The sequence below is a fragment of the Natrix helvetica genome, assembly GCF_964273705.1.
Source record: "Natrix helvetica genome assembly, chromosome: 1".
NCBI classification, from domain to species: domain Eukaryota; kingdom Metazoa; phylum Chordata; class Lepidosauria; order Squamata; family Natricidae; genus Natrix; species Natrix helvetica.
The window spans coordinates 342543546-342686424 of NC_138548.1; the positions used below are offsets into that span (position 1 = coordinate 342543546).

Genomic DNA, 142879 nt, shown 5'->3' on the forward strand with positions numbered 1-142879 from the left:
CTCCATACTCTTTTCATATACATAGGCGCTACTGAACACTCCACATATACCCCCCCCCCGCCCTCCATCAATGTGTTTGACATGCAGGACGATCGTCTTGATAAAACCCATGACAAAATTTGCGGAAGTGAACCATTTGCGTCGCTCTACATCTTTTCTATCTCTAGGATTGCATTTTTCCCCTTAACGCTATAATGGCTGCGCCGTCATGATTGCGGGCGGAAGTGGTTGTGTGAGCTCCGTTCCTGGGGGGAAGGTGTTTCCGGGTTGTGCGCCGGCGGGGGGCGCTTTTCTTGCGAGACGAGCAAGACCCTGGGAAGAAGAAGCGCCTTCGCCTGCTAGTGGGAGCGCCATGTCGGGACGCGAGGGTAATGCTTGCCTCGTGATGGATGGGTTACGATGGCGGGAAAGAGGGAGAGCGAGTGGGAGGATTGCGGGGGAAGCTGATGGCAGAAGCAGAGGGATCTCGGGGGGGTGGGGGGAAGAGGCTCTGCTGTGCTGATATTGGGGGGGGGGCACCTGCTACAAATCCTATTTGGTGCATGCATGGGGGAGAAGGCTTCAAATGAGTCCTTTCTATAATCTGGCTCCTTCCTGGTTTCTTTGACTCCAAGCCCCATCATGTCCAGCTGTTAGGGTTATGTTGGATGGGTGTGATAGGAATGTCTAATCTGGTCCATCTGGAGAAACTAAGCATAATTTGGGTGTGTAAGGTTTTTGTTGTAGCCCTCTGACAGTTTGCTGTAGCACAAGTGTTCCTCCAGGTATGCTGGGACATTCAAGCCCCAGAATCCCCAGCCAGGAAGGTATTCTGGGAATCCCAGCATTTGACAGAAGACACTCCATATTGGGAGGCTTTGCGCTGTGGTTTAATTTCATATTCTCTCCTCTGCTGCAGGTGGAAAGAAGAAGCCCTTGAAGCAACCCAAGAAGCAGTCGAAGGAATTAGATGAGGTGAGGAAAAAGTGAAGGGGAATGGGAAGAAGACGGTTGGGGCTGCTGGTGAAATTGCATGGTTTAAGAAGATGGTTTATGCTTGGTGTTCATTTTTAACTCTGGTTGGTTAATGTCTTAACAGGAAGATAAAGCTTTCATGCAGAAGCAGAAGGAGGAGCAAAAGAAATTGGATGAGATGAAGACAAAAGCTGCTGGCAAGGGCCCTCTTGGTAAGCTGCTTTCTGTTAAATTCCCTGCAAATGAGGAATTCTCCCTAGCAGTGCAGCTACAGAAAGAGTTCGGGATAAAGAAATACCGGGAGGACTTGTAATGAAATTAGTGGTGAATCACAAGACTCAGACACACAACATTTTAGTCTCTGCTTTTTTTTAGAAAAAATAGAATGTTTCAATTAACCACTTTTTCATTTTGAAGAAACTCCAAGAAGCCTATGAAAACTTAAAATGAAACAAAACTTTTTGTTAAAAATCTCATGAAACATGAAGCGACAGTTCGATCATTGCAACATCTCAGCTTGAATGACCAAATTCCATGAGATGTTGGTCATTTATGGGTTTTTTGGTAACACCAAACAATGGTACCCAACAACCGAAGAGTTTGCAGACTCCTGATATATTGGGGTCTTACTATTGTTCATTTTTATGTCCTTTGTATGGTAGGGGATAGTATGTTGAATATGATTATTTATTGAATGTACATTGGCATGGCCCATATCTTTAACTCTGCTTTTACTGCAGTTCCCTCAACTATTATGCTTCTTCTTATCCCAGTACACTTTGGGAGATGGGCTAATGTCCCTATTTTGAAGAGAGGAAAGATTTATTTATTTTTACATTCAAGATGGTTTAAAAACATTTAATTATATGTTGAATTGAGAGACAGCTGAATTCACATTTTCAGATCACAGAATTGTCTCAACAACTTTCTTAAAAAGGAATGTAGTAGTATACATATATATACTACTTGGGGGGGGGGCAGGATAAAGAAAATATTCCTCTTGCCACTTTTTCAGTAGAATTTCAAGTTTGATTTTGTCTGGAATCTTAGCTTACCTAAACTTGGTAAGCTTCTTAACATATTTGTGAAAATATATTTATTCTAGTCAATGGAACTTATAAGTAAAAATGTATAGGATAAAGTATTTTTTATCATCCTTGCCTTTCAGATGTACTGACTGTGTAGCTCATATAGTATTGTTGACAATCAGTATGATGTAGTCTGACATGTCTAAATAGCACCAAGCTAGGATAGAGTAATAATATATTCTTCAACTGGGTTGGTCATTGGAACTTATTGGATGATAAAGCTAAGTGATGTTGTAATCTTTCTAATTGTATTTTGATGAAAAAAAAATTATTACCTTTTAAAGACTTCCTGCCAGTGGTGAAATTCATTTTTTTTTACTGCGGGTTCTGTGGGCGTGGCAGGAGAAAGAAAAATCTCCATGCCCACCCCACTCTGGGGCCAGCCAGAGGTAGTATTTGCTGGTTCTTTGAAGAACTCAAAATTTCCGTTACCAGTTCTCCAGAACCTGCTGAATTTCACCCTTGCTTCCTGGGTTCTTTTAAAAGAATTTTCTGGGTTCATTTTGCATATTCAAGGCATTAAGCTTGATCATTTTTACATGGAAGCATGTTTTGTCTGACAAGGAAGCAGTAGCAAATCACTTCTAAAATAAATGGAAGAACATCATACAATAATATCCCTGTACTCATGAGCAATTCAGCTGAACTTCAGGGAGCATTTAGCTCAGCTCAGGCTGAGAAATAAGGTCTCAGGTTTTTTTCTCTAGTGCTGTCTAAAACCGTTGGTAATCTCTCTCTCTCTCTCTCTCTCTCTCTCTCTCCCCCCCCCCCTTTATTATTATTATTATTTTTTTGCAGCTGGAGGTGGGATTAAAAAATCTGGCAAGAAGTAGAGAGTTCTCTGGGACCGCTGTGGCAAGAAGAAGAGAATGAGTTCCTTCCCCTTTGAAGCTTAGCAGTAGGAAGAATTTCCAAGCTAATGTTGTGGGAAACATTAATATAAGCACCTTTGTACATTTTGTTCAAACAAAATAAAGTATTGGTTTGTTTTAATGACTGCTCACTCTTTCAGCCATAGTTTCTTTTTGGGGGGGGGGGGTATTCAGAAAATGCAGTAGATGAAAATGGGGTCAAGGGCCGATGGGAACTGCATATTTGGGTGTGCTAAATTGGAGTGAGGTTCCTCATGTCTTAATATAGTTTGAAAGAAATGTATTAATTGCACCGTGTTGATAATGTTTAGGTAGTCCTCGACACAACCACAATTGACCCCAACATTTCTGTTGCTAAGTGGAACGTTTGTTAAGTGAGTTTTGCCCCCTTTTGTGGGCAAAACAACTTTCTTGCCAAAGTTGTTAAGTGAATCATTGCAATTGGTAAGTTCGTAACCTGGTTGTTAAATGAATCTAGCTTCCCCATTAACTTTGCTTGTCAGAAGGCTGCACATGACCCGAGGATGCTCCAGCGGTCATCAGTATGAACCACTTGGCAAACATCTGAATTTTGATCAGATGGGGATGCTGCAAACGTAACTGGGGAAAACGGTCATAAATCACTTTTTTCAGTGCCGTTGTAACCTCGAACAGCCACAAAATGAACTGTTGTAAATTGAGGACTATCTGTACTAGCAATCACTGCATGGGGTTATTTCATTTAAAGGAATGTTTGGTGATGTTTGGGTATTTAGTTTACGCTTGAAATCCTGCATGGCTACAAATTGGGAAATTACTCAGAAGGTATTTTACTGAAGCCAGATAAACTTAGAAACACCCCACATGCATGTCAATACACTGCATACACTTCCGTTTGTGTGATGCAGGCAACTACATTGGCTTGCAAACTTAATAAATAATGCTGGTTTGGCTAGAACAGCATGAGCATGGATGGGATAAAACTGGGATTTGAATGGCTGGCATTTTTCTTACCTTTAGCAGAAAATATGGAGCGGGTACGACAGATACATGCAATTTATGAAATGATTATAGACAAGGTGAAAGCCAGAGTGATTTCATGGATAGAAAAATATGAAAAACCATGAATATTTCAGACTTCATTTCTTTGCCTAACATTGTTTACTACAAAAAGGGAAATATTACACGATGAGTAAACAACGTTAGGCAAGGAAATTGAATTTGAAGTAGTAGTAAAAAAAAAAAAAGACAGGATATTCAAACAGGAAATATAGTTATATTCAGTTCCTTTCAGGTATCCTAATTTCATCTTGATCATCAGCTACAGATTTTATTGGCTTTTGGGTTAGAGAATGTTTGAACTGATTGAACCAAGCAACTTAGCAAAGTTTGATGAGAAGTACAGGATGATGTTGTTAGTTGTGAAGTCGTGTCCGACCCATCGCGACCTCATAGTCAAGGTTCCTCCAGGCCTTCCTGTCCTCTACCATCCTCTGGAGTCTATTTAAGCTCACCCTGACTGCTTCAGTGACTCCATCCAGCCACCTCATTCTCTGTCGTCCCCTTCTTCTTTTGCCCTCGGTCATTCCCAGCATTAGGTTCTTCTCCAGTGAGTCCTTCCTTCTCATTAGGTGGCCAAAGTATTTGAGTTTCATCTTCAGGATCTGGCCTTCCAAAGAGCAGTCAGGGTTGATCTCCTCTAGGACTGACCGCTTTGATCGTCTTGCAGTCCAAGGGACTCGCAGGAGTCTTCTCCAGCACCATCGTTCAAAGGCCTCAATTCTTTGGCGCTCAGCCTTTCTTATGGTCCAACTTTCACAGCCATACATTGCAACTGAAAATGCACAGGATGTAATTAATGATTATTTTACACGGGGTAAATTGGTCTAGAAATTAAGTTATTTGTTAGCTTTGGCAGAGCAATAAACATTACTAAAGCATAAGAAGCAGTGGGCCAGCAAAAGCTGTTTGGGAGAATCAAGAAATGCAAGGATTTTATCATATACCATGATACCCAGGCAGAAGAGAAACCAAACTTCTAAATGTGGAAAGAAGTTCAGCCAGAATTCAAGCTTATCAACTTGACGTACACATTTTTATGAAAAACCCTACAAATGACTGTGGCTAAAACCTGAGTCAGCTTCAGCCTGAATAGGCATCAAAGAATCCTCCTTAGAGGGAAGCCCTATAAGTGCAGTCAGTGTGTGCCAATCCTTTAAGGTAGTCCAGACAAGAAACCATACCATGAAGACTAGCATTACCTTATTGTAAGTTTACAATAACAAAATATTTTAGGCCTGGAAGCACTTTCCTGTGATGGTATATGGAAAAGGATCTTGGAAGATGCTGGCTGGGGAATGGTCAGATAAGACTGCTTAGCCTGCAACTGGATAGTGGGAATAGTAAGAAGCTCAGAAGAGTTCCTCCCTAATTTCTTGGGCTGTAAAAGAGATGGTGAGAGAATTATAATTTCAGGCTTGCAAAATTGATGATGTCAACCTTACCAAGTAGAACAAAGAGGAAACACAACCAGATAAGCTAATACTACTTTGTTATAAAGCTACATTAATAGAATCTTGCAAGTCACCTGAGTAACAAAACATCTGCAAGCAAACTACACCATCAAGCTCATAGACCACCAAGGACTCCATAAATTGTATACTGTTGTCTCACTCTTCTGTACCAGAGTACAAGAGCATCCCTCAACCTGTTAATGTTGGGGTGGCAAAAAATTCCTACACTAGTCAGGAATTCTAAGAGACATAATCCCAATTCATCTGGAACAAGGGTCTCAAACCACTGGTCCTTGAGCTATTTAGAACCGAGCTGTGGGAGTGGGAGTGGTAGGCCTGCTGCTCGCTTGGAACTATCCCCTCTCCCCCCACCCCCACCCACCCACCCCCACCACTCCAAAAGCCGGAAAGGATGATCTGGAAAACATCAAGGACAAATTAATCACTCAAATCTCTACTACGTTTCCTTCACCAACTGAGGGACTAAATGTAGCTGGTTGATACTAAATTCCTCAACTACTTCTGAGATTAGTTAATCAGGACCTCATATCTTGATGTAATTATAAAGTTAGGAAAGAAAGAAACAAGTAGACTACATTGTTGCTTAAATGTCCGTATTTTATCCTTGCAAGCAAAACAGTGCAAATTCTCCAATTAACGCTTACTAGCCCATCATTGTTCATCCTGTCTAAACAGAGGCTGGTAAATAAAAATAATATAACTGTCTCCTTTAACCCTTAAAATACTGTGTTAAAATGATTGTCTTTCAAATCCACAAACATCCTTTGCTTTTTAGGGCTGTGCTGCCTGATGTTTTCTATGGGAAATACTCAGTCCTCAGGTGGGAAATCTGTAGATAAATGAAGTCCAGCCACTAGGAGGCGTTGTCCAGGGAGGCTGGACTCATTTCTATACCGGTCAGTCCTTGCTTCACTTCCTTGCAGCATTTGGTCATCTGCATGGCTCAGCTTAAAATGACTACTTACCTTTTCATTGCATTTTTTTTTTGCACGTTCAATTTTTAAACCAAGGCAAAATGAACATATTTTAATTGTTGCAATGTATTGTATTTACTGGAAATACTGAAGGAGTTCTTAGGTGGGGAAAGTTATTTTTTTGTTTATATTTCATATTTCTTAACTTCCCATCTCCTTCATTACTTTTAATTTTTCTATACTCATTGGCAGACAGCATATTTGCACAACATGCTGAATCTCATATTTAACTGACCACAGGTGAACAATTTGCTGTACAACCCACACTAAGCTGCATACCGAGACTAATTCTGCCTTGCTGGTTCAGCATTTTGGCCAGTATTTGAGGTGTCTGCAAGTTATGGCCAAAGGCAGAGTTTCAGTCTTACTGTTAGGGCCACTATCTTTCACCTTTTCAACCTACTGTATTCTTTTCCAGCCTGTATAAAATCATTAAAAACAATAATGGAGGAGACACTGCAGTGAGACCATTTCCATTTTGTGGCTGTTCTAATTTCTCATCCATAGCTAGAAGCCAAAAAAGTAGTGCTGCTTTCAGATTAACTCACCTAGACATGTCCTGAGGAAATAAGGTCATTCTGAGCAGTTGGGTGCAGTGGTTAGAATTAGTGCTGCAGGGTAATTCTGCATTCCATGGCCAGCAGTTCGATCCTGGCGGGCTCAAGAGTGACTCAACCTTCCATCCTTCAGAGGTTGGTAAAATGCAGACCAAGGTTGTTGTGGGCAATATGCTGACATTGTAAACCACTCAGAGAATGCTGTAAAGAAAAGAATGCTGTAAAGGATGGAGTGGTATATAAGTCTAAGAGCTATTGCTATTGCTATTCTATGTGCATGCCAAGCACATCAAAGAGAAAGCAGTTGTTATAGTTTTGGCCATCTTGACTGTTTCAATCTTCCGCAACACATACTGCTAAAAGAAATGGACAAGCCTTGTTGTAGATCAGTAGTGGGATTCAAATTTTTTTTACTACTGGTTCTATGGGCGTGGCTTGGTGGCTTGGGGAAGGATACTGTAAAATCTCCATTCCCTTCCAATCAGCTGGGACTCAGGAGGCAGAGAATAGATGGTGGCAGGGCCAGTCAGAGGTGGTATTTACCTGTTCTCCAAACTACCCAAAATTTCCGCTATGGGTTCTCCAGAACTGGTCAGAACCTGCTGAATACCGCCTCTGTTGTACATTAGTTTTACTTATATTTCCTTTTCTTAAAACAAAGCCTTCTGTGACTTTTTTGCCCTTCGCATAACTTCGCTTACCCTGAAAGGGAATTGTAGGATGGATGCATATCGCTTTCTTATGAGTTTTTGCAACACCCAAGGCCATTTTTAAAAACGTGCACTGAATGATGCAATAGTTTATTACAAATAGTACATGGTTTTATATCCTGCTCAACACCTAGGTCTCAAGGCATAAAAGCAATAGGAAAAAAACAGGCCAATAAATCCACAAACTAGCATGATCTGAAGCAACACAAGGCGGCTTCTGGGGAAAAAGAGACTTGATGGCTACTTAAACAGTGGCCATTTCTCCCAGAAGGTCCTTTAAAGGAGTTACGCATCAAAATGCAAAGGACTGTAGAATACAAAAATAGGGAGACACAATTTTATAGCGTTTTTTTTTTAAAATCCTGTAATTTATTGGCAGTCATGTATTCGCTCACTCATTCAGTAAATATATTGAAATTCCACTTTGCTGCTGAAAAAACACTTAAAGTAGCTAAAGTAATTTAATCCATTAAAAATGCAAATAAATTAACGTATAACACTGCAATTAATGGCAATCAGAAGCAAAGAATTGGGGAAAAAAGAGGGATGCAGAGAGGGAGAAGTCAAGTCATTCCATACAGTATATGAACTAAAAATGTTTACACTGTGAAACGTTTTACCACAACGGTGATGGCCGGGTACAAACAGCTTCATTACTCAAATATAAGGAATGTGTGATGCTGCAATCACATATTAATTAAACATTATATAGTAATCCCCACAATTAATCCATTTGTGGAGAATCCCAGAAATTGAATCATACCCTGTCTCCAAAGTCTGTATTCCCTTACTGCTGTAAAACCATTCACTAAGGCTGCATTACTATTACTATTAGTCTTCTCATCCTTCCTATCACCCATCTCCTCCCACTTATGACTGCAGGACTGTAACTGTTCCTTGTATCCTCACGATTTATATTGATTGGTCCTGATTGCTTAATTGTACCCTATGACTCTCATTAAGTGTTGTACCTTATGATTCTTGATGAATGTATCTTATCTTTTTATGTCCACTGAGAGCTTATGCACCAAAGACAAATTCCTTGTGTGTCCAATCACACTTGGCCAATAAAGAATTCTATTCTATTCTATTCTATTCTATTCTATTCTATTCTATTCTCTATTCTATTCACACAAAATTGGGTTGCGTGAGCAAAAAGAGGAATTTTCAAGACCTACACTTCCCTAAATCCGCTCAAATACTCCCGCAGCTGGAAGACCTTTGATACGAGACCCCAAAGGCACTCTGCACAAGCTCAGAGACCAACACCCCCTCGCCCTGCCATTGAGGCAGGGAGTTCCCAGCAGGCCGCTGCCAGATCCGCCGTCGTCCAGCAGGGGGCTCTGGCGTTTGCATCCAGGAGGCTTCTTGGCTTTGTTTGAACAGGGGCCGCTTGGCAGCGTTGAGTTAGTTTCCTGGGTCAGAGGTAGCTCTTGCTGCAAGCAGCCGCCTCCTTCTGCTCTCCCATTGTAGGCGAGGCGGGCGAGTTGCAGGCGCGGGGCTGCTCTCTCGCCCTTCCCCACGAAGCCCGGGCGGGCGCGCGGCGGCGATGTAGGCGGGCGCGCGGACCTTTTGCAACCCCGACTTCGCGGCACAAAGCGGTTCCTCCGTTCCCCCTCCCGCCAACCCGTGTGCGCCCTCCGCGGGACGCGCCGGTCGCCGCTGCCGCCTTTATGAGCTCGGCAGTCCGGGAGCACAAGGTAAGAGTGTCCCCGCCAAGCCTTCCCGGGAGTGGAATCGGGTGGAGAGCGGCGGGTCGCGTTGCAAGCCTTTGCATTGCTACTCCTCATCGGGGGGGGGGGGGGTGAGCAAGCGAGGAAGCATAGTGTCTCTGAGCATACGCAGAATGACTTTCCTTTCTGAACGGTCTTCTGTGCCTTTCTCCCACTCCGGGCGAAATGCAAACAGGCGCTTACAGATGAAAGTATACTATAGGCTTATTCTCCCGGTTTTCTTAGTGACAGCAGGTGTGAGTTGAAGCCTTTGTATTCTGGATGTCTTCTGCTCCTTAATCAAAACGCCCCTTGTCTGTGTAGTGAGTAAATGAAATGTTTTGCAATAAGGTCCTTATAGGGTGTGCTTTGCTTGAGGAAGAAATGAAGGAGAGCTTATAAATGATGGCTCCTAGCAGAAGATGGAGAGGGAGGTTTGTCTCACTTTATTAGGTTGTTTTTTTTTTACTGTTACAGGACATTAACCACTGCCCAATCTAAACTTAACTTAAGCAAATAATGTCTGGCTTTATGAGTACAAGTAAATTGCTGCTTGCAGACTTTAGAAACTAGTCCACCCTGCAGTGTTTGCAGCACCCATTCAGTCCCCTTGACCCTTTCTAGGGAATGCAGGATTTTAAATGCTGAAATTCTATATACTTTAAATAATTCGATACAATAAATAATTCTAAATTATTTTAGATGTAAAAAAGGAAAGTGGAACAAAACCCCAAACTTTCCAATTATCATACTGGGACACACTTGTAAGCGTGTCTCTCACACACACGTATGGTGCTATTGGTAACATTTAAGTAAGTTCACATAGTAAAATAATGGGAGGGGGATTATATAAATTGGCACATGCATTCTGAATTTCTAAATACTTCTGGCCTCCCAAAGAGTTTTCCTAGTGATAAAATACTTAAATACCCATTAAAAGACGGGTAGCTCAGGGTTGAACTGTGGAGTTCTTCGGACTCTCTGAACTTAGTTTGTTTGCAGACATTTCGTCATGCAACTAAGTAACTTCATTGTGCCTTGTGATGTTACTAAGTTGGCTAATGAAATGTCTGTTAAGCAAATAGCCAAGAACAGAGAGCACCAAGAACTCCAGAGGTAAGTTTTTCAGGTCATTTTTAATTGATAGAGCATGGTTATTCTTTGAACCTTGTAGCATAGGTTTTCCTGCCTGGAATTGATAGGAGTCCTGCAAATTTTACTCCACTGGTCGTTCAATGTGTACTTTTCTAAGAAGTTGTTTGTGTTGCAAGTCTGCAGATCTTTAACAGAAAAAAATAGGTGAATTGGTGGAAAAATGATTAAAAAGTGGAAGTCAGAAGATAGCGCCCTGTTTCCCTGAAAATAATTGGAAAAATAAACCCTAGCATGATTTTTCAGGATGCTTGTAATATAAGTCCTACTTTCCCCAAAATAAGACCTAATCAGAAAATAAGCTCTTTGGAGCAAAAAAAATAATAGAAGACCAGGTCTTATTTTCGAGGAAACACGGTAGGTCACATAGGAAATTTTCCAGGAATGTAGCTTTTCCAGAGATGAGAACAACAATATTGAACTGTGGATGCTGTGGGCTTACGTTTGGGTGCTGGGGCAGGCTTGAAGTATAGATGTTTTTCCTGTTGTGTGAATTTTCCAACCTTAACTGTACAACATATTGACTCCCCCCCCCCCCCCAGGTGAGAGGAGGTCACAGGATGAACCATATGGAGGAGAACTTCAGCCCTGAGGAGGCTCGGTCTCAGCTGGTGACCAAAAGAAAATTGCTTAAGATGCTAAGCTTAAGCCCTGGACACAGCCAAGGCCGCGGGTCCGAAACAAGGGAGAAGAAAATACCATCCATGACATGGCCTGTGAAACCAGTGCATACCATCAAGAAACGCAAAGCCTTCTTGGTGCACCGGGGTACCCAGACAGAAGAGATCCCGGATATCTGCATCGAATGTGGGAAGGTCTTCATCCAGAACTCCAGCCTGATCAGCCCGTGGCCCGTCCAGAGCGACGATAAGCCGCACAAGTGTTCGGAATGCGGGAAAAGCTTTTCCGTCCGTTCCAGCCTCAACAGACACCAGAGGATCCACACGGGGGAAAAGCCGTACATCTGTCTCGACTGCGGCAAGCGGTTCAACGATAAGTCCAACCTGACTCAGCACCAGCGGATCCACACGGGCGAGAAGCCCTACGAGTGCATTGACTGTGGCAAAAGCTACAGCCGCAGCTCTCACAAGAAGAAGCATTTGAAGGACCCGGCGGAAGAGCCGCGAGAAGTCTGCGCCCCGGCGGGCAGGGCCAACGCCAGTGCCGCGGATGAGAAGCCCAAAGCGAAGCAGAAAGCGGAAGTGATGAACACCTGTACGGAGTGCCTGCGGAGTTTCGGCCACAACGCTGACCTGATCAAGCACATGCGCATCCACACGGGGGAGAAACCCTACAAGTGTAACATCTGCGAGAAGAGCTTCAACGTCAGTTCTAACCTCTTTCGGCACCAGAGGATCCACACCGGCGAAAAGCCGTACGTGTGTTCCGAGTGTGGAAATTGCTTCACTGACAAATCGACCCTGGTCCAGCACCATCGGATCCACACTGGGGAGAAACCTTACGCTTGCCGGTTCTGTGGCAAATGTTTCAGCCACAGCTCCCACCACAAGAGACACGAGAAGATCCACAACCGAGAGAACCCCCTCTTTGCCTACCCGATCCCCTTGTTTTAACAGGTTGCTCCTGTTGGAAGGGAGGATAGAGATAACTGTGTCTTGGGGAACTTCCTTTATTTTGGTTTCTGAAGCGTGTAGGACCCTTTTGACTGATTTCTGCCCCAGAAAGTTTGCTTTCAGTTGAATATAACTTGGCAATGTCTAAAGGTGTGCTTGGAATGTTCTACGGTAGTGCTCTTCCACCTTGGCTGATGGAAGATGTGTGGACTTCAATTCCCAGAATTCCCCATGCAGCTTGCTGACTGGAGAATTCTGGGAGTTGAAGTTCACACATCTTCCAGCTGCCAAGGTTGAAGAACGTTGCTCGAAGGGGTGTTGAACTGCAGTTTTAGTGGTGGTGCTTTTCTGGGAATTTATGAGGCTACAGTTCAATACAGCTACAGCACATTGGTTTGGAGAAAACTACTGGGTAAGTTAGAATGAATGCTCAAAGTGTGCTGAATTTTGGTAAGAGCCTTGGAAGTATTCCTAATTCCAGGTGGGGTTTCAGAATATCGATATTTGGTTGTTCCTCAAATGGGTCCTTCACAGGAATATTGGGGATACTTTGAAATCCTGTATATATATATATATCAGTTCTGTTTTTGTATGGAAAACTATCAAATTATTTATTGACAATCTCCTAGTTGTATTTAATTATGAGCGAACCTCCTGGTGATTCCATTGTTTTGATTCCTTTTGTTTCTGGCTCACCTAAACAAGCCTTTCTCTCAGCCCGGGGATCTCCAGGTGACTCCCATCCTCCTCCGCTTCAGCCTGGGGAGGATGGGAGTTGTAGTCACATATGTCTGGGTAAACTGCACTGAGAGAAGCTGGATTGCACGGACCAGGCCACAAGTGAAGAGAGATGGGAAGGCTCCTAGTCTCTATGCAAAGACTCTGTGGAGTAATTTAGGCAAGGTGTAACATTGCCTAAATAAAGTCTTTGGCTTTAGAGGAGAATATTTCCTAGTCATTGAACACTCCCTGCAACCATCTGCTAAATTAGAAGGCCCAAATTACTGAAACCTATGTTTTGATGGACTGAGATTTTTTTCCTCCTCCAGATCTCTTGTTTTGGTTAGCTGAGTGGGTTGAATTCCCTCAAGGCCTCTCTAAAAATTATGTTTGTCAAATCTCGGATCTGTTGTTCTTTGCTGCTCTTCCTCCACATTTGGCAATTAGGAATGGACATCCAGCAGCTGAAGATGGTCACAATTCTCTAATGACAGGAAGACAAATTGTGCGTTGGCACTTTAAAGAGACTGTTGTGTGGCTATGATGCTTGGACTTCTCCAGGCCAGAGACTCCCTCAGTTGCTCACCCAGGAGACTGAGGAGGTGTGTACATATATGTCTGTGTGGGTGGGTGTCACATATACACACAGACTGGTTAAAAACCAAACTAAGCCAGGTGGGATCTGAAAGTAACTCAGCACACCTGGATTAGCAGACCATAAAACATATGAATGCGATATGTAATGAAATGGAGGATATTTGTACTTTTTTTGTGGTGAGCAGGTCACATATAGATACATTTATTCCGCCATGAAGAATCTTACCAAAATTCCTAGGGGAGCCTGAGTCCTGTTTTTCTGACACTTCTTTATTTTAAGTATCACAGCCTTCAGGGCAAAGTTGGAATGTCCAGAAAAGCTGTAGTCCCTTAATTTCTGTGTATATTCTCATTTGTTAAGTCCAGTTTATGTTCAGATACATGTTCTCACCAGTTCTGGTCCATCTAGCAGTCTCTGCTACTCAAGATTGGAGAAAATATTGTTTGAATTTTGACACTTGTGCAGGCAGAGCTGTTCCTTCTGTGTCTCGGGTTCTTTGTCTGTATTTTAAAAAGAGGAAGAAAAATAAAAAGAAGAGATCCACCAGGGATAATGTAGCGATCTACTAACCAGAGAATTGTGTTGATTAATTAATGAAAAGAAGGCAAATAATGTTGATAGAAGTCAGCTGGGGCTGTATATCTAGATCTAACAGAAGTAGCCAGAAAATGAAAAATATGTAACACGGTGGGGAAGGTTTGGAATTAGCTGTCCTTAGAAGAATGTTTTTTGCTGTAGCGAAATAATGTTTGTGGCTACCTTTTATCCTTTCCGTAGGTATCCTTTCCGAAAATATTTGTCATTTAATAGAATCTGATAGGACCTTTGATCTATTGTAGCAGTTGATTCTACAGGTTAATTAAGGTTTTTTAGTTATTACTGATGATACTGAGAAGGAAAGGGATAAGTGTTTCCTTAGTTCTACAGATAGAGGAGAAAAAGAACAGCAACAACAACAACAAACCCACAAAGCATTCCAGTTGTTTCTGTTTTTTTATATATTCAAGAGAGCAATATCTTGTTTAACACGGGCATTTAGAATGTTTTCACATCATTTGTAAGAATTTTGGTTTGGGGCTCTTTGTGCGGGTTTGTGTTTTTGCTTGTTTGTTTGTTTTTATGTTTGGCCTGACCTCAAAAATGTTTCTGCTGTTTTGTCTGCAGCATAATCTCTGAAATATCACTGCAGCTCTGCCCGCAGTCTAATATTCATTATGTTGGTCATTGCAGCTCTTGGCACAACTCTACCCCAAAGTATTTTTTGCAATGGCATAGCGAGTGACTTGGGTGCCCAAAGCACAATTTCCTTTTGTGTTTTTGCAATCTTGGATAACCAAGGCAATGAACCTTTGTATCCCCAGAAGCTCATTTGAAAGAATAATGGGGTTTCCTAAGCCCCTAAACTATGAAAGGTTTTATATCTGCCTCCTGAAGATAACTTTCACAAGGGGGGATTGTGGCCTAGTTCACTTTTTTAAAAGGGTTATGCATCACCATTAAGTGATAACTTTTCTCCCTCCAAATTTGGTTGGTCTCCCGATTTGTAGCAGTCCCTGCTGCTCCATCTAAGGTAGCATTTCTCCACCTTGTCAACTTTATGAAGTCTGGACTTCAACTCCCAGAATTCCCCAGCCAGCATGGGGGCGGCTGGGGAATTCTGGAAGTTGAAGTCCAGACTTCATAAAGTTGCTAAAATTGAGAAACTCTGGTCTGGAAGATACATATCATGCCGATAGATTAGTCAAGGCCTGCCAATTGTGAGAAATGGAGTGAAAATCAGGTTAAGCGCTAGCAGTATAACTAAATACCCGATGTTGAAGGCAGAGTTGATTATGTTCCATCCCGTAACTAATGAAAACTTCGCCATAATAGAGTCATCCTTTATATTACTTTTCCCACTAAATAGGCTGGTCTGGGAAGATAATCCCAACATTCTCAGCAGATACTAAGTTCTGTCAGACTCAATGAGTCTTCAGTCTGAATTAGTAAGGTTATTGCCAAATATTTCTTCTCACTCTCCTGCTTACCCCTATACTCCCACAGTGTTACCTATAGTTGGTACACTAAGCTCTTAACGACAGAACTTGAATGTTTTGTATCTTCGGGCATCTATGAAGTATTTGTGGTTCATTTGTTTCCCAGTGCACTGAGTTTTCCCACAGTCTGCCCATCTGTGTTCCAAAGCAAGCTTTCACATCAATTTCAGGTATAAATACATCTGTATAAACCAAATAACATTCCCTTCACAGGGAGGATTACCTTACTACAGGGGTGTCCAAACTTGGGAACTTTAAGACTTGTGGACTTCAACTCCCAGAATTCCCCAGCCAGCCATGTTGGCTGGGGAATTCTGGGAGTTGAAGTCCACAAGTCTTAAAGTTCCCAAGTTTGGACACCCCTGCCTTACTGGATCTCACAAAGAAACAGTGGGGGGACCTGGGGCTTGGATTGATGGGTATTGAAACCTGCTCTCCATTGTGACTACCATTAATTTAGAGCACAGCTCGGGAGGTGTGTGTGTGTCCGCGTAAGTCACTTCCCCCCTCCCCCCCAAAAAAGGTAACATATAATTTTAAAGCAATCATGCTGTTGAAGTGAATGGAGATTTATAATAATTTAATCGGCATAGTATCTAAGCATTTCCCTGGTGAATGAAAAATTTAAAAATAAAATAAAATCCAACTTACTATGTTCAGGCTGCCTCTTTCTATTTTTCTGTTCTAAATTGCACCACCGATTGTGCTTTTTGGGCAGATCTGGGCATTTTACAGCCCTTGGTTCGGCTGTCCTTGTCGGGCCCCTTCTAATTTCAATTGGAAATTAAAAAAACAAATAGTGCAGGGGTGTCAAACTTGCGTTGTCATGGCAGTGTCACATGATGTATCAGGACTTTCACCACCACCCTTTCGCTAAACCGGGCGTGGGCATGACCAGCGCATGATGCAACCGGCCTGCAGGCTGTGAGTTTGACAGCCGTGAAATAGTGTATGCCCAGCAGACAATACAATTGCATTACCTTTCACTGTATTTTGAAGATGACTACTTATTATTTTCAATTTATGTATGTGTGTGCGTGCATACCTACGAACCTTCACAGCCCTATTGATTTAGCCTTCCATAACAGTCCAGTTTCTCATGTGCCCCTTGGGAAAATTAATTGCCCACCCTTGTTTTAGGGCAGTATTTCTCAACCTTGGCAACTTGAAGATGTCCGGACTTCAACTCCCAGAATTCCCCAGCCAGCATTTGCTGGCTGGGGAATTCTGGGAATTGAAGTCTAGACATCTTCAAGTTGCCAAGGTTGAGAAACACTGTTTTAGGGGCTCACATCTTGGATAATTAAGCCATACATATATAACCTTCATGCTACTCCCTTTTCGGGTAAGCAATATTGCACCAAAGAGCAGAAAGTATGGTGTCCCTCTACGTCCCATTCACAAGGGGCTTTCACAAATACTTTCTTGCAACCCAGATAAATTGTAGGCAAGGGCACCAGCATCCGTCACAGTTGTGCCTTGTGCGCCATTTCTTCCTAACGGAAGGCAAATCAAGATTTGCATATTTTGGCCAGGATCCTCCAAATGCAACCAAAGGACATGTAACTTATCCTATGCTGAGATCTCGAATATAGAAATTGACCTGCAAGTTAATACCCTGGTGTTTGCATTGCAATGTACTAATTGTACATTGTAATTGTACATTGTAAAGGCTTGAAACTCAACATTAAGAAAACTAAGATCATGGCATCTGGCCCTCTCAATTCCTGGCAAATAGATGGGGAAGAAATGGAGGTAGTGACAGATTTTATTTTCCTGGGCTCCAAGATCACCGCAGATGCGGACTGCAGCCAAGAAATTAAAAGATGCTTGCTCCTGCAGGGGAAAGCTATGGCAAATGTAGACAGCATACTAAAAAGCAGAGACATCACCCTGCCAACAAAAGTGCTTATAGTCAGGGCTATGGTTTTCCCAGTTGCAATGTATGGCTGTGAAAGTTGGATCATAAGAAAGGCTGAGCACCAAAGAATTGAAGCCTTTGAACTATGGTGCTGGAGAAGACTCCTGCGAGTCCGAAAAGACTGCAAGGCAATCTTTTCGGTCAGTCCTAGAGGAGATCAACCCTGACTGCTCTTTAGAAGGCGAGATCCTGAAGATGAAGCTCAAATACTTTGGCCACCTAATGAGAAGGAAGGACTCACTGGAGAAGAGCCTAATGCTGGGAAAGATTGAGGGCAAAAGAAGAAGGGGATGTCAGAGAATGAGGTGGCTGGATGGAGTCTCTGAAGCCGTAGGAGTGAGCTTAAATGGACTCCAGAGGATGGTAGAGGACAGGAAGGCCTGTAGGAACATTGTACATGGGGTCGCGATGGGTCAGACACAACTTTGCAACTAACAACAAAATTGTTCTTAGTGCTCCCTGCTGACTTTCTGTACTGAGCAGAAGGAATTACAGGTGTTTTAACTTACCACCGATCATTTAGTAACTGTTCGGGTGGCCATCCAAACACATGTTACTTATGAACCAGTCACAAAATGGTGGCTGCTGCAGCACCCAAATAGTTGTTCCTCTTTGCATGCTCCAGAAAGGTCCACAGGTGTTTGCAGCAGTCCAAAACTGGTGTGAAGAGAAGCTGAGCTTGTACCCCAGGTTACATGGCATGAGCTCGGAAGTGACCAACATTTTCAAAGCACTCAGAGTTCAGTGTGGCTGCCCCCAAAATGGCAGCTGTTTCTTGGATTACACCATATGGTCCAGGAACAAAGATCCCTTCCCTAATGCCAGCACCTGAGAAAGGTAAGTGTGTGATGGCGGATGTGGGATGAGGCCCAGAGAGGTGGGAAGCCTTTCCAAGACCTGCAGGGACCCTAAGGGGTGGGAAGCAGAGTGTCTGTTGCCTCAAAGTGGGTGAGGCCTGGGGAAGGGCTGATGCTAGGCCTCCCAGGGGCCTCCCTTTGAGGCACCCCGATGCTCCACTTAATGACCTACGTGTTCATTTAACAACCATATCAGGGAGAGCAGCGGCGGGGCTTGTAAGTGAAGTGATGACACACGGACACTTCACTTAGTGGCGGTCACGACTTCTGACCGCGATGAGCAGACCCCATTACAGTCATGAGTCGAAGGTTGGCTGTACCTTGAGGGACAGGAAGAAGAGCTGATACCAAGACGAGAATCAGATAAATGAAAACTAAATTTAAACTGTTAAAATAAGCTTGCAAGGAAGGATTAGGGGAGATCATTGTTCAGAAATAAACAATATATAGCCTCGGATTTGCCTTTCCCCCCTTATTCTTGTGTTTCCTCTATGCTTTTTTTCTGATTAAAAAATAATAATAAAATGTATAAATCTTACAATACAATACAATACAATACAATAGTAGAGTTGGAAGGGACCTTGGAGGTCTTCTAGTCCAACCCCCTGCCAACATCTTCTTAAAGACTTCCAGTGTTGGGGCATTCACAACTTCTGGAGGCAAGCTGTTCCCCTGATTAATTGTTCTAACTGTCAGGAAAATTTCTCCTCAGTTCTAAGTTGCTTCTCTCCTTGATTAGTTTCCACCCATTGCTTCTTGTTCTACCCTCAGGTGCCTTGGAGAACAGTTTGACTCCCTCTTCTTTGTGGCAACCCCTGAGATATTGGAACAATGCTATCATGTCTCCCTTAGTCCTTCTTTTCATTAAGCTAGACATACCCAGTTCCTGCAACCGTTCTTCATATGTTTTAGTCTCCAGTTCCCCAGTCATCTTTGTTGCTCTTCTCTGCACTCTTTCTAGAGTCTCCACATCTTTTTTACATTGTGGCGACCAGAACTGAATGCAGTATTCCAAGTGGGGCCTTACCAAGGCATTATAAAGTGGTATTAACACTTCACGTGATCTTGATTCTATCCCTCTGTTGATGCAGCCTAGAACTGTGTTGGCTTTTTTGGCAGCTGCTGCACATGGCTGGCTCATATTTAAATGGTTGTCCACTAGAACTCCAAGATCCCTCTCACAGTTGCTACTACTGAGCAAGGTATCACCTATACAGTACCTGTGCATTTCGTTTTTGTTGCCTAATCTTATCTTGGCCTCAGTGATCATCTGCAGCAAAGGTTTCTTCACTAACTTTTGGTTCTTGAAAATGCTCCTACTTTGGAGAAGGGAGTGTGGAGTTATACAGGTAGTTGACTTACAATGACAACTGAGCACAAAATTTCTGTTGCTAAATGAGACACTTGTCAAGTGAGTTTTACCTCATTTCAGGACCTTTATTGCCACAGTTGTTAAGTGAGTCGCTGCTGTTGTTAAGTTAGTAACACGGTTGTTAAATGAATCCTGCCAGAGTTTGTTGCAAAAATCAAATCCAGAAAGCACACACAAATAACTGATTCAGCAGGATTCAGTAACTTCTTCATATACATAAATAAATGTACAATACCAACAGCAGATTCTTCCAATGGGGTAGAGAGGAGAGATTGGTTTCCAGTTTCCAGTTTCAATTCAGAGAGCAGACTCGATTAGACTAGTTTCAGTTTCAATTCTGAACACAGCACTCAGAGCTGCAGGACTAAACCATGCCCAGGCTCCAAGCTGTTGCAGCTTCCATTGGCTGACCTTGTTACTAAGCCCTATTCCAGTGATGGTGAACCTTTTTCTTACGGCATGCCAAAATTGAACGTGTGATAGCATGCCCACTCAATCTCCCAACCTACCTGCACATGCGACCCCTCCCCAGACTCCAGAGGCTTTCCTGAAGCCTGGAGAGGGCGAAAACAGCCTCCCCCGGCTTTCCGGTTGGCCCGCTGGGGCCGTTTTTCGCCCTCTCCAGTCTCCAGAGGCTTTCCTGAAACCTGGGGAGGTTGAAAAATCATCTGGCCAGTGCGCACATGCACGCCGTAGCTGACGGCTGCCATGCCACCAAATATGGCTCCACGTGCCATAGGTTCGCCATCGTGGCCTATTCATTGGTGACCTTGTTACCATGTCTCTGCCGGTCATGAATATTCTGACAAATCTGGTTTCCCTATTGACTTTGCTTGTCAGAAAGTCGCAAAAGATGATCACTGGGACACTGCCACCATCACCGATATGAGTCAGTTGCCAAGTATTTTAATGACATGACAATGGGGACGCAACATTTGTAAGTCACAATTCACTTTTTTCAGTGCCGTTGTAACTTTGATAAACTAAATGAACTGTTGTAAGCCGAGGACTACCTCTACTTTTTGGTATTCCTTTTAGGAGATTGGTGGTCTGGTGTATATCTTAAGCCACGTCCTTCTGTTTTGGATTAGCAAATGCAAAATAAAATGTACTGGCTGTTTTCATTGTCAAAATCATGTTCAACAATTCCGTCCCAACAGGCTGCATTGTGTGCTATTTTTAATCAGCCCAACTGTGAGAAGAACACTCAAACCAGAAATACTCTTCTCCCTCTCCCTGAGTGAACATTTTTATAATAAGCAGGATCCTTGGGTTTATGTATTCTGCTACATTGTGAGTCACTTAACAAGCCAGAGTTGGCTATATTTACACACTGCATAAAATTTAAACCGTGGTCTCCAATAAGCTAAGCATTCTAGCGCACTAACCCCAAATCAGCAAACTTCATAATTTATCATGATACATGAATCGAGACAGAAGTTTTATTTGTTTTTTTTTTCCTGAACTGGGAACTTCCTCCTTTGCTAGTATGTCCTGTACTTTTTCCGATGCATTTTGAAAATAAAAATTAGACTCCATAAAAAAAAAATCTGGCCATACATCTAAGATTCTTTCTGTGGAATTCTTGAAAAATGGTTTCTAAAAAGATAAGCAGGTGAGCAGAATTGTGATGTTTGGCTCTTATGCTTACTTGTATCTTTGACAGTATTGCTTTGTTTACTCCTGGCTTCAGTCTGAATCCAAGACATTTTTAGAGCACTGGCAATGTTTTTTGAGATTTTTTTTTTCTATGCTCTGCATTTGTTGTAGCGTTGTTGCTTTATAACTCCTTTGGCTGAAGCTGTTTTATGGGGAATATTAGTCCAACCATGGGAGTGATTTCTTCATGGTCTGCTGGCAACCATTCGCTGTGAAAGAATTAAACCAACTCATGAAAGACAGGACTTGGCAGCTCCAGGTTATAGTCTTCAGATACTCAGTTGGGCCTGCAGGCTTTCCCCGTAGCCCTTCAGCCACTAACAAAATGCTTCATCAAATATGTCTGATCTAATCAGGCTATACCAGATAGGTTGGTGGTCTGAAGGAGATGCAGCCAATTGAAGGTGGTTTTGCTCCTCAGAAAAGGGAATGACAGACTTATATCATCCAATGGCTTTATGAGCCCCTTTGATACATTGGATTTACCTTTAAGATGCCTTGCCCAGGCTCCCTTGCCTTAATAACTGAAGCATAGAAAGGATTTGCAATTTACATGGAAGTAGTCCTTGATTTTTAGGGACTCAGTGGCTAAGACGCTGAGCTTGTTGATCCGAAAGGTTGGCAGTTCGGCGGTTCGAATCCCTAATGCCGTGTAACAGAATGAGCTCCCATTACTTGTCCCAGCCTCTGCCAACTGAGCAGTTCGAAAACATGTAAAAATGCAAGCAGAAAAATAGGAACCGCCTTTGATGGGAAGGTAACAGCATTCCGTGCACCTTTGGCGTTTAGTCATGCCGGCCACATGACCACGGAGACGTCTTCGGACAGCACTGGCTCTTCGGCTTTGAAACGGAGATGAACACCGCCCCCTAGAGTCGGGAACAACTAGCACATACTGTATGTGTGAAGGGAATCTTTACATCCTTGATTTACAACAACTAAGAGTGGAATTTCCATTGCTAAGCAAAACTTAAACAAACTGTGCTCAATTTTATGATCTTTTTTTTGCCACAATTCTTAAGCAAATCACTGCAGTTGAGTGAATTATGGGATCATTAAGCAATCCAGATTCCCAAATGGACTTTAAAGGCTAGAAGCCAATGGGGAAGGTCGTAAGTGGTGATTACACAAGCCCCCAGATTCTGCAACTGTTGTAAATACATGCTGGTTGCCAAGTGCCAGGATTTTGACCATGGGAATGCCATTACGATTATAAGTGCAAGCACCGGTTGTAAGTCACATTTTTTTAGTGCTCTTGTAACTTTGAACAGTCGCTAAAAATACGGTTGTAAACCAAGGACTACCTACAATACTCATGTGAATTGGATGTTATAGAAACTATTACGCACATTATACTTTAGGTGGGGAAACAACATTCTTGACAGTTTTCCTTTTCCTTATTCAAACTTAGTCAGAGGTGGGCAGCATATAAATTAACCACCGGTTTACCCAGCACCAAAAATGTGAGCCTGGCCTTCCACCTGTGTTAGATATTCATACTAGCTACAGAGGTTTCCACTCCAGTCCTCCATTTAGGCGGGAAGCCTGGTTAAATCTGATTGGTTGAGAGGCCTGACAGCTCCCTATAAAAGGGGAGCTGTCAGACCTCACAGTTGCTGGATTGTACATACTTGACTGCTAATAAAGAGCTGCTGTTGCCTTCAGTCTGGAGTCTGTCCTCTCATTACCCTGATCTAACAACCTGGCCTTCCATGCATGCACTTCGCGCACACCTTGTGCACAAGCGTGAGGCTTCAAAAACACAGCTAAATAGGACAGCATAGCGCCAGCGTGAGTGGGCGGGACAACCTGGGGCCACCCACAGGTCGCAACTACCAGTTTGCCCAATCCAGTCCGAACCGGCAGCAGCCAACCAATGAGCATACAGTTCTCTGAGCAGAGCCGGATGCAAACACGTGTAGGGGAGAAATAACCTAAAGAGCATTTTTACACAGCTGCCGTTGCCCTCCCCCCCAAATAATCCCCTCACCCCTAAAACTGGTCTTGCAAGAAGCAGGTGAAAATGAAATACAAGACAGCTTGTATTCTTTCAGTCCATTTCATTTGGGTTGTTTTAAATCAAGGAGCAAAAATAATTTGTCCGTGAAATACTACTACCCTACTACAGGTAGCCCTTGACTTACAACCACAATTGAGCTGAAAATGTAGGTTGCTAAGCGAGCCGTTAGTTAAGTGAGCTTTGTCCCATTTTGCAATCTGTCTTGCCACCATTGTTAAAGGGAAACTGCATTTGCTAAGTTAGCAACACGGTTGCTAAATGAATCTTGCTTCCCCATCAAGTTTGTTTATCGGAAGGCTGCAAAAGGCGATTCCATGAATCCAGGACATTGCAGCCATCAGAAATGCATCCCAGTTGCCAAGCCTCTGAATTTTAGTCAGATGGCCATGGGGATGCGGCAACGGGTTGTGTGAAAAATGGTAATAAGCCACTTTTTTTCCAGTTCTGTTGTAACTTTGAATGGTCACTAAACAAATGGTTGTAAGTTTTTTTAAAAATATATTTTTATTATTTTTACATTTAAAACAATGCAATACAGCGGAGTCGGAGTGACCATACATTCACATTATGTACAGCTAGTTCCAACCATTAACAATCTACTTAGTACATTGTCTGTCCTTCTATCCAATCACAACATATACATTGGTTCCAGTCTTGTCATCTTGTCTTATACCAATCATAAAATCTGTTCCATATTTCAAAATATTCTGATTCCCCTTTATTTTTAAGTTCAAGAGTGAGCCTATCTGCTTCTGCACAGGCCAACACTTTTCTGATTGTATCTAGCTCTGATGGTGTATTTTCTTTTTTCCAATACTGAGCATAGGTTATGCGCGCTGCAGTTAGTATATCTATAATTAGATAAAGTGTATCTTTCTTAAACCCCTCTGGTATTATGCCTAGGAGAAAAGTTTCTGGTTTAAACATAATTTGTTCTCCCACCATTTGTTCTAACCATGATTGAAACAAATGGTTGTAAGTTGAGGACTGCCAGTATTATCAACAACCCTACCACACGGGGTGGCAAAGGTTTAAGGAAAGAGTGGGGAGAACCCTATCAAGGGATGAGAATCGGTGGTAATTCTTGCCAAAGGGAATGTAGACTCCCTTAAGCTTAAGTGGAGCTCAAGTGTTCCAGTGAGATAGAAGACAAACAGAGGCCAAAAGTCTCTAATTACATAAGGAACAAGTATTTTGCTCCAGCAACATCTCACATGTACAGCAATCAGCGTCACAACTTTGAAACGCATTGTATAGAAGCCAACATTTCACAAAAGATGCAACGGAAAATGGAGGGAGGGGGAAAAGTTTTCGGGGGAAAAGTTTTCAGGCGGAAGCATGAGGACAGATTGGACTACACGTTGTGTGTTTTGTGAGTGAAGCAATAATCTCATTATCAGGCTATTACACCCCCTATCACCACCTGATCACTCAAGAATTTTTTTTTTCAATTTGGGGGCCCTGGGGAACTTTTCAATGCTGCTATTAGAAAACTGAGACAAATTATTGTAAGTTAAGGGCTATGTGTAATTAACCCAAATTCATCTAGTGGTTTTGCATGACTGAGGATGGCCTTGAGCCCTGGCATCCAAGGGCTGCCAAGGGTTTGACCACCATGCCACACGGGCTTGGTTGGCCGGCATACACAGTAAGTGGGCTTATTAATTGTGTGGTCAGATATTAGTATTGGAAGCACGCTACTTTAAATCGGAAGGATATTTGCCTCACAATGAGAGACACTTATGGGTGTACTCCACTCCTGATTTTAGATGGGCCATGGAGAGAGAAAACACTAATGGAAATAATCTGAAATGAGATCAATTACTGGCAAATCCGGAAGGTGGGCTGCATACTTTTATATTTAAAACATCTTGGCTCTCTTTAAAAAGTCTTGGTTCTCCTTGGCCTCTACACTAGAGAGGTCTCAAACTGAAGGACTGCAAAGAATCTAAATTTGAAGTTGCAGCCACAAATAATGCTGGACTAGATGAACTACTGGCTTGGAAGGAGGCAGGAGGACTTGGAAGTTAAGCAGGTTGGTTTCCTGATAGTTTCTATTTTGACATTCAGATGACTGACAGGTCTGGAAACCAATCTGAACCTTTTGTATTGTCCAGGCAGCCTTCCAAGGGTCCCAAATTCCATTGGCAGTAACAATTACTTGCAGGATTCACCACAAAACTACATGTTTCACAGGTTCATGAATCTCACTTAGTCATAATGTGGTTTGCTTGGTTTGGATTTGCATATTTCCCAAAGGCACTAGGTTCGAAAGCAGGAGGTGTGAGTTCAAGTCCTGCCTTAGCCATGAAAATCAGCTGGGTGACTTTGGGTCCTTCTCTCAGCCCAACCTACGTCACAGGTGGTGATTGTGGGGAAAATTGGAAGGTGTGTTATATATACTTGCTGCCTTGAGCTATTTGTAAAAAATAATAGTGAGATACAAATAAGTAAGTAAATGCGCCAACAAAAGTGCGTATAGTCAAGGCTATGGTTTTCCCAGTTGCAATGTATGGTTGTGAGTTTGACCATAAGAAAGACTGGCAAAGAATGGAGGCCTTTGAACTCTGGTGCCGGAGAAGACTCCTGCGAGTCCCTTGGACTGCAAGGCGATCCAACCGGTCAATCCTAGAGGAGATCAACCCTGACTTCTCTTTAGAAGGCCCGATCCTGAAGATGAAACTCAAATACTTTGGCCACCTAATGAGAAGGAAGGACTCCCTGGAGAAGAGCCTAATGCTGGGAACGATTGAGGGCAAAAGAAGAAGGGGACGACAGAGAATGAGGTGGCTGGATGGAGTCACTGAAACAGTTGGCGTGAGCTTAAATGGACTCCGGAGGATGGTAGAGGACAGGAAGACCTGGAGGACGTTGTCCATGGGGTCATGAAGGGTTGGACATTACTTTGCAACTAACAACAACAAAGTAAATATGATGGTCAACTGGCCAAGAAATCTGGGCTGCCAAAATTCAGATGATCGCTAGATGGCAGCAACACGCTAAAGAGAGGGTGGGACAAGAATCAGAGAGTGGAAGCTTTAAAGAGAATTGTTAGATATTAGCATATATCGCAGCAAGTCTCCTCTCTGGTCCGCCGCTACGGCGGGAAACAGGTATCGCTCTGATTGGTCGAGAGGCGTACCCGATCCCTATAAAAGGGGAACCCTCCGGCCACAGAGCAAGCTGGATCACTACTACTACTAATAAAGAGCTGTTAAGTCACTACGTGTCCGGAGTCTGTTCTCTCGTTGCCCGAATCTAACATTGGCGACGAGGGTGGGATCGAGAGACAGATAGGACGAAGAAACTACCTCCAGAATCCCAGGATTCGATCCAGCCCAGGAATTCGGCAGAAATTCCGGCAGCCATCTCAGGCCATCGCAGCGCGGCAAATTCAACGCAGAGAAGATGGCGATGCACACTCCTCCCACTCCGTTCGACCCGATGAACGACCAATGGGAGGCATACATGATTCGTTTTGAGTGTTTTCTCGAAGCAAACGAATACACGGGAATAACCGATTCCCGAAAAAAGAACATTTTCCTCAGCTACTGTGGGCGAGAAGTTTTCAACACAGCCAGGGACCTCTCCGAGCCTACTCCAATACAAGCGGTATCATGGGCGGCGTTACAACAGACTCTGCAAACTCATTACGCGCCAAAACCTTCCCGCCACGTTTGCCGCCAGGAATTCAACACGCGGAACCAGAAGGCGGGAGAATCAATCAACCAATATGTTGCAGCCCTACGTAAAGCAGCAACTCACTGCGAGTTCAGGGATCTGGACGAGCATATCCTGGCAAGACTTGTTTGTGGGTTAAGGGACATTTTGCTACAAAAAAGGCTGTTGGCAAACCCAAATTTAACCCTACAAATAGCGCTAAACGAAGCAAGGGCATCCGAGTCAGCGGAAAAATCATCGGAAACCATACAACGTGGATTCAACATAAGCCAGCCAGCACCCAGACACACCAGAGTCCACTACGAGGACACCAACCCCGACTACGAGGATCCCGAGTTCGAGGACAGTCACCTGATGCGGAGCAGTCACATGAGGCCTGGGGGGAGATCCGGATTCCGTTTGCCACCCTGCGCAAGCTGCGGAGGGAATCACCCCCGATCTACCTGTCGGTTCAGGAACGTTGTTTGTTCGCACTGCAACAAACTTGGGCACATCGCACGAGTGTGCCGGAGCGAAGTCCCTGCCTCCTCACGGCAGCCTCCAATGTACCGCCAACAGAAGTCCAACCCAGGGGCTTGGCGAAATCAAAAACGGCGCCCAGAGAGAAATCCACAAGTGTTTACCCAGAGAGACAATTCCCAAAGAGCTGAAAGGGCGTATTCCCAGAGAGATTACACACAAAGAGCTGAGAGAGCGTTCTACCAAGATGCTCAACGAGAGTATTGTCAGGATACCGATGCTGAGATAGAGTTGACCCAGAGAGAGGAATTGCGAACCTATCTCACAACAATAAGTCAGGTCCGCACCAAGCGGCCTAAAAAGCTGAAAGTCACAGTCCTCTTGGAGGGCTCTCCTTGCGAGCTGGAAGTTGACACAGGATCGTCCCTGACGATCATTTCATGGGCTTCCATGAAAAGGGCTATCCCTAGCCTCAAAAAGAGCCAACTACGCGCACCAGACATCCTGCTACGAGACTACCAGGGGAACCGAGTCACCATCGTGGGCCAAGGCACGTTCCAAATCCGTTTCAAGGACATCGTAGCCCAGCTGCCCGTGACCATCGCCAGCGCTCCGTTACAGAACCTTCTAGGACTAGATTGGTTTGAAGCCTTGGGGTTAGAAGTCACCGGGATCAACGCCGTGGAGAACAGCAGCGCTGAACAGATTTTTAAGGAGTTCGAGGACGTGTTCAGCCCCGGTCTTGGTAAGTATGTGGGTAAACCAATCTCATTCAATTTAGACCCCAAAGTGGCGCCAATCCGACTTAAACCGAGACGAGTGCCTTTTGCACTCCGCCCAAAAATAGATAAAGAGATCGATAAGTTATTAGAGCAAGGAATCCTTGAGCCGGTGGATCACGCGCGCTGGGAAACTCCCATTGTGACCCCAGTCAAACCAGACGGATCAGTCCGCATCTGCGCAGACTATAAATGCACAATTAATGTCGCGTTACAACAAAGCGCATATCCTGTGCCCGTAGTACAACACTTATTGCACTCGTTGGGGCCAGGAAAGATATTTGCTAAATTAGACATGGCACAAGCTTACCAGCAGTTGCCCGTGGATAGCGCCACAGCGGAGGCCCAAACGATTGTGACGCACAGAGGAGCATTCAAATGCAACCGGCTACAATTAGGTGTGAGTATTGCTCCAGGTCTGTTCCAGAGCGTCATGGAACGGCTTTTGCAAGGGATACCGGGAGTCGTCCCCTATTTCGACGACATCTTGGTGTCCGCTGCAAACGAGGAGCAGCTATTAAAAAGAGTCAGAACTGTTTTGGCCAGAATCAGAGAAAAGGGTCTCCGCCTCAAAAAAGAGAAATGCCAAATTAACGTGCCTAGTGTAGAATTCCTGGGATATAGAATTGATGGTCAGGGAATCCACCCCACTTCTAAGAAAATTAAGGCGATCCAGGACGCCCCCACACCACGAAATCAGACCGAGTTGCAGGCCTTCCTCGGACTACTTAACTTCTACAGTGTTTTCCTGAGACAGAAGGCGACAGTTGCTGAACCACTTCATCGACTACTCCAAAGGAACGCAACATGGAGATGGGGACGATCCGAAGCAGCAGCTTTCGCAGCAGTCAAGCGCCTGCTCACCACGGATTCACTGCTAGTACAATACAGCCAGACGCTACCACTGGTATTGACCTGCGATGCGTCCCCATTCGGCGTCGGCGCAGTCCTCAGCCACAGGATGCCCAACGGAAACGAAGCACCCATCGCTTTCTACTCCAGGACTCTTTCATCGGCCGAGAGAAATTACAGCCAGATGGACAGGGAAGCGTTAGCTGCTGTGGCTGGAGTAAAATGCTTCCACGAATACCTCTACGGCCGCAATTTCAAACTGATTACTGATCATAAACCGCTGTTGGGACTTTTGGCGGGAAACCGCCCCACACCAGTCTCCCTCTCTCCACGCATGACCAGGTGGACTGTTTTCCTGGCCGCGTACTCATACAAACCAATTCATCGACCGGGCTCCACTCTAGGACACGCAGACGCACTCAGCCGTTGCCCACTTCCGGATCTCTTGCCAGACCCAACTCCCGAGGTACCGGTGCTGTTAATTGACTGTTTGGACTCAGGACCGGTTTCTTCCTGCGACGTTGCCAGATTCTCTGCTAGGGACAATATAATAAAGCAAGTTCAAACCTGGGTTTGGAGGGGGTGGCCGAAAGGGAACGTGGGCCCGGAATTCAAACTCTTTTGGGCAAAACGGGATGAACTTTCAGTGTTGCAAGGTTGTTTATTGTGGGGGGATCGAGTTGTTATTCCTTATGCGTTACGTAGAAATGTATTAGAAGCGTTACATGTGGGACATCCGGGGATCGTTAAAATGAAGGCGTTAGCAAGAAGTTACGTTTGGTGGCCAAACATGGACAAAGAAATAGAGGAATGGGTGGCCACTTGTGATCCATGCCAGGAATCGAGACCAGCACCCCCGGAAGCGCCCGCCACAGAATGGGAGAAGCCTAAAGCACCCTGGTCGCGAATACACATCGATTTCGCGGGGCCAGTCCAAGGTCAGACCTTCCTTATAGTTGTGGATGCATACTCCAAATGGCTAGAAGTAGTCCTAATGACTTCAACCACGGCAGAGGCAGTCATTAAGTTTCTACAGCGACTTTTCGCCACTCATGGCCTGCCCGACCTCCTGGTCTCCGATAATGGGCCCCAATTCACGGCCATACAATTTGAAACGTACTTAGCAGGTCAGGGAATTCGGCATGCCCTCGTCGCACCATTCCATCCGGCATCAAACGGACAGGCGGAGAGAATGGTGCGATCCGCAAAAGAGGCCCTCGCTAGGATGGGTCCAGGTGATTGGCAAACACGCATTGACCATTACCTCCTAATTCAACATATTACCCCCAGCGCAACGACGGTTAGGAGCCCCGCTGAACTACTCATGGGCCGCCGTCTACGGTCTCACCTGGACCGTCTTCACCCAAATTACTCTGCCACATCGCCCCCAGACTCTACAAGCAAAATTCGGAATTTTAGCATAGGGCATTCAGTATACGCCCACAACTATGCAGGGGGAACATTGTGGATGCCGGCAAGGGTCATTGGCATCACGGGTCCACGATTATATCTGCTAGAGCTTGAAGATGGACGGAATTGGAAACGGCACATCGATCAACTGCGGGGTTGCCTAGCACACTCAGACCTACGAGCCGAGAACGAAAACTATCTGCCAACACAAAGTCAGCCATCCGAGAACCCCAACACAGAGAATCACGACACCTGCGAGCCCAGGATAGAACAAAAAGTCGAACGCGAACCCGAACAACGCCAAAGCAACGAAAGCCTGCAGACATCCGAACGCGAAGCAGAAGAAGCAACCGATCCGGCAACTACTCCAGATCAACCAGAACTGCGGCGTTCCACCCGTGTAAGGCAAACACCCACTTATCTAAAAGACTATGTAACTAACCGGAATGTTCCGTCTAAGAGGGGAGGGGTGTTAGATATTAGCATATATCGCAGCAAGTCTCCTCTCTGGTCCGCCGCTACGGCGGGAAACAAGTATCGCTCTGATTGGTCGAGAGGCGTACCCGATCCCTATAAAAGGGGAACCCTCCGGCCACAGAGCAAGCTGGATCACTACTACTACTAATAAAGAGCTGTTAAGTCACTACGTGTCCGGAGTCTGTTTTCTCGTTGCCCGAATCTAACAAGAATGATCCAACTTCATAAGTGTATAAGCTCTCCCTCCTTCAAGCTTTCCAGAAAGTCAACCCTATGAGTAGGATGCTCTGAGATGCAGTCTTTGGCTCAAGTAGTTCAAGGAATTTCTACAGTGGAGAAACCTGGAAACTTAATTCAATAGGCAAATTAAAAAAATAAGGGCTTCAAGACCTTTATGATCTTGAAAAATAGGTTTTTAATTTAATTGAAGTCCATAAATTGAGTCAGTTTGGTGTAGTCTTTTTCAATTGGAAATGGAATATTCTTGATTGGCCAAGTGTGATGGGACACACAAGGAATTTAGAGGTAAGTCAGTGCCATTATGTGTTTAGCAGAGTGATAGCATGGGGGGGGGGGGATTGTGTGTCTAGTAGTTGTTTTGGCATGGAATGCCCTATAGTGGCATCCTGAGGAGAAATTTGGTCACTTTAAGATATATGGACTTCAACTCCCAAACGGGAGGAATTGACTTTCCATGTTAAAATTTCACAGCTTTAACTTTAAGTTGTCTACTGTGGACCTCACCTCATTCCTAAGAGGTCCGTAAAGGGGGCATGCATAAGCTCACCAGCATGCCTACCATCCCTCTCCTGCTGTCCCCATTTACTTTTATTTCCTTTGTCCATGTCCATGTTCATACTTATACCTACTGTCCTGTACATGTTTGACAAATAAACAAACAAAGGGACAAAGTTTGAAAAACACTGGTCTAGAGATTAAGATACTAGAAACTGGGAGACTAGGAATTCTAGACATGAAGTCAGCCTAGTGATTTTTTCTCTTGGTCCAACCCACCTTGCAGGGAGGTTGTTATGAGGGAAAAGAGGAGGGAAGTAGATGTACGCTACCTTGAGCTGCACAAGATAAATGCGAGATATAACTCCAGTAAAAATCACTACACTTTATTTGAACTCCTCCTCCAAAATAACTAATCAGGCCTCCACTGAAAGGTTTGAAGGGGGCACAAGTGCGAACCCTTTTTGCTATCCTCCGGCATAGGGGCTTGACCGCTCCCTACATAGCTCTATGGATTATCACAATTCATATCAAAATATTTGTTATATACTAGAGGTTTCAACTTTAAAGTTATAACTAGATAGAATAACAGAGTTGGAAGGGACCTTGGAGGTCTTCTAGTCCAATCCAATCTAGTCCACTCCATTTCATTTGAACTTTTCTGTGGCTGGTGATTGGAGCTGCTGGCTGGAAGGGGAGGAACAGAGAGACAAAGAGGAGTAGGTAGTGGGCCTTTAACTCCATTTCATTTGAACTTTCCTGTGGCTGGTGGTTGGAGCTGCTGGCTGGAAGGGGGGAAGCAGAGAGACAAAGAGGAGTAGGTAGTGGCCTGCGTGCCTAATGGTGAGTGAATCATATGTCCATAAACCAAAATAGTAATAATACCTTCTGGATTAGTGCGCTTGAAATTGATATTTTATTTATTTCAAAATGACCGGTTTAGCTTAATGTAATAGCTGTCTTGCACCTGTCTTTCGCAGTACTCTTTTCAAATTTGGATACTGTCCCCTTTGTAAACAAATTACTAGTCTACATAGACATATACATATCTAGAATCTCTAATCTGTGCTCTCCAAGCAGAAATTAGATGTCCAATTTGGCCATTCCACTCTACAGAGATGCCACGCTATCAGCCCACCCCCTACTGCAAAGATCCTGCAAGAGAAGAGCAGTCTGGGCAACCATGGGATCTGGCAGGGTGAGAGCTGTGAACCACAAACACAAAGCTTTTGCTGTGACCCAGCATAACAGATATAGCGCCCTTGCTGACCCTAATGGGGACACTAAAGGGATAGGTCAAGGTAGTTGTGATAATGATGACTCAAATAAGCAGGGGATCGTGGTCCAAAACGAAGAACTTTCTTTGGAAAGGCGAAATGGGGACCCAGGTATCACACATCAGTCACACAAGAAGATCAAGGTATGTAAAAAGAGAAGTCACCTTCTGGTTGGTGATTCAATCATAAGGGATGTAAATTTAGGAAAGGATATGGAGGTTTTAAAAGAGGTCAGGTGTCTGCCAGGTGCTACTGCCAGCAGAGACAAGAGGTGTATTCTTAAGATAGTCAAGAATGCAAGGACTGTGATGTTGATGCTATTATACATCTTGGCACAAATGATCGGCCCTAAAAAGATATACTTTCTGTGAAGAACGATTTCCAGAGCTTGGGGTATGAATTTAGTAGTATAGGTTGTAGGCTTATCTTTTCAGAGGTTTTACCAGTATATAAGGAACAAAAAGGGAAGGGCCAGTGTGTAGAAGAGTTTAATGTGTGGCTAAAGGAGTGGTGTAAAAGGGAAGGCTTTGGTTTTATTAGTCATGATGTCTGCAGCTGGTTCAATGAAAAACTGTACAAAAGAGATGGTTTGCACCCATCCAAGAAAGGGACTGAATTACTTGGCATTAAATTCACAGATTTTCTGGATAAACATTTAAACTGAACAGCGGGGGCAGAGAATTAATTGATACAGAACATTTCTGTCCCCAGCAATCTAAAATTCATAGGGTTATTAGTGAATGTAACAGAGATGTTTGTGCGGGTAAGATTATCACTCCCGCTGTCAAGCAAAACCAAGCATTTAATAGTGAGTGCCATACCATGTGCATGAATCATACAAGTGGCAAGAAAATAGGGGCAGTTAGGCATAACACAGGTTATGTAGACAGTAAACACAGGGTCAATCAAGGAATAAACAGGGCAAATTAGAAATTCAAGCAAAAGAGGGCAGATACGATATTGTTGCCATTACAGAAACTTGGTGGGATGAAACTGACAAATGGAACATACAGCTAGAAGGATTTAAATTATTTAAAAGAAATAGACCAAATATAAGAGGAGGTGGAGTTGCACTATATATAAGAAATAATTACCTCTCTACAGAAATAGAACACAACAATGATGAGAACTATCTTGAATGCATTTGGGTCAATATTAAAGGTTGGGGGGGGGGGATGACATTGCCATAGGTTATACTACAGGCCACCCAACCAAGCATAGGAAGTAGATGAACTTTTTGCTAGTCAGCTAAGGTATGTAGGAAGCACACCACAATAGTAGTGGGGGATTTTAACTACCCTGACATCAACTGGGAAGCAAACTCTGCACCAAGTAGAAGATCCAACAGGTTCTTAAGAAACCTAGCAGACAAATTTGTTTCCCAAAAAGTAGAGAAGGGAACAAGGGGATCAGCCATATTGGACTTAATTCTCACTAACAAAGAGGAAATGATAGGTGTTGAAGCCACAGGAACCCTTGGGGCAAATGACCATGCAATATTAGAATTCAATATTATGCAAACACAAGTAGTAGAACAAAGTGAAACTAGAGTCTTGGACTTTAAGAGAGCTAATTTCAATAAACTTAGAGAGAGCTTGGGAAAAATTCCATGGATGAGAATCCTCAAGGGGAAAACAACTCAAGAAGCTTGGGAAATTTTGAAAAATGAGATTACAAAAGCCCAGTCTAGCACAATACCAATGAGTCCCTTCTGGGAGAAGGGCGGTCTAGAAATCAAATAAAAGTTAAAAAAAAAATAAAGAAGAAGAAAAATAACAGCTCCCAAAAGAAACCTGCATGGCTGCATAAAGAACTCTCTGACAAATTGAAAGATAAAAAAGATAAGTATAAAAAGTGGAAAGGGGGGGACATAACTAAAGCAGAATATCAGCAAATAGCCCGAGCGTGTAAAGATGAAGTGAGGAAAGCTAAGGCTGACAATGAAGAAAGGCTTGCCACAAAAGTAAAAAATAACAAAAAAAGCTTCTTCCAACATGTTAAAAACAAGAAAAAAGTTAAGGAAACAATTGGTCCATTGCTGGGAGAAAGTGGCAAGAAGGTAACAAGCAACAGGGAGAAAGCAGAACTATTTAACTCATGTTTTGCATCTGTCTTTACACAAAGGGATAAACAGCCCAACCTATGAAATACAGCACCACAAAAATCAGATTAGGAATCAGATTAAGTTGAAATAGGGAAGAAAATGGTAAGTGAGCACCTGTCTACCCTAGACGAGTTCAAATCACCAGGACCAGATGGATTACACCCCAGGGTTCTGAAGGAACTGGCAGACGAGATCTCAGAACCACTGAACAGATTCTGGAAAAGATAATCAAGCAACGAATTAGCGAACACCTAGAAGCAAACAAAGTAATAGCCAAAAGTCAACATGGGTTTGTCAAAAACAGATCATGCCAGACTAATCTTATTGTATTATTGTATTATTGCATTCTTTGATAATGTGACAAAATTAGTGGACAAGAGAAATGCCATCGATATAGTTTACTTGGACTTCAGTAAGGCATTTGATAAGGTAGACCATAACCTACTACTAGATAAAGTAGAAGAATGTGGGTTAGACAGCATCATCACCAGATGGATTCATAACTCGCTGACCAACCGCACTCAACGTGTAGTCCTCAATGGAACTGCATCTACATGGAGGAAGTATGCAGTGGAGTACCCCAAAGCTCTGTTTTGGGCCCAGTATTCTTAAACATCATCAATGATTTGGATGAGGGAATAAATGGGGAACTCATCAAATTTGCAGATGACACCAAGCTGGCAGGAATAGCCAACACTCCAGAAGATAGACTTAAGATACAGAAGGATCTTGACAAACTTGAACATTGGGCACTATCTAATAAAATGAAATTCAATGGTGAAAAGAGTAAGGTTCTACATTTAGGCAACAAAAATGAAATGCACAGGTACAGTATAGGTGGTATCTTGCTCAATAGTAGTAACTGTGAAAGGGATCTTGGAGTCCTAGTGGACAACCATTTAAATATGAGCCAGCAATGTGCAGCAGCTGCCAAAAAAGCCAACAGAGTTCTAGGCTGCATAAACAGAGGGATAGAATCAAGATCACGTGAAGTGTTAATACCACTTTATAATGCCTTGGTAAGGCCACACTTGGGATACTGCATTCAGTTTTGGTCTCTATGGTGTAGAAAAGATGTGGAGACTCTAGAAAGAGTGCAGAGAAGAGCAACAAAGATGATTAGGGGACTAGAGACTAAAATATATGAAGAACGGTTGCAGGAACTGGGTATGTCTAGTTTAATAGAAAGAAGGACTAGGGGAGACATGATAACAGTGTTCCAATATCTCAGGGGTTGCCACAAAGAAGAGGGAATCAAACTATTCTCCAAGGCACCTGATATTGAGATATTGGAACAATGCTATCATGTCTCCCCTAGTCCTTCTTTCTCTTAAGCTAAACATACCCAGTTCCTGCAACCGTTCTTCATGTTTTAGTCTCCAGTCCCCTAATCATCTTTGTTGCTCTTCTCTGCACTCTTTATAGAGTCTAAATATATTTTTACCTCGTGGCGACCAAAACTGGATGCAGTATTCCAAGTGTGGCCTTACCAAGGCATTATAAAGTCATATTAAATCCATATAAATCCAATAAATAAATAAACAAACATATTAACACTTCACGCGATCTTGATTCTGTCCCTCTGTTGATGCAGCCTAGACTGTCTTGGCTTAGGAGTGGGGGGGGGGGGGGAGACTTCGGCGTCGAGCTCGATTTAAACCGGGACTCGTGGCGCATCCACACGCCACGCAGCCGAGCCTGAGATCGGCGGCCGCGAGAGGGCTCCCTCGGTGGAAGAAGCGGCTCGCCCTCCGCCTCGCTTGCTTCGCCCTCCTCCCTCGCCGCCGAGGTTGGGCTTCCCAGGTTAGGCGCGATTGCCGTTTCCTGCCACTCCTTCTCCTCCGCTGCCAGCTCCGCAGCCCCGGGCGCTTGCAAGGCTTTGCAGCCGGTCCGCGCCCGGCAGGAGCCTCGGACGTGGAGTTGGGGCACCGACTGACTTACAGAACGACGGCGCGAGCGTCTGGACTCTGGAGCGGCGGGTGCCTGTACTCCTTCCGTCCCCGGTCTCCGCCGTGAACGCAAGACGACAGGCAAGGGCTCCCTTTTCCATCCGAGGAAAGGGAAGGATTCCGGCGCCTGGTCTTTTTTGCTCTGGCTGCCTTCCTCGCGATCGATGCAAGTAAGCAAGCCTCGGCTCTCCCCCTCTGTGCGTTTGTTTATTTGGTCCTCAGACAACCGGCTGTTCCCTCAGCTGGGTGCAAATAACGAGGAGGACAGCAGGGCTTAACGCCACCTGCGCCCGGGAGCCTTTCAATGTTGTCCCGGGGTTCCTTTTGTCTATGAAGACTTGCTTTGCCTGGGCCAGGGGTGTCCAAACTTGGGAACTTTAAGACTTGTGGACGTCGGAATTCTGGGAGTTGAAGTCCACAAGTCTTAAAGTTTCCAAGTTTGGACACCCCTGGCCTTGGGTTTCCCCTTCTCTGGAGCCCTTAAAGGGACAGAAGCTTGCTCAGTGAGAAAAAATCCAGTGTTATTATTAGTTTCAGTGGCCAGGAGACTCACAACACTATTGCGGAGTAGTGCAGGTAGCCTTGTCGACTTACAACCACAATCGAGCCCAAAATTTACGGTTTTTAAATGAGACATTTTGTTAAGTCAGTTTTGACCCATTTTATGACCTTTCTTGCCACCGTTGTTAAGTGGCTCACTGCCGTTGATAAGTAACGCAGTTGTTAAGTAAATCTGGCTTCCCCATTGACTTTGCTTGTCAAAAGGTTGCAATAGAGGGGATCACATGACCTTGGGACATAGCAATGGTCAGTAAGTATGAACCAGTTGCCAAGCTTTTCAGGGTCTGGAAAGGGGTCCCCTTCAATGCACACATGTTGGGACAGAGACCTCTTGAGAATTGCGGGGTCAAGGCAGTGGGCGGAGTCCAGGTCAGGAAGCAAGTCGATGCAGAAGTGGCAGCCCTGGTAGAGGAAATGGCCAGAGAGTAGAGTAGGAGTAGGAGTAGGAATAGACTAGGAATAGGAATAGAAATAGAATTGGAATATAGAATAGAATAGAATTCTTTATTGGCCAAGTGTGATTGGATACACAAGGAATTTGTCTTAGGTGCATAAGCTCTCAGTGTACATAAAAAGAAAAGATACATTCGTCAAGAATCATAAGGTACAGCATTTAATGATAGTCATAGGGTACAAATAAGCAATCAGGAAACGATCAATATCAATATAAATCGTAAGGATACAAGCGACAAAGTTGCACACCTGCAGTCATAAGTGGGAGGAGATGGGTGATAGGAACAATGAGAAGACTAATAGTAATAGTAATGCAGCCTTAGTGAATGGTTTGACAGAGGTGAGGGAATTATTTGTTTAGCAGAGGGATGGCGTTTGGGAAAAAACTGTTCTTGTGTCTAGTTGTCTTGGTGTGCAGTGCTCTATAGTGTCATTTTGAGGGCAGGAGTTGAAACAGTTTATGTCCAGGATGCAAGGGGTCTGTAAATATGTTCACGGCCCTCTTTTTGACCCATGCAGTGTACAGGTCCTCAATGGAAGGCAGGTTGACAATAATTGTGTTTTCCACAGTTCTGATCATCCTCTGAAGTCTGTGTTTGTCTTGTTGGGTTGCAGAGCCAATCCAGACAGTTATGGAGGTGCAGATGATGTCAGACTCAATGATTCCTCTGTAGAACCGAATCAGCAGCTCTTTGGGCAGTTTGAGCTTCTTGAGTTGGCGCAGAAAGAACATTCTTTGTTGTGCTTTTTTGATGATATTTTTGATGTTAGGTGTCCATTTTAGGCCTTGAGATATGAGAGAACCTAGAAATGTGAAGGTCTCTACTGTTGATACTGGATTGTCTAGTATTGTAAGAGGTGGTAGTATGTTAGGGTTTCTCCTAAAGTCTACCACCATTTCTATGGTTTTGAGTGTGTTCAGTTCCAGATTATTCCGGTCACACTACGAAGCTAGTTGTTCAACCTCCCGTCTATATGCGATTTCATCATTGTCTCGAATGAGACCAATCACTGTGGCATAGAAAGAGTCTGAAAAACCATTAAAAGAGAGTGTGGATGTGTTCTTGGCGGAGGGAAAGTTTGTCAATAGGCAGATTTTTCTAATAGGATCACAGGTGGTCCTCGACTTACAGCCGCAACTGGGCAAAATTTCCATTGCTAAGCAAGGTGGCTGTTAAATGAGCTTGGTCACATTTTGCAACATTTATGCTACAGTTGTTAAGCAGATCATGTGGTTGTTAAGTGAATCTGGCCTCCCTCATTGACTTTTGCTTGTTGGAAGCCAACTGGGAAGGTTACAAATGGTGATCACATGAGCCCAGGACAATGCACCTGTCATAAACACATGCCAGTTGCTAGGGCCCTGAGTAATTTTACCATGTACTAAAGCACGGGTGTCAAGCGTGCGGCATCACGTTGCCATCACATGACGTTTCTCCGCTTTGCGGAGCTGGGGTAGGCATGGCCTGTGCGTGACACATCTGGCCTGCAGGCCACCATTTTGACACCCCTGTATTAAGGCAGGGGTCAGCAAACTGCGGCTCTGGAGCCACATGTGGCTCTTTCCTCCCTCTGCTGCGGCTCCATCACTGGTCGGCGCCACAATTTTGAGAGGAGCTTCCGGTGGGGGTGAAGGGGAGGGAGAGAAGCACAGTGCGCCAGGAGGAGACTCTATGGCAAGGGGAGGGTTTTCCAGTTGTCTCCACAATTGATAGGGCTTTCGGTTATGACAGGTAGAGGAAAAAGGATGCCGCACTAGGAGGAGACTCTATGGTGGGGGAACTGAACTTCTGGTCAGCTCCAGAATTGAACAGGGGGCTTCCGGTTAGGACCTTTGTGGCTGCCGGTGTTTTCTTTTCTGTGGGAAACAAGTCCAAATGGGTCTTTGAGTGTTTAAGTTTGCCGACCCCTGCACTAGGGGAATGCTGCAGTGGTTATAAGTGGGGGGGAAATGTTTTTTTCAGTGCTATTGTAAATTCGAACGGTCACTAAACGAATAACTTTAAGTCGAGGATTACCGTATTTTTGGAGTATAAGACGCACCTCCCCCCCCCCAAAAAGGGTGAAAATCTGGGTGCATCTTATACACTGAATACAGCATTTTTGGCCTCCCAAAACTCCGCCCCCTTCACAAAAATGATTGTGCAGAGGGTTTGGGAGGCCTGCAAAGTACTCCTGGGAACTAGGGAGGGCAAAAGAGTGAGAAATGGGCTGGTTTTTGCTCGATTTGCTCCCCCATCCCGCAGGAGCACTCTACAAGCCTCCTAAAGGTTATGCATGCCCCCTTTTTTGGCAAAAAAACGGGCTGTTTTTTGCTTGTTTTTGCCCCCATTGCAGCCCCCAGGAGCACTTTGCAGGCCTCTCAAACTCCCTGCATGCCGTTTTCACAAAAAACAAGGCGTGCAGAGGGTTTGGGAGGTCTGCAGAATGCAAAACCTTTTTGTTTTTTTCCCAAATGTACCTCTTCAAAATCTTGGTGCGTTTTATCCTCCGGTGCGTCTTACCCTCTGAAAAATACGGTACCTGTATTGTTTTGGAAACAAATATTTGTTTGGAATTTATGCGGCTTTGTGATTTGTTGTTGCGTGTCTTTGAACAGGTTATGGAAATGCAGGTGTGACCTGGAAGAAGAGCTCTCCGTTTCACGATGCCTCCAAAAAGGTCCAGAGGAAAACTTCCTCAGATACCCACCCGTAAAAGACGCCTGAGGAGTCGGTGGAAGTTGGAGGAGCAGCAGAAGAGCCTGCTTTTGGGAGAAGAGAAAGTGGGCACCCCCAACAAAAGGGCCAGGAAGCGAAAGGGCACCACTGCCCCCCAGAGAAGGTACTCAGGGCAGAACCCTAACATCTGCACGGAGTGCGGGCAAACCTTTGCGCAGACTTTGGATTTGGTGAGCCACCAGAGAATCCATGCCGGAGAAAAGCCCCATAAATGCTCTGACTGCGGGAAAGCCTTCAGCCTCAGCTCCAACCTGAGCAGGCACCAGAGGATTCACACAAGGGAGAAGGCCTATCTTTGCTCGGAGTGTGGGAAAAGTTTCGCGGACAAGTCGTCTTTGGAGCAACATGTGCGAACCCACTCGGGGGAGACCCCCTTCCAGTGTATTGACTGTGGGAAAATGTTCAGCCAGAATTCCCACGAGAAGAGGCCTCTGAACAGCCCCCCGGGGAAACGGCAGAGCCGTTGCGCTGCTGCCCCAGAGACTACTGTGGTCACCCCCAGCTCAGCTCAGCTCGCCCGTGCTCAAAGACCCAGAGTTTCCAAGAAGCAGGACTCTCCCTTCGAAATCCCGCACACATGCGCCGAATGCTGGCAGAGTTTCAACCAGACCTCGGACCTGGTCAAGCACATGCGCATCCACACGGGCGAGAAGCCCTTTGAGTGTAGCCACTGCGGGAAGTGCTTCAATGTCAGCTCCAACCTCATCCGGCACAAGAGGATCCACACAGGAGAGAAGCCTTACACCTGCTCCGTCTGCGGGAAGAGCTTCACCGACAAATCCACCCTCACCCAGCATAACCGCATCCATACGGGAGAGAAGCCGTACACCTGTAGCTACTGCGGGAAAAGCTTCAGCCGGAGTTCTCACCACAAGAGACACCAGCGGATCCACGCGGGAGAAACTCCCGTCTCTCTCCTGCCTCTCTGGCCTTATCCTAACCAAATGTACTGAGGGCCCTTCTGTTGGGCGAGGCAGAATTTCTACTAGACATTTCCAGCGGATGGTTCGACCTGGGTTTTACATGGGTGGTGTTTGAATCCAGGGCAGGAATGATGTTTCGGATCTGGTGTGGGGCACGCACACTCGACTTATGAGTCACTCTTTAAAGAAAAGCGTCACACTGTGAGACTTGGAAAAGATGTAGTCGTTTCTGTAAGATATTGTTGACCGGCATGCGCGTGGTGCGGTGGCTTAGAGTGGAGCTCTCACCTCACAATCAGGAGGTTATGAGTTCAATCCTGGGTAGAGGCAGATATTTCTGTGGGCACATTGAATATATATCTACTGACTATAACTCCACATTGGTGACAGGAAGGGCATCTGGCCAGTAAACACTCAGCTCCAGTTGCCCAGACTCCACTGCGCAAGGGATTATGGGGTCGTTAAAATATTATGATTATTCATCGACATGCCACGGCAAACCTAAAACACCTTTCCCATTTTAGATGGGAAGGCTATACAGGTAGCCCTTGTTTAGCGTCCACCTTGTTTGGAATTGTGCTGAAAAAAAGAACTAGTCACTACCAATCTTTGCATTTACAACCTTTGCAAGTCAGTAAAGCAAAGGAAAACTGAAGTAAGATCACAAGCACGGTGATTTTTCACAAAATCACTTTCACAGTGATATTTCACAACCGCATGGCTGAACAACTGAGTTGGCCGGTCCCAATTGTGGTTGCTAAATCAAGAGCCATAATGGCACAGTGGTTAGAATGCAGCATTGCAGGCTAATTCTGCCGACTGCTAGGAATTCGATCCTGACCGGCTCAAAGTTGACTCAGCCTTCCCTCCTTCCGAGGTGGATAAAATGAGGGTCCAGATTGTTGGGAGCAATAGGCTGATTCTGTAAACCGTTGAAGAGAGGGCTGTAAAAGCACCGTGAAGCGGTATATAAGTTTAGGTGTTTATTGCTAAACAAGGATTACCTGTACATTCTATTATTTACTTCACATGCATCTAAACGGCCTAAGATGAACACTCAACATTCCATGGCAGAGAGAGAGAGAAAGGTTAGAATTATCATCTGCCAAAGCCAAGATCCTTTCCATGAATGGGATTGGATGCTCTTTCACCGAAATTCTTTTTTGCTTCTCTTTTGCAGGGATTCCTGCTCTTATCTGGATTTTTCCTTCCAGAAGTTCTCTTGTTTTCTCAAAGGCATCTCAAATACGCAGACAGATTTTGTAACTGTTAATAGAACATTATTGTAATTTAATAAACAGGTTTAATGCATGGTGTTTATGGATCTAATTGGTGCTGCTGCACTGTGTATGTGATGGAGACAGTTTGATTTAGTAACTAAATCCCTGTGCTAGAAAACAGGAGATTGTGTGAATTCTAGTCCTGGCTGAGGCCAGCTGCCCGACTTTGGGCCAGTCCCTCTTTCTTAGCCCTCGAAGGAGGCGGTAGGGCAAAATACTTCTGAAAAACCTTGCCAAGAAATCTGCAGGGATTTGTCCAGCCCATCTCCAGGAGTCAACAATGACTCAAAGGCATGCACACTTAAACCAACCCACACCAGAGGAGGTATTCAGCCAGAAATGGTAGTAAAAATTTTGAATCCCACCACTGACACACACACACACACACACATGCACATGCACAGAAAAGCATCTGAATTTTTTTTAACAAAGTTTTATTGTTTTTTTTTTTTAAATAACAAGGAAAAAGGTAGTGGAAAGGTTACAAATTTTGGCAGTTGCGAAGTACGGCAGGTGCCCCCTCCCTCCATACTCATAGTATACATTTACACAAAGTTCATTACTAAATAGCAATATATAGTCAGCATATAAGTTCAATTAATAATTTCGATCAATTTATGTCAAGCAGATTTTCTTATTCATTTTTGTGATCTGAGTTTTCTCGGTATTGCCCCTTCTCCCCCCGCCAGCAGAGCTTCAGCCCCTCCCGTGTCCTGTGTGTCTGTTGTAAGATCATCTGGTTTATCTAGGAGTGCTTAATTTTTTTCCATAAAGGCCTGTGCACAAAGGGGGCAAGCTCTGAAATACCAAGATAGGGAAATAACCATTCTGTAACAGATCCCCAAGAAAGTGAGGGAGAAAAGGAAAAATTATTCGCAATTAGCGAAGAAACTTTACCAGAAGGGGGTGTGGTTCAGATGCCTGATGCCTGAAGGTATGCTAATATTCTGGGAGGACACAAGAGCCAAGCATCTGAATTTTGATTACATGCTCTCGGGGATGCTGCAACAGTCATAAGTGTGAAAAATGGTCATAAGTCACCTTTTTCAGTGCTGCTGCAACTTCAAATGTTCACTAAATGAACTGTTGTAAGTCAAGGACTACCTGTAGTTAGTTAATTTTATTGGTAATAAAATGTGGCTAAATTTTATTTGTTACTACCCAAAGGTGCTCCCAGACTCCTGATGTTTTGCTCCCATAACCCAACATGGCTAGCCGCCTGCAATACTAAAGAGGAATTGCATCCTCACACCTTTCCTTAATCTGAAAGGTGGCCTCTGTCCTGAATAGATCTGGAATGGAAGAGAGAAACAAGATCATTCAAGCACAACAGAATAACCATCTTGCTTGAACTTGGGAGAATCTATGTGGACGATGGGTCTCACCAGAGGTGGTACTCAGCCGGTTCGGACTGGTTCGCCTGAACTGGTAGTGGAAAGTGCAGATTGTGGCCAGCTGGTCTTCGTGCACGCATACATGCCAGAAACCGGAAGACTAGGTGACCTGTGCGTATGTGCATGCCAGAAACTGGAAGGTCAGCTTCCCGGTGCGTCCATGCGCGCCAGGGAATTGCTCTTCTGGTTACTGCTGCTTCAATACCTGTGTGCATACCAGTGGTGGGATATGACCGGTATGCCCCAGTATGGGCGTACAGGTGCCTGCTGGGAGCACCAGGTACCGTTCCGGTACAGTGCTCCGGAACGCCCGCTCGCCTGCCCTCCTTGCCTGTATTTGAGCGGATCAGGGCTTTTGCGCATGAAGCACACATCGCTGCGTGACGCTCCACCAAGCAGCTGGAGTGTCACGGGCGGTAAGTACACATGTGCGTGCTGCATGCGTGCATGTGGTGGATACCCGGCCCCGTTGCGCCGTACTGGTTGCAACGGGATCCGGACCCTACCACTGGTGCGAGCGCTCCTGTTTCGGCAGTCTGTCGAAAAGGTTCGCCAACACTGCCCTAATGCTTTAACAGGAGGTGCTGTTTGGGAACAAGGGACTTTTTCAAAGGTGCTTTTTCAAGAGGCATCTGGACTTTCTGGCTTTTCTTTGAAGACGTTTCTCTTCTCTCATCCAAGAAGTTTCTTCGGCTCTGACTGGATGGTGGGGAATGGAAGGTACCAGTCAGAGCTGAAGAAGCTTCTTGGATGAGAAGCGAAACGTCTTCAAAAGAAAAAAAACGGAAAGTAAGTCCAGTTGCCTCTTGAAAAAGCACCTTTGGGAGAACCATGACCCGTATGACTGGGAATCTCCACAGACAAGGGACTGCCTCCACGCAAAACCTAAGTACTGCAATGGGCTGGTCTGTGTTGAAGCTGGACCCTCTTTTGTGTAGACTCTAATCTCTGACCAATCCCAAACATACATGAAGATCTGCTAAAGAAATCCACTTACTTTCCCTGCAAGAATTCTGGGCCCAATAGCATTATGAAACCATCAAAGAGGTTAGGACTTGACTTTAAAAAAAAAGAAAACGCTTTTTGCCATTAGCAGATTTTGTAGGGCAAAACAGAATAGGGAGCATGATAGGTTACAATGTTTACTAACTAAATGAATAAATAAACTAAAAAAGGTAGACCCTTAAAATGTCCTTAAGGCTCGAGCCCAGACACATGCAGATAAAAAAGTCAACAATTAGCCCTGTTCACACTTCAGGTGACTTGGAAGCGCAGGTAGAGTGGTGGAGGCCTGAAAGCAACCGCAACAGCTTAGATCAAGAAGCCCACCATAATTTACATTTCATGGAGCAAACTCTAGTTAAAGTTGTCCCTAGCGCCAAATTATTTACTACTGAGCTAAGACGAATTTCATACCGAATAAACAAATGATATAGGTAGACTAAGCTCAAGAGAACAATAACATCTCTAAGAACACCTACACAAAAATAGGTAAAGGTAAAGGTTCCCCTCACACATATGTGCTAGTCGTTCCCGACTCTAGGGGGCGGTGCTCATCTCCGTTTCAAAGCCGAAGAGCCAGTGCTGTCCGAAGACCTCCCCGTGGTCCTCTGGTCGGCATGACTAAACACCAAAGACACATGGAATGCTCTTACCTTCCCACCAAGGGTGGTTCCTATTTTTCTATTTGCATTTTTTAATGTGCTTTCGAACTGCTCGGTTGGCAGAAGCTGGGACAAGTAACGGGAGCTCACTCCATTACATGAGGCTAGGGATTCGAACCGCCAAACTGCCGACTTTTCTGATGGACAAGCTCAGCATTTTAGACCCTGAGCCACCAAATCTCGTACAAGAAAATAGTAAGATCCTTATCCAAAGATGCTTTTTCAGATCTGGAGGCAATTTGCAGCAAGTTCAAAATTATTTAATCTTGCCTCCTGCTTCCTCCTCCTCCTCCCAACACCACTTCTGAATGTAAGGATTGAACAACAGAGAGTTTCCCCTTCTTAGGCTTGGTCTGGACCTGCTGATGACCCAGGAAGTTTATCTCCTAATATCCTGGTCAAAGGACAGAGGGGGGGGGGGGCAGGGGACATAAATTGCCTTTTTCTTTCCAGCAGTAATAATAGCCAGAGCCCCCTGGTGGTCACAGCTCCCCCTTTGTCCAAGTCCACACATCCTTCTTAACCCTTATAAAGACTCCCCCCTAATTGAGTAGGGACGCCTTAACCCAGGGGTGTCCAAACTTGGGAACTTTTAAGACTTGTGGACTTCAACTCCCAGAATTCCCCAGCCAGAGTTGAAGTCCACAAGTCTTAAAGTCCCCAAGTTTGGACACCCTTGCCTTAACCCCAAGATAATGCTGGTCCCTGCTTGAGTTTTCAGTGCTGCTGCCAGGAGGAGAAAAATCTCTCTTGACCACATGTTCTCTGACAATGTCAGAATTTGTGCCAGAAAAGTGGCAGAAAATCTAGGTCTAGGCAGGCTTATTTAAGTCAAAATAAGGCTTCTCCCCCTCCCATTCCAATGCCTGCATGTTGCACCTTTCCCTGCTTTCACACAATTGAACAAACTGCTGTGGGCAAAGAGAGCCAGTTTAACGGTTAAGACATAAGGTACAAACCAGGAGACCATGAATTCAAGCCTGCTGGGCGATTTGGGGGCGGTCACCCCCTTTCAGCCCAACCCACTTCACAGGGTTGTTTTTTTGTGGGGACAATAAGAGGGAGAAGATGCATGGGATAGGTTCACTTCCTCAAGTTATTTGTAAAAATAATAAAGGCGGAAAATAAACAAACAAATAGTGACATTTGCACTTTGCCTTCTAAAATGGCTTTGCAGGATAAGTTGGAAGGGACCTTGGAGGTCTTCTAACCCAACCCCCTGCTCAGGCAGGAGACCCTATAGCCGTGATGGCTAATGTTTTCATCACTGCATGGCAAAAGTGTGCGTGAGCGTGCAGCCCCCCATAATGCAACGCATGAGCGACCACCCCCTCGTGCCCCTCCCCTTCATGCAGGCGCCCCCCAAATGCACACATGGCCCCCCTGTGCTCCCCCCCCGTATGCACATGCTTCTCCTGCATTCACCCCACGCCCTGCACATGTGTGGCAGAGCCCCGAAAACCAGCTGGTTGGTGGGAGGCGTGCGCGCATGCACGGTGGAGTTGAACTGGGATGATGGCTGCCCGTGCCCACAGAGAGGGCTCTGCATGCCACCTATGGCACACATGCCATAGGTTCGCCATCACGTCCTTATAGCATTTCAGACAAACGATTGTCCAAATGTCCAATCTCTTCTTCAAAATCTCCAGTGTTGGAGTACCCACAACTTCTTTGACTTATTAATTGTTCTGTCAGGAAATTTCGTCTTAGTTCTCAATTGGTTTTCTCCTTGATTCGTTTCCATCCATCACTTATTGTCCTGCCTTCAGAAGTTTTGGAGAATAGTTTGACTCCCTCTTCTTTGTGGCAAGCCCTGAGATATTGGAATACTGCTATCATGTCACCCCTGGTCCTTCTTTTCATTGAACTGGACATACCCAGTTCCTGCAACTGTTCTTCATATGTTTTAGCCTCCTATACAATACAATACAATACAATACAATACAATACAATACAATAGTAGAGTTGGAAGGGACCTTGGAGGTCTTCTAGTCCAACCCCCTGCCTAGGCAGGAAACCCTATACCGTTTCAGACAAATAGCTATCCAACATCTTCTTAAAGACTTCCAGTGTTGGGGCATTCACAACTTCTGGAGGCAATCTGTTCCACTGATTAATTGTTCTCACTGTCAGGAAATTTCTCCTCAGTTCTAAGTTGCTTCTCTCCTTGATTAGTTTCCACCCATTGCTTCTTGTTCTACCCTCAGGTGCTTTGGAGAATAGTTTGACTCCCTCTTCTTTGTGGCAAGCCCTGAGATATTGGAATACTGCTATCATGTCTCCCCTGGTCCTTCTTTCTCTTAAGCTAAACATACCCAGTTCCTGCAACCGTTCTTCATATGTTTTAGCCTCCTATACAATACAATACAATACAATACAATAGTAGAGTTGGAAGGGACCTTGGAGGTCTTCTAGTCCAACCCCCTGCCTAGGCAGGAAACCCTATACCATTTCAGACAAATAGCTATCCAACATCTTCTTAAAGACTTCCAGTGTTGGGGCATTCACAACTTCTGGAGGCAAGCTGTTCCACTGATTAATTGTTCTCACTGTCAGGAAATTTCTCCTCAGTTCTAAGTTGCTTCTCTCCTTGATTAGTTTCCACCCATTGCTTCTTGTTCTACCCTCAGGTGCCTTGGAGAATAGTTTGACTCCCTCTTCTTTGTGGCAACCCCTGAGATATTGGAATAATGCTATCATGTCTCCCCTAGTCCTTCTTTCTCTTAAGCTAAACATACCCAGTTCCTGCAACCGTTCTTCATATCCTCTAAACATCTTTGTTGCTCTTCTCTGCACCCTTTCTAGAGTCTCCACATCTTTTTCATATCACGATGACCAAAGCTGGATGCAATATTCCAAGTGTGGTCTTAACCAAAGCATTATAAAGTGGTGACTAACACTTCGTGCGATCTTGATTCTACCCCTCTGTTAATGCAGCCTAGGACTGTGTTGGCTTGCGCTGTGCCTATTCCTTCCTGTCTCCAGCAGCATCCTTATAGCCGGCATGGGTCACACCAGATTTCTGCAGCCATAGCCTTATGGTCATTACAGTCAACAGCAGAATGTGAGTGTAAGAAAATATAAACCAAATCCAAAACACGCAGACCCAAATCCCCCTGTAATTACATCTGTATGGATTTCTCCTTGTGCCCTAATATTTTTCTTTCAGTGTGGTTTTGGGTATGGTACATTTTTATTTTATATTATCTTACGTTTTTTTGGAAATGGATTAATAAAATCTATGTTGGGGGGGGGGGGAAGGGGCTCACTTCAGGGGCATTTGGAGCACAGGATCTGTCTTACTGTAGTCGTGTGTACCCACCAGAGGAACTCAACCCTTCCCCCACCCCCCCAAGTCAGTTGGGCTATCCCAGATAGTGGCTAATAGTAACCATTGAACCGGCCTGTTTAGCATGTGAAAAGCTTCTGTTGTAAAATGCATCTCTCTCCTAAAATCTACTTATGGAGCCCTGAGGAGGTTAGCTGGAGGCCACAAACTTCTCTTCCAAGAAGGAGGGGGTTGTTGAAATTTTGCCAGTTTCTTGACTGAGAGCCTTTTGTCAAACTTTACCTTGTTTGTGCTACAGGCTTGATTTGCCAATACTTACATCATTTATTTATTTATTTATCTATCATCTATCTATCTATCTATCATCTATCTATCTATCTATCTATCTATCTATCTATCTATCTATCTATATCTATCTATCTATCTATCTATCTATCATCTATCTATCTATCTATCTATCTATCTATCTATCTATCTATCTATCTATCATCTATCTATCTATCTATCTATCATCTATCTATCTATCTATCTATCTATCCAATGCAACTCACACAGCAAAGTTATTGTGCAAATATCAGTATTGGAATGGCTTTACTCACATTATTGTTCAAATATTATCAGTATTGGAACAATGTGTGTCTTCTGGGTACTTTCTATGTGAAAGGTTGCATATATTGCTTGTTTTCATTTCCTGAGGTGGGATCAATGTGTAGACATTTTTGTCCCCTTTCCTTATTTATTGATATGCTATCAGAAAAACAAATATTTTAGAGTACAGCTGATGATGCCCATCTTCTTTCCCTTTAATGTTTTAAATGTTTTTGCTGTTTCTTCACTTTATTCTGAATTATTTTTTTTACGTCTGCTTGAAGCTGTGTTGGGGTTTTCTTTTATTGGATCGTTTTATCCCCCCTTTTGGACAAAAGTTACAAGATTGTACAAAGTTTCTCTTCCCTCCAAGGGTTTATATACGTAAACGACAATTCAAAAGGTAATTTTTTTTACCTATTATGAGCAATCCACTTAGATGATATGAGCAGCCATACAAATCAAATAAATCATCATATTGTAAGCCACTGGGAGTTATTTGCTTAAGAGGAGTGACCATGTACATTTTTGAAAGATAATAAGTAAATAAACAAAAACATACATACATGGAAGAAGAGAGAAAGAGTAACATAGATTTGGATTATCTAACTTGGTTAGGTCTAGTTGTATTGACTTAGACCAATCCACAATTGCATGCAACTTCCAACCACTTCATTTGTGGTCCAAAGACCCCTAAACAGGCAAAGTTAGTTAATGTATTTTTCTTGAATTTTGGAATAGAGGGGAGAAAGGAAAAAAATAGGTGATCTAAGCCTTGCTAGGCATTGACTACTAGACTCCCTAAAATTGGAGTGATCTTGCTGTTTGGGACAGTGAGATTAACAGACGCAATATGAAAAATTTACCAAGGATCAAGACATTTAAATAAACATTCTTGCCAAATCCACAGATCTGACCTGAATTTTTTGGACATTCTCATCCACCAGTTTCCCTGGAAGGTATCTTTCAAGCAACCAGCTATATGGAAATGTAGAGTAATGGTAGATATCTAATGGGATGAATCTACAGATTAATTTACAGTACATGTTTGGCAAAGGAAATCCATTTGGTATTTTTAAAGCTGTGCTTTCTATCTTGCTAAGCTTCAGAAAGTCACTGAATGTGTTTCACCCAAGACTAATCCTTCTCATAAAGACTGGCCATTAGTCATTTTTCAAGGTAGGGTGATGGTAGGAACCATTTCAGAGAATATGACAGCAGTTCTGAAAGGAGATGAAAGATCTGTATGAATTCTGATTTTGACAAATTCTGGATTTTCCAGGTTCCTTGGAACTGCAAAATTTTAAGTAACCCACAGGACAGTAAATGACAGAAGTTTAGACGAACCCCAGGAAGGAATCTACTGAACTAAGAGTTTTGGTTTTAATACCATGTTTCCCCGAAAATAAGAGAGGGTCTTATTTTCTTTTGGCCCCCGAAATAAGCGCTTGGCCTTATTTTGGGGGAGGTCTTATTATTTTTGAGGTGAAAAAGGCGGTGAGCGTGGTCACCTCATGGCTGCTGCTATCTTGCAATATTTTCAGGGAGGCGTTATTTTTTGGGAGGGCTTATTTTAGCGCATGCGCTCAAAAGCCTTGGTATTATTATCCGGGGAGGACTTATTTTCAGGGAAACAGGGTATATAGATGGCTCAATGGGAAAAGTATGTGGTAAAAAGAGTTGAAATTTACATTATATTATTATCACTTTTTTTAAAAAATAAAATGATGGGTCGGTGGTACATGACGCCAGAGAATTTATCTAAAATGTATAAAGGCATGCCAATTGTTTGTTGAAAATGTCAACAAAATAAAAGGGCATTTTATCATGCCTAGTGGATATGTAAAAAAACAGTGGCTGCGTTTATTCATGGTATTAGACTCAAATATGATTGTATGTGGCAATTCAGCCACTGCCTTAGCATGCCATGGGAACTAGGCTGAACTATCATATCCAGTCATTCTGGATATTTGTTTGAGAACGCGATCGTGTTTTGGAAATATGGGTTTGAAATCTTAGCACTTTGTGTGAATCCAGAACAGCAGCTGCCTCTCATGTATTCAGTGTGTACAATAGCACTTTGTTTCTCTTTGAAAAGGAAGTCCATTGGCACATTTTGTAAAAGATCTAGTGGTAACTATTTTAATTACATCAACCCCACATGGCTAAAAGTTCCTTCTAAAACTTTGGATCAGTTTCTCCTTCACCTTTTTGGAGAAGTAGTTTTATGAGATCTGCCTTCTTCCTTGTTGCTTTTGTCAAGTGTTGAGCGGGCAACTCAAACACAATTCTTATTTCAACTCTCCTGCTGAAGGTCAGTTCAAACATCTTGCAAGTTATTCCTTGCTTTCCTGCATTTGGGAGTGGCAGGGAAGGGGGCGCAGAGAAAAAGACCTCTTACCAAAAGAATGGCTTCCTTATCAACTCCTGCGTCTTCGCTTTTCAATTCCAAAAAAGCTTTAATCTTCATGGAAAAAAAAATAAAGTAACAATTACTGAATTATTATTCTCTCCAGAGATTTTCATTCAAAAAGGGTGTTAAACACACACAAACTCTCTCTCTCTCTCTCTCTCTCTCTCTCTCTCTCTCTCTCTCTCTCTCTCTCTCTCTTCTCACACACACACACACAACACACACACACACAAATATGGCAACTATATACTGAACACGCAAGTCCAAACTCTGGGAAATGGTTTTCTGAAAGCACTGTAACATATTCCCCAAATTTTGAAAGCGCCCTATCCATAAAAGGCTGTCTTCCCTGAGCGTGTGCACTTTTTTCACCTCTTCATTGTAACAGAATAAGAGGGTTGGAAGGGACCTTGGCAGTCTTCTAGACCAAGCTACTCCTCAAGCAGGAAACTCTTTACCCGTGATGGGGAACAGGGAAACTGCTCTTCTGATTTCTGGTGCTGCCACATGTGCAAAGACCAGCTGCTCTTCCGGGTTCTGACACACACACATGCACGTTCTGGTTTTGGCATTCGGTGCCGAAAAGTTTTGCCAAGACTGTCCTATACCATTTCAGACAACATAGTTGTCCAACATCTTCTTAAAAACCTCCTGTGCTGGAGTACCCACATCTGAAGGCACGTTGTTCCACCGGTTAATGGTTCTAACTATCTGGAAATGTCTCCTTAGTTCAGTGTTTCTCAAATTTGGCAACTCTAAGGCATGTGGACTTCAACTCCCAGAATTCCCCAGCCAGCCCAGCTGGCTGGGGAATTCTGGGAGTTGAAGTCCACATGCCTTAGAGTTGCCAAATTTGAGAAACACTGCCTTAGTTCCAGGTGGGTTCTCTCCTTCATTGATTTCCATCCATCCATAAGCTGTGCTGATGGCTTTGCACAAGCTCTCCTAAATTCAGCTTTTCTTGGAAGCCAATTGTTCAGCCGCTTCTCAAAAGGAAATTCAGAATGTGATGCGACAAAGTGTTACTTGCTGTAACATAGGATAATAAATCTAACATAAATGAAGACAAAGGACTTGTGTGCTTGTGAAGGTAAAAAATAATAATACTGTACTTAGATATGCTTTCAATATATAATATCAGGGTTGCCAAAATCCTGACTCCTCACTGGGCAAGTCCCTGCAGTTTTCTTGGCTAGATGCAGAAGTGGTTTGCTCTTGCCATCTTCTGCAGATGCCAGAGGGATATTGGCCCAAGGTCATCCAGCTGGCTTTGGGCTTAAGGCGGGACTAGAACTCAGGTCCCCACCCCCAATGCAATAAAACAAAACAGAAAAACTGGAATGCATTGTTTTTTTCTACTAAGGAGTCACTCAGCCCATGTTTCTCGGAAATCGTTTATTTAAGTTCACCTCTTGGTAATATCAAAGGCGCCTCCATGTAGTTTTCTTGCCAACATTATGGAAGTGATTAACTACTCTATGGCTGCCTTCCAGGGTATTATTCACGTTCCAGGTGTAGCCTACAGCCCTGTTTTTTATTGGTGGTTGTCCCGTTCAAATGATATTGAATTATTTAAAACAAATCAATAAAACAAATATAGGCAGTCCTCGGTTAATGATCACACACTCAACAACCATTCAACAGGATTGAACCAGTGGCACTTACGGCAAGTCCTCAAAGAGGCTGCCATTCCAGCAGCACCCACTGTCACATGATTTGCTTACCTTACCTGCCGGCTTCCCAAAAGTACAGGTAGTCCTCGTCTTACAATTGAGCCCAACATTTATGTTGCTAAGCCAGAAATTTGTTAAGTGAGTGTTGCCCCCATTTTACGATCTTTCTTGCCACAGTTGTTAAGTGAATCACTGCAGTTGTTAAATTAGGAACATGGTTATTAAGTGAATCCAGCTCCCCCATTGACTTTGCTTGTCAGAAGGTAGCAAAAGGGGATCATATGACCCCAGGGCACTGCAACCGTCATAAATGTGAGTCAGCTGCCAAGCGTCTGAATGTAAAACATGTGACCACGGGGATGCTGCAAACGGTCATTAAGTGTGAAAAATGATCATAAATCACTTTTTTCGGTGCCGTTGTAACTTGGAACGGTCACTAAGTGAACTGTTGTTAAGTTGAGGACTACTTATAAAGTCTTTGGAAAGCCAGTTGGGAAGGTTGCAAAGTGTTCCTGTTGCTTTCTATTCCAGAGGTGCTCTCCTGCAGAATATGAGATCCCACATATCTCACACTCCAGGCACATTCCATGACTCTATTGAAAACATGCAAACTGCCTATTGCCAGCCATGGTGGCACAGTGGTTAGAGTGCAGTACTGCAGGCAACTGCTGCCGACTGCCGGCTACAGGCTGCCTGTAATTTGGCAGTTGACTCAGCCTTCCATCCTTCTGAGGTGGGTAAAATGAGGACCCAGATTGTTGGGAGCAATATGCTGACTCTGTAAACTGCTTAGAGAGGGCTGTAAAGCAGTATATAAGTCTAAGTCAGTGGTTCTCAATCTATGGGTTGGGACCCCTTTGGGGAGCCTTTCACAGGGGTCGGAAGACCATCGGAAGACACATATTTTCGATGGTCTTAGGAATCGAGACACCAATTTTATGGTTGTGGGTCACCACAACATGGGGAACTGTATTAAAGGGTCGCAGCATTAGGAAAGTTGAGAACCACTGGTCTAAGTGCTATTGCAATTACAATTGCTAAAATTATTTTTCTTTCTTTCTCCCTGAACTCATTTCAGTTCTCCTTGCAAGTCAAAAATGCAGCAAAGGAGAATTAGCAAAAAGAAAAGGCAAAATGACACATGTCCCAAAGGTGCTTTATGAAAAAGCAACTGGACTCTCTTTGTTTTGCTTGAAGATGTTTCACTTCTCACCCAAGAAGCTTCCTTAGTTCTGGCTGTCAAAACTGAGGAAGCTTCTTGGATGAGAAGCAATATGTCTTCAAGCAAAACAAAGAGAGTCCAGTTGCCTTTTCAAAAAGCACCTTTGGGACAATCATAACCTGGATGACTGAGAATCTCCATAGACGAAGTGACAGATTATGTAACTTTTCAGTTCAGCAGGCCAGTCTGTTTAGGGTTACACCTGAGAAGATCAACCGTAAAGGAGAGGAAAGAAATCCAAGCTACAACTAAGAATGAAACACTGATTGATGAGGAAGATGTACAATGTCATCCATGCATTCTCCCGAGTTGATAGTGGATACAGATAGTCCTCGACTTACAACAGTTCATTTAGTGACCGGTCAAAGTTACAACTGCGCTGAAGAAAGTGACATGAACATTTTTCACACTTATGACCATTGTAGCATCCCCATGTGTTCAAAATTCAGACGCTTGGCAACTGACTCGTACTTCTGACAGTGTGATCTTTTGTTGCGACCTTCTGACAAACAAAGTCAATGGGAAAGCCAGATCCACTTAACAACTGGGTTACTAGCTTAACAACTGCAATGATTCACTTAACAACGGTGGCAAGAAAAGTTGTAAAATAGGGGGAAAACTCACTTAACTAATGTTTTACTTAGTAACATGACTTTTGGGCTCAAATGCGGTTGTAGGTTAGCATACTACTTGTACAGGAATATGACAACTCCGCATTTTGCAGTATAAAGATAGCTTCCACCAGAGCTGCCCTCCCAAGTCCCAAGCTTAGATGTTGACAAGTTTGGGTCAGCCAGATATCCTTCTCTTTCTCTATCAAATCGATGCCTCTAAAACCAAGACAAGGCTGAGAGATAATTCAGCCTCCACTTTCTGCCCATCCTACCTCGCCGGGCGATTGTGGGGGTCCAAAGGAGGCCACAGATTCTTGGAAGGCAACATATATACGTGGCATAAATACAACTGCACCCATTCATTCATGGATAAATGAGCTTTAATCCGTTCCAATGGAAGCCACCCTTTACATTTCCATTCATTCTGGCACGCACTGCAATTCCTTTCCTTTCCCTATATACAAGTAGTTAGTCTTCCTTTCTTTTCTTTCCTTTCTTCCTTTCCTCTCCTCCATTTTTCCTTTCCCCCTTTTCCCTTCGTTTCCTTTCTCGCAATGTCTCTTCCCACGTGAAGGGCCAGAGCCTCGCCAGCCCTTCGCCCCACGCCAAATTCATCCGGTAGCCACGGCGCAGGTCGGCGCCCGCATGGGCGTGAAAGGCGTGCGAGAGAAGCGGGCGAGGGGCTCGCCTCGTTCCCGGCGTCGGCCAGCAGAGGTCTCTGCCTCTCCCCGGAGGAGGAGCCGCTTGCTAGCGGCTTTCTCCCTCCGCGCGTTGGGGGCTGCGCTTTTAACTTCAGATGCTTCCGACTCCATTGTGGTTTGCGATCCGGCTGCCGCCAGCGCCGCCGCCGCTCCTCCGAGCCGGATAGTCATTTGTCCCTTTTGCAAGGGATGCAAGAGCGGCCGTCTCGTCTTTGTCTTTCCCGGCTGCCCTGGGCTTTGGGCGGCTCGAGCGGGGGGCCCTAGAAGCCCCCGGGGACGGATCCCGCGGCTGCCCCTCGGTTCATAAGCGGGAGCTTCCAGGTAAAAAAAATGAATGGGGCGATGCCGGGAGGGGGGCGCACGAGGAAGGCAGCGGGGGGAAGGTCCGAGGGGGAGGTGGCGGCGGCGGCTCCGCTCCGCAGGATCGTCGAGGGGGCGGCGGGTTTTCCGAGAAAAAGCCTTTGCAAAAGCGGGCGGTGGGATCCTTTTCAGCCTGATCTGCCCAGTCCTCTTCGTTAGCCTCCCCCAAAGGCGGTGCAACTTTTCTTGGGGTCCAAAAATAGACGGCCTTAGAGAGGGTGGGGTTCAACCCAAGGATTCCTGCATGGGGGTGGGTGGGGGTGGATATGCCTCACTCTACCGCCTGGCCCTGGGGTGGGGGGGTGCTGTGTGGAATGATTGTCCCGGGTATCAGTTTAGGCATTTTTACCCCACCCCACCCCGAAAGGAAAATGGGATCGGTTCCCTTCCTTCTTCATTTTTTTTGTTGTTTTATTGCATTGGCTTCGATGGAGGCCTGGGCTCTCCGTTGGAAATCCTATCCCCCGCCTCCCCCGGCATTCAGATCTGTGCAGATGGGTTGTGGTTGCGGATTGGCGGGAGGGGGTGGTGGTGGGGACGGGAATGCTTTGCACACGCTCAGAGGAACTCTCCGGGTTCCAGCCCAGCTCCCATTTGAATTTTAATCGCTTGCTTTGGGATTCAGAGGTGGGGGTGTTGGGGGAGGGGGACGTGCCCTTGATGGCTAAAGGGGTTTTTGATTGTTTTAATTTTATGAATTGCTTGTCTGCATCCGCCTACGTTTTTGGACAGTCCTGTTCAGCTCTGCTAATGGGAGTAGAGGAGAAAACAATAAATGAAAGGGGGAAGGGAGGAAAACGGGAGACCTGTAAATAGCCACACTTATCCCCCCCCCCCCCAATCGTTATGCATGGCCAATTTGATTGTTCAGACCATTTTAAAAACATAATCTAAAAATTGTGGGCAAGCTTTGGAGTCCTTCAGGAGGACTCTTCCTCAGACTTGGGTGGGAATAAAATCTTCAGTTTGCTTGCTGAAATCGCAAAGCCTCTATCTGGCTGCAGCCTTGAAAATAGGGGTGTTGGAGGAAATGATAAATATAATTGGACTAGGGCCCATTTTAGTGCCATGCAGTTTGCCCCAAGGAATGCTGGGAGAGAAAGAATGAATGGCTGCTCCCTTTTAAAGAAAAATCCCAGCAAATGCACCTCCATATTGAAGTGAAATCTTAATTGGTCACTGTAGGCAAGGCCCCTGCTTACTTTTGATCTAAATTAATATCTGTTATTCTTACTGTGCAGCTTGCCTGCAAGGATTTAAGGGCATGCATTAGATTAAGAAGGGTAGTTGCAACAGTCCTGTGAGCTGGTCAGTGTTCAATCCAAGGTTATGACCTGCTAAATTTGCTTCTACCTGCAGCCAACATTTCCCTAGGCCCTCTGAATGAAAGCAGATCCTCAGAGGATGTCCATTTCTTCCAAAAAGAGATATTTATGAGGAACAGCTGCCTTTGTGGCTTCAATAATGAGGGGGGAGAAAGGTGTTTTTTTCCCCCTACCCATTCCTGTTTCCTAATTTACTGAGCATCCAGATTAAGTCAAAAGTTTACCCATTATCCTAAATTATCTTAGCTGGCCTTAAACATGATTTTTGTTGATTTTTTCCCCCCTGAATGGACCAACACAGCTTCCCATGCTTTTCATTTACAGATACAGGTAATCCTCGATTTACAACAGTTCATTTGGTGATCCAACGTGGAAAAAAAGTGAAAAAAGTGACCTATGCCTGTTTTTCACACTTAATGACCATTGCAGCAACCCCATGGTCATGTGATCTAAACTTGGATGCTTGGCAACTGCTTCATATTTATGATGGTTGCAATGTCCTGGGATCATGTGATCAATTTTTTGCTACCTTGAGAAGCAAAGTCAACCTGGAAGCCATATTAACAACTGATATTGACTTAACAACTGCAATGCTTCACTTAACAAATGTGGCAAGACAATTCATAAAATGGGGCAAAGCTCACTTAATGACTGTCTTGCTTAGCAACATAAATTTTGGATTTAATTCTGGTTGTAAGTCAAGGATTGCCTGTATAGATTTTCTCCATTAAAAAGGCTGGATCATCTCCAGATAGATAGAACCACAAGACTCATCTTCATCAAACAGTCTATGCAGGCTTAATTAAACCAGGTTTAATGGTAGAGGTGGCCTTTGAGCAGGATCCGAGAGAGGAATGAGTGTGAACTCAGCCTGGCGTATCTATTTTATATATCAAATTTGGAGGTGGCCCATCTCACTGAGTTAAGTGTAGAGGTAGGCTTCGACTTATGACCACAATTGAGCCCATTATTTCTATTGGTAAGCAAAGTGAGTTTTGCCCCGTTTTGCAAATCTTTTTTGCCACCCATGTAAAGCAAATCATTGCAGTTGTTTAATGAATGATGTGGTCATTAAGTGAATCTGGCTTTTCCCCATTGGCTTTGCTTGTTGGAACCCAGCTGGGAAGGTTACAAATAGTGATTACATGATCTTGGGATGGTACAACTGTCATAAATACATGTCAGTTGCCAAGGGAATTTTGAACATGTAATCATGGAGATGCTGCAATGATGGTAGCGTGTTTTCCCCAAAATAAGACAGGGTCTTATTTTCTTTTGACCCCTGAAATAAGCACTTGGGCTTATTTTCGGGGAGGTCTTATTATTTTTGAGGTACAGGAGGTGGCGAGTGTGGTCACCTCATGGCTGCTGCTATGTTGCAATAGATGTAGATTTTCGGGGAGGGCTTATTTTCGGGAGAGGAATTATTTTCAGGGAAACAGGGTATGTAAAAACCAATCATAAGTCACTGTTTTAATTGCTGTTGTAACTTCAGACGGTCACTAAACAAATAGTTCTAAGTCAAGGGCTATTGGTATTTTCATGTCTGTTTCACAGATTTTCTTATTTTTCTAATAGAAGAGAACATCAGTAGCTTGGGGTTGAACTCTGGCATCCTTGTCACTCTTGGAGCTTGGTGGCTTTCTTATAGATGTTTTATTACCCAACTACGTAACATCATCAGTGCTAGAAGGGAGTAGGGTTTGGTCTGTGTTTGTACAGAGTAACTTACCCTGCCAGTTTCATTTTTGCCTCTCATTTTTTCTTGCAGGGCTGGTGGTCCATTGGTGGGATAGTGAGAGTTGTAGTCCAAAATAAATGGAAGTCACAATATAACCAGATTATTGTCCTTTTGGGGAAGAAAGGTGAAGAAACTGATTTTCCTGAGGGGATTTAGATGTAGATTTAGAGTGGTGTGGTGGCTAGAGGTGGAGCTCTCGCCTCACAATCAGGAGACTGTGAGTTTGATCCTAGGTAGAGGCAAATATTTCTCTCTCTGGGCACATTGAGAATATATCTGCTGACTATAACTCCGCATTGGTGACAGGAAGGGCATCCAGCCAGTAAACACTCAGCTTTGTTCAGTTGCCCAGATTCCACTCCACAAGGGATTATGGCATCGTTAAAAGGAATTGATGATTCAAATATATATTTAGGAGTCTAGAGGAACATAATGCCTCTCTCATTCTCTTACCTAAATTTTCTTATTTTACAAGGAGGATAAGGACTGGTATAAAAGGGCGGGAGGGAGTTTGGTGTCTAGAAGGCAATTTTCATGAAAGCTTGCACTATTTCTTCCCAACATTCAGATATTTTTTCCTGTGAAGACAACCAGCTACTTCAGAAGGAAATGGCCCAGGCACATTCTGCGCAGGTAAATCTGTGACAAATGTAGACAGACAGACAGACAAAACTTTTATTTTTGTTACTGACCAATAAAAATAAAGTCAATAAAATGAACAACACAAAACTATTCCCTAACAACAACAACTATTAGCAAACATTTTGGTGCAGGTAGCAAAATTGTGCTACTTTTAGAGAAAAAAAATTATCTTGATTGTTTAACACAAGGGTCACCAACCTTTCAGACCTCAGGGACTACTACATTCATAATTTTAAACCCTGTGGACCACTAATATGAATTAGTGATGGGATGTGGTCCTTCAGGCACTTAGTTTGGCCGCCTGTTAGCAGGGAGATGGGCCCAGGGTCAACCCTAGGTTTGCTGTCTATTGCAGCTAGGAATCTCAAATACGGCTAAGAAAGAATGTTTGTCTTGTAGCCAGTCCGGGTGCTAGATCGGCCCCCTGCAAACTCTGTCTTTCGAGGAGCCCAGCTGAAGTTTTGCCCACCGCTCACTGAAGTGCCTGGCTCCCAGGGAGGGAGGGAAGGGATGGAGCTACTAAACAGGCAGCCAAGCTAAGTGCCTGAAGGACCCCATCCCATCAGCGAGCGGAAGTCATTGCTTCGGTGGGCCGGAGTTTGAGGATCCCTGATTTAGTGCAATATAAAAAATTCAATTATTTTTCTGCGGACCACCAACATTTTCTCACAGACCACCAGTTGGTGACCGCTGATTTATAATAATACAATAGTAGAGTTGGAAGGGACCTTGGAGGTCTTCTAATCCAACCCCCTTCCTAGGCAGGAAACCCTATACCGTTTCAGACAAATGGCTATCCAACATCTTCTTAAAGACTCCCAGTTTTGGGGCATTCACAACTTCTGGAGGCAAGCTGTTCCACTGATTAATTGTTCTAACTGTCAGGAAATTTCTCCTCAGTTCTAAGTTGCTTCTCTCCTTGATTAGTTTCCACCCATTGCTTCTTGTTCTACCCTCAGGTGCCTTGGAGAATAGTTTGACTCCCTCTTCTTTGATTTAATTCATAGTGCAAATAAAAGCTATCAGAGTGCCCCGGAAATTCAAATAAAGAAGGGGCAATCGAATAGTGGTGAATTTCCCTGTAGAACTTGCAGTACAAAAGAACATAGACTGTTATTTATTAAATTTGTATACCACCCATCTCACTATTAGAGTGACCCTGGGTGGCTTATAGAATGAAAGCAAACCAGTTTGATCTACTGGTTAAGGCACGAGGTTAGAAATTGGAGATCATGAGTTCAAGTCCCACCTTAGCCATGAATGCAGGCTGGGTGACTCTGGGCCAGTCACACTCTCAGCCCAACTCACCCCACAGGGTGGTGGTTGTGGGGAAAATAGGAGGAGGAAGGTGTGTTGGATGTGTTCGATGCCTTGAATTATTTGTAAAAATAAAAGGATAGTGAATGAATGAAAAAATAAATAAATTACATAATATAAAGTGGCTTATGTTTTTTGTATGGAGATCATATCAATGGGACTGCAGTAGATACAATATGGGGTTTTCCTCTATTTTTTTCCCATTAAATCAAGCTGAAGATAAGGCTCTTCTAAGTTTGGGGGTTGTGATATGATATAAATATGAGGCTGGTTTAGACATTAAGATCTGATTATTTATAATTATATTGTGAGCGGAAGCAGCAATTTCTATTTGACCTTCTATATCTAAGTGTTCTGACCTAGGCTTAATAGAATCACCTACCAGACTCCTTGTCCCACAAAAAAACCCTTTTTTATTTGGTTAATGTGAATTCCTAGCATTCACATCCAGACAAGTCCTGGCAATAAGTCTTTCAAGGTTTAATTGGAACAACAGAACTTATCAATCCTTGGATAGTTGCCAGGCCGAGAGTTTCTGGTCGCAACACTGTAAAATGAAATACCTGGCAAAAGGTCTCTGTGAGGCACAAACTCAGATAAACAAATCTTCACAATAACAAACAAATTGTCTCCTGCAAACACCGCTCCACATTTGCTCCCCTTTATTCCCTATGGGAGGGGCCATTCAACATCCACTTGTACCTTTACTATAGAGTCGACCCCTGTTCCTTAATTGTTCCCTTCTGACAGCTCTGTGCATGCGTGCATTGGGATCAGGCTCCAACTGTTCTTCTGCCTCACTGATCTCCGACTCCGAAAGTAGCTAATAAATGTCGGGCAGCCCTGGCCCCGTATCTGACTGATGCAGAGCATCCATCAGAGCCTTCCCCAGACTCCAGCACTGGCCCATGTTCCTCCCCAACCTCCTCACTGTCTGAGTCTGCCGCCAGCTCTGCTGGCAGCTGGGGGGCCACAACACTAAGATCCTTTATCTTAGTAGTGATCTAGCTTGATCTAAGATTAAAATGGCGTCACTGGAGAAACATAGATGCTCATTTTTTTAATTGCTGTTTCTCAGGAAGATTAGTAGTTGTCTTTCAATATTCTATTAGATGGTCAGTTTGCTAGGGTCGTGATGTATTTTCAACCAATAGGTGAAGATATATGGAGTGGTGTTGGGTGACTGGCTAGGGGGAAGATGACCTTCCCTTGAAGCAGCTCTAGACCTTTGCAAATGATGATATTTCCCCCCCTTTCATTTATTTAGATCCAGCAGGATCTCTTAGGCTCTGATCAAGAAAAACTCTACAGAGAAGTGATGCAAGAAAGTTATAACACCATCTTCAGAGGTGAGATGGCTTCTTATCTGTTCTTTTTGTAGTTTGTAGCACCACAAACATATAAAGTGGCTTTGTCCTGATTGCAATTGCATGCCTTAGAGCAGCGATGGCTAACCTTTTTGTCCTCATGTGCCAAAAGCGTTCGTGCGACAGCGCGTACGAGTGTCCAAACCCACAATGCAATGTGCGGCAACACCCCACTGTGTGCGCCCCACCCCCTGGGCAAGTGTGCGCAACACCCCTCTCCCCAGTGCATTTGTGAGCACACCCTGTTTTAGGCTTAGCAGGCCTCTCTGAAGCCTCCTGGGATCAAAAATGGGCCATGGGGGGGACGGGACCGGACAACACACACCCAGGGCCGTTTTGGGCCTAGCAGGCATCCTTTAAACCTACTGGGACCAAAAATGGGCCACCCCTGCGCATGCATGCGCATCTCCTGCATGCATGGTAGAGTCCCAAAAATCAGCTGGCCGGCAGGAGGCATGCGCGCATGCGCAGTGAAGCTGAGCTGAGTGACAGCTTGCATGCCCGCATAGGTTTGCCATCACGGCCTTAAAAGTTGCACATGAGACCATCAGAATTAAATTTAATTGAGGAATGTGTTTACCTCCTTAAATAATTTGACCCCCCCAAAAAACCCTTTATGAGCAAAGAGTTAGAAACAGGTAATAGTCATTGGGTAGATTCAAATATTGAGATAAATCACGTTTATTTAATAAACTATAACTGAACTGCTGTTATCATTAAACCTAAGGCACCGTATTTAGTTGCCAGGTTGGCATAAAATGCCAAGGCCAAAATAAAATACATTTTAAGAAATTATTTTGACTTGATTGTTGTGAAATCCAATTACTTTGTCTTCCTAAGAAATGTGTTTATCTGTTTGAAAAATGTACACTGAGAGCATGTGCACCAAAGACATATTCCTTGTGTGTCCAATCACACTTGGCTAATAAAAAATTCTATTCTATTCTACTTTCAGATTTAGGAACTTAATCTAAATTGATTTTTTTAGTTGCTCCCTCCATGTTATATATTTTTTAAAGTTACAAACATAAGAGCTTATGAGAGAGAATTGCCCCAGCTATGACTGAATTGCTTTGATGAATAAGTAAACATTTATAATGCTTATGTATTTTTTTTTTAATCTCATTGTTTTAAATTGGTTAAATCCAAGCAGTTTAATCTTAATGGCATCCATATAGCTAATGCTGAATTTGTGTACAACATTTGCACATATCTTAGCAGAAGTCAGTGGGATGTCTTTTTCAGTAATACATGTAGGGCTACATACAGGTAGCCCTTGACATATGACTATAATGCAGCCTGGTCATAGATTTGACAGTCATGAAACAAGTCACCCATGTGACTGCCTTGATTTTACAACCTTTTTGTGGTGGTTGTTAAGTAAACTAATTGATTGCTATGGCCAGTTTTGCCAAAAGCCAGAAGTAAACGCCAGTTTTCAATAAAAAATGTCATAAAACGCAGTCACATGACTGTAAGAGGCTGCAAAATGACTGATTGCCAAGTGCCCAAAATCTGGTAATATGGCCCTGATTCTTAGCTGTTGCAATTTTGGAACTGGGTTGTAAGTACCCCCAGAGAAGTCCGTGGTATCTTCAAACAATTGCTAAGCTATTTGTCATAAACCGAGGACCGCCTGTAGTATTTGGATTAGTTAACATTTCTATGTAATAATAAATAATCTTGCAGAACAATTGGTTTCCTAAAATGATCTGCGTTTATTGATAAAGCAATATTGTATGATGACACAATTAAAATGATACCAAGATACACATGAGATCTACCACCTTGGATTCTACTGAAATTGAAAAAAAGAATTCAATTAAGAATAATTGAAATTTATTTGATGAAAGCAGCAAAAAAAAGCATGATAATGTAGTTTCAGGACTGTAAGTCATTAAAAAGACTGCTAGTATTTTAAAGCATACAACTATGGATACCATTTTGAGTTCATCTTAGATTAATTTAAAAGATTCTTGGCAAATCATGCAGTGTGCTACTGTATATACCAACATTTTTGAATTATCAGCAGTTAAATACCGTATTTTTTGGAGTATAACCTTTCCCCCCCCCAAAAAGAGGGTAAAAATCTGGGTGCATCTTATACACTGAATACAGCATTGTTGGCTTCCCGAAACGCTGCCTCACACATCCCATTTTTTACAAAAATGGACGTGCAGAGAGTTTGGGAGGTCTATAGAGTGCTCCTGGGGGCTGGGGGGGGGCAAAAGCGAATGAAAAAGGGCCCATTTTTCACAAAAATGGGGGTGTTTTTGCCCTCCCAAGCCCCCAGGAGCCACTCTACAGGCCTCCCAAGCCCTCTGCACACCCCGTTTTTCGCCTCCCGAATCCCCCACATATTGTGTTTTTGCCTTTCCCAGCCTCCAGGAGCACTTTGCGGCCTCCCTAACTCTGTATGCCCCATTTTTCACAATAATCAGGGCATGCAGAGGGTTTGGGAAGCCTGCAGAGTGCTCCTGGGGGCCGGGGAGGGCAAAAACGTTTTTAAAAATTTTACCTCTTCAAAATCTTGGTGCGTCTTATACTCCGGTGTGTCTTATAGTTCGAAAAATATGGTAAATTGTAGCCAAGTTAGTTGTATAATTGCCTGGAATGTATAATGCAGTGAATACAGATAAAACTTAACAATTTGTGTAGTGATTAAAGTAACTTATGACCATTTTTCACACTAATGACTATCGCAGCATCCCCATGGTCACATGATCAAAATTCAGATGCTTGGCAACCGGCATGTATTTATAGCAGTTGCGCTGTCCGGAGTCATGTGATCACCTTTGGTGACCTTCTGACAAGCAAAGTCAACGAGGAAGGCAGATTCACAATAACAACCATGTTACTAACTTAACAACTGCAGTGATTCACTTAACAACTTTGGAACAAAGGTTGTAAAATGGGGTAAAACTCAATTAAATGTCTTAGCTCAGCCACAAATTTTGGGCTCAATTGTGGCCGTAAGGCGAGAACTACCTATATTGGGGGTGGGGGTGGGGAATTGGCATTCCAATATAATGAAGGTCCTTCTGTCCATTGATTGGTGAAGTTTTGAGAATATGCAATTATTTGCATATAAGAAAATAATAGAAAGGGAAGATTTACATTCTTAAACTTGTTTTTCTGGGTAGCAACATTTATTGGAGTCTTTCTTTTTGATGTACCATATTTTTCAGAGTATAAGACACTCCAAAGTATAAGACGCACTTAGCTTTTGGGGAGGAAAACAAGAAAAAAAAATCTGCCTCTGCCTCCCAGCTATTTGCCTCCTTGCAGCAAACAGCCTGTTTCAGTTTCAGCACAACTTGATTAGCACAAGCAGCTGATTGTCGGTCGGCTGTTTCAGGCTGCAGGGATTGACATAGCCTATTGCAGCCTCCGCGCGCTCCATTTTCGGCCTCCGCATCCTGTTTTCATCCCCATTTTCGGCCTGTTCTGGGCAGCAGAAATCAGAATGGGTAGAAAAGGGGGCGCGTGGAGGGTGAAAATGCGGGCACAGAGGCCGAAAATGGGGTGCGTGGGGGCGGCAATAGGCAATGACAATCCCTGCAGCCTGAAACAGCTGATGGTTGGGAGGCCAATCCAACCAACTATCAGCTGCTTGTGCAAATCAGGCTGTGCTGAAGCTGAAACAGGCTGTTTGCTGCAAGGAGGCAAATTGCTGGGAGGCAAAGGGTGGTGGCCAGCGGGTGGGCGTGGCTACATTCAATGTATAAGACGCACCCAAATTTTCACCCTCTTTTAGGGGGGGGGGAGTGTGTCTTATACTCCAAAAAACATGGCATATACACCTGCACGAATGTACAGTATATCTTTCAGGATTTGTCTTCTTCCATGTTGGCCAGAGAGAAATAGAAGCATTTGCCCCAAGTCCTAGAAAAGCTACCATGGATTGGTAGGAGACTGAAAGCCAGTGCATTGTGGGAAGTGCAGGGACCTGGTTTGGGATGATGTGGGAGAGCCAGGTTCAAGTTTTTATTTTTCCATGGAGGTTCACTGACGTAGTGACACTTTCTCAAGCTAGGATTGTTGTAAAGATGAAAATGAGGTGCTGTGCTGTGTATATTGCCTTGAATTCTTTAGAGGCGGAGAAAAGGTGAGGGGCAAAGCAAAGGTAAAAGTTTTCCTATCAGTCACCTCCGTTTCCTGACTGAGGGAGCCTGCGTTGTCTGAAGACATTTTCCGTTGTCATGTGGCCAGCATGGCTATATGCCAAAGGCACACAAAGTGGTACCTATTTATCTACTCACATTTGCATGCTTTTGAACTGCTATATGGGCTGGAGCAAGGAACGGGAGCTCACCCCATTGCATGAAAGCCCCTGTTTGTTTATAACTTTTCTGCAGCAGAATATATACTTTGCTCACCTGCTTCTTTGCTCTCTCTCTCTCTCTTTCTCTCTCTTCCAGCTTCTCCTCTTCAGCTTCAAAAATCTGAACTCCTGGCACATCTGAAACGAGGACAAGAAGGTCTTCAGAGCTCCAGCAATGGTGCTGATCAAAAGCTGGTTAAAGAAGCCCTGAAAAAATGGCCAGAAGCAGGAAACTGGTGGAATTCCTACCGGAGTCCCGTGAGCGTGCCCACTTCAGATTCATCGAGTTCAGGTCAGGTGGTCTCTAAATCTTGGCATCCTCTTGGGGGGTCACCTTTATAGCTTCAGACATATTCTGTCCTCAGAAATGGCTTCACCTATAGATCGGTCTATTCATCTACAGACGCGGTGGCTCAGTGGCTAAGATGCTGAGCTTGTTGATCGGAAAAGTGGGCAGTTTGGTGGTTCGAATCCCTAGCGCCATGTAATGGAGTGAGCTCCCATTACTTGTCCCAGCTTCTGCCAACCTAGCAGTTTGAAAGCATATATACATGCAAGTAGAAAAATAGGGACCACCTTTGGTGGGAAGGTAACAGTGTTCCCTGCGCCTTCAGCGTTTAGTCATGCCGGCCACATGACCACGGAGACGTCTTCGGACAGCGCTGGCTCTTCACCTTTGAAATGGAGATGAGCACCGACCCCTGGAGTCAGGAACGACTAGCATATTAGTGCGAGGGGAACCTTTACCTTTATAGATCCCTACCTAGAACAGGAAGGTGGCGACAGATACTGCAGAAAGGTGGGTCCTTGACTTCCGACCACAATTGAACTGAAAATTTCCATTGTTAAGCAAGACAGTTAAGAGTTTTGCCCCCTTTTACGACCTTTCTCGCCACCGTTGTTACATGAATCACTGCCGTTGTTAGGTTAATAATGTTATTAAGTGAATCTGGCTTTCCCATTGACTTTGCTTGTCAGGAAATCACAAAACGAACATTGGGAAATCCTGCAATGGTCATGAATGTGAAAAGTGGTCATAAGTCACTTTTTAATGCTGTGGTTACTTTGAATGATCACTGAATGAATGGTTGTAAGTCGAGGATATTTGTACAGTGGTTAAGGTAGTGGCCTAGAAACTAGTTCAGGGGTGTCCAAACTTGGGAACTTTAAGACTTGTGGACTTCAACTCCCAGAATTCCCCAGCCAGCTGGCTGGGGAATTCTGGGAGTTGAAGTCCACAAGTCTTAAAGTTCCCAAGTTTGGACACCCCTGAACTAGGAGATGGTAAGTTCTGGTCATGCCTTAGCCATGAAAAATGGCTAAGTGACTTTGGGGCAGTCACACTCCCCTCAGCCCAACCCACCTCACAGGGTTGTTTTGGGTAAAAGAGGAAGAGGAAAGAATGTTAGATATATTCGCTGCCTTGAATTATTTATAAAAATAATAAAGACTGGATAAAAATGTAATAAATATTACTTAACTTTAGGAACTAACATCCAGTTCATTTGTTTTCTCTTTTGGTTTTTGGAAACTAGACATCTTTTAAATCAATTTAAAACTCAGCATTAGCTTTGATATGGCTGAATTACCTGTGTGGCTGTTATAAGACAAGAAAAATTCTTATAGCACGAATCTTAATTTTGTCTAGCTCAGGGGTGTCAAACTCAATTTCATTGAGGGACGCATCAGGGTTGGGTTGAACCTTGGGGGAGCCGGGGGGGGCATGGCCAGCTCGACGTTACTCATGTCGGGGCATGCCTATAGTGGCCCGAGCACTCTGCCAGCGAAAAGAGACTCCTGGACTCCATTTTCGGCTGTGACTGCCTCCTGCAACCCTCTGCCAGTGAAAATGGACCTCGGGAGGGCCGCAGCTCCCATTTTCTCTGGCAGAGGCACTGCGGGCCGGTCCTTCACTGTTTCCACAGTGGCCCTGTGGGCCAGATCCGTCCCCTGGGTCTTGTGTTTGATACCCCTGGTCTAGCTGGCTCGGTTTTTTTCTAAATTCAGAGCCTGGTTTCATTTTATAATCTGCAGTGTGCCCCAATCCATGGTTTTGGTGGTGTGGTGAAATCTGCAGAATGGGTTGTGGTAGTGCTTGAAGTTAAGAGGCTGGTTAGCTTGGTATCCCTGCAGGGACGGAAGAAAGGAGGAATCCCTTATTTGGTTGTTCCCAAGAGCATGCAGGTAGCCTGACGAGATCCTTCTACAGGTAGTTCTTAACTTACAGCACTGTGTTTAGTGACCATTCAGAGTTACAACAGCACTGAAAAAAGTAACTTACGACCTTTTTTTCACACAACCGTTGCAGCATCCCCATGGTCCCGTGATCAAAATTCGGACGTTTGGCAACTGGCATGTACTTATGACTGTTGCGGTGTCTCAGAGGCGCGTGACCACCTTTTGTGACAAGCGAAGTCAATGGGGAAGCCAAATTCACTTTACAACCGTGTTATTAACTTAAAAGACTGCAGCGATTGCTTTACAACTGTGGCAAGAAAGGTGGCAAAGGGAGGCAAAACTCATTTAACGACAGAGATTTTGGGCCCGATTGTGGTTGCAAACTGAGGATTATCTGTAAAAAGGGAAGTAGCAGTAAAAGAATTGATCAGCTTGCCATGTCGTTCTGGTTCCTTGCACTTGGCATTAATCTCGTCAGACTAACTGCACTCTCTTGGGAACAGCCAGATAAGGCCTTCAAAGCTTTTGCAAGGATGGGGAAAGTATCAGGTCTCTGTCGCTTCCTCCCCTGCAGGGATTCCGATAGCATTAGTACTTACTGTATTTTTCGGAGTATAAGACGCACCTTTTTTCCTCAAAAAAGAGGCTGAAAATCTGGGTGTGTCTTATACACCGAATACAGCATTTTTTGCCTCCCGAGGCCCCGCCGCCTTTACCAAAATGGCCGTGCATATCCTTATGGAGGCTTTCAGAGAGCTCCTGGGGGCTGGGGAGGGCAGAAATGAGCAAAAAACGGGCCGTTTTTGCCCCCAGCCCCCAGGAACACTCTACAAGCCTCCCAAAGCTCTGCATGCCCCCCCCCCCTTTTTTTTTTTTTTTGTAAAAAGCGAGGCGTGCAGAGGGTTTGGGAGGCCTGCAGAGTGCAAAAACTTTTTTTTTTTAAAAAAATTACCTCTTCAAAATCATCATCGTATACTCCTGTGCATCTTATAGTCTGAAAAATACGGTAATTCCACTCTTCACCCTAAATGGAGATTAGATGGCATCTCTACTGCCTGTCTGGAAACCTCCTTTTCTGTTTTTTCTCCCAGCAGATGATGACGTTGCCAGCGAGAAGGAAGAGGAGGAGAGCGTTCCGTGGGAGAACCAGCGGACTACGAAACCTCGTGCTGCTTTGCTAGGCCAATGGGAGAGTGTCCCGCGGCAGGGAAAAGCTTGCAAGATCCAGCACGGCCGCCTCCAGGACTCTCGCCCCAGAGTTAACCGTGCTGATGGGAAAAAGAAAGGCCTTGCTGGCGGCAGCAATAGCCGGCAAGGAACGGATACCGAAGAGAGCCCCAACGAATGCACCGTATGTGGGAAAAACTTTGGCAGGAGATCATCCCTCATCAGGCATTTCAAAGTCCACAGTGGAGACAAACCTTTTAGATGCTCCATCTGCGGCAAGTGCTTCCTCGCGAAAACCAGCCTGGTTTTACACAAGGAGAGTATGCATAAAAAACGACCCCGTTCGGGAAAGAAATGCTGGGAATGTCGTGAGTGTGGGCAGATCTTTGCCACGAAAGCTTTTCTGACGGAGCATCAGCAGATGCACGACAGTGAAAAGAAGTATCCGTGCCCTGCCTGCGAGGAAAGCTTCGCGGAAAGCAGGCACCTTGTCAAGCATCTTATGGCCACTCACTCTGGGGACCATGTCTTCCAGTGCCCCGTCTGTGGAAAAGGCTTTATGAAGGAGAAGGATCTTGTGAAGCACCAAGTAAAGAACCACGGCGAGAGCCACTGGATCCCCAGTCTGGACAGCGAAAACAGCTGCAAGGAAAAAACGCCCCCGATCAAACACAAGGGGCCTTATCTGAGCCCCGAAATTCTGCCCGGTGCGGCGTACGAAGGAAGAAACGGTGGGGTGGAACGTCCCCTTACCTGCGGCCACTGTGGGAAGTCTTACAAGCAAGAGAAGGCTTTCCTTAATCACCAGAGTGTGTGCGTGAGGCCGCGACCGAGCGGCAAAGAAAAAGTCCTCAAGGAAGACGGCCCGCTCACTAAAAACCAGATCACCCACGTGGAAATGAAAGATAACACTTGCTTCGACTGTGGGAAACCCGTGTGCAAAAGTTCGCTGCTGGCCTCTCAGCCTACAGCAGACCAGGAAAAGAAGCTTCAGGTGTGCCCCGAATGTGGGGAAAGCTTTGGAGACAGCCACGGTTTTGAGAACCACTTGAAAACCCACCAAAAGTCACCCTCTTCTCAAAACGTCTCTGCTTGGGAGGGCCTTGGGGGGGAAACACTGCCTGTGGCCTTGCCGGAGAAGAAAAGCCGCTACCAGTGCCGAGGCTGCAGGCGAGACTACTCGACTCATTATAATCTCAGGAGGCACCAACGGATCCACCTGGAATGCCGGTACAGGAGGAACAGCCGCAAGGGGAAGGACTCCGCCTACAGCTGGTTCTTCCTGGACTTCCCGAAAGCCCGTAGCAGAGAGCAGACCCTTCAGCACAAGTGCACCTTCTGCGGGAAAGCCTTCAAAACGAAAAGCACCCTCGGTCGACACCACCAAATCCACATCAAAGGCAAGCCTTACAAGTGCACCATTTGCGGGAAAGCGTTCGTCTACCGCTACACCCTCGCCCACCATCAGGAGATCCACCTGGAAGACCAGCTCTACCAGCACAAGTGCTCCTTCTGCACGAAGGCCTTCAGGACCCCGTCGGCCCTCCGCCGGCATCAGCAGCTGCACAAGGAAGGCAAGCCCTACATCTGCAACATCTGTGGGAAAGCTTTCGCCTACCGGTACAACCTCACCCACCATCGGGAAATCCACGTAGAAGGGCAGATCTATAAGTGTTCTTTCTGCTGGAAGGCCTTCCGAACCAGTTACTCTCTCAGCAGGCACAAGCGCATCCACACCGAGACCAGGTCCTACCAGTGCCCTACTTGCAGGAAAGCCTTTGGAACGAAATACTCCCTTTGGAGGCATCAGGAGATGCATGTGAAAGAGGAGCCAGATAGCTTGCTTGGCGGGAATGAGGCCGGGGACAACTTAGTCAAAGATCAAGCTAGCGGTAGCGATGACGGCGCAGACAAACAGCTTGCCCATCCAGTCCACTCTCCAGGCCAGGGAGTCCATAAGGAACGGAAACCCCCGGAAGGCTCTGAGAACACGAGCAGCTCGCTCCTCCCCGATCATCAAAGCACGCGTGTAGAGGAAAATGCTATTAAACCATCGGACAGTCACACTTTCAGGAGTGTTGGAGTGGGGGTTAAAGGTCAAGACAGGCCTATAAAAGGAGAGCCCCAGCCGTGGACCAACGGCCCAGTGTACACAGGACAGGGAATCCAAATGGCGGAAGATCTCCCAGGGTCCTCTGAAAATGGGGACATCTCCTTAAGCCCTGTGGGAAACCGTGCCGTTAAAGAGCCCGCTGATTGGTGCTTCTTAGGTAAATTGCCCGGTGTTGGCCAACAAGGAATGGTCTCGCAGGAAAAAAAATATAGCTGCGCTAATTGTGGGAAGTCCTTTAGAGATAAATATTCCCTTACAAGACACGAGAAAGTCCACATCCCCGAGAGGCCTTATCCGTGTCCAAAGTGTGAGAAGAGTTTCCGCAGTACTAAAGACCTGGAGAAGCATCAGGCGACCCATTCGGATCGGAGGCCCCATCAGTGTGGTGAATGCGGGAAATACTTGAAGACGAAGTATACGCTCGATAAGCATCAGAAGACCCACAAAGGGGAAAAGCCATTCTGCTGCTCTTATTGTGGTCGAAGGGTGACCACAAGCACAATTCTTCGGCACCACCAGAGAACCCACACCGGGGAGAGGCCGTATAAATGTGCCGTGTGCGATAAAAGCTACATCAGCAAGTGGTCCCTTAAAAAACATTTGGAGTTGCATTACAAAACAAGTCCACCAAACGACCTTCAGGAAGCATCTCAGCTTGACCAGAAAAGTTAAGGCAACTTTTGACACTTGTGGGTGAAGAAACGGGACAACGTTCTAATCCATAAGGTTCGGAGGTCTTTTGGAACTGGTCTGGGTTGAAACATCCGCCTTTAAAATTCCCAGGTTCTTTCTTATACCCAGTGACTAGCTACCTCAGAAAATAGATTTTTGAATGTACTTTACCTTTCTAATCTCAAATCGTTCAGATAACTTTGCTCCAAAAATGAACACCCACGTCATATGAAGAGCCTGTAATAAAAAGGCTCTGTTTGTTTTGAATGAGCGGAACTGACAGAGAACTTGGATGCTGGAAAAAAAACAATAAGAACATTGATGACGTTACAGTTTGGAGTGATAAGTGATGGCGAGCTGTCTTTCATTTCCTAACATTGTTTTCACATTGTAAAAAGCCAATTTTGTGTTAAAAATAATTCCTCTTCTGCAGCGTACGTATATAAAGGGGGGGAAAAGACACAGGGCAAATATTTTAAGAAGTGTGGGTGAGAAGGTTATATAGTCTTGTTTTTCATAATGAAAATACTACTGGTTTGTGCAGTGAATGAAAAACATGCTTTTCCAATGCACTTTGCATTGCCAAGAAGACATTCAAGGGTCAAATATATTCTAAATCTTGCCAATGTTAGGAATTCGCATTTTGGGATCTGTAATAAATAATACAAAACAGTTTTCTGTACGTTTTAGGACATGTTTTAAATTGAAAGCCATTGTTTTGCCATTGGCAAAAGTAATTCAGAAGTTCATTGACACTCTCTCTGTCTTGCCTCCTAGTACCACTGCCATGTTACACTGTGTATAGGGAAGACGGAATCTCTTATTGGAGCTGCAAGGACGATTCGGGCCTTGTCTTAAACAGGGGATATGCCCTCTTGGTTGCAAGTAGAAATTTTACAGACAAAACATGAAAACTTAACTTTCTCAGTCAATGTCCCAACCATTATCAGTTATGCTTGCTTGAGATAATAGGAGCTGTGAAGGTTCTGGAGCCACAAGAAGTGGAAAATCAGTGTTATTCCAAATACCAAAATGCAAAATCAGAATTCTCTTATTATTATTTTTTAATAATGTGGAAATTCCCAGTGGTAACGGTGAATAATAAATGCTGAAGTATAAAGTCAGAAGAAAAGTTGGGTTTTTTTAAAAAAAAAACATGTAAGAACCCTAAAATAATTGATTGTATGAAGTCTGTTTTAAACTAAAACTTTTGTCAGTCGGGAATCTTGCATGGACATTATATGACTAGCTGTTTTATTGGGAGAATTGCAATTTGCTACAGGTTATCGAGTAAAGCGTGAGTTGCATCGTTTCCAGTGTCAGTTCATTATAAAATGCTTGTTTTCTGCACCCATTTTATGGATTTTGTTTCGGGTGATATGGATAATTAGAGTCAATAGGCTGGGTTTCATTGAAGTGTTACCATATTTATTCACATCAGCAGAATCTTTTCCATATGCTGTCACTCAACAGAGCTGAAGAAAAAAAAACGCCTGTGATTTGTTTTCACTGGCAATCCAGCGGCAGCGGCATTTCTAGCTGAAGTAATGGAGGAATTTAGAGGGGCGTTGAATTGCAACAGTTTGTTGTATTCAAAGATACAACAGCACTGAAAAAAGTGACTTATGCACACTTACAACCGTTGCAGCATCCTCGTGGACACGTGATTTACATTCAGATGCTTGAAAGTTGGTTCATATTTCTGACGGTTACTGTGTCTGGGGCAGGGTTCCACTGGCTGGGGAATTCTGGGAGTTGAAGTTGACGCGTCTTAAAAGTTGCCAGGATTGAGAAATACAACTGTATTGCTTTGTCTTCTCAGGCAACCCAGGGCAGTTTACACTGAGTTTTCTTCAGAGGTGTAACTGTATCAACACTTGGGCAGTTTGAATGTAGCTTATACCTTCAGACGTTCAAACTTGGCAACTTTAGGAATATGTGGGCTTCAACTGACCCAGCATTCCCTAGCTAGCATGAGTTTTATGACATGACCCCAAGCCATGTCAAGGAGGATTGGGCGGAAACAAGATTCTGATTTTCTCCACAACATAAAGTTGAGTTTGGTTTGTGTGGAGGAGCATGTGCCCTGTTGTGGGGTTCAGTATTGTCACATGGCACCTGGATTTCATCTGTTTTGGGTAAGCATTAACTAGTGAATGAAACCCATGCTGTCTGAAGCCAGGAAATCTCACCTTGTTCTTGCAGATTTTGGTCATTCTAATTTAATTAGCCTGATGAGTTGAGGATTCTGTTTGGAAATAGCATCTGAAGGACACCATGCTGGGAAGGATAACATCTGGATGGTCCTCTTTCCATTTTGCATTGGAAAATCCTGCACGAGTCCCAGAAATTATCCTCGGATAAACTCACATGCTAGTTTTTGTCCATAATTCTGTCCTCCTTGAGCCTTAAAATCCCCTCAATTTTCTTTGCCACCCTGTTACACGAGACAACAAACTCCACATTTTTGACAGAGAGGACTGAACCAGCCCTCTTAACAGAGGGATAAAACATCACTTATCTCCAATCTACAACACAGTCCTTTCAACAGTTCCAAGAAGGCTATAGAATAGAATAGAATAGAAAATAGAATAAGAATAGAATAGAACATCACTTATCTCCAATCTAGGCCTTTCAACAGTTCCAAAAAGGCTATAGAATAGAATATAAAATAGAATAGCGTTCTTTATTGGCCAAGTGTGATTGGACACACAAGGAATTTGTCTTCGGCGCATAAGCTCTCAGTGTACATAAAAAGAAAAGATACATTCGTCAAGAATCATAAGCTACAACACTTAATGATAGTCATAGGGTACAAATAAGCAATCAGGAAACAAGCAATATCAATATAAATAGTAAGTATACAAGTGACAAAGTTACAGTCCTGCAATCATAGGTGGGAGGAGATGGGTGATAGGAACAGTGAGAAGACATAGTAATGCGGCCTTAGTGAATGACAGTGGTGAGGGAATTATTTGTTTAGCAGAGTGATGGCATTTGGGGAAAAACTCTCCTTATGTCTAGTCTTGGTGTGCAGTGCTCTATAGCATCATTTTGAAGGTAGAAGTTGAAACAATTTATGTCCAGGATGCGAGGGGTCTGTAAATATTTTCACAGCCATCTTTTTGACTCTTCCTTACTGGAAGACAGGTTGGCAGTAATTGTTTTTTTCTGCAGTTCTAATTATTCTCTGAAAGTCTCTGTCTACACCCATTTGCACCACTTGGGTGACCCTGAAGACATTAAGATTAACCTCTGACTCACTAAAAGGATGCAAATGACCAGCTGCCTGTAAGGAGTGTAAGTCCTTCCATTCCCCACCTTCCAGTCAGAGCTGAAGGAGCTTCTTGGATGAGAAGGGAAAGGAAAATCAAAGTCCATTTGCCTCGTGGAAAAAATACCTTTGGGAGTGCTACCCGAGATTTACTCTTCTCTCACTGATGTGCTATGAGGACTACAAGTACTCAACTTACAGCCATTCATTTAGTGACAGTTTGAAAGTTACAATGGCAGTGAAAAAAGTGGCTGATAACCAGTTTCCACACTTCCTACCCTTGAAATATCCCCAGGGTCACATAATCAAAACTTCAGGATCTTGGCAACTGGCATTTATGACAGTTGCATTGTCCCGGAGTTATGTGATCACCATTTGTAACCATCCCAGCTGGCTTCCAACCAGCAAACCGATGGGAGGAAGCCAGATTCACTTAGCAACCACATGATTCACTTAACCCCAGTGATTCTTTTAACAACTGACAAAAAGACCATAAAATGGGGCAACGCTCCCTTGATTGCCTTGCTTGAAAACAAAAACGTTGGCATCAATTGTGGTTGTAAATTGAGGACTGCCTGTATTCTGAAATCTCAGTCATGATCCAAGCCATGTTGGTTGCCAATCTGGGAAATGTCATTTCAAACTACCTGTAGGACCTTAGGGGAACCTATTTCAAAGCTTTTAAGGGATAGGGATAAACCTGACAGCCACGGGTCTGTAGTTAGTGAATAAAAGTGTGGTTTTATTAGGAAGCATTTTTCCTGTTATTTATTATGCTAAGCCTATTTTAAGGTTTATCTGCAGCTCTTTATATCAGTTACAAAGTGATAACACGATATTTTAACCAGTTAAACTGGTGTTTCCCAATCTTAGCCATTTTAAGAAGTATAGACTTCAATTCCCAGAATACATCAGCTGGGGTATTCTGGGAATTGAAGTTCACACGTCTTAAAATGGCTGAGGTGGGGGAACACCGAGTTAAAGGAACTGCTGCTTCAGATTGGTCAGCCCTGATGTGGAGGGTCACATGATGGCCACAACCATGTGATTAAAGCCCCACCCTCTTTTGAACATGCAAAAGGGGTGGGGCTTGGATTGTATGGATCATGGCCACCATCTTCACTTTTTTAGCCCTTCCCGCATATACATGATTTTTCTCCCAGCCAATTTTGAGGGCAACTTTAAGAAGGGTGCTATGTTCAAGAGTCCAGATTCTGATAGACATGTCTGTGCTCTCCTAGCCAAAGCTGGCTGGCTATTCTTTAAAATAAAGTGGAGTGGGTGATTCTCCTGCTATATTTTTGGCCCGGTTCTATTTTGCCAATAAGAGAAAGATGGATTATGGAGCCATTCCAGCCTCATGTCTTCACAGCCAGAGGCTTTCTTGGAGATTAAACATTCCAGATGTTAAGTGTTAAGTTTCTCAATACAAACCTGACACGGGTTCAAACTTTACATGAGCGTGCTGGGCCAATACAAGCATATTCAATCAGAGTAAGGCCATAAGCTGCTCATGTGACATCACGTTTCATTGTGGAGTTATAAAATAATGACTGAAACAGTTTGAGAGAAAACGATGTATCATTTGTGCAAGAGCTTTACTAGAAAATATCTTTGTTGAAATGCACTTTCCACTATTACAATACATTTCACAAATGAAGCAGGAACCGTGGGCACCTAATGGGCAAACAACATTGCAAAACGTTGTAGAACGTGTCCCAGAAAAGAGGTCCTCACTCTCCGGTCTATGGCATGCCAGAAACAGGGCCATGCAAATAAGCGAAGCCCCATCCACAGGATGTAGACAGCATACGAAATCACACTCCCTCTGGTCCATAGAAAAAAAACACCTCCATGGAACCAATCCCTGGTGCCCAAAAGGTTGTGGGCATTGCTCTGGAGAATGCTTGGGTGCAGGCTATTGCTTGTCCATGGCAGTACAGAAATGAAGAACTGTGGAATGGAGACACTACAACAAAGCAGTAAATATGCTTTGGAGGAGTCAGGTATTCATGAAGTTTCCTTTTTTCCTCTTGCTCCGAGAACAGATAGACTCCTGCCTTCGATATTGTCCATTCATGCATCCACTTCGCTACCTGTTCTACTACAGCAAACACTGTAATCTGAATCAATATGAAAGAACAACCATCGCCACCAGAAATGGGATATGGTAAGGAGACAGGATCATTTAGGTTTTCCACAAAACATTCAATCTTTTAAAGAAAAAAGAATCAGTTCCAGCACAATGAGTTTTGTTGGATTACCTGCTTCTTCATCTAACTCTTAAAATACAAGAAAATCCATTAAGGATGGGACAGGATTCTTTGATATAGTCTTTTTCTACTGGATATTGCAGGAAACCCCACGAATATTCCAACTAAGAGCATTTTGATTTGGGTTTTGGAGGTCAGCTTTTAAAAACCATAATATCAAATAGGAAGAAAGTGGGACAAGTTTAATGACCCTTGCACAAAAACTGGAATTCAAGGCCCAAACTAATAGAAGAAACCCTCTTTTAATTAATCACAGAGAGGCCATAATAATATGTACATCATATTAGAAAAACTATTTGGAAAATGATCCTGTGCAACAGGATCTATGCTGGATTGCACTTGAAGACTATCTGAAAATTTCAAGAACTTGAACGCAAAATTGACTAATTGGGTTTGTCATGCTGGGTTAAAATTGAACTGGTTCGCTTGTGCTTGGATTGGACCAATGCACCAGGCAGTTGTGTTAATTCAGCAAGACTGCATTCACTTAACTAAAAATTAGCAGGCAAACTGCCTGAAATGATTCTAGCCTTGCAATCAGTAGGTAAATGGAACTTCCCAGGTGCCCTTTCAGAAACTTCCTAATTCTAGGAAATTAATAGAAATGAAGCAACCAATAAAATCTCAGGAGCTACATGCCAATATTATGTACAGGTGGTCCTTGACGTAGGACCACAATTGAGCTCCAAATCTATGTTGTTATGTGAGACATTTGTTAAGGGAGTTTTGTCCCATTTTAGGACCTTTCTTGCCACAGTTCTTAAGTGAATCACTGCAGTCAGTAAGTTAGTAACACAGTTGTTAAGTAAATTGGGCTTCCCCATTGATTTTGTTTGTCAAAACTTCCAAAAGCGATCACATAACTGTGGGGCACAGCAACGGTTGTAAGTATGGACCAGTTGCCAAGCGTCTGAATTTTGATCACATGATCATGGGGATGCTACAAAGTCGTAAGTGTGAAAAATGGTCCCAGGTCATTTTTTTCGGTGACCCCTCGACACTGCAACCGTCATAAATATGAAACTAACTGTCTAGCATCTGAATGCAAATCGCGTGTCCATGGGGGATGCTGCAATGGTTGTAAGTGTGCATAAGTCAATTTTTTTTCAATGCCGTTGTAACTTGGAACAGTCACTAAAGGAACTGTTGTAAGTTGAGGACTAGCTGTATTACTAGAAGTACCAAGTTCTTTTTCTGGGCTTTTTGAATCCAGATTACTAGCCCGGAACAGAATAGACAGGGCCAAGAAAAGGGAGCCATGCCCACCTATCTAGAAAATGCTTTTCAGGTGGGGCAAAAGGCAGGGATTTTGTCAGCCATGAACTGATAACTGTTTGGGGAGGGGGGAACTTCACCAGACATGTTTCTTATTCCCACGGGAGATGAACATGTTAGATTTTAATGAGCCACCACAATAGGAGACATCTGACAAATTGGAGAGGAATCGAGGGCAAGCAAGGAGCGAAGGAAAAGGTCACCGGTACATCTTCACAAGGCTGGGATATTCCACACCTGTTGATTTTCCACCTGCCGCCCCGTTGGGCTCGCAGGAAGCCAAGGGGGCCATCTTGGCTCGCCGCCAGAGGGCTCCGGCTCCAGCTTTTCCCTCGACGCCCGAGGCTATTGGCCGGTCAGCTGCTGGCTGGCCCTGACGAGGGCTGCGCGGGGCGAGAAGAGAGGCATGAGGCTGCCTGGAGACGGGGCAAGCTCTCCCAGAGAAAGGCGGGACGGAGGGAAAGGTTCCCTGCCCCTGTTTTGGGGAACGGCGCCAAACCGGCTCTTGATTTGGCGCCTTCGAGGTCCCAGGTGAGTGAAGCCATTGAGCGACCCGAAAGGGGGATGGGGGGTGGGGACCTGTCCTACGAAGCTGCAGTGGAGCCCTTATCCAAAGCCGCCCGACTGCGAAAGAAAGGGGGCTTGAGGAAGTGGGATGGGGTGAGGGATATTTTGGACGCCACCGCTGCTTGAAGGGGTTGCGTTCGGAAAGCACCGGGAGTGGGTTGGACGGCAGCGGAGGAGCTCGGCTTTCTGGAGGGGCCGCAATGCGCGCAACGGCCTCGTGGCAGCGAAAATTCGGGTTTTAATTTTTTAAAAAAAGTTTCTTTTTTTTGCTGCCGTTTCCTTTTCCGCCCGGATTGTAGCCCTGGATAGGATAACTTTAATCCCAACACGAGACCCAGTTTGGTGTCGTAGTGAAGCATCAGGTAGACACCGGGAGACGAAGTCAGCAGGGTGAGGCTGGGCCAGTCCCTCTCTCCCAGCCCTTGGAAGGTGGGAATGGCAAACCACTTCTGAAAAAAAGTTTGCCAAAGAAACTCTGATCCCATCCAGGATTGTCCGATCTTTTCTTGAAAATCTCCAGGGATGGAGCACCCACAAGGGAACTGAACCAAGAGTTCATAGAATGTGTTGCTTTTTGGCCCAACCTATTAAATCACGAGCAGCTACAGATTGAGCAGTGTAACGGCCTCAGTTGGGGTTGGGCTAGAAGACCTCCAGGGCCCCTTCTCGCCCTGTGATTCTGTGACTTCTGTAGGTTTCTGAGAATCTTATATAATAGTCTCTTGAGAATCGGACACGAGGACTTGAACTTAGAATAACTTCATTGTCGCTTTGAATGTACAATAGACGGCACACGTTAAAATGAGCCTGCGACGTTTGGCAAATGATGCATGGGTTAGCAGAGAACAGCCAGAGAAAGAAAAAATTCTGAATGTTTTCCTTCTTACGTTCAACAGGCTTTAAAATATACGACTGGTTGGCTTCGGGATCAGCCCAAATTCGTGGAGGAAAGATGGCTGTTGCAGATGTGGCTCTAGTAAGAGATGCAGAGACGGGGAAGAAAGAGCTTGTGGGATGGGAGGGAAAAATGGGTTTGAACTGGGAGTTGATCTCTTCAGGGGTTCAATTGGGCTACCAGATCTGGGAGTGAAAATCTTGACAAAAGGGTTCATGCAAAATAGTTATTTGTGTATATTAAAGGTTAAGTGGCTTGGTTACCTTCATTTTGGCTATTTTTAGGCTTTGTGTGTTCCTGTTTCCAAGTAGTATGAGCTGTGTCTATCTTAGTGTGATAATTCCTAAAACCACATACTGAAGATTATCTTCTTTTCTTGAAAGATGAAGGTGCTAAAACAAAACCATTATTTGTATTTGTTGCAGGCATTTCGATCCTTTACAATAATGTCTGGATTCTCTGCATATGCTAAGCCATATTATATATGCCTTCTTTTTGTGGCAGATTGTGTAAATTGGCCCTTGTGACTACTGTGACATAGTTAAATTATAGTCAAGCTATTTGTGGCTTATTCAGACAACTCTGGTGCAGAAAATCTCGTTTAATCTGCTCCATGGAAATAATCAAGAAGTAATATTCTTTGCAGAGTTTTGCGCATGTATTTATTATGTAGTAAAGCTTGGGGAAAACCTTTCTTAGCAAGGGTGACTTATTGATCCACCCTAGCTAAAGATATTTTAGTGCAAATTCTGTTGAGCAAGCAGAAACACTCAGAAAATTAGCTCTATCTGCTTACCTATCAAATGGATGAGGAGAAATTTAAAGAATGAAGGTAGCTGTTATATCTCCTAAGGTGCCATAACAGATATTTTCCCCTTGATTGAAGGACCATATTCAGATATTAAAATGGAACGTGACCTACCTGGAATAAACTACCACAAATCTGGGGGGAAAAAACCCCACCTTATGCTAATTTCTTACAACCTGATACTATTCATACCATTCGAATGCATTTGATTACAATCCCATAATCAAGCCAACGTGCAACAGGTTACTGAGCACAAACCTCTATAGTTCTAAAGGTCCAATTCCTACAAACCGAATGGGCCTTAGATAGTATTCACATTTGTTAAAAAGAAGCCATACAGGATATTTCCTGTGTTTGTGGGAGTTGACCTTTGAGATTTTCTTCTACTACCTTGCTATAGTTTTATGATGCTATTTCCCTTTTGTAAATGAGAGCTGTTTCTTTACTTTGTTTTTAATACAGAGCATTCACTGTGTTAAAGAATAAAGGAGGAGCAGATAAATATCCTTAGTGGTATCTTCTGTCTTTTAGGCATTGTAGAAGGATAGCCATGCTCATCTTTATTAGCCAAAAATTAGAAGGACTTTTCCAATCAAAACATTTTATTAAAAGTCATAAGCTTTTGTGAGCTGCAGCTTGTTTCATCAGGTCCATCTCATATCTTTTAATATTAGTATTATTATGGTATATTAATTACTCTGAAAAGATACTCCTGGATTCCTGATTTTCTTCTATGATTTAGAGCAGGTGTGATTTTAAAAGAGCTGTGAAATCCTGCATATATGCATTGATGTAGGTGCAGGGATTATTCAAGAAAAGATAATTTCCTTGGATCACTGGAAGGAACACATCACTTTTGCTTCTTTGGTAGTTTAATTTTTCATTTTTTATATGTAATTATTTTTTAAATATATATATTAAATACATGAACAGTGTGGCATCTGGGTATCTATCGTTTGTTCTGATACTTAATACCAATAGTGATAATATTAATTACATTAATAATACTCACATAATTATAATATAAATATTAAAGTTATTAACATGTTAGTAGTTGCTCCACCATGTATATAATCCTTCATCATTTAATTATTCAATATTTTAATACACAATACTAGTAACAATAGTAATATTTAAGTATGCATAGTAAAATAATCTTTCAACTTCTAATCTTTACATCTACATATTAATTTTAAAATATTGTATAGGAATATGCATAATAATATTTCCCACCCACCCCTTTCTAGTTTCTACCTCTATTCTTATTAGAACAAATCTTATATTAGGATATATAATATATTTTCATTTTTTGGTGTGGAAATCCATTGAGAAATCCTATTTTTAAAGATTTGCACAAACACATCTAGTGCACAAAGTACTGTGCAGCTGCCTTGGACATTTTAAAAGCATTTTAAAAAGATAAAATATGTCTATCATGACTAGCACATATGTGCAAGGGGAACCTTTACTTTTACCTTATTTTGAAATTAATCATAATTACGGCAATGTTACATAGCATAATTTCTTGTTTACACCTTAAAGAAGAATATAAATAATTTGCAATCTGGATTACAACATTGCCACATCTATACAGTCTTTAAATTAGAGGCTCCTTGATATTGGGCCAGAATCCAGTAGGTTGTAGCTTTTCATATTTAGATATAACTCTGGAATCTCCTAGATTTTCGCCTATTATGCACTCCTTAGCAGGCAGTATTTAAGAGTCTGTGCATAAAAAAGGGGGAGGATTATCAGCAAGATTTGCTTCCTGGGTGATTTCCTTTAAGCCCCAGGATATGTTAAGATTGCTGCTATTGCTCTGGAAGTCATTTAAATCACTCTTTTTCCCCCTTACAGATTGCCAGGTGCAGTCTATGCAAGGTGGCCTTATTTCCATTCTCTCCAAAGAAGAACAAAGGCCTTTCTAAACATGCTTAACTTGAATTGATACCAATAAAGGAGAATATTTGCAACTCAGGGTTGAAGTGGGGAGTCCTTGGTGCTACTTTGGTTGTTTTCTTGCAGATGTTTCATTCCCCAAACTAGGTAATATCAGCAGTGCTAGGACAAACACTGGTGATGTTTATTAGATGCTATCTAATTTGGGTAATGAAATGTCTGCAAGAAAACAGCCAAGCTCAGAGACCACCAAGGACACTGTTCTTGAATTGAGTCTTTTGTGTTCAGGGAGGTTTACTCACAAGTAAAAATAGCTAGGATTTTATCCTTAATGTATTTATAGTTCAGATGGGCAGATGTCAAGCTTAGTACCTACCTGATCTTAAACACACACAATAAACCAGGAGGAAATTGCCATATTGCAATGCCCCAACGTTTCAGCTCATATTTATTTGCAACAACATTCCCAAAATGCCCCATAGGGATTGAATAGAGGATTGTTGAAGAGAATTCAGACCCTCTGATGAAGGGGTCCATATAGAATAGAATAGAATTCCTTACATAAAAAGACGAGATACATTTGTCAAGAATCATAAGGTACAACACTTAATGACAGTCATAGGGTACAAATAAGAAATCATTTTGTGAGAGGAAAATATTTCAAGACCCATTCTGGGCATGCCTATCGCATCTTCTCAAAATCACAAACTCTTTCCCATCCCCAAAAGTTTGCTTAGCCTTCCTTAAGTCATATGATGCTTTTTCCATTGGCCATTGCCTTTAATTACATGAATACATACAGTGCATGCTTATTTCATTCTACAAATTCATGTTGATATGGTAATTTATTGGTGAATATAAAACTAATGAGAGCCAGTGTCATCTAATGGTTAAGGCACCACAGAGACCAAGAGACTCCCAAGTTTCTAGTCCTGCTTTAGGCATGAAAGTTGGCAGGAGGACTTTGGGCAAATCATACTCTCTCAGTCCAACCTACCTCACAGGGTTGTTGCTGGGGAGGAAATACTAGGCAGAAGGAATATTAAATACCCCAAAGGTGCATTTTTAAGAGGCAACTGGACTTCCTGGTTTTTCTTTGAAGACATTTCACTTGGTGAGGAGGAAGGATCCAGTCAGTAAGAGCTGAAGAAGCTTCTTGGATGAGAAGTGAAACATCTTCAAAGAAAAACCAGGAAGTCCAGTTGCCTCTTGGAAAGAAAGCACCTTTGGGACAACCATGACCTGGATGACTTGAGAATCTCAATAGAGTATTAAGTATGTTCGCCACTTACAGTTAGTTATAAAAATAAAGGCAGCATATATAAAAGGCTTACAATAGTGTGTGGTCCCACTCATACTTTGGTTTAGGTTTTGGGGTGAAGCTTATTCAAAAAAACCATGATTTAGAACTCCCCCACACACACATACTGCTCTTGAGATCCACCAGCCTTCTGGTGACCAACATTTACAGTTTCCTAAAAAAATAACTCATGTTCCTCATTCGGTCCAAGGTTCCAGAAGCCTTTATGGAGGTGACTGTGTGTTCAAGTGATGTGCAGCACACACATTCAGGTCGCCGACAGAAAACCATCTACAAGAATAGTGTGCAGGGAAACCACTGGACTGCGGCCACCATAGGTAAGGTTTACAGAATGATAAATACATAAACAACAAATTCCCACAACACTGTCAAGTTATTTACTAAGACTGTATTACTATTCTTCTCATCCTTCCTAGTACCTATCTCTTCCCACTTATGATTATAACTATGTTGCTTGTATCTTTAAATTTTATATTGTTTTATTTGTTTCATAGTGTGATTTGATTGTTTATTAGTAACCTATGACTATCATTAAGTGTTGTATCTTATGAGTCTTGATGAGTGTATTCTATTTTTTCTTTATGAATACTGAGAGCATTTGCACCAAAGACAAATTCCTTCTGTGTCCAATCATACTTGGCCAATAAAGAATTCCATCCCATTCCATTCCATTCTAAATAGATGTGGTTGAAACCAATGAATCATTAGCACAGGCTGTGTTCTTCTCCATGTCCTAATGGAAAACTTTAAATGGTTATCATTTTCAAAGCTGGGGAGTCCTTGACTTAGTGACCGCTCGAAGTTGCCACATCATTGAAAAAAAGTGACCTATGAGCGTTTTTCACACTTGGGACCGTTGCAGCATCCTCGTGGCCAAAATTCAGACGCTCGACAACTGACTCGTATTTATGACAGTTGCAGTGTCAAATGGAAATATGGGAAGCTGACATACTGTATACTAAACAATCCTCAGTCCAGCTAGCCCACATAATTTGTTCTACCAGCTATCAGCAGTTCTCAAGGATTTCAGTTAGGAGTAGGAGTAAAAAAAATATATCTGGAGAAGCCAGGGTAGTCTTTGACATGACCACAATTGAGCCCAAAATGTCTGTTATTAGCGAGACAGTTGTTAAGTGAATTTTATCCCACTTTACAACCGTTCTTGCCACAGTTTTTAAGTGAATCACCACAGCAGTTAAGTTAGTAACAGGGGCTGTTCGGTGAATCTGACTTTCTCATTAACTTTGCTAGTCAGAAGGTCACAAAAGGAGACCCCGATATTCTGCAACTGTCATAAATCCATGTAAGTTTCCAAGCCTCTGAATTTTCATCATGTGACTACTGGAATGTTGCAATTGCCATCAGTGCGAAAAGCCGTCAAAAGTCGTTTTTTCAGTAACCACGAATGCTCACTAAATGAATGGTTGTAAGCAGGGGTGGGCTGCTGGAGGTTCGGTAGAACCTCTAGCTAAGATTCTGTGTAGTTCGGAGAACCCCCAAATCCCACTCCTGGCTGACCCTGACCCTCCCAGGAATCCCCACGCAGCCAGTTTTGCAGTGCAGGGCATGCATGGAGGCTTGGGGAATCCTGTATCCGGCTTCCAGAGGGTTTCCGGATCCTGGGGAGGCCGTTTTCGCCCTCCCGGAGGCTTGAAGAAAGCCACCGAAGCCTGGGGAGGGCAAAAACGTCCCCCCGCTGCCGTGGTGCAGGAGACCAACTAGGCCACGCCCACCATGGCCACACCCACCCAGCAACCGGGCAGAGAACCCCTTGCTAAAATGTTTGAAGCCCACCCTTGGTTGTAAGTCAAGGACTACATCTGTACCAATCTTCCACATGACGTGTTGGAGATTAAGTCTCATGCCAAAAGTCATTCATCGAGTACATGAATCACAGCTTGGTCCCTGTTGCACCAGCTCTCAGCTAACCCAACTGCTGTTTTTCATCTCCTGCAGGCCGAGTTCATTGCCACCCGCCCGATCTGCTCTCCCGCTTGGATCGTGGAGAAGAAGCCTGGGTCCCACCAATCCAGAGCTCTGATGAAAGTGCAGATGAAGGCCCAATTAAGCCAACGCTGAAGCAGTTACCGGCGGGAGGGACTTGGTGGGCTCGATACCGGAGTCCTGTGACATACCCCAGTTCAGAGTCTGCAAACTCAGGTTAGAACTGCTGCTGAAGGCCTCTGGCTTAAAGGGCTCTGGTAGTTCTAAGATACCTTGAAAATCTTGCCATTTTAAGAAGTGCAATTCAACACTAGCACTGGGATTGGAGCCAGCTCATTGCCTGGGTTCACATATTATGCTAAGTCACAGTGACACTTGGTTTGCTGTTATGGCTTGGTGGGATGCGTTAAACCAGCTATTGTGGTTTGTGGGAATATGGCAGGGGTCTCCAAACCTGACAACTTTAAGACTTGTGTACTTCTACTCCCAGAATTCCTCAGCCATGCTAGCTCAGGAATTCTGGAAGTTGAAGTCCACATGTTATAGTTGCCAAGATTGGCGATCCTTAGTGTAGACCTGGGGTGTCAAACTCAATATCATTGAGGGCCGTATCATTGAGTGGTTGTGTGTGTGTGTTTGTGTGTGTGTGGCCAACTGGATGGGTGTGGCCAGCTTGATACCACTTCTGAAACTTCTGGCATGTTTCCTCTCCTCATTGGGAAGGCCGGGCCAAAGCCAGGCTGGCCCGATCTTTCCTCTTTGCATTGGGTAGATCAGGATGGCCCCGTGGGCAGAATCCAATCACATCGTGGGCAGGATCCGACCACATCGTGGGCCTTGAGTTTGACACCCCTGGTGTAGGCTGTAATAGTTCGGGGAATACTATTCCAGGGGGCAGGAGTAGCAACAGAGGAGGCACACTTCTGAAATTCCATAATATATTTCTAGGGGGTTGGGGTGATCCTGAGTGTATCAACCCTCTTGGACCTTATGGGATGGTAAAAGACAATTGGAGAGATGTGCCCCCCCCAAAAAACCAACCACAACAGGTCTTAATGTAAAGATAACCGTCAACACCCTAAATTGCATCTAAATGCCAAATGGCACTAGTGCAACTTGTGCACTAACCATCTAATCCCCCTGCACTGTCACTTTCTTCCCCCCCCTTTTTTTTGTGTCTGTAGATAACGATCAAGAAAGTGAAGAAGAAAAGTCTCATCGTGGAAGCTACCCTCATCGTGGAGGTTTTCGACCAACGATCCTTCGCCGAAACTTATTTAATAATTCCAAGGGGAGTGGATCACAGAGTCTGAAGCCCAGAGAGCCCTATAAACACGGGTCTCAGTTGAAGAAGCCTTCACAAAGTCAGCCAGGAAAGACAAAGGCAGAAACGGGCAATGCCAACGAGAGCTCACAGGCCAAAGAAAGAGCTGCAGGAAGGGACCATCCTGCCCTGTGCTCTGTTTGTGGACTGATCTTCAAGTCCAAAATATCTCTCGCCAATCACCAGAGGATACACACCACGCCGAAGGCCTATAAATGCCCTGACTGCGAAGAAAGGTTTTCATCCAGAAAAGTCCTTGACCGCCACCAGAGGGACCACAGAGCAGAAGCGGGCAAGAGACCTTCCTACAGCCTTGTGAAGCCTCAAAACCTGAAGCTCTATGAATGTTTCGCCTGCAAGAAATCTTTTGAGCTCAAAGAGCAATTCCTCCTCCATCAAAAGAGCCACGCAACCCAGCAGTCCTACAAGGGTCATGAATGCGGGCAAATCTTGGTTCAGAAGGAACTTCTTGACAAACGTAAAAATTGCCACACAACACCCAAAAACAACCGAAAGAAGGATAAGAAGGAAGGTAAGGTAGAAAGTACGCCTGAAACGGAGCAAAAGAAAGACAGTACAGCCGCTGTCTCTGGGAGCACAAGATCACTGAACATTGGCCTCACTAGACAGCAGCAAGACCAGGTCAATCTCCATAAATGTCAGTTTTGCGGGAAATGTCTAAGGTTCAAAAGTTTGCTTGTGGACCATGAGAGAATGCACAGGGAACCAAGGCCATATAAATGTTCCCAGTGTAGTAAAAGCTTCCTTCTTAAGTCTATTCTAATGTCACACATGACGACCCATATGAAACAGGCGTCCAGGAAACATCCAAAGAAAGTTAAAAGCTTGGCTATGAAAAGTGCCTTGGATGATTCGGAAATCTCTCACAAAAGAGGAAATTCCTCTAAGCGCCCAGGTTCCAGAAAAATCATCACCCGTAGCTCCTACGACATTTGGCACCCAAGAAAATGGGGAGAGAAAGGACTCCATCAGTGTCAATATTGTGGGAAATGTTTAAGTACACGTATCATCCTTGCTGATCATGAGAAACTCCACACAGGTGAGAGACCCTTTAAATGCCACGAATGTCCAGAAAGATTTATTCGAAAACACCACCTTTTTCGACATCTAGCGATTCACCTCAGAGAACTCTCCAATGAAGATCCCAAAAGTTTGAGTGTCAAAAGTCACCACACTATGAGGATCAAAAGTCGCCACTATAGACAGAAGGCTCCTGAAGGTCGTCTCCCTGCGAGTGATGTCACGCGTCGCTCAGGACTCGCCAAGCACCCCAAAATCCCCACTCAAGAAAATTATGTATGTCAGCATTGTGGAAAATGCTTGAGAACCAAAAGCGCCTTTGTCAACCATGGGAAAGTCCATAGGAGAAAGCAACAGCCATATCCCCAATTGGAACATGAGGAAAACACCTCCCAAGAAGAACCTCTGACTTCCCACCAAGAAACCCACACGGGGGGGAAACTCTCTCTGGGCTCAGACTCCATAGACAAAATGGTCACAAAAGATCCCCCCACCTCCTCCCACAAAAAGAAACAACCCCACCTCTGTCAAAAATGTGGGAAAACCTTTGATGATAACTATTCCTTCACCAGGCATCAACGGATCCACTCTGGGCAAAAGCCATTCAGGTGTGCTGCCTGTGGGAAAGCCTTCGGCGAGATGTGGCATCTGAGGAGACACGAGAAGACCCACCTGAAAGGAAAATTCCCCAAACAGCCCATTGTAAGGGAGGAGGACATCCATGAAAACAACCACCTGGACCGAAAGCTCTTCAAATGCGCTCTGTGTGGGAAAGGCTTCTTTCAGCCGTGGCATCTGAAAAGACACAAGAGGATTCACCTGAATGAAGAATGCCGTAAACTATCTGCATTCATGGAGGTCACGCGGGCCGTATCTAATTTCCCAAGTAGCACAGCGTCTACAGAGGAAGGAAGGGGAGATCCTGTTGGAAAAGCATTGTTGCAGCTACCACTTCACACAAATGAGGTTGTCTGCTTGCCACATGCCCAGGGAGAAGAAAGAGACTCGCTGGTGCCCTTAGAAGAAAGATCAGACACGGGAGCTCCCGAAAAGCACATGACGATGCCAGTGCAATTATCTAGAAAATTCAACGGAAATATTTTGCTGGGCTATGGGGAAGTCAGCCAGGCAGTGAAATCGGAGAGGAAACCCAGAAGAAAGGACACAGTCTCTATCCATCAGCCCAGGACCTGCTCCAAAAATGCCCATTCCCAAAGTCGTAAGAAGGAGAAAAACCATGATGGCTGGCAATCAGGAGCGGGGGCTTCCTCCATAAGAAAATCTAAGAGAGAAACGCAGCTAGTGAGGAAAAGATCCAAACGTTGCTTTTGTCAAGGAGAAGAACGAGAAATGGTCCCCCTGAACGCATCCAACCCCCCCAAGAAAGTAAAATATTGCGATGGTCCTGAAAGCGACCCCTGTATGAGTGTTTCCCCCAGTTTGTTTCAAAGTGCATCCAAGAACCACAAGCCAAAGGATCTTTGCCTCGAACTGCCCTGCCAGAAAACATTCTCCAGAGAAGCCCAAATGAAAGTGACTAAAAGTGTTGTGCAAAGGAACACAGTCGTCTCTGTGGCACAGGAGAGGGAATCGCTTGAGGCCAATTCTGGCTCTCAGAGCTGTGAGAAAGAAAAACACAAGCCATCCAACGTCAGGGATGCGGCAGGGACCAGGCCTCTGCCACAGTTGTCCAAAAGCGAGAGCCAGCAGGATCATGACCGATTCTGCCCTCTAAATGAGCCCTCAGATGCTACCGCCCAGAATTTGGGGAGAGCCCCCTTGGCTCAGCAGCTGGGAGAGATCCCAAATCCACTAAGCATACAGAGGAGAATAAAGGCTAGACGCAGTGTTGAACTGAAAGCGGCGATATTGAGGAAGCTCCAGTGCTCGCTTTCTAAGGGGAAAAGCTTCTGTGATCAGCAGATGAAACACGTCTGCACTCGGTGCAAGAAATCCTTCCGTAGTCGGACCAATCTCTTGGTTCATGAGAAGAACCACACTGAGAACAGACCGTTCCCCTGCATCCACTGCAAGAAAAGTTTCTTTACTGTGACCGCCCTTAAGATCCACACGCGAATCCACACAGGGGAGAAGCCTTTCAAATGCTCCGAATGCGACTTTTGCTGCAACGTGTTGTGTAATCTCAACAGGCACAAGGCCTCCCACAGCCAGGAAAGGCTCCAGCCTTGCATGCATTGTGGGAAAAACTTCTGGCTGAAACCTGAACATACGACCCATTTAGAATTTAGTGGCAAGAAGAAGGCTTATGCCTGCCCTGATTGTGAACCAGCGTCTATGCACAGAAGCCTCCTAAAGCGGAAGAGAAAGAAGTTCTGACGTGATTCAGAAGCTGAATCCTATTGGGAGAAAATGAGAGACCATGTCATTCTTCCGACCTTCAGCCGTATCGCTTTACACTCAAAATCAGCTTCCTCCCCCCCCCCCGAAGCATTAGATGAGGCCCTAGCAAACACACTTATTCTAGAGTGTCTCACCTCTTTGCTTTTATCTCAATAATATTCTTTTTAAGTGGGGTCAGAAGATCACTTGTACAACCCTTTCTTCCATTCCTCCAAGAATCTGGATGAAATTGCCAGAAAGATGCTACTTTGGTGGTGAAAATAGAGGTGTTTTTTTTTCTAAATCAGAAAGATGATCAAAATATTGCCCTTGGAACTTGAGGTGATGGAAGAGAGGAGGGTGACCTAATTTGTACTCCGTGCATTTTTAAATTACCTTTAACAAATGCACGGACATCAATTTAGGTTTGTAGTTTTCCTGTAAGGTGATACGTGCCACTGATTATTTTCTTAGTTTTTTCTGCAGGTTCTGTACCAGCCACGCAGAATGTTGCATTTTGAGAGGGAGGCCGAAGAAGGCATGTATAATATGAACAAAGATATTGGAATGTGATCTCCTTAGGTCCTATTTTGGCCATAATATTTTGAGCCTGCCTTGCAACTTTTAACTTTAACTCAGGGAGGGTGGTTGTGAGTTGGAATTGCTGTCTTTGAATTCAAGACCCAAACCAAATTGACTCAAATGTTCTCCTGAAAATTCAATAGATCCAATTATCAGTGGGTCTCCTTGTAGATAATGTCTATAGAAGTTGTTGTTTGAGATACTGTACATTCTAATTTTTGCTCATTTTCACTCTGCTGATCTTACCCCATTCTCCACCCCTTTTCTGAATTCCTATTTTTCAATGTAAAGTACCAGCCACAACACTAATGATTGTTTATCTTTGATTAATCACGTTTAATTCAAAGTTGGTTCTAGTCACCTTGGGCTTACAGCCTTGAATCTCTTTATCAACTTCTGAATCTTATATCTTGCTTATACAGTGTGTGTGTATACACAGACACTATTATTTTAAAAAAATACATATTTTATGTCTAATCATCCTGTATTTTTCTTTCCTCCAATAAATAGCAGATTCTTTCTGATAGAATGTAATTTGTGATGACATTCTTTTTATATAATAAGTGCATATTGTAAACAGCCAAGTGTTTCAGCCCAAATTTCTTTATTGATCAAATTTATAGGCCACCCTTTTCGTAGTTTGAGGTGACTGGGTTTTATCTCATGGGTTCTTCTGTCATTTTCCTTTTGCAGTGAAAAGTTCACAACATGGGTGTTAGGAGATGACTCAGTTGCTAGAAAATTACTACTGTCAGATTTGTAGACTTCTATTCTTTCAGAGCTGTGAAGAAGACCCTCCACAAGTGCAAAGCAAAATATTTATTGTGGCTTCTCTTGCAGCTCTGTTGATTTTTCTTTTCTTTTCAGCCATTTGACTGAGTTTTGAATATAGAATCACTGGAGAATTTATTTATTTATTTATTTATTTTATCAGACTTATTAGTCGCCCCCTCTCCCCACAGGGACTCGGGGCGACGTACACAAGCAACGGTCTACGGACTACAAAGGAGGAGGTAAAAATAAATAAATACAATAATCAGAGAAGTTAAAACCCCAATAAGAATAAAAGTTTAAAAGCTAACATTGACAATTAAAATTAACCAAGGGGTGGAACAGTTGTCGAGATTATGCCAGGCCGGCTAGGCAAAACAGGTGGGTCTTCAGTTTACTGCGGAAGGAGCGGAGATCGGTTGTTGTCCTGATGTCTGGGGGGAGGTCGTTCCAAAGGGTGGGACCCGCCACAGAGAAGGACCTACTCCTGGGCACCGCCCTCTGACAGTCTCTAGAGGACGGCACCCGGAGAAGGCCCTCTCTGTGTGAGCGAATGGGCCGCAGGGATGTATGGGGCAGGACACGATCCCGCAGATAACTAGGCCCTATGCCATGGAGCGCTTTAAAGATGGTGACTAACACCTTGAAACGCACCCGGTAGGCCACAGGAAGCCAGTGCAGCTCGCGCAGGAGAGGTGTTATATGGGAGAACCTCGATCTCCCCATGATTACCCGCGCGGCTGCATTCTGGACCAACTGCAGTCTCCGGGTGCACCTCAAGGGGAGCCCCATGTAGAGAGCATTACAGTAGTCCAGACGAGACGTCACCAGCGCGTGAGTGACTGTGCGTAGGGCCCCCCGGTCCAAAAGGGGACGCAATTCTCGCACCAGGCGAGAAGAGCCTAATGCTGGGAAAGATGGAGGGCAAAAGAAGAAGGGGACGACAGAGAATGAGGTGGCTGGATGGAGTCACCAAAGCAGTAGGCGTGAGCTTAAATGGAATCCGGAGGATGGTAGAGGACAGGAAGGCCTGGAGGAACGTTGTCCATGAGGTCGCGATGGGTCAGACAGCACTTCGCAACTAACAACAACAAGAATATAGAGTAGCAGAGATGGAAGGCTAACAACAACAAGCATATAGAACAGCAGAGATGGAAGGGGCCTTGGAGATCTTCTAGTCCAACCCCTTGCTTGAAAGAAGAATATACCATTCTAGACAAATGGCTGTCCAATCTCTTCTTAAAAAAGAAGAGATTGGACAGCCATTTCAGTTTCAGTTTATTAAATTTATAAACCGCCCCCTCTCCCCGAAGGGGCGATGTGGCTCCAGTGATGGTGCACTTACAAATTCTGAGGAGAACATGATCAGTTGTTAGATGCTTTAGATTGGGGGTAAGACAGATTTTTTTTCTCTTTTTTGTCACAAACAAAACGTTTAAAGGCAGTAGATCTTTCCGGACTATATCATGGCAAACACACAAACACAGTGATGGAAGTTGATCACTCGGAGATGTGATAGAATTTGTATTCTCCAAATTCTAGGTTGGATCTCTTCATATATCAAACAAAAGGTGCTACCTTGCAGACATAACAGTTTGTGCTTCATGTTAAGCCATAAACAGTAGTTTGCCAACCACAATGACAGGGTTCAAAGAATATAGACTTAATGTTATGAGCAAAAGGTTAATTATGATTAATTCAACAAACTAGTTAAGTGTAAATTATTAGCAGCAGTGTAGGGTTTGGCTTTTCTCCATATATATTCATATGCAGGCTTTGGAATTTGCTTTATAAATGAGACCTGCTTGAATGTGGCTTGAGCTAGTGCAATAGGTGAATCTGATCAAAGTTTGATTAAAGGGCCACTTTTATTTCCATAAGTGTGTTCCATCAGGCTGTCTCATGGTTTGGATTAAGGAATCCTTTGATTTACAATTAAGGAATTATGGTAATCATTTGGTACAAAAAGCAGGCTGTAGGCTTTTAAGATACACCGAACATTTGATCTGGTAGAAATCAGAATCATAAGAGTTGGAAGGGAAGTAAGGAATCATCACATCCAACCCCTTAGCCTGGCTAGGGAATTCTGGGAGTTGGAGTCCACGTATTTATTTTAAAAATAATTTTTATTAAAAGAGTTTTTCAACAGAATAAAAGCACACTTCCAGAAGTGATCAGAAATATAAGACTAGTCTGCTGCTCTTTTCTAATTGTCCATTGATCCCAGCAAAAAAGATTCTGGTTTCAGTTAAAATATTAATTAAAAAAATATTTGCATAATTCTGTTTGAACCCAACATTTTCAGACTTTTAAACACGTCCACCAATCCATCAGGAATAATAAAATGATCCTTCATGTTGTCCACATTTCCAGTGTAAATTTGAAGTACATTTATACATTATAGACAATTTTTCTGGAGTCATAAATCAACAATACATCAATCTCTTAAGTTTTAATATGAATTTCAATACTTTTCACCATATATTTCCCACTGTTCCAGCAATATGGTATCATTTTACCCAAACATGGTATCATTTTATCATACACTCAATCACTTGTTCCATTTCAAATTTCAATAAAAGTTGATAGTTTAGCAATTATGTATTCATCATTTATACATAATTCAAGCCCAGATTCTGTCTTCTGCTCAATTGCAAATGTTCTACTACTATGCCTATTTTAAATCTTTCTCTTAATTGAAGTCCAGGTGTCTCAAAGCTGTGGAGGTTGAGAAACTAGCTGAGACCCAACAGTCTAAGTATTATTATATTTTTTAATTTAATTTATTCACCACCCATCTTGCTGTCCTGCAACTTTGGGTGGTAGACAATATGTCTGCATCTCATTGCATCTTACTTCAAGGTTATTCATTTCCCCTTTTCTATATTTGTTTACTAAATTTTATGTAGGGGGCTCCTAACTGAAAAAACAAATTCTTATCAAGAGGATGAGTTCCTTATTATTAGAAGATAGGATTTATAGAGTATTTCATAGATCCTTGTGCAGGCATTCATGTAGGCTACATAAATTGAGCAATTAGCTAATGAGATAATGGCAATTTCTTCCCATTGTTCCTCAGAATCCCCGAGACAGCATCCAGTCTTCCTCAGTCTGGTTTAATGCTCCCAATTTGCTTCGAAAAAGCCATTGCTGCAGGGAGCAATCTCAGAGATGGATGCAGTTACTTTAAAGAGCTGCAGACAGAAGGTTGATTTGCCCTGCTGTTGCTGGTGGTAGGGCTTCGAAGCACCATTTCAAAACTATTTCCAGAGAGCTGTATAGTCCACGTGTAAAGATCCAATACACCTGGTTGGTTTCAGATTGGAAAATGGCTGTTCTATCCCCATTGTCATCCAGCTGCTTCTTTCCTCCAGATGCAAATTACTGTAGACTTTGTTCATTTTCCCATTATTTTAATCTTGAACATAAGCAGTTCCCCCAAGCATAAATTCCACCACCACCACCACCAGTCTCTTGCAACTGTCCCTGATTATCAGGCTGATCGTTTCATTAACTTCTTTATTATCGGCAATTAGCACATTGAAGCATCAGAGGGCACGTACACTAATAAAATGAAGCCTGCACTAATGCAATCCACTTCATTTCCAAATTAAACATGACATTGATATTATGTGTTTTCTACATTGGGAAAGTAGAAAAGTGGGCTGGATATCACTAAATACAAACAGGACAACTTAAAAAAAAAAACCCGACAGTTCTATACAGTATAGTCACTGTATTAAATTTTAAAATACAATAGATGAAGTTTGGATAAGTTGTCATGGTGTCATATCACGATAACTATGAAGATTGCTCTTGAAGGCTTTGTAAGAGAAAGCTGTATGATTCTATCATAGCCCAAAATCAGAAGGCGTTTGGGAGCTGTTTTCAGCCCTAACTAGAATTATGAAAGGGTATAAATTTTTGGGGGCTGCAGAAACAATTGTGGCCTGAAGTTTATGCCTCTTGGTAACAGTCTGAAAAGGTGCTTCCAGATTATAGAAGAAGAGTCCTCCGCTCCTCTGCTCACAACAGAAAGAAACATTACGACAGGGACGGTAGGCACGTTGGTGCCCTTATGCATGCCCCTTAGAGACCTCTTAGGAATGGGGTGAGATCCACGGTAGATATACTAACTCTAAGGTTAAAGTTATATATATGTTGTATTTGTGCTGATAAATAAATAAATTATTTATTTATTAGCACAAATACAAATATAAAAAGGCAACATTAAAAACATGGTTTTCTGCCTGGATGGTCTCCTGCAGTGAGCCGATAGACAGAAAGGGGGAGTAGTGAGTTCCCTCCCATATTTGGGCATACCAGGGGTTGTAACACAAATACATACATATAGATAGATAGATAGAGCGAGAGAGAGAGAGAATGTGTGTGTGTGTGTCATGTTTATACATATACATGCTTGACGAAATAAAATAAAAATAAAAGGTTGTCACACATATTTTAAATAGATACCAGATTTTATCAATTCATGTTTGTTTGCAAGTTTCACATTTCCTTCCTTCCTTCCTTCCTTCCATCCTTCCTTCCTTCCTTCCTTCCTTTTCCATCTGCAGATACTGCCACTTTTCTTTTGTCTTTCTGCTTAATAAAGAAACAACTTTGTTTCTAAACCAGTGTTTCTCAATCTCAGCATTTTTTTCAAGAAGGGGATTCCAACTCTTAGAATTCCCCAGTCATCATCTATGGTTAACACCCATAGATTGCTCAGTCCACTATTCTGAATGAATACACGATACACTGAAATACCAACTAATCCCATGGGCTGATTTATTTATTCTTTTATTTACTTACATTTATTTCCCACCTCTATTATACAAAGAATAACTCAAGGCGGCCAACAAATTCAACAAACCTGCCTCTTATTTTCCCACAGCAGCAACTATGTGAGGTGGATTGGGCTGAGAGACAATCACCCAAATGGCTTTCATGGCTAAAATAAGATTTTCTGCTTTCTAGTCTGATGCCTTAATCAGTAGCCCAAATGGGCTCTGATTTGCACCATACTCAACGGTAAAATGTGGTGGGCTACTTTGGTGTAGGGTTCATGCAAACAGCCATTGAATATTAAAATCTGCAGATCAAGTTCTAAGCCTTAATGTGACTGGCTCTCCTTGTCTGAATACAGCCCCATCCTGATTTATATACAGTATGGTAGAATGTAAAATGTTATTGTATTAGTTTATTCAGAACTTAATATAGTAGTTATCTTTTAAAAAAAGAATAGTAAAAAAACGCAGCAGTTTTCTTTCCCTGAAGATTTATTATTTGAATTCGGAGATTTAAAAAAAAAACCCTTTGATTTTAAGTTGCAACATGCAAAATAACATATAATTGTTTTTAAAAAGGTAATCAAAACACTCTCTGTGTGTATGTGTGTACAAGCATTAAAATCACGGGGATTGTTTTGAATAGACATGAGACCATTTGAGTATTTAGTACACCTTTACTTTTTTAAAACTTTCATTTCGATATTTTTTAAAAACATCTTCCAACCTTTTTGGCAGCATTAAAAAACAACAACCCTGAAAACTACTTCCAAACTTCATTTTTCAAATTTACTAATTGCTTTTATCTTCCTGGGAACCTGCAAGAACTGTATTCCCTTTGGCCCTTGCTGGTTGTGTTGCATTGTATTTCAGATTGTGGTGCTCATTGTATTTCAGACTGTATTGCTGAAAATGCGTTCAGCTCCCTTTTGTCATTCAAGTAAGCCTTGCAGCCTAGATGGTCCAAAATGGCTTTCCTTGAGTTTTTGCTTTGTTCTTGACAAAGCCCATTTCCTAAGACATTCTTGTCATTGGAGGACTACTTAACCCCAGGCCCTACATAGCAGTCAGATTCCTTACTCATCAGAACAGTTTGGAGAAGAATAAAAGTAGTTGTTGAAATTTGACCCCCAGAGACAAATCTCCACAGGGGGCTGTTATTGCTTTAAATAAATCATTAGCTTTAATTTGGTCGGTAAGTAGATCAGATGGTTAATTAAACAGATCTCCTTCAAGTCAAAATCAACTGCAGTTTTCTTAGCCATAAGACTTGGGTTTTTCCCCAGAATGTTTTTCCTGCAACAGCCCACTCTGGTCTATTGCTGTGAAGTTTCCTTGGCTGAATCTCATTTAACTATCATCTCAACCAGTCTTGATTAGATTTGTAGCCTAAACCAGGGGTGTCCAAACTTGGGAACTTTAAGACTTGTGGACTTCAACTCCCAGAATTCCCCAGCCAGGCTGGCTGGGGAATTCTGGGAGTTGAAGTCCACAAGTCTTAAAGTTCCCAAGTTTGGACACCCCTGGCCTAGACGATGTCAGCAGATGCTGCCACCTGTTGCAGCCTCTCTGGATTACAGGGTACGAATTATGCTTCAGAAAACTCACCCAACCCAACCTTCTCCATGTAGAAACTTGGCTTAAGTTGTCAGCCAATGAAACGGTTTAAGGTTTCTATCAGAGAGATATCTGTGGGGTCCTTGGTGTTCTCTGAACTTGGAGGTTTTCTTGCAGATGTTTCATTACCAAAGTAGTTAACATCATCAGTGGTACTAAAACCACTAAGTTCAGAGAACACCAAGGCACCCAAAGATCAACCCTAAGCTAGAAAGATTGTATCAGTAGATAGATGTTTACTTCATCAACTCTCCACCCACACAAACACAAGTGCAGTTTTCTGCTCAGTCACTGTCCAAATTATTAGGGTTGAAGTCCATTGGGTTGATAGGAGGGTTATCTGCCATCAAGTCAGTATCATCACTGAAACATGGTGGTGCAGTGGTTAGAAAGCAGTACTGCAGGCTAACCCACTTCTCACTTCAGCAGTTCGATCCTGATTGGCTCAAGGTTGACTCAGCCTACCATCCTTCTGAAGTGGGTAAAATGAGACCCCAGACTGTTGGGGGCAATATGCCGACTTTGTAAACTGCTTAGAGAGGGCTGTAAAAGTGGTATATAAGTCTAAGTATGCTATTGGTATTGCTATCTTTTAGCCATCACAGAACCAATCTATCCCAGTCTTGCTGTTCATATCTTCTAACAATCCACCTACCATGTGGCTGGTCATCCTCTTCTCTTTTATACCACCTTTCCCAGGGTTATGGATTTCCAAGTCCCCAAGGGGGATGACAGAAAAACTTCAAGTCACATGGGACTCCTTGTGACTTCATACAATTTTATAGTTGTTTTTTTGTTTTGTTTTTTGTTTGCTCCTGACTTCTTTCCCAGGTAGTTTTGTTTTCTTAAAATTGCAATCTAGTCTATAGTTCTGATTTTCCGGATAATCTCCCATATACAGTATACTTAGTTAGGATCAGGAAGGTGTCCATAGAAACAAAAATAAATCCTGAACTGCTAAGGCAGCCTTGATGGACTTTAGATGTATTTTGCAAGGGGATGTCAAAAGTCAGGATGATGGTCTTAACCTTGCCATTGAAGTCCTGCTCTTTTTTATATATGTTAATATCTGTAAAAATAAAAGGGGTTTCAGTTGAATGACTATGGCCAGGATCATTTTTTGCCGCCTGCCCCCCTGCAGATATCTCCACTCAACTGACTGCCTTCTAGAGGTATTGGAACTCTTGGTCTCAAAACACTGGAAGTTAGCAAATTGTGAAAAACTTTTCTCCTGGTGTCATTTATTTACAAACACAAGAAATTCAAGAAAGGAACCTCCAACTTCCCTTCTAACCTGTATTATTTTATGCTCTAAATGTGCATCAGCTGATAGCTGGGCAGTAACTAACAACATGAAATCTAACTTGAAACAATCAGCTTCTTTTATTCAAGGAAGATCGCAGAGGCTTCAAATCAATCTCTTGAACAGACAGATGAGATTAGAAATTTTATTAATATTGGGAGGACGAACCACTATTTTTACGAGGTTGTGTTATTTCCCCTTAGTTCCTCATAAGGACTTTGGAAATACTATATGTAGAGGCTTCATTATTTTTGGGTCACCTAAAGACAGATGATAAAAACGTATGTTCTTTAGCTCTGGGTGGCGATTTCAATGGCAAGGACATTTCTTCCCATCAGTGGATTGCAATTTCCTTCAGACCTTCTTCCATTTTTAGAAACAGGAGGAAAACACAGCCAATGCTCCAGAACTGGCTCAGGAGAGCAAACCTGAAACTTAGCAACACCTGTAGCTTCTGAGTCCCAGGTGAAGGAAGTGGGCAGGGCAAACTAGATACACCTGTGAGCATCATCCCTTTGATATATCATGGTCCCTTTCATGATATGCTTGCAAAGTGCCTCATGTCAATGCAGAGCATTGCCGGACAGCCTGGAGAAGAACTTGTGCTACCTATACGATCTCTTCCCCTTGCAAGTCTGTTCCCACCCCAAAATGTGGCACTGTGCCTGGTCTTCAAAAGATGCAGGTCACCATGGATTGATGAGAGCAGTAAATGCATCTATATTCATTGACACATTGCAAGCCACTTTGGGGAGGAAACCCCGGAGGTTGATATAGCAGAAGTTGGTATATTCCAAAGATTCTCTGCCTAGTGTTCTGGCCTGCAGGCGACCAGCAGAGTCAATACAATACAATACAATAGTAGAGTTGGAAGGGACCTTGGAGGTCTTCTAGTCCAACACCCTGCCTAGGCAGGAAACCCTATACCGTTTCAGACAGATGGCTATCCAACATCTTCTTAAAGACTTCCAGTGTTGGGGCATTCACAACTTCTGGAGGCAAGCTGTTCCACTGATTAATTGTTCTAACTGTCAGGAAATTTCTCCTCAGTTCTAAGTTGTTTCTCTCCTTGATTAGTTTCCACCCATTGCTTCTTGTTCTACCCTCAGGTGCCTTGGAGAATAGTTTGACTCCCTCTTCTTTGTGGCAACCCCTGAGATATTGGAACACTGCTATCATGTCTCCCCTAGTCCTCCTTTCTATTAAACTAGACATACCCAGTTCCTGCAACCGTTCTTCATATGTTTTAGTCTCCAGTCCCCTAATCATCTTTGTTGCTCTTCTCTGCACTCTTTCTAGAGTCTCCACATCTTTTTTACATCGTGGCGACCAGAACCGAATGCAGTATTCCGAAGTGTGGCCGTACCAAGGCATTATAAAGTGGTATTAACACTTCACGTGATCTTGATTCTATCCCTCTGTTGATGCAGCCTAGAACTGTGTTGGCTTTTTTGGCAGCTGCTACACACTGCTGGCTCATATTTAAATGATTGTCCACTAGGACTCCAAGATTCCTCTCACAGTTACTACTATTGAGCACGGTACCACCTATGCTGTATACTGTACCTGTGCATTCCGTTTTTGTTGCCTAAATGTAGAACCTTACTCTTTTCACCATTGAATTTCACCATTGAGTCAGACAGTGAGGAGGTTGGAGAAGAATATAGGCCAGTCCTGGGGGTTGAGGAAAGCTCAGATGAGGGCTCTGTGTCGGAGGCAGAGAGGGAGCTAGCCAGCAGTGAGGCAGAGGAACAGTTGGAGCCTGTTCCCAATGTACGCATGTTGCCAGAAGACAAGAACAACTAAGAAAGCAGGGTTAACTTGGGAGTAAAGCCACACCTTGGAGGTGATTGGCCCCTCCCATGGGAAACAAAAGAGGAGTGAACGGGGAGGGTTTTTTGCAGGGAACAATTTGTTCCTTTGGTTGTTTCAAGAGTGGAAAGTTCTGTTTGTGACTATAAGAGATTGTGCAAAGTGTTGCCTTGTCCTGCAATTAAAAACTAGTTATCTGACAGCTCTCCCAGCAAGATAAGGTTTGTGTTGATAAATATTCCTCTGAAAGACTGTTTGCCAAGCCTTGCTGACTGAATGAAAGGAATTCACAGTCGTGTAAATAAAAGAGGTTTATTGCCTGGACCAAGGCTCTGCTTCATGTTTTTTTAAGGAAGCCTAGGTCAGAACACCTAGTTGGCTTGCTTTGACTGATGAAGCTGCTCGGATGAGCAGCGAAACATCTCAAGCGAACAACAACATTTAATCCAGTTGCATGGCTGGTTGAGGAATTCTGGGAGTTGAAGTCCACAAGTCTTAAAGTCGCCACGTTTGGAGAGCCTGGGCTATGGCAGTATTCCTCAACTCCAACAAGATGTGTGGACTTCAACTCCCCAAATTCTTCTCCCGAGAAACATTGGTCTGCTGTAGTCAAAAATCACACCAAGCCTGAAAGCACCTTTTCTGACTCACAGATTTCATTAAAAGGCACAGTCTTCTGTTTGTTTCTGTTTTAATCACTTCAAGCTTTTTTTAAAGTGACACAGGGCTCATTCTGCTTTTCAGTCCAATGTGGTAGTCAAACAAGGTGCCTCAGACTCTGTCTGGAGTTTCCAAAGTTTAGGCATTAGGTATCTCCCCCCCCCCCCCACTTTAATATGGAAATTAAAATATATGGTGAAAGAATAATATGTATAAAAGGCAGGGTAAACCTTTTTGGACAAGATTTATATTCTCTTATTTTATAAGCATGCATAATTTCTTTATTGGGGGAGGGGGGAAATAAGAGTAATGGAGCCAGGATATAGGCTTAAAATGAGCAAGAGTCCCCTGGACTCTGTTGCCTTTCTTAAAAACTTGCAAACCTTAAGGCTGCACTAGCGATAGCCCACTAGCTCAGATGACAACAGGAAAATCTGGAGAATAGGAAAACAAAACAGAAACTGTATCATCATATTCCTGTATTTATTTCTTCAAAATATTTATATTCTGCCTAGATCTTTGACATTTTTTGCAGGATATCTGGTTTGTGCATCAAATAATAGCCTTTAGGTATGTCTTCTCTGTTTCTATATTTTACTCATTTCTCTTAAAAGTCCATCCATTACCCCCTCCCCCCTCCCCCCCAAAAAGAAGTGATAAAACAAGACAGAGGCTTCCTGTAAGGGGGGAAAAATCCCCATCCTTACTACAGAGTCAGAACTAAAGAAGCTTCTTGGATGAGGAGTGAAATGTCTTCCAGGAAAAACAAAAGTCCAGTTTGCCTTTTGCAAAAAGCACCTTTGGGATAACCATGACCTGGGTGGTTGGAGTTTCCACAGACATCCTTACCACAAACAAAAACGGTTTCAGATGAATTTCCAAGCTCCCACACATCACCTACAACTAGATAGTTTGCTACAGGCTGGACTATTCCCTTTCCCCCTGGGAAGATTTGCATCATACGGATGTTCTTTGAGCCCAGTACCATGGCACACAGCTTCAGTTCTATTCAGCAGTTCGAGAAATTTGTGTGAGTGGGTCCATCCAGAAGTGTGCTCATTGCCCACCCCCCACCCTCTTTGCTGGATCTGCCTCCTTACAAGGGCTTGGATACTGGTAACATCTGTAGCGGACTGCAAGGAACCACAACGACTTATCTTCTGGAGATGTGGATGTGGTAGATGGACGTGACAGGACAGTTCCTGGAATATGAATAACAAGGCAGGAAAAGGGTCTTGGCACAAAGACTGCCCACCAGAAAACCAAGTTGGGTTTTTTTTGGAGTTTCCTACCATAAAAAATCCACTTCGCATCGTCAAACTCTAAGATCAGAAGCACCCCAGTGCATGGAGATTTAAGAAGACAAGAGGTGGGATCTTAGCGAAATTCTCTCCAGAGAACAGGGAATTCCAGACTAGGATTAAGTCCTTCAGCAATCTGGTCCAGAATAGATCAGTTGAGTTGGGACAGGCTCTGGGGTAGTGTCTGTTTCTTCATCTCCCCAGAAATAGGTGATTAAGTTGTCGGAATCCAGAATGGTGGCAGGCATAATGTTTGCTTTAACTGGGTTAAAGGGGATCTCAGGGTGTGCTTTGTGGTGGTGCCTGGCCAGGTGACTCCGTTGAACGTAGCCCTTCTCACAGTGGGAGCACATGTAGGGCCTCTCTGCCTGGTGGAGCATCTGGTGCCGGGTCAGCGTTGACTTGACGGCAAAGCTCTTCCCACAGATTTCACAGTGGTAGGGCTTGTCCACCAGGTGGATTCTCTCGTGACGGTAAAGCTTGGACATAGAACAGAAACCTTCCCCGCAGACCATGCACTTATAAGGCCTTTCCACCCCATGCGTTCGCAAGTGCCTATTCAGGCTCCCACCGTGAGTAAAGGGCTCCCCGCAAATGGGGCACGCGAAGGACTTCTCCTCCACCAGAAGAGGCATCGGGTAAGTGAAGGGGACCGGGACCGGGTACGAGAAAGAATCCTCCCACAAGTCGTTTTTGAAAAGGCCTTCCTCTCTGTGGCTCCTCTGGTGCCGGGTGACACTTGTGCTACGGGTGAAGCTTTGCCCGCAGTCTGGACATTTGTAGGGTTTCTCTCCCGTGTGGGTCATCTGATGGGTAAGAAGATTCAGATTCAAGCTGAAACTCCGTCCGCAATAGAGGCACGAGTACGGCTTCTCCCCTGTGTGGGTCCGCCAGTGTCGGGTCAGGGTTGACTTCCGGTTGAAAACCCGCCCGCATTCGGTACAGGGGTACAGTCTTCCTTCGGAGTAGAACTTCTGCTGGAAAGATGCTTCAAAGACGTCTCCAAGACTGTCCATGGACGCATCCCAAATTTCTTTTGGATAGTCACCTTGACAAAGCGCTGGTTTAAATGGGCTTTCCCAGGCTGGACTGTTCTCCGTTCCCTGGGAAAGGCTTCTTTCCTCAGGATCATCGAAAATGGTAAAATGGAGCTCTACCTGCTGATCAGAGCTCTCCGGCTGGAGGACGGACCTTTTAGCCTCGGCTTCTGGTCCGTCCTCAGCTGGGAGAGATTCCTTCACACCGGATGGCTGATCGGCTTTCTCACTCCACTGAACAGACCTATCCCACTGCCGTTCTGAGTAGCTCACCTCCGGCGACTCATCCCGTCCTATCTCACTTGCACAGAGTTTACCTTCAGAAATGCCCCCTTCGGATTCCTCCAGGATTGTAAAATGAAGCTCGACCTGTTGCTCAGAACTAGGTTTAGGGTACATTTCCACTCTTCTCTCCTGGGCCCTGCTGTCAGGTTCTGGGTACCTCTGTAGCCTCTGTATTTCCGGCGAGGACCGGGGTGGATCAGAATAAAGTAATTCATGATCTGGATCAGGCTGAGAGGAGCTCTCAGGTCGTAGCTCTGCATCAATCTCACAGGGCCAGAGCTTCCCCTGAGAAATGCCCCCTTCGGATTCTTCCAATATGGTGAAATGCAGTTCAACTTGAGGTTCAGAGCCCTCCTCCTTCTCTTGCAAAGTCTTCCCTTTGGTGTCCTTCATTGTTCCATCACCTGCTGAGGAAAAAAAAAAGAGTCCAGATACGTCAGCCCTTTGAGATAGCCCAGACCGGGAAACCAAAGTTAGAAATGATAATATAGTTAAGTCCTTGACCTATCTTTTTTCAACATTCTCTCTCTTTCTTTTTTTAAAATAATGTTATTGGTTTATAATATAAATACAAACAAAAAATACAAAAGCAAAGAGTAGGAAAAATAGGGAAGGGAGAAGAGTGGAAAAGGAGAGAAAAAGAAAGAAAAGGCACTGAATTCCAACTCTTTTGGTGCAATAGAATAGGGTAGTAACATCAAACCACAACTTTTTACTTTTACATAATAGTTTAAACAAGCCATCTCTACAACAACAACACTATCAAATCAGTAAAACCCAAAATCAAAGTTTCATTTTTTTTCTACCTCAAGCACAAAGTCCAGAAGTGGTTTCCAGGTAGAAACAAAAATATTTGTGGTTTTTTTTCCTTGATCAAATCAAGTCAATCTAGCCATCTTTGCTAACTCCATCAACACCAGCAAGTTAGTCCTTGATTTATGACCATCTTTGGGACCAAAATGTCTGATGATAAGGGAGTAGAGCCTACATTTAGGACATATTTGCTACGGTTGTTAAGTAAATCACTGCAGTTGTTAAGTGAATCATGTGGTTGTTAAGGGAATCTGCCTTCCTCCACTGGCTGTCATATATTGGGGTGGGGAGAAAGGATCATTTATAACTAAAGCCAGGTATCAGAGAATAGCCTGGAGCCTGCATTTATTCCATATGCCTATTGTCACCTAAGCAATGAGAGGCCTTTTCTAAATCTCCATTCCTTTTCCGCCCTTCCACTCCAAGGTCTCATTTTCATTAGTATCCAATTGTCTTTTCTTCCCCCACTATGTATGTATGTATGTATGTATGTATGTATGTATGTATGTATGTATGTATCTCTCTCTCTCTCTATATATATATATATATATATATACTGTAAATACTGTATACACACACAGACACATATATTTACACATATACCGTATTTTTGGAGTATAAGATGCACCGGAGTATAAGACGTACCAAGATTTTGAAGAGGTAAATTTAAAAAAAAAGGTAGGTAGATAGAAGGATAGAAAGAGAGAGAAATACAGTAGGTAGGTAGGGAGAGAGAGTTAGGTAGGTAGGTAGATAAAGGGATACACACACAGAGAGAGAAATAGAGAGAGAGAAATACAGGAGGTAGGTAGAGAGAGAGAGAGCATGTGTAGGTAGGTAGGTAGGTAGAAGGATAGAGAGAGAAAAATAAAGATAGAAATACAGTAGATAGGTAGGTGTTTCTGCTAGCACAGCACTTGACCAATGTAATTCTCATCAATCAGTTAAAGAGCTTTCCAAAAGGGAAAAAAAAAGTTTTTGCACTCTGCAAATCTCCCCAAAACGGCTCATTTTTCACAAAAACGGGCCTGGTTCCCCACCCCCCCAAAGGCATGAATAGTCTTGGGCTTGCAGAGTGCTCCTGGTTGGGGGGGAGAAACGAGCAAAAAACAGCCTGGTGCCTGAACCACTAGGCCAAACTGACTGTCTTATGCCACTCGAGTAAGTGTATGTATATATATATATGATAAGGCTCTCCTCCTTATCAACTGATAAGGAGGAGAGCCTGTGGATGAGTGGCTAAGACTCCTGCCTAAGATATAATACAGCCCAGGTTCAAATCCCAGTAAGGGTATGGCTAGCTGATGAGAGCTAATTAGATCGAAATAGATCTATACTAGTCTCCCTTTATTTATTTATCAGTATAAATACAACACACACACACACACACACACACACACACACAGTGCCACTGCCATCACCAAGGATGGCAACAGCTATTCCTTCCTTACAAGGATATAAAAGCTCTAGTCATCACGGTGATTTATAGCCTGATACTTCAAGAATTTAGAAAAATCCCTTTCAGGCCTCCTAGAATGATGGCTACTCTTTTATCTTCCACTAGCAAATTCTACAGCTCTCTGTTTGAGTCTTCCATCATGTAAATTCACTGAACGATTTCAGCGTCTAATATTGCAAGAGAGAAAAAAAGACCTCTTTTTTATACTGTGTTTTTTTTTTAACATATAGGCATTATTTCCTTCATGTATGCATTTGGGGGTGGGGGTGGAGCGGGATAAGATAGCCACAGGAATGTGGAACATGGTGGCAATGTACACAATGAAGCATTGAGCTGAAATGGAAGTGAACGTTTCTGTCTATTTTGTAATAGAATTTGGGGGAGCAAAATGAAAAACCAAAAATGGTAAATTAAACACAGACACAAGAAAGTGTTTCTTTGTCTAACATGTCAACATGGAATTTGCTTCCATAAGGTGTAGTATTAGCTGTCAAAGGAGGTGATATTACCAATAAAGGAGAATATTTGTAGCTCAGGGTAGTAGAACTGTGGGGTCTTTGGGTTTCTCTGAGGTTGGTTGTTTTCTTATAGATATTTCATTATCCAAACTAGGTAACATCATCAGTGCTAGTGCCAAAGAGCACCAAGGACCCCTTCTCAAGATGATATTAGCTACAGGAATTTGAAACCTCAATGTCAAATAGGGAATACCCACTGCAGGAAATGGAAAACACCTTCAAGTATAGGGAGTTCCTGGAAAGAGGTGGTTGGCCATGCTTGGAAATGAGATGTTGGATACAATACAATACAATACAATACAATACAATAGTAGAGTTAGAAGGGACCTTGGAGGTCTTCTAGTCTAACCCCCTGCCTAGGCAGGAAACCCTATACCGTTTCAGACAAATAGCTATCCAACATCTTCTTAAAGACTTCCAGTGTTGGGGCATTCACAACTTCTGGAGGCAAGCTGTTCCACTGATTAATTGTTCTAACTGTCAGGAAGTTTATCCTCAGTTCTAAGTTGCTTCTCTCCTTGATTAGTTTCCACCCATTGCTTCTCGTTCTACCCTCAGGTGCCTTGGGAAATAGTTTGACTCCCTCTTCTTTGTGGCAACCCCTGAGATATTGGAACACTGCTATCATGTCTCCCCTAGTCCTTCTTTCTCTTAAGCTAAACATACCCAGTTCCTGCAACCGTTCTTCATATATTTTAGTCTCCAGTCCCCTAATCATCTTTGTTGCTCTTCTCTGCACTCTTTCTAGAGTCTCCACATCTTTTTTACATCGTGGCGACCAGAACTGAATGCAGTATTCCAAGTGTGACCTTACCAAGGCATTATAAAGTGGTATTAACATTTCACGTGATCTTGATTCTATCCCTCTGTTTATGCAGCCTAGAACTGTGTTGGCTTTTTTGGCAGCTGCTGCACACTGCTGGCTCATATTTAAATGGTTGTCCACTAGGACTCCAAGGATAAAATGAGTTTAATTTGTAGTTTAGTTTAATCTTTTTCTGCCAGTCAGAAATGGTCTGCGCTCCAGCAGTTTGAATCTGACTCCATGAGATATGGTGAGCTCTAGTTCCTGCCCAGCCAGCAATTTGAAAGTATGCAATATTGCGAGTAGATAAATGGGTACCACTTTGGTGGGAAAAGCCTTGCTGCGATTGTGTTTGGGGAGAGCAGAAGCCGGCGTTGGACTTAGGCAGGCAAGGCGAGGTGAGATTGGAGGATGAGCATCGAAGAGTCAGCAATCTGAGTGCCACTGTGTCTCATTGATGTAAAACTAGATCACCCCCCCCTTTAGTGCGCCAAGGATAGGTGCACAAACAGAATGAACTAGCAATCTAGGCTGTCAAGGCTGCATTGTGCGTCTATCATGTGTAGATTTCTCTGACATTGTATGTCATATGCTGAATAAATAAGCATGGATGATGGAAACAAAAACAAAATGACCCTTTTGAGTCTGCCATTCTTGGTGCAATAGCTTCCTTCACAGACTGATGTAATCTATCCTTGCACAAAAGCAGAGGTGCCAATTTGTAACCTTACCACAGGCATGTATCCATCTCAAGTTTGATAAATGGATTTGCTTTGGAGGCAGCATGCGTACACTAACATGCGTAGATACTCCCTTCTACAAGAGCTTGACTGACGTTTTGCCAAATTCGATCTACTGTGGCAACAGCTTTCAAGCAAGGTTCAACTAAAGCATCCAGAATCAATGCCCAACACCCAGGATTTCAATTAGGAATGAAGGCAGGGATATTGATATAAACAATCGGGAAGAGGTCAGGAAAAAGGGTGAGCAAATCTCACTGATTGAGCACATCTTCCTGCATGCAAAATTCCCAGACTGCCTTTAAGAGGAACAGAACTTCAACTTCCATTAACTTTAGTCTGCAATATTTGGTGAAGGTTGCCTTAAAGGTTGCTCATTGGGGACAACCGCAAACTGGTAAATACACAACTTTTATTCTGCCTCTGCTGCTGACAGACAGTTACTAGATAGGTCAGCCACCTTTAAACCAGACAGAAAAGTACCATATTTTTCAGAGTATAAGACGCACCTTCCCCCCCCAAAAGAGTGTGAAAATCTGGGTGCATCTTATACACTGAATACAGCACTTTTGGCCTCCCCAAACGCCGCCCCTTTGCAAAAATGGCCGTGCAGAGCCTTTAGGAGGCTTATAGAATGCTCCTGGGGGCTGGGGAGGGCAAAAACGAGCAAAAAACAGGCCATTTTTTGCTCATTTTCCCCCTCCCAGCCCCCAGGAGCACTCTATAAGCCTCCTAAAAGGCTACGTGTGCCATTTTTTTTTTAGAAAAAACAGGCCCGTTTTGGGGTCATTTTTTGCTCGTTTTTGGGTCTCCCCAGCCCCCAGGAGCACTCTACAAGCCTCCCAAAGCCTATACATGCCCTTTTTTTTGACAAAAAACAGGCCCATTTTTGCAAAAAAAAAAAAAAAAAACGGGCCATTTTTGGGAGGTTTGCAGAGTGCAAAAACTTTTGAGTTTGTCTCTTCAAAATCTTGGTGCGTCTTATACTCCGGTGCATCTTATACTCTGAAAAATATGGTAACCTTATATTAGGTCATTACAGGTAGTCTTTGACTTACGACAACAATTGAGTCCAAAAGTTCTGTTGCTAAGCAAGATGGTTGTTAAGTGAATTTTGCTCAATTTTACATCCTTTATTGCCACATTTGTTAAGAAAATCACTGCAGTTATTAAGTGAATCATGTGATCATTAAGCGAATCTGACTTCCCCCATTGACTTTACTTGTTGAAAGCTGATTGGGAAAAGTTACAAATAGTGATCACATCATTTCGGGACAATGCAACTGTCATAAATACATGCCAGTTGCCAAGCTTTTGCTCATGTGACCATTGGCAATGGTTGTAAGTGTGAAAACTGGTTATAAGTCATTTTTCTTAGTGCCATTATAACTTCAAACAGTCACTAAACAAATGGTTGTAAGGTCTGGTACCTTGCTATCAGACTTAATGGGTTAAACAAAAATCAAGTATATTCTCAATAGGAAATACAGTGAATCAAGGTCCATGTTTTAATTCACATTACAGAATTTACAAAAGTGGGACAGAAATCAATCTATCGTCAGTCAAAAGCTGGGCTTTAATTTTTCCAACCCATTCTCTTTAGAGTGCTTTCATGGACCATGCCATGATATAAAAGCAATATTTGGGGCTACATTTTCTTATGCTGACTTATAATATTTAAAATGGCATAGATGTAACAAAATGCCTCTGTGCACCCCAGCCTAAAATTTAACTCCCAAATTTATAATCTTAATCCCATAGTACCATTGGCCAGGGAAGCAGTTTTGGATAGAACCCATTTCTTTTCATTAGCAATACATCTGATTTCACAACTGTGGTCTCTCATGCCAGTCTCAAAGTCCCACCCACCCATTCAAAACAGGAATGCCTCATCCTGCATTAAAAACATGTTAATTAAGCAACAATATCTCAACTAGCATAACACCAGCATGCTAATGACCTAATTTACATAACCGCACATGATACATCTTCCAGGCATTGAGGGGGATGGGTGGGGGTTAATTAAACCAGAAGGATCAGGACAATTTCTCCCCCTTCCCAGGTCAACATTTATAAGAGCCTTCCAGGTGTATTAGGTCACAATTTCCAGTTTGCTCAGACTTATGACATTGGCTGAGGATATCTGGAAGTGACCCAATTGGAAAACAGGGCACTAAACTTGGGAAAGCATTAACTTTTAATGTTTTTTCCCCATTACCCAGGGATGTTTTTTTTTTCCTTTTTGCAAAGAAGAAACAGAATCAGGTATCTGCAAAAAAGAGTGTGCATATCTCAGAGAATTCAGTTCTTACTTTTAAGATCATGCACACATATACACAAATGGATTTTTAAAAACCCATAATAACTTCGGCCATCTTGCAGGACGAAATATCTAAGTAGCTGTTTTAAGTTTCACTTGTCTGTGAAATATGTCTTTGTTTTATACTCCTTTATGTGACAAAAGAAACTCCAGTTCTCCTCACAAATCTACTTTAGCACCATCACTACTGCTTTCCTATGCATAATAGAGAGAAATTCAGGCATCCCTTAAAAACGAGTTAATACGCTTGACCAAGAAACAGACAGGAATTTCATACTACTAAATGTATCAAATAAACCTCTTTTCCTAGTTTGGACAATGCTGCTTTCCAACCATCAAAGTTAAAGCTAACACAACTGTTCCCATGTTTTCTAGTTGCAGCTTCAAGATCATTAATTGATCTAATTAAATGCCCTGTGCAAAACAGCACCATTGCTGTTCGCTGCTATCTATTTTTCTTCCCCAGGGATTTGGGGTGGTGGAAAACATAAGAGGTTATCCCTCTCCAAGACCCATTTCTGAGAGATTCAAAGGGCCAAGACTCTGGGATGCCACGCTGGGGCAAGGGGGTGGGAAGGAGCAGAGGGGGGGGGGGGGAGACCTGATGCAGGTGGGGCAGAGCTTTAAAAATTCCCCCAACTTTTACACAGCTATGTGTAAGCTTTCCTTTCCTTTCCTTACACAGCGTTTCTTCAGCTATGATTCCCGAGGCTTGCAAACAGCAGAAATTCCTTCCATGCTGATAACATCGCTTTGTAAGGAGTGGAAATCTGGGAAACAATTCTAGGCTTGTTCTTTCCAAGAGGCCTCGCTTGAGTCCATTACTTTTTTTTTTTTTAAAGAGAGAAACCCCAGGCTCTTTTCTCCCAACCAGAAATTCGGAAGAGGGAGGCGGCGCTTCTGACTCTTGGGGGAGTGGGGGGGGGGGGGTGAGAGACACCATAAACGCGGAATGGCGGGGAGCGCGAGGAGAAAAAGCCCACTTTCTGCCCAGCCGAAGCAGTTCCCACGCGAGACGGCGCAGGGCAGGACGCGCGCCCGGCATCACCCTCCGCCAATCGCCCGTTGCGGGCCCCGTGAATCTTCTTCCCGCAGGCCGGGCTAGCAGCCCACCTTCTCCCTGCATCCCCCGAGGGCATCTGGCTCGGCCGAATGGCCGCAGAGCCTGGGCGGAGCCCCCGTGGATGGTTTTGGCCGGAGGGGAATTCCCACCTCGGTGGGGAAAAAAAAAGAGACACAGACCGATAGAGAGAAGAGCAAAGCGGAGGCTGGAGGACCGAGATGGCTCCGCTGGTCGCCAGCGCCGCGCGGTGCCGGAGGTGGATCGGGAAAAAGGAGCTGCTCCTGCGGTTCTCCGGGCGAGCTGACTCCCGCTGATCCGGATGCAGCAAGCGCCCGAGACAGGAAACTCATCCCGGCCCGACGAAGGGCGGAGAGACGAAGAGAAAGCGCAGGCCCATGCGCTCGGTGGAAATCGCCGGAGCCCTCTGGTGGCAGCGGAGCACGGCCTGAGTGGGTTGGGGGGGATAGACGGGATGGGAGGTGGGGGAAACACACATACAGCAGTCCGCTTTTCGGCGGAAATCGGCAGCAGGAGCGTACACACACACACCGCTCGCTTTATGCCAAGGGTTGCTCCCGGGTCAACGTCCAGAGCATTGGTTGCGAAACGCGCGGCTCCTGATCGTTTGAACGCTTTATCTTGCAAGCGAATCGATCTTGGAAGGTTCTTCCTTCGAGGAGCGTCTTGCAAGACCCTCCCCAAAATAGAGGATGAAACCTAGTTTAGGATCATGATTGTAACCATAGGCATATAATCTCCACAGCAGTGGAGTTAAGTAGTTAAGGAGCACAAGATGAGGGTTTTTTGCAGGGGCACCTTGTGTTTAGGATTGCAACCTCAGACAAGTGGGTTACTACTCCTATAGTAAGGTTTGTCCTAAAAAATTTCCACCCCGTTTTTCCTGCAAACCCCTGAGGTAGGCTAGACCAGTGGTCACCAACTGATGGTCTGTGAGGAAATTTATTTCCATTTTTTATATTGCACTAAATACTATTTATCTTCTTTTAAACTCATATTAGTGGTCTGCCGGATTTAAAATTAGGAATTTAGGGGTCCCTGAGGTCCGAAAGGTTGGTGATCCTTTGGCTAGACAGAGGTGGGATCTTGAACTTAGTCCACTGCACAAGCCTGTACACATGAAAATCCAAGCCATTTCTTGTCTGAAATATTTGAGGTACTATTGTAGTTATGATAGCATTTCTGGACTTCTAATTTGTATAAAAATGAAGCATGCAGCGTAGGTAGGATTTACTTCAACAACAGAAATGGCAATCCATTAAAAAAAAAGTCTGTGTGAATAACAATATATCTGCCTGGTGTTTAAAAGGTTGGAATGTAGATCATAGGAAGGTGGCACAAAAATCGCAAAGAAATTTTGCTTAACAAGTCCATTGTTACCTGACATGTGTGATGCAGGCAAGACATCTGGAAAAGGATTTTGCAGTAGACATTTAAACCTAGCCAGACGAGACACTGAAAGTCCAAACAATTGAAGCATTTTAAAGAAAATAACTTAACACCTGGAAAATGAGTAGGCGGCCACCAAATTGGAGTGAACTTTCAACAGACATTTTCTGCCCCACTCAAAAGGATCTAAGTCCAATGCAAAGGTGGCCCCCTAGGTATATGGCATTGTAATCGGTGCCAAAATGCTATCTGGCACCCATGTCTCCACTTTTTTCTGTGGAAATGCCTTCTTTGCCCAGGGGCATGTAAAGAGTTCTCTGTCTCCCATTCAAGATGGTACAGATGATGCGATCAACGTAAGTTATTACAGTATCATATTTGATGGTTTCAGTATTGCTACGACCTCTGGTCACCCGGCAAAAGCATGAAATTGTATGTAAAAGGAATTCAAACAAGGGTGGAAGAGATAAGCCCAGTTTAAAAAGTGAATCGGAGATCAGATGCAAGGCCAGGCACTTCCTAACCCCACATTGTATCATCTTGGGGAATTCCAGAGCTGCCACAAGCCCACAGGGAGAGATTGAGAGCGCCCAGGTTTACCGTGCTTAACCTGGTGAGTAAAGCACATGTGATTATTAACAAAGCAAAAAAAAAAATCATGAACGTTGCTTTTCAACAGCTAAATTCAAATTCACAACTCTTATGCCTATTTTTTTCCTCTGTTCAGTTTTGTTTGAAAATTGCTGGTCCCTGCAATTTTCTTGGCAAGCTTTTTCAGGCGTTTGCCATTGCCTCTTTCCCAGGGCTGCAAGAGAGGGACTGCCCTATGTTGGCTTTGTGCTAAGAAGGGACCAGAGCTCACCAAGTAATGGTTTCTAGTCTGCTGCCTTAACCGCTAGGCTCCAGGGGTGTCAAACTGGTGGCCTGCGGGCTGGGTGTGTCACACACAGGTCATGGCCAGCCCAGCTCCACAAAGAGGAAAAACATCGCGAAATGTCACATGGTGGCAACGTGATGCTGCGAGTTTGACACCCTTGCATTAGACCAAACTGGCTCCCTTGATCATAGACCCAAGTTCTTGCAAAATATAGGTTTATATTTACAAAATTACAATTCCAGGTCCATGTATTTCAAAGTGAATAATATGGTACTACACAAGATCACTGAAGGGCAGAGAAGTACTTTGCTGGATCCCACCAAAAGTCCATCCAGGACATCTTCTCCCATCACTAAGTGTAGCAATTAGCATTCAATATATGCTGTCTCTGGAAACAGAGGCCTCCATAAACCTTGGCTGCATGGACTAATTTTGAATAAACACATGGGGGGATTTTGCTGTGGGGGGCACAAAACTCCCCATCAGCCATGGTGGTGACAACAAAAAGAATGATACTGTAGGAGATGGATACAGGTAGCCCTCAACTTACAACCACAATTGAGCCCAACATTTCTGTTGCTAAGTGAAACAGTTGCTAAGTGAATCTTGCCCCATTTTATGACCTTTCTTGCCACAGTTGTTAAGTGAATCATCGCAGTTGTTAAGTTGGTAACACAGTTGTTAGGTGAATCTGGCTTCCTCATTGACTTTGTTAGAAGGTCTCAAAAAAAGTGATCATATGACCCCAAGACACTGCATCTGTCCTAAGTATGAGTCAGGTGCCAAGGCTGAATTTTGATTACATGAACAAAGAGATGCTGCAACAGTTGTAGGTGTGAAAAATGGTCACTTTTTTCAGTGGTGGTGTCACTTTGGTCACTAAATGAACTGCTATAAGTTGAGGACTAATTGTATACAGCCCAAAGACCCTCTCCTTTGCAGTAGCACAATCATGAAGATACTATCATAAACATATGCATAAACATTGGATATTGTTTTTAGGGATAATATAAATAACTGGTGGACCAGGTTGTTTTAAAACCTATTGTTGGGGTGCAGTTCTCATCATTCCTCCCCATGGATTGTACTGATCAGGGCAAAACTGGAGGACTCCCATAGTGACAAAGAATAAAGATAACAGAAGAGTGATGGGAAGGAAAGTATATTTATTTATCTGTCTGCCAGATTTTCTCTGTGGCCCATCTCACCTATTTCATAGGCTAAGGTAGCTTTGGCAGCCCATGATGCGGTCAAATCAGAGATGAGCAGCTGCCTGGCCATGACAGTAAGGAGAGTAACCAGACATCAACGTCTTAGTTTGGGAAAAGCTCTTTCCGGTTCTTCAGGAGAATTTTGATCAGGAAAGGAAGAGGAGGAGAAGTTTCTCCCCGCAGTTCCTGGCAGGTATAGAAGGAAGCAGCCTTCGTCTTTGGCCAAAGCAGCTGTCCGGTTTAGTCAGCCACCTGGTGCTTCTGCTGCTCGTGTCTCTTCAGATGTGATCTCTGCCCGTAGCTCTTATGGCAGGAGAGGCACTTGAACGGCTGGCCGATCCCAGGCACCCTGTTGTGTTTGATTACGGGGGGATTTATAGTGAACGAGGAGGTCTCACAATTAGTGTATGGGTCGGGCATCTGCTTCTCGGAATCGGGGGACGAATTTTCTTTCCTGTGGAGTCTCTGATGGCGTGGGATGCTGGATCGGTGAAGGAAGCCCTTCCCACACTCGGGGCAATGGTAGGGCTTCTCCACGACCTGGACAGCCTTTTCTTTAGAAGAGGGGGTGAGTTTCACCTGCTTGTTTGTGGCCTTGACTTCTTGTCCCACGGGACCTGCAGAACTGCACTTGAAAGGGTGGCTACACTTGGAACATCTGAAGGTGCACTTGCCTTCAAGGGAGGCCTGTTGATGGGTAACAGGGATGGGGCTGAGATGAATCTCTGCAGAATTAGAACCTCCAGAGGACGCCCCTCGGTCACATGTTCCTTCCTGAACTTCAGAAGTTGGTAACTGGTTACCATCTGCCTCAATGTCGTTCCAGGGGTGGATTTCCTTCTCCGGAGGTGACCTGTCACTGGGATGCCCTTCCTTTCGTGAACTGGCTCCTGCAACCACAGCATCCGGAGGGTTATTCTGCTCCCGACTCGGAGAAACAACCCTGCTGCCATCTTGCTTGAGTGAGACGTAGGGGGCCTTGACGCACATAGAACCTCCCTGGTGTGCAATTGGGGTGCTGAAATATCCAATGACTCCCTTTGCGTATGGGTGGGCTCTGGGCCACACGTTTTCACCCGTCAGGAAAAACTCGCTGCTTCTTGTTGGTAGATTAGCTTCTTGGGCAATGTTATACTGCAGCCTCGCAAGAGACACACCGTTTTCTTGCTCTTTGGTTTGTGCTATCCCATCACCTGCTTGGATAACCAGAGATGGAGTCACGGTCAGTTTCGAAAATGAGCATATTTAGCCTTTAGCCTTAGTTATAAAACTTTCCTAATTTGGTGCTCTCCAGAAATGTAGAATTGCCATTTCCATGCTGGCTAGGGAATTATGGGAATTGGCTCACTGTATCCAGAGAGTGCCTGGGGTTAGGAGGGAACTAGCGTTAAATGCAGATAGTCTATGCCTTGTTCAGTGACCATTTGCAGTTAACGATAGTGGTAAGTCACATTGCACACCGGTCCTCACATTTATGACCTTTGCAGGTTTGTAAAGCCAAGGAAAGCTGAGGCAAGATCATAAGCACAGTCACGGTTTCACTTAATGATGGCTTTGTGTAATGACCAAGTTACTGGTCTCAGCTGTGGTTGCTACACGAGGACTACCTGTATGCAAAAAAGAGCAGGCAGAGCAGGGGAAATACAGAGGTCACATACTGTTTTATCCAAAGTCTGCAGAATGACCATCAATGAGGTCATTCAAAGATGGGGAATGTGTGACTGCCTGAAACTGATGGACCACAAGTTGCAAAACTGCCCAGCATGCTGGCTGATGCTGTGGGGACCTGTGGTTTAAGAGTTCTGGAGGACTGCAAATCCCCGATTTAGATAGAACTATTAGATAGCAAAGATGAAAGAAAATATATGCTGGGTGTGGAAGTTGAGGGAATTTTTTCCTCACTTTTCCCTCTAATTTTTGTGTAATATGCAAAACTCTATCCAAACGTAAACTACCCACTCCTATTTCTGTGTAAAATAAATTGGAAGCTTGCTCTTGAAAAGATGCCTTAATTCTGAAGAAAAGAGTGTTCTTCAAACTGTAACTCAAATAAATAAAATACAAATTTTAAAAATTGTCCAAGGCAAACTGGGCAGATTCTGCTATACATTATTTCTTGTAACTAGGAAGCTTTTTTAAAAAATGCTGAACAATACGGGACTAGCAAAATACTAGCCATATGAAGCAGACACGATGGGTCAGACATGACTTCGCAACTAGCAACAAGAAGCTGGTTTCACGAATTCCTTACCTTGGTATAAAGACGGAGATGTGTTAAATTCCTCCTCAACGTGGACCAACGAAAGGGGTGTGGCAACACCTTCTTCTGTTTCCAGAAACAGTTCTGAGTTGTACTTCTGCATCTCTGTCCAACCAGATTGCAAGAGAGATTGAAATGGTGGGCCTTCACGTGGGAAAAGCTTGAATCCCTGGCTTCTCTAGTTATGCATTTAAACTAGGGTAGCATAACCCTTATAAAAAGTGGCCTGGATTTGAAAGGCTCCATTGCAATATGGTGAAAGCATTCTCCCTGGTTAAAGCTCAGGCAAGACACTCTCCCAAGCCTTGTGTTTGAATTAATACAGGCAATTTTGATCTTCCTGCCTTCCTGGGAAGTTCCCCCCATGTTCTTTGCTAAAAAGTACAGGAATTGCCTGAAGATGGAAACCATACAGTAGAAGGAGCTATCAAGGAAGACCCCCTGCTGATTTCAACCTGCAATGGCACAATGCACTTATGCACACACACAATACCTTATCCCCCCCTTTGTAATTCTGCAAAGGTGAATGGAAGGGGAGGGGTCTGGCTGAATCTCAGGTAGATCTATCCTTCAATTAGTCATGTCCTCCTCTATTGTTTGCTTCAACCAAGGTCTTTTGTTTAAGATAACCCCCTGAGGGTGTTTGCCTGTCGCCAATCATTAAGCTAAATCACCTTTATTTTTAATATAATGGATCTTTATATTAAAGAATCTCTAGTCATCTATTAAAAACAACAGAAGCTTCCACATTTCAAACAGAATAAACTGCTTTTGTAGAATATGAAAACTGTTGCAAACATATTGCTAATAAGTTTTTCCTCTTTGTTCCATTTCTTATTGTTCACTATTAATTATATTCTTTTCACTGTTGTTAAGAATTTGTATTGTTTGTGGTTAGTTGGTTTCTTTTCGTAGTATTGTGCATTCCCCCCCCCAAAAAAATATACAGTAATAAATGTGAAAAAAATTTAAAAATAAAGAAATATGGGTTTTTATATTTAAAAAATGTTAAGAGAATCTCCTCTTTTCCCCTGAAATCCCAGCTCAGGAAGGAAGGAAGGAAGGAAGGAAGGAGGGAGGGAGGAAAACGTTTATCTGATCTAAATAAATAATAGAATTTAGCAAATCCAAAAGTGAGAATTGTTTCATTTCTTCCAATTTGCTAAAGAAGAGTCTAAAAATGGCCCTGAATAGAGATTCCTATGAAATATACAACTTCTTTCTGCTTTTTTCCCCTCTTCCCCCCCCCCCCCCAAACATTTCTTTTCCTCCTTGAACTGAACGTATTACATTCAGACTATTAACCACTTAAGTTTTCTTCTGGTTCACTGCTAATTGCAATTATTGAATGCCAAGTGGAGGTCTGATTGCCTCTTATGCCATTAGCCCCAAATATTATTTTAAAAATTGCATGGATGGGTTATTAAGAATAATGCTGTAACTCATAAACCTTTTATCTCTCTTGTTCTTTGAAAGGTCCCAACTGAACCGGCTTTGTGGGGGTGGACTCGCAGGGCTAAAAGAAGGCATACTCTACTTCCAGAGCCCAAAGGCTCAAAAATTCATTGGCCTGGTTTTTATTCTGCAGTTCTCTAACTAAACCTTTACAAGATCACTGTCAAGATAAAAAGGAAATGAAGGTTTGGGACACAGACTTGAAGAAAAAAACAAATATGGATATTAAGTAGAAATCAGGGCTGGGAAATTCTCCTTGGGTTGGACCCTAATTATTTCAGGCTAATTTGGGGGGGGGGGAGGGGGTCAATTTCCATCTTGATTGAGAAGGAGGGAGAGGGGAAAATATGCCTAAAACCAATCACTTTGTAGCCAACATTTTGAGCAAGAACTCAAGCTGCTAGAAAAAGCTATCAGCAGACTCTAGGTTGCCCACTTCTACAATTACTAGTTCTATTTAATGTACATCCTCATACTTTTTTTTTTTGTAAACTCTCATTCTTTTCATTTTACAGCTACTCCTCCTCAGCTTAGGGCCACAATTGAGCCAAAATTTCCATTGCTACGCGAGACATTGGTAAAGGGAGGTTTGCCCTGTTTTACACCCTTTCTTGCCACAATTGTTAAGTGAATTGTTAAGTGAATCACTGCGGTTGTTAAGTTAGTAACACAGTTGTTAAGTGTATATGGCTTCCCCGCAGAAGGTCATAAAACATGACCCCGGAACGCTGCAATAAATATGAACAAATTATGATCATGTGGCCATGGGGATACTACAATCGCCTTAAGTGGGGAAAAGTCCTAAGTCACATTTTTCAGTGCCGATGTAACTTTGAATGGTCACTAAGCAAATGGTTGTAAATTGAGGACTACCTCTATTATGATAGAGTGCCAACCGTGGGTAGAACATTTTACACGGGAGATGCTTCTACTATCTTCTCTGAACATTCCAGTCTACCATGATCCTCACCCCCACCCATTTTCTCTTGGAAGTTGACAGGAGGAGAGTCATGAAGTCTGGCAACTATGCGTTACGAATTTCCAGCAAAATGTTAGGAAGAGAATTGTGTTCTTGTGATCTAGTTTCTCATTTTTGACCACCGTACTTGACAAAGAACCCATTTTCTGGTTGGCATGACAAATGTTACACTTCAATGTAACCACGAGGACTGAGTCCGTTCATGGCTTATGTATCTTATATCTAAAATGGGGAGAGGAGTCCACCTTCCTTGAAGTCTACACATGAGCTAGAACTCCATTTGTGGGTGTGATCTTGTTTCTTCAACAATTAGGATCTGCAACCATGTTTTATAAGCCATAAGGATGAGATCCATACAATTCACTAAGTCCAAACCAAGTGAATGAACACTATTACGGCTGAATATAGGTCTGCAATCCATCCATCGTATGTAGGCTAACAGAGCCTGCACTTGGGGCTAAGATATCTGGGCTGCAAATATCTGAATGGTGAAAAGAAGTCAGCAATCGAGAGTTCCTAATGCTTCTTCCTTGCCCTCTGGTGCTTTCATCGATTTTTGTAGGCTGAATAAGATGTCCTTAAGGCAGGTGTTGGGTAGAATAGGGAGATTGTCCTTTTATCCGAAAGACTTCACCTCTCTCCCCTTCCTCTATGATGTGGCTGAAAAATAAGTGTGGCCCTCAATTTATTGGCAATTCCACACTCCAGTTTATGTATAGAGGCACCCAGGGGTGAAATTCAGCAGGTTCTGGAGAACCGGTAGCAGAAATTTTGAGTACTTTGGAGAACTGGCAAATACCACCTGTGACTGGCCCCAGAGTGGGGTGGGAATGGAGATTTTGCAGTATCCTTCCCCTTTCAGGCCACCAAGCCACGCCCACAGAACTGGTAGTAAAAAAAAATGAATTTCACCACTGGAGGCAGCCATATTACATCCTCCTTGTGAGTTAACTGCCTTTGGGGGTGATGATTTTCAACTCTACTGTTCTGCAAGGAACATAAATCCTTCTGTTCCTCACCATCCAGTCAGAGCTGAAGAAGCTTCTTGGCTGAGAAATGAAATGTCTTCAAAAGAAAAAAAAACAAGAAGAAAGTCCAGTTGCCTCCTGAAAAAGCACCTCTGGGAGAACCATGAACTGGATGACTGAGAATCTCTACAGAAGACTGCCTATAATGACCAAATTGGGAGGACCTGCACAAATTCTTAATCAGCGTCTGAATGTAATACTAAGGGATAATAAGAAATAACTGTGACTGAAAAGATGGAAGATTGACTGGGTGGGCAATTCCCAGAGTCTACCCATTCTAAACAGTTTTGCAGTCCCACAGAAGGACCACGCTGTTTAGGAGTGTTCCTACAGCTATAATATCATTGGAGGCCCACAGGGTGTCTCGGGACAAAGAGATATATTGCCAACTTTGTTTAGAAGACCACTAGCCTTTTTCTTTGACAGGAACTAGCAATGACATGGTAAACCTCCTTTTAGGTGCTACGTAGTGTTCTGGGAATTGCAGACAGAAAGTGTGGATTATTGGTGTCCCACCTGGTGATATATTTGGGACACCTCTGCTACAGAGACAGACCAGGGGCAGCAGTAACTGAGCACGTCTGAAGACGTCCAGTGACTTGGTACTAGGATTCCTGACTGGATACTTTTGCTAGGGATTTGGTTGATTGACAAGATCTGGAGAAATCCACTGGCAAAAATGCTAGGATGTTATCTGTTTCTCCCCGCTTTCTAATGAAAATGTTATTTTTTAAAAAGATATTACGGGGGGGGAGGAGGAGTTTTCTTATATTTAATGGTTCTATTTTAAATTGTTTCAAGTTTTTCCCTGATGGGAAGCAATAAATCATATCAATAATAGAATAAGAAACCACCTTTCCCTAATTTATTCTTTACCACATGTATTGGATTAAAATTCCCAATGTCCTTAGACAAAATCAACATGGTGCAACGTAGTTCAATAAAATGAAGAGTACTAAGTTCAGGGTGGTAGTCTGAAGAGTTAGGCTGAATAATGAGTTTGGACACCAAACCTCAAGCTTGGTTCAATCTACTTTACAAGGTCAACAGGATGCATTGTTAAAACTTGTGGCTAAATAAAAAATGTATTTTAACAATCTTATGTGACAATCTTACCTAACCAGGACAGCAAGGTGCAATACTGCTGGAGGTTTCTTCCGCTGAGGGCATACAGGTAAGGATCAAAATCCAATAATACATCCTCTGTAAGGTGCACAGTTACCTGTTCAAATGCAGCTGACTCCTAAAGCAGCAAAAATGACATCCCCCCCCCAAAAAAATCAGTTTGTGCTCAGATATAGAAGATAGGGAAAAAAATAGAAAACACCCAGCTTCCAGATCATTCACTATGTTACCAATGAAAATAATGGTTATCCTAAACTGGCCACCAATCTCCATCTAATGAACTCCTGGTAGAGTGGGCTACCACCCCTCATCCATCTATCCACCCCTATTTTGCCTGGTAGCCCAACTTCTAAAAACAAGTATTTTGAGGAGAGCTGCAGTACTTGGTTGAGTCCTGCAAGTGATTTGGTCTATATATTCAGGGACAGAATTAAACATCTCTTCTGCAACATGCAGGAAGCATCCAGAGTAGCAATACAGAACAGACTTCCTATACATAATTCTTTATATGCAGAAGGGACAGAATTATGTACAAAACTCCACGTTTTTCAGGGTTCCACATTGTGCAGAAAAGCATTTTAATTAAGGGGGCCTATGGCTGCCCTTAGTCTTCCTCAGCCTATGACCTCAAAATTGGGACCACAGGTAGTCCTCAACTTACAACCACAATTGAACCCAAAATCTTTGTTGCTAAGTCAGACATTTATTAACTGAGTTTTGCCCCATTTTATGACCTTTGTGGCTGTTTAATGAATCACCGCAGTTGTTAAATGAATCTGGCTTCTCCACTGACTTTGCTTGTCAGGTCACAAAAGGTGATTACAACCCAGGGATACTGCAACTGTCATAAACAGGAGTCAGTTGCCAAACATCTGAATTTTGATCATGTGGCCATGGGATGATGCAACGGTCATAAGTGTGAAAAATGGACACAAGCCACTTTTTTTCAGTGCTGTTGTAATATCGAACAGTCACTAAATGAACTGCTGTAAGTCGAGGACTACCTGTATTTAGGGACAGAACTGAGCATCTCTTTTGCGACATGCAGGAGGCATCCAAAGTAGGAATACAGAACAGACCTCCTATACATAATTCTTTATATGTAGAAGGGACAGAATTACGTACAAAACTCCCTGTTGTGGAGGGTGGCTTGTTGTGCAGAGAAGCATTTAAGTAAATGAGCCTCAGATTAGTCTTCCTCAGTCTATGATCTCAAAATTGGGACTACAGTTTCTAGGATTCCTAAACCCGGCCCAAAGGAGAGGATTCTTAATTACTATTTCAGCAGGTTATAAAAAAAAACGCCAGTTGGAGAAAGCAAATCAAAAGCACACTGAAATACCTGCTGTCCTGAGTGATTGAACTGTAACGACTCACTGGACAATTGAAAAATGTCCTTGATGATCCAACATAGGAGATCATCAGTCTTTATAAAACAAAGACTTCCTCCTTAAGACTGCAATTAGTCTAAGCAAAGGCTAATCGTTCTCACGTTCAGTGGGATTCATTCCCAGAGACATTACAGTCTTAAGGTTACAATTTGATACATGCACATCCCTTGGAATAAATCCCAATAAACTGAAGCAGGATTTATTTCTGTATAAACTGATGAATGATTGCTTCTTTAAGGGTTTAGAGCTGGCTCAGTTCTTTGCCGGAATACAGATGTCAAATTAGCTCCAAGATGGCACATCTCAGGGACAATTCTTCATATGTATGAAGTGGTACAGGTAATCCTCAACTTACAACAGTTCATTTAATGTAGTTCAAAGTTACGACGATACTGAAAAATGAATGTTTTTCACACTTACAACTGTTGTAGCATCCTCATGGTCATGTACGTGATCAAAATTCAGAACCTTGGCAACGGACTCATATTTATGACGGTTGCAGTGTCCTCGGGTCATATGATCAACTTTTGCGACCTTCCGATAAGCAAAGTGAATGGGGAAGCCTGGTTCGCTCAAAAACCATGTTACTAACTTAACTGCAGTGATTCTCTTAATAACTTTGGCAAGAAAGGTCGTAAGATGGAGCAAAATTCACTGAGCAAACGTTTTCACTTAGCAAAAGAAATTTCGAGCTGAATTGTGGTCCTAAGTCGAGAACTACTTGTACATCAGCAAGTGTCTGTCCTAGAAACCAGGAGACTGTGAGTTCTAGTCCTGCCTTAGGTATAAAAGCCAACAGGGTGACTTTGGGCCAGTTCTCTTTCAGCCCATCCCACCTTCACAGGACTGTTGTGGTGGGGAAAATAGGAGGAGGAAGGAAGCCTTGAGCTACTTATAATGTAATAAAGGCAGGATAAAAATCTAAGATGAAAAAATACCTGGTCTTGATGCACCCTCCTATGCGCAAAAGGAGAACTGATGAAAGGCAAAATTTTCCCATCCTCTGCGTAGTCTTACCTGAACGTGGGGCTTTTCAACAGCCATAGCCGTAGGCGGAGATAAATCCATCAACAGGGCTCTAGGGAAACAGACCATTAATTCTTTTGGTTTATGTGGAGATACCAAATCCCACAATATTATTATTATGACTATTTATTATTCCACAACACAATTCATGTATACTTGCTTGAGCTATACATTTTGGAAATTACATTAATTATTATTAATGTTGTAGTGCCATTCAACTGTACGAATTTCCAGCCAAACAACTTAAAAACATAAGAAATATGGACAGTAGGAGCATTTTATGACTTCTTCACCCCTACACACGTTTACTTTATAGTTTAGCTGCCCTTAATTCAATAGGGCTGAATGATAATTTGAATAATTTAGCATATAAACGTCAACCCTGGAAAGGAGAAAGAGGAAGAAAAAGAGAACTAAGCATGGGTCACTAGGCCTCACTCCAATTGGGGAAGGTCTCAACCTGTGTAAAATCCACGTAAGTAAAATCCACAGAATTTTAAGCTTTTATTTCAGAATATGACGAGGAGACTTAGTCAGGCATGGACTTGAGTAGGGACTGGAAGCAGGTTTCCTTCTGAATAGAGCAATTCATGCAGTTTGCTATTCAGAGAGAGAAAAAAAGATTTTTCAGATATTCATGGATTAACAAGACTTTTACCACAGAGGACTAGAGGAATAATAATAATAACAATAAGTAAATTATTATTATTAATACTATAAACTGTGCTACTCCGTATATTTTAAAAAGGTACTTGGTTGATACCTAGGATGCTGGCAGCAACCCGTATCAACCATTAGCACCAGTCAATGGTATTTGTGATGCATTTTTGAATGTTCAGTTGACTGAGTTTCATGTTTAATGAATAAAGTACAATAATAATGTTAATAATAATATCAACAACAACAACAACAACAACAACAATAAACGGGGTTCTTTCTCTTTCTTTACCTAACCAAAAGAAAGAAATCTAGAAAGCTGCCTTTGAAAGCCCCCTACTCCTAATTTCATGAATTTCTAGTGATTTCTCCCTCCCACGGGCCTTTTAAAGGACCCCTTGGTTTTCCGTTAAGGAATCTGATTTCAAATCAATTGGCGACAGAAAGTCTGACTGGTTCAGCTTTCCAGACAAAAAGTCCCCGCCGTTTTCTTAAGCTTTCGCGCTTGTTTTAGTTTGAAGAGAAAAAAGAGGAAAGGCGCTTCTTGTGGCTGGGAGTTCCGCCGAGTCCAACCTTCTCCCGATGTAAGAATAACAACCCTTACCCGAGAGATCGAGGATGCCACTAAGGGGGCCTTTCGTGGCTGGGGGAGCCGAACCCGCCTCAACGAGCCGAACGCGTCGGACCGATCCTACAGGTCTCTTAGCCGCCGCCGTCGAGGCTCTCTCTCTGGGAAAGGAAAATCAAGGCTAAGCTGCAGGACCTTTCCCGGGGTTTTCCCACGGGCTCCGGTCCCACCACCCACATCTCCCAGCCCACCCCAGCAGGACCGCTTACAGCTCTTCTTGCCTCGGCAGCCTCCTCCGCGAAATCCTCCTTTGCCGTCGGTCAAAACCAAGTCGCTCCGGGAATCTCAGGCCCGCTTTTCCCAGGAGATCGGGGTACCGGACGCCCTGAAAAAAGGGAGCCGAGCGTAGACGACCCCAGCCCCACCAACGATTTCAGAAGCGGAGTAGGTCCTCCCAGGAATGAGAGCGGGGCATGTTCCTAGTCCTCATGAAGGAAAAGATGATAGGCCCCGCCCGCGGAAGCCCTCTGGGCAAAGAGAGCGAGTCCAGAGGGAGAGCGGGCTACCCCGGCGAACACTAATGTATGCGGGGAGGCTGCGGTCCTGCGATTAAAAAAAAAAAGCCTCTGTCCTCCCTCCCCTTCTTTCCCGCCAGTTTCATTTCCCCCATTCACCTGCCGCGCTTCACATCCACGTGTAAGACTTTAGGCTTGACCCTGTCACAGACGGCCCCTCCTTTTTCATTCAAAAGACTGGCACGAGAGGTTGGGGGGGGTGGTGGAATCTGAAATGCGGCTACCTTGGAATTGTCTCTGTGTGTGTGTGTCTTGCAGCTCTTCAGAGCAGGGGGCCTGCTAAGCACTGCCAAGGACGGATAAATGGTCCCTGTAGAGGAAAAGAGGAGGGAGGGTGTTGATTTAAAGATTTCATTAATGGAGGAGTGTGAAGATGTGCAAATGGGTTGTGAGGGATGCCTGCTGAAGTGAAAAAGTCTGAATGGAAGGACATTGTAATGGAAGTGGATTCTTTAGGAACCTTAATTGTGTGGTGGAATTGGATATTTAAGGAGTGTGCAAGGGACAAGGAGAGTTTGCCTCAAGGATGAATGGCCCGAGAGGGAAAAGAAAAGAGGCTTTAAGGTTGGGGTGTGTGCATGTACACACACACAAGGCAAACTCTTGACCCTTGTATGCATACACATGCGTGTTCTCTCTCTCTCTCCCCCTATCTATCTATCTATCTATCTATCTATCTATCTATCCTCATCTTATCCTTTTTAAATATCTCCTTATAGTACAGGTAGTCCTTGACTTATGACAACAATTGAGCCACACATTTATGTTGCTAATTAAAACAATTTTAAATGAAGTTTACCCATTTTACGACCTTTCTTGCCACAGGTAAATGAATCAGCAGTTGTTAAGTGAACTTGGTCATTAAGAAAATCTGGCTTCCTCCATGGACTTTGCTTGTTGAAAGCAGGCTGGGAAGGATGCAAATGATTATCACATGATAAGGCAACTGTTATAAAATACATGCCAGTTTCCAAGGGTTAAAATTTGGATCGCGTAACCATGGGGATGCTGCAATGATTTTAAGTATGAAAACCGGTCATAAGTCACTTTTTTCAGTGCCTTTGTAACTTCAAAGTCACTAAACGAATTGCTGTAAATCAAAGACTACCTGTACCACTTTTTCGTAGTCCACATACACTGCTTATGCTTAGCAGAAAAGGGAACAATGAGATGATCAATTGAATGAACCAAAGACATACTGTATACTTTACTTCTGCAAAATCAGAAGGCATAGGATGGAATAGACTACAATATAAAGCAACAGTTAAGTCATTTTAAGTTCCAGAAGTGCTGAAACAGAACATAGTGCTTCTTTTTAATCACCCTCTGTGCCTCTCTTCAGACGTCTTGGTGGCTCTGACTCTCAAAATTCCAAGCCACAGAACAGGACATCTTCCCATTTTAGATGCATAAAAGAATAGAATTACAAAATGTGGACTTTGGAGGGTAAACTGATTTCATACTGTGAACCAGTTGGAAATACACATTATTATCAGTAGTCTGGCAGGTACTAACTCTGGCAGGGGTGTCAAACTCAATTTCATTCAGGGGGTGGATCAGGGTTGTGTTTGACTTTGAGGAGCTGGGTGGGCATGGATGGCCGAGGTGGATGTGGCCAGCTCAACATCACTTGTGTCGGGGGCACCTGTGGCAGCCCGAGCGCTCTGCCAGTGAAAATGGAGCTCCGTTTATCGTTGGCAGAGGCACTATGGGCTGGTCCTGTGTGGTTTCTAGAGCAGTCCCATGGGCCAGATCTAAGCACCCCGCGGGCCAGAGCCGGTCTTGAGTTTGACACCCCTGTACGAAAGGCTCTGGAGCCCTGCCAAGAAAAGGGGAGTTTTGTTATGTGAGTGAGAGAGATGCTGAAAAGTGGGTGTGGTTTTACCTGGTGGCAGGTGGAGCCATTGCCTCTTGGAAGCGCTTAGTTAAGATGACGACCTATTCTGGACTAAATTTGTGCAGGTGCTTTGGATGTGGAAGGAGCTGCATCTTCAGGATGTCAGGAGGTGGGAGTGGGCTGCTGTGGCCCCCAGGCATGCCTGGCTGTCTTCTTGACAGCCCTTGAATGGGCTACCTGGAGACTACAGAAACCAATCCAGCAGATCCTGTATCCTTACTTTTTATTGATGATGTCATGTAGTTCACGAAATGTCTGCAACAAAACAGCCGAGCTCAGAGATCAGCAAGGACCCCACAGTTCAAACCTGAGCTACATCTGTTCTCTTCTATTGAAATATTCCATTGCAAATGTTTGTACAAAATTATGAAACAAGGCTTTTGTTTTACAATTTAGTAAAAAAAAGTAAGCTGTAAATATATTGTACAGTTAATTCCCCATTCAAGTTGCAAGTGCTGGCTTCCGGTTTGTTCCCGGTGCCGATGGCAGGCTTTTTTTTAGCCTGTCAGATCAAGAGACAGTTAGAGGTGTTTTTTTACGATCTTTAACACCTCGGACACTCGTAAATTCTTGGAATTTATGAGGGAGAGATTCAGCTGCTGGGTTGAGCCCTTGTGGGAAAAAATATGGGTTCAGAATGTTAAATTTACACAGTCACAGAATTTAAGGGAGAATTTCTATAAAATGTTTTACAGATGGTATTTAGATCCTAAAAAATTATCATGCATGTACCCAAATGTTCAACCAAAATGTTGGAGATGCGGGTGTCTAGATGCTACCTTTTTTCATGTATGGTGGACTTGCAACAAGGTTAAAGCTTTTTGGATAAAAATATGGTGGGTTATGCAGAATGTATTTAAGAAAAGAATACAATTCACTCCACAAATGTTTTTATTGGGTATAGTTAAGGATTTTACCAAAGGGGAAACAAAATTGGCCTTGTATATGGTTACAGCAGCTAGGTTGTTGATTGCGCAACATTGGAAAAAAGATTTTTTGCCAACAATTGATCAATGGATTCAGAAGGTGGCGGGGTTCGCTGAAATGGCAAAAATTTCAGCTTTCTTAAAAGCTCAGAAACAGGAGGATTACACACAGGAATGGGCAAAATGGATTGATTATATACAGAACAAATACCAGACTAGGAGTTATTATCTAGCCTTTAGGTAAGAATGTTTAGACCGTAGATGATCAGAGTAAATAGTATATGGGATGTTTGGAATTATTAGAGTGGTATACAGCGGAAGTCAGGGGGGTGGGTTTGTGCGGGAGGTGGGGGAGGGTTAGGGTGGAGGGTGGGGCAATATATATGTATGAATAAATTAGAAGATGGGACTAATGAAACATTGTTAGGCTAGGAGAAATTTATATTAAGAGTTATAGATGTTAAATTAGCTTAGAAAATGATCAATGTGTTATTATTAATTTAAGACTAATCTCTATAGTTTTTGTTGGGAGGAGAGGGGTTATGAGTAATCTATTTTAAGATGGGGGGTGGGGAGGGGGTAAAGTGTTTGGTATAATATTTGAATGTGAATTTTTGCGGGGGGGTATAGCATTTGTATGAGATTTATATTGTATGGAGGGGGGGGGTGAAAAGGGGGAAAATTTGTTTGTACAAAACTCTTTTAATAAAAAAAAAAAAAAAAAAAAAAAAGTTGCAAGTGCTGCTAAGCACGCTTGTTTGACAGCACTCTATATCCTATTTAAGTTAAAAACACACATCATGTTGGCCAATTCCAGGTCATTCTTCGCTATTTGAATGCTTGCTCTGGTACACGAATTATACTAGTATGCTCTAGTGCCATGATGGCAAACCTATGGCACGCGGAGCCCCCTCGCTGGCATGCACATGTTCGTGTGCGTGCACATACCTTTTAGTTTGGGCATGTGCGCACATGCAGTTTGGGCACTTGGTGTCTAAAAGGTTTGCCATCACTGCTCTAGTGTAAAAACTCCTGTATTTGTAATTCTAGAGCAGGTCTAGAAATGGAAATGAGTGTGATGTTAGCTTTGCATACGTTGACCAAAAGGTTTGTCTTAAGACTTCAGAATGCGATTCTTTGTCCACAGCAGTAGCTATACAGCCAAAGTCAGGGGCTATTTTTTCCCATCAACAAATAGGTAACAATGCAAGTGTAGAGGCTCAAAGGTCGATCCATGAAGTCATTCTCAAGATCTTGTTGATAGGTTTCATTCTCTCACTAGCCACAATATACCTTGTTTTGCTGTTGATTATGTTCTGTGAATGCAATCATCATGGTTTATTTAGGTAAAAATATAATCTTCATTTGCTACTAAAAAGCAGAGACATCACCCTGCTAACAAAAGTACATATAGTCAGCTATGGTTTTCCCAGTTGCAATGTATGGCTGTGAAAGTTGGACCATAAGGAAGGCTGAGCGCCAAAGAATTGAGACCTTTGAATTATGGTGCTGGAGAAGACTCCTGAGAGTCCCTTGGACTGCAAGGCGATCAAACCGGTCAGTCCTAGAAGAGATCAACCCTGACTGCTCTTTAGAAGGACGGATCCTGAAGATGAAACTCAAGTACTTTGGTCACCTAATGAGAAGGAAGGACTCACTGGAGAAGAGCCTAATGCTGGGAACGACTGAGGACAAAAGAAGAAGGGGACGACAGAGAATGAGGTGGCTGGATGGAGTCACAGAAGCAGTTGACATGAGCTTAAATGGACTCCAGAGGATGGTAGAGGACAGGAAGACCTGGAGAAACATTGTCCATGGGGTCACAATGGGTTGGACACGACTTCACAACTAACAACAACTAACAACCACACAGGAATAACCTTCAATTAGGAAAATTGATCCCAACTTTTCCACATCTCTCTTTCAATGCTTTGTCTTCCCTCTGGATTGTGCTGATTAAAGCACTAATCAACCATATTTTACTACAAGCAGAAACAGAGTCAGATCTCTCTGGGTGGAAAACACTGAGAGATGGGAGGGCTTTAGCTATTTGGATGCCTATGTCCCAACAAGGAAACTTTCACACCTGCCTCATAAAGCTCAAGCCCTCATCCGAGTTTCTACAGGCATCTTGATCCCACCTCCTTCCTGAGAAGCTACCCCATTCTCTTCATTTCTACTTAAGAGTAGAAAAGCTATCACCTGAAGACTGAAGCCATATGGTAGAACAGGACATCAAGACCGACCTCTGCTGATTTGGACCTGCAATGGCATATGAGGATACCTAGTAATTCTGCAGTGTTGAAGTGTGTTGTGTGTGTGTTTGTGTATGTGTGTGTGTGAGAGAGAGGGGGGGGGGACAATTGGATGCTAATGAAAATAGGATCTTGGAATGGAAAGGTAGAAAATGGAGTATGAATAGATTTACTTTGCTCAAGAATAAAAGAAAAGGCCTCTCATTGCTTAGGTGACAATAGGCATTTGGAATAAATGCAGGCTCCAGGCTATTCTCTGATACCCACCCCAATATATGACAGCCAGTGGGGGAAGGGAGATTCCATTAACAACTGCAGTGATTTACTTAACAATCATAGCAAATATGTCCTAAATTTAGACGCTACTCCCTTAAGGACCGCCTTGCTTATCATCAGAAATTTTGGTCCCAAAGATGGTCATAAGTCAAGGACTACCTTGGTGGTGTTAATGGAGTTAGCAGAAATGGCTAAATGGTGTGTGTGTGTGTATGTGAGAGAGAGAGACTGAATCCTCAGGAAGATCTGTTGTTTAATTAGCCAAGTCTCCCTGCTGTTTGACTTCACAGCAAGACCCCTTTTGTTTGGCATAATTTCTGATAAGGTTTGCTTATCACCACTCATTAGGCTAAATCACTAATTTCCTCCTCTTTCCCCCCACCCCAGCATTGGAAGATTGTTCTTTTTTTCTTTTTATTCTGATGTTTTCCAAAAGCAGAATCAGAAGTAACAGCATCCAAATTCTGAAATTAGAATTTGATTTCTCCAGATTTGCTAAATTCTTCAAGAATCCAAAAGTAGTGCTCAGTCATAAAAGCAAGTCAGGAGGAGATTCTTAGTGAATTGTACTATACAACTGTTCTCTCTTCTGTGGCTTATCCCTCCTTTTCTTGTTTCTCATCCATGTTTCTCATCTTTGGCCATTTTAAAATGTGTCGATTCAACTCCCAGAATTCCCCAACCAACCTTGCTGGGGAATTCTGGGAATTGAAGTCTACAAATATTAAAACTGCCCAGATTAAGAAATACAAATATTCGAAGGAAGTGGAGTCACCTTAAACATACCAACACAACAAATGAGCTCAGTGTTGCCTGGGACTTCATAATTTAGTCATTTTGCCTGTATAATACTACAATTTTTAGGATTAAGGTGGAACATAAAATTTTAGTCTCCCAGCGGGTGGCCTTTAGAGGCAGCCACACTACCATCAAGGCTAACAACAAACAATGAGCTCTACTAACATTAAAATATCCGTGGAATAAAACTGCAGGGATTTGTTTAAGCAGTTGCCAGGAGTCAAGACTGACTCCAAGGGACCAAGAAAAAAAGATAAAAGAAAAATAAATCTATACGAACACTTTCCCCAAACTAAAACCCAGTACTAGGATATACAAATGCTCCATCTTCCAACATTTTCTGAAATGAGACAGGTTTTTTGAAGAGAGAAAAATCAGTCTTTCACTTTTCAAAGAAAATCTTCTCTGTAAGATTGTTAACTGCTTAAGATTTCTAGATTATTGTTTATTGCAGTTATTGAATGATGATTAGTTAGCCTTCCAAAGAACCTATCCAAACAAAATCTACTTTTGTAGGAATTTCTATGGGGCTAAGAGGCAAACCCTGTTCCCATACATTCATCAGGTTTCAGAGTCCTTAAGCGGTGAAGTGTCTCTGTGTTTGTGTGTCTGTGTGTGAATGTAAGGTTAAAAATACAATTGGAGTTCCTTTATGGGGAGGGGGAGCAGAGGAAAAAGTAGCTACCCAATTTGCAGCCAATATTTTACCATGCAGACTTAAGGTTGCTGGGAAGGGTTATTAGGCAGCCTACAGGTTGCCCATCTCTAAAATAACAATAACAGAGTTGGAAAGGACCTTATAGATCATATAGTCCATATCCCTGCTCAAGCAGGGGATCCTATACCATTTCTGACAGATGGCAGTCCAGTCTCTTCTTGAAAGCTTCCAGTGATGAAGCTTCCACAATTTCCGAAGGCAAAGCTGTTCCATTGGTTGATTGTTCTCACTGTCAGAAATTTTCTCCTTATTTCTAGGTTGAATCTCTCCTTGATCAGTTTCTATCCATTATTGCTTGTCTGGCCTTCAGGTGCCTTGGAAAATAGGTTGCCACCCCCCACCCCATTATTTTAATTCCTGATTCCTTTTAGTTGCAGAGCCAGCCGCTCAAACTCTCTTCCAATCAACCAAGAGAAAACTTGATTCTGATACATCAGCTGCACAGAGCAGTACTTTTTATAATGAAAATGATAGGGGTCCCGTCCCCCCCTAATCTTCTTTTCTAGCCTTATACTAAACAATCTCTTTTTGAAGGATGCGAAGTCTTGGCAATCTTGTAAGAGAAATCACACAAACTCATCCAAACTTTGATAAATCACCTAGACTAGCAAAGCTGTCCAATAACTTCCCAAAGGAAAGGAGAATAATACTGACAATCCTTGCCGGATTTCTAAAAAAAGGTTATTTAGTTTGGAGCCTCTACTCTCTTAAGTTGCCCTATCTCAGCAGATTTGCAGTGCAGATACAAAAGGGTCACCTAAGATAAGAAACAATTAAAAAATGGGATAGACCTCAGGTACGATCTGGTAGCTTCCTCTTTTCATTTACGAATTGTTGGCAAGCTGTTAAGGAAGATAACTGTGATTTCATGTCATAGTTACTCATGGACAATCATATTTTAGCCAAGGACTCCCATTTTCCTGTTTACCAGGACACACTGAAGTCTTAAAGAAACCACATGGGCTCAGTTAGTTCATGGTTTGCCATATTCCAAGGTGGCGCAGTGGTTAGAGTGCAGTACTACCGTAGGCTATTTCAGCTGACTGCTAGCTGCAGTTCAAATCTCATCGGCTGGCTCAAGGTTGATTAAGCCTTCTGAGGTGGGTAAAATGAGGACCCAGGTAGTTGGGGGCAATAGGCTGGCTCTGTAAAACCACTTAGAGAGGGCTGTAAAAGCACTATGAAGCGGTATGTAAGTCTAAGAGCTACTGCTACCCTTTCTCTAAAATTGTCATATTCTTTCTCTAAAATTACTTTCCTTGAAGTCTACATGTTGGCTGGAACCACATGAAACTATGTTTGTATGTAACTTGTCTTACAGCGTTCTTGGTGATGAGTCACATAATCCACCACAGTAGTATCCAAATAAAATGAACTGTATTTGGCTTACTGTAAGAAAGCAAAGGGAGGAGCACATTCAGGCAGAAGCTGTTTCCTGTACATTAAGGCTATGAGATCAGTTGCAAAAGTCTGAAAGGCCACCTCAACCATCAACCAGATTTCTCCATAGCTTTCTTGCCATCTGCGAGTGGCCTGGATTTTTGCAATCTACGTATGACATCCTTAGGGCATGCATAAGAATATAGAATATTCATAATATGGGGAAGATTCTCTTTTTGTCTGAATGACTTACATTTTTTTCACAAAGCTCTGTTTGAAAAGCCAAGGGTAGTTTTCTGCACTCCCATTTGAAACCCTTTGGCTATTTTATTAATTTGGACAAAATGAGGTTGGATCGAGGAGGAGGAGGAGGAGGAGGAGGAGGAGGAGGAGGAGAAGAAAAGTCTGGAATCCCAGTATTCAAAGAATAACATGACCAAACCCATTCCTTACGGACATAGATACAACACAAATTTCAAATGACAGAGCAAATACTGATCACTACATTTAAGAGTTATTTTAGCTAAAATATGCTCCCCCAACAGACACTATATCTGTTATTAAAAGGCAACCAACAGATACATCCAAAGTTCATTCTCCTTAGAGCAGACTCACAGGAAAAATCCAAACAAAGTCATCACTTGGAAATAATCCTATTGAATTCAGTAGACCTTACTTCTCAGTAAACATGGATGTAATTTCACTGCAGTACTCTAAAAAGAACATAAAAGTACAATCCAATAAAATGTGCCTTGCTATAGACCAGCATCGATCCAACATAATTAGAATTAACAATAAATCAACACTTCCATTCCCAAATTAGAAAATTTATGAGTAGACATTATAGAAATGTTAGATTTTCTTATAGACACTTTATATGTTAAAATTTGATGGAAAGCTTTTGACTTCATGATGTTGATAATTTTTCCTAGTGATATGTACTAAATTAATCAAGTCTTTTCAGTTTACACCTCAATACAGACATTAAATGTTTAGAAAATGGATAATATATTTTATATCATAAGTTTCTAATTATACACTGGAACATAATCATCTTTATTATATTCTGGATTTGTTGAATTGTCATCTGTAATTCTGCCACTTTCATTTTAGTCTTTTTATGCTTTTTATTCCTCATATTCCTCCCTCTTTATAAAAATAATTAGAAAATAAGCAACCAGTTATTTTTCAAAGACAAATTGCAAACGTCTGTTATCTTCTCCAAATCTGTCAATCACTTTTTGGAGTAACATGTCCTTACTTTCATTAATTTTTACCCGATGAGCACTCATCATGAAAAGTCCAGGCGACTGGTTATCTATCACTGATGACTTCAACAATGTTTCTACCCTTCTCATTGTACTGAATGATTTTTCCATTGTACAAGTTGTTACTGGCAATGCCAGAGCAATTGAAATGGTTTGTTGAATCGAAGGATATTGGTCAACGTATTGCAGCAAATCCAGAAGTCCATTCTCCCCATTTTCAACCTTTTCTTCCTCCTTCCCCAACCACTTTTCAAACCAGGTGATTGTTTCAGTTTCCAGATTTTCAATTTCATATAATTCACTGATTATTTCCATCTCCGCTTTCAACGTCTCGAGGCCAACAGTAGCCATTTTTTTGGGATGAAGCAAAAAGATTCCAAAAACCACCTTGCTTTCTGGAGCAAACCGGCTTTCCAGCCATGAGATTACCGAGTTCAAGTAGGGTATATAGAGTGACTGGCGGAAATATTCCTCCGCAGTTGGGATACTGGCATATGAGTTCCTTTGCAAGTCACTCTGTCTGGGAATACGTAAGTCAATATCCAATTTTTCTGCTAGTTCTTGTACTTCCGAAAGAATTCCCTTGAAGTGCTCCTCTGCTTTTTCTCTGTGGCCACGAAAGATGGTTAAGAGCTCCTGGATGTGTTCATACACTTTCATCATATCAAGCTGAACAGTCTGCAGAGCTTGGGTCACTGACTCTAACTTACTGCAATAGTTTGACATGATAACAAGGCAAAAGAGGAAATTAGGTGTTCCTGAAACACAGTATAATTGGTACGCATCCTGGCAGGTTTGACCTGAAGCTGTAGCAGCCAGGTTTCTTAACTGATCAAAGAGCTGTATAAAATTCTTGGAAAAAAATCTGACATGCTTGTAGTTTGCAGTCCAAAGTGCTTCACCCAGCAACGGAACCGCTGGAATAAGGTTTCTTCTGCTTAGATTCTCATGGAAAAAGCGAAGGATAGCTTTTATTGTGCCAACCGCATTCCTTATCTCAGGTACAGCGTTTAAGTCATTCACAGCCAGGTTGAGTGTGTGCGCCGCACAGTGAACAAAAGTAGCCTTGGGGTACCTACTTTTTATTTTCGCTTGCACACCAGCCTCTCTCCCAGCCAATCTGGAGCATCCGTCGTACCCTTGGCCGCATAATTTTTCAAGATTTAAACCATACTTGGTGCACTCCTCTATTATGGTTTCAGCAATGCAGGTAGCGTCCCATCCCTTCAATGCTGCAAAACCAAGGAATTCCTCTCGAACTTGAGGTTTAGCGCCAGTCATCTCAACAAAACGTACGCCGAGTGACAAATGTTCCACCCCAGAGATCTCGGTGCTTTCGCCCACAAGAACTGAAAAACCAGCAGAGCCATTGGCGGCAGAAACTATCTCTTCTCTAATGGCATCCACACACAGCTTAATCAGTTCATTTTCTATCTGGGCGGACGTGTCCCGAGCATTCCCGGCCTCGTTGTCTAGATGTTCTCTTAGGGTCAGATCTCCAGCTTCAACGCGAAACGCCAAGAGACTCTGCATGTTCCCCGTTTTTCTGGTTTCCCCGTGTAAAGGAATGTCGTGGGTGCCGCAAAATACGATGGTTGACAAGATCGAGTGCAGTTTTTTACGGTTTTCGTTGACTATCCGGTTAATGCTGCTGTCAAGCTGACAAGCAAAGTTCGTTTCGAAGACGTTCCTGCTGGTTAAGAAGTTAGTTGCGTCGATTTCGGCACTCTTGTGCCATGCGCTGGACATGTGTTTTTTTGCAGAGACGTGAAAGTCGTTGTACCTCACAAAGGGCACCATGATGAAGCCCCCCTGCCTCCCACAAAGATCAGGCTGTGGGAAGACGATGCAGTATTTACAGAATGGTCCTTTCAAATAGGAAGAGTAGCAAAGCCAGGGTGAGTATCTAATTAACCATATGTGACGAAAGCTGCGTATGCCTGTTGAATCTCCCTTGAAATTGTAGTCATGGGCTGGTGTGAAGGTATTCACAAGAAGATTATACTTCAGATCATCTGTGAGAGGAGTGGGCGAATTCACGTACAATCCAATATCATAAGAATGAACAGCAAATTCCACACCATCCATGACGCATTCATATTCTGTTGGTGAGTCCGAACAGAAGCTGCTGTTTTCTTCCTCACTTCTTCTTTTCTTTTGCACTGTTTCTACTTCAACTGTTTTGTGCTTCCTGTAAAGAGTTCCAATCTCCATTCCTATGGAGAGAAAAAGAACGATGAGAGACGAGGAATGGAGCAGAAACAGATTCCGAAAAGAAGGAATATAAAAATAATGAAATGTTATTTTCATAGTGAAAGAGAAATTTCTGCTGTTAATTGTTCCTTAATAATTTCTTGTGACTTTATTCGTATACACTGAAATACAGATTAGTGATTGCTAGGTTTGTTTTCATTTCAGTACTGCAAAATTAACTTAATTGTTCACATTTTATATTTATTACATTTACATGCCACCTGACTCCTCAATTAGTTTTATTCAGAAGTAATTTTCTACATGCTCCTTTTAATTCCCAATCATATGAGAGAATGAAATAAGCATCTTACAATGGAAGAATGGCTGGAAAACTTGATGGGAGTTAGCAGAGATAGGCAAATTAACTGCTTTAATTAAAGAAAAAAATACATACATCCAATTTTGTTTCTACTTGGAAACCGCTTCTAACTTTTATGCTCAAGACAAAAATTGGAACACTGACTTTGGGATTTACTGATTAGGTAAGTTTGTTTGTTATAGAAATGATTAGTATATATTAAGTACACAAAAGCCAAAAGTTGAGGCTGTGGTTTTATTACCTTTATTCTACTGCACTGAAAAGAGTTGGGAGTTAATGCTCTCCCCTCCTTTATCCCACACTTCTCTCTTCCGCTTTTCCCCATTACCTTTATTTTCACTTGTATTTCATATTTTGATGAGTTTAGTAAAATTAATGAAACGTGAGAATCAAAAGAACAGAGGAGAGAAAAGGAGACATATACTCTGCCTTCCTGCCTCTCCTTTCCAAAATACATGAGAAGTATTTAGTTGGGAAGGGGGCTGTGTGTGTTTGTGTGTGTGTGTGTGTGTGTGTGTGTGTGTGTACACACACGCATGTTGCATGGCAAAAATCAGAATGTGAAAAGAGAGGGGAGTATTTAACAGTCTGGAAAGGGAAAAGGGACCCAAAAAGACAAAATGCCCTTTCAGAGAATCTGGTTTTGAGATACTGTTAACTCAGCTCAGACAGGCAGCCTTTTCCTGCTTATTCTTGCCAAGTTTGCTTGTTTGGTCTGGTGTGGCTCTCCAGAGGCCTGGAATTCCTCTGAGAGGCCTTCTCCCTCAGCTTGGCCTCCCTCACTTAGCAGGAGGCTATTCAGAACAACAGGTGCCTGCTTGGGGCAAGTTGATGAGGAGAGTGGAAAGTATCGTTTTTTTCTGACTATAAGACGCATCTACCCCCACCCCAAGAGTGTGGAAATGTTGGTGCGTCTTATACACCAAATACAGCCATTTTTGGCCTCCCAAAGCCCTGCTCTGGCATCCCATTTTTGCAAAAATAGGCCATTTTTTAGCGCAAACGGAGGCCTTTTTTGCCTTCCCCCAGGCCTCAGGAGCACTCTGCAGGCTTCAGCAGGGCTGGGGGAAGGCAAAAATGCCACCCGTTTAGCAGAAAATGGCCCCCTTTCCCACAAAAACGGGGGTGTTTTTCCATTCCCCAGCCCTGCTGAAGCCTGCAGAGTGCTCCTGGGGGCCGGGGAGAACAAAAACCTTTTTTTCTTACTTACCTCTTTGAAATCTTGGTGCATCTTATACACCGGTGCGTCTTATAGTCCGAAAAATACGGTGGTCTTTCACCCAGCAGACAACAGCAGGGAGAGAGGCATGTGGGATAGGCCAGGGGTGTCCAAACTTGGGAACTTTAAGACTTGTGGACTTCAACTCCCAGAATTCCCCAGCCAGCCATGGCTGGCTGGGGAATTCTGGGAGTTGAAGTCCACAAGTCTTAAAGTTCCCAAGTTTGGACACCCCTGGGATAGGCTTAGGATGGCCAGCAAGGAGAAATAGGGGTAGACCTCTATTTACAACCACAACTGAGCCCAAATTTTTTATTGCTAAGAGAGACAGCTGTTAAGTGAATTTTGCCCCACTTTACAACCTTTCACATTTGTTAAGTGAATCACTGCAGTTGTTCAGTTAGTAACATTGTCCTTAGGTGAATCTGGCTTCCCAGATGACTTTGCTTGTCAGGTGACGGCAA

The 142879-nt window shown here is 43.3% G+C and overlaps 7 protein-coding genes across 10 annotated transcripts in view; 5 read left to right on the forward strand and 2 right to left on the reverse strand.

Moving 5' to 3' along the window:
- Positions 1-217: 217 nt before the first annotated feature.
- Positions 218-3035, forward strand: TMA7 (translation machinery associated 7 homolog). The gene is made up of 4 exons (XM_081934378.1): positions 218-368; positions 899-954; positions 1079-1166; positions 2841-3035. The coding sequence occupies exons 1-4, from the start codon at positions 353-355 to the stop codon at positions 2873-2875; spliced, it is 195 nt and encodes a 64-aa protein (XP_081790504.1). The 5' UTR covers positions 218-352; the 3' UTR covers positions 2876-3035.
- Positions 3036-9055: 6020 nt separating this feature from the next.
- On the forward strand, positions 9056-12729 carry LOC309400405 (uncharacterized protein). 3 transcript variants are annotated; one of them, XR_014176651.1, is made up of 3 exons: positions 9056-9368; positions 11075-12280; positions 12369-12729. XR_014176651.1 is itself a non-coding variant. In XM_081968884.1 (2 exons), the coding sequence occupies exons 1-2, from the start codon at positions 9342-9344 to the stop codon at positions 12104-12106; spliced, it is 1059 nt and encodes a 352-aa protein (XP_081825010.1). In that variant the 5' UTR covers positions 9056-9341; the 3' UTR covers positions 12107-12729. The 3 variants fall into 3 exon arrangements, 2 of the variants coding, with proteins under 2 accessions (XP_081825010.1, XP_081825011.1); XM_081968884.1 differs by having other exon boundaries at positions 11075-12729; XM_081968885.1 differs by lacking the exon at positions 9056-9368 and adding an exon at positions 9395-9814 and having other exon boundaries at positions 11075-12729.
- Positions 12730-25212: 12483 nt separating this feature from the next.
- LOC309385084 (uncharacterized protein) lies at positions 25213-42965 on the forward strand. Of its 2 annotated transcripts, none has more exons than XM_081939174.1 (2): positions 25213-25324; positions 40626-42965. In XM_081939174.1, the coding sequence occupies exon 2, from the start codon at positions 40674-40676 to the stop codon at positions 41697-41699; it is 1026 nt and encodes a 341-aa protein (XP_081795300.1). In that variant the 5' UTR covers positions 25213-25324; positions 40626-40673; the 3' UTR covers positions 41700-42965. The 2 variants fall into 2 exon arrangements, with proteins under 2 accessions (XP_081795300.1, XP_081795299.1); XM_081939173.1 differs by lacking the exon at positions 25213-25324 and adding an exon at positions 36879-37182.
- A 13623-nt stretch (positions 42966-56588) lies between these two features.
- On the forward strand, positions 56589-75025 carry LOC309386105 (uncharacterized protein). Its single transcript, XM_081941122.1, has 5 exons — positions 56589-56828; positions 60502-60566; positions 63160-63241; positions 67681-67875; positions 70856-75025. Exons 2-5 carry the CDS (start codon positions 60543-60545, stop codon positions 73711-73713), a joined length of 3159 nt encoding a protein of 1052 aa, XP_081797248.1. The 5' UTR covers positions 56589-56828; positions 60502-60542; the 3' UTR covers positions 73714-75025.
- A 5795-nt stretch (positions 75026-80820) lies between these two features.
- Positions 80821-93775, forward strand: LOC309394529 (uncharacterized protein). The gene is made up of 5 exons (XM_081957825.1): positions 80821-81066; positions 81999-82078; positions 86216-86342; positions 87982-88185; positions 89154-93775. The coding sequence occupies exons 2-5, from the start codon at positions 82055-82057 to the stop codon at positions 92669-92671; spliced, it is 3873 nt and encodes a 1290-aa protein (XP_081813951.1). The 5' UTR covers positions 80821-81066; positions 81999-82054; the 3' UTR covers positions 92672-93775.
- Positions 93776-104670: 10895 nt separating this feature from the next.
- Positions 104671-114902, reverse strand: LOC309391238 (uncharacterized protein). Its single transcript, XM_081951466.1, has 2 exons — positions 114727-114902; positions 104671-107233 (listed from the first exon to the last, which is right to left on the reverse strand). Exon 2 carries the CDS (start codon positions 107220-107222, stop codon positions 105636-105638), a length of 1587 nt encoding a protein of 528 aa, XP_081807592.1. The 5' UTR covers positions 107223-107233; positions 114727-114902; the 3' UTR covers positions 104671-105635.
- A 22455-nt stretch (positions 114903-137357) lies between these two features.
- LOC309388467 (52 kDa repressor of the inhibitor of the protein kinase-like) overlaps positions 137358-142879 on the reverse strand; it is a 5794-nt gene continuing 272 nt past the window's right edge. Inside the window, exon 2 of the mRNA XM_081945806.1 lies at positions 137358-140840. Coding sequence (XP_081801932.1) covers positions 138538-140838 — 2301 coding nt within the window. The 5' untranslated portion in view covers positions 140839-140840 and the 3' untranslated portion in view covers positions 137358-138537. The remainder of the gene's footprint in view (positions 140841-142879) is intronic.

Coding starts and splice junctions, on each gene's coding strand:
- TMA7 (XM_081934378.1), top strand. Junction 955..1,078: donor AGTCGAAGGAATTAGATGAG/GTGAGGAAAAAG, acceptor ATGTCTTAACAG/GAAGATAAAGCTTTCATGCA. Junction 1,167..2,840: donor TGCTGGCAAGGGCCCTCTTG/GTAAGCTGCTTT, acceptor ATTTTTTTGCAG/CTGGAGGTGGGATTAAAAAA.
- LOC309400405 (XM_081968884.1), top strand. CDS start 9,342: ATGAGCTCGGCAGTCCGGGAGCACAAG. Junction 9,369..11,074: donor CGGCAGTCCGGGAGCACAAG/GTAAGAGTGTCC, acceptor CCCCCCCCCCAG/GTGAGAGGAGGTCACAGGAT.
- LOC309385084 (XM_081939174.1), top strand. CDS start 40,674: ATGCCTCCAAAAAGGTCCAGAGGAAAACTTCCTCAGATACCCACCCGT.
- LOC309386105 (XM_081941122.1), top strand. CDS start 60,543: ATGGCCCAGGCACATTCTGCGCAG. Junction 63,242..67,680: donor TTATAACACCATCTTCAGAG/GTGAGATGGCTT, acceptor TCTCTCTTCCAG/CTTCTCCTCTTCAGCTTCAA. Junction 67,876..70,855: donor TTCAGATTCATCGAGTTCAG/GTCAGGTGGTCT, acceptor TTCTCCCAGCAG/ATGATGACGTTGCCAGCGAG.
- LOC309394529 (XM_081957825.1), top strand. CDS start 82,055: ATGGCTGTTGCAGATGTGGCTCTA. Junction 86,343..87,981: donor CTGGACTGCGGCCACCATAG/GTAAGGTTTACA, acceptor CATCTCCTGCAG/GCCGAGTTCATTGCCACCCG. Junction 88,186..89,153: donor TTCAGAGTCTGCAAACTCAG/GTTAGAACTGCT, acceptor TTGTGTCTGTAG/ATAACGATCAAGAAAGTGAA.
- LOC309391238 (XM_081951466.1), bottom strand. CDS start 107,222: ATGAAGGACACCAAAGGGAAGACTTTGCAAGAGAAGGAGGAGGGCTCT.